The sequence below is a fragment of the Sprattus sprattus genome, assembly GCF_963457725.1.
Source record: "Sprattus sprattus genome assembly, chromosome: 10".
In the NCBI taxonomy this organism is placed as follows: Eukaryota; Metazoa; Chordata; class Actinopteri; order Clupeiformes; family Clupeidae; genus Sprattus; species Sprattus sprattus.
Genome location: NC_137908.1, coordinates 12,692,234 through 12,827,223, shown reverse-complemented (window position 1 = coordinate 12,827,223; position 134,990 = coordinate 12,692,234). Strand labels below are relative to the sequence as shown.

General features: G+C 40.8%; 10 protein-coding genes across 14 annotated transcripts in view; 4 read left to right on the top strand and 6 right to left on the bottom strand.

The window, feature by feature from the left end:
• Nucleotides 1–1,848: 1,848 nt before the first annotated feature.
• nr4a1 (nuclear receptor subfamily 4, group A, member 1) lies at nucleotides 1,849–7,583 on the bottom strand. The gene is made up of 7 exons (XM_080846803.1): nucleotides 7,462–7,583; nucleotides 4,899–5,713; nucleotides 4,586–4,715; nucleotides 4,275–4,438; nucleotides 3,967–4,169; nucleotides 3,628–3,806; nucleotides 1,849–3,500 (listed from the first exon to the last, which is right to left on the bottom strand). Exons 2-7 carry the CDS (start codon nucleotides 5,709–5,711, stop codon nucleotides 3,238–3,240), a joined length of 1,752 nt encoding a protein of 583 aa, XP_080702929.1. The 5' UTR covers nucleotides 5,712–5,713; nucleotides 7,462–7,583; the 3' UTR covers nucleotides 1,849–3,237.
• A 7,701-nt stretch (nucleotides 7,584–15,284) lies between these two features.
• Nucleotides 15,285–37,564, bottom strand: LOC308371818 (diacylglycerol kinase alpha-like). 3 transcript variants are annotated; one of them, XM_080846812.1, is made up of 24 exons: nucleotides 37,537–37,564; nucleotides 35,513–35,616; nucleotides 35,188–35,264; nucleotides 34,604–34,736; nucleotides 34,239–34,313; nucleotides 34,064–34,113; nucleotides 33,587–33,661; nucleotides 32,727–32,843; nucleotides 32,407–32,524; nucleotides 32,104–32,192; nucleotides 31,772–31,882; nucleotides 31,532–31,630; nucleotides 30,791–30,862; nucleotides 30,539–30,612; nucleotides 29,743–29,817; nucleotides 29,275–29,360; nucleotides 29,051–29,140; nucleotides 28,621–28,781; nucleotides 27,937–28,001; nucleotides 27,532–27,622; nucleotides 27,195–27,375; nucleotides 26,656–26,776; nucleotides 26,482–26,542; nucleotides 15,285–15,422 (listed from the first exon to the last, which is right to left on the bottom strand). In XM_080846812.1, the coding sequence occupies exons 2-24, from the start codon at nucleotides 35,589–35,591 to the stop codon at nucleotides 15,330–15,332; spliced, it is 2,193 nt and encodes a 730-aa protein (XP_080702938.1). In that variant the 5' UTR covers nucleotides 35,592–35,616; nucleotides 37,537–37,564; the 3' UTR covers nucleotides 15,285–15,329. The 3 variants fall into 3 exon arrangements, with proteins under 3 accessions (XP_080702938.1, XP_080702939.1, XP_080702940.1); XM_080846813.1 differs by having other exon boundaries at nucleotides 30,791–30,859; XM_080846814.1 differs by lacking the exon at nucleotides 15,285–15,422 and adding an exon at nucleotides 25,069–25,841.
• Nucleotides 37,565–38,055: 491 nt separating this feature from the next.
• Nucleotides 38,056–45,092, bottom strand: LOC308371598 (E3 ubiquitin-protein ligase NRDP1-like). Its single transcript, XM_080846564.1, has 6 exons — nucleotides 44,865–45,092; nucleotides 43,945–44,059; nucleotides 41,896–42,167; nucleotides 41,465–41,600; nucleotides 41,047–41,150; nucleotides 38,056–40,774 (listed from the first exon to the last, which is right to left on the bottom strand). The coding sequence occupies exons 2-6, from the start codon at nucleotides 44,032–44,034 to the stop codon at nucleotides 40,420–40,422; spliced, it is 957 nt and encodes a 318-aa protein (XP_080702690.1). The 5' UTR covers nucleotides 44,035–44,059; nucleotides 44,865–45,092; the 3' UTR covers nucleotides 38,056–40,419.
• A 157-nt stretch (nucleotides 45,093–45,249) lies between these two features.
• LOC308371847 (uncharacterized protein) lies at nucleotides 45,250–48,525 on the top strand. The gene is made up of 7 exons (XM_080846848.1): nucleotides 45,250–45,377; nucleotides 45,860–45,992; nucleotides 46,195–46,333; nucleotides 46,436–46,507; nucleotides 46,899–46,974; nucleotides 47,066–47,258; nucleotides 47,705–48,525. Exons 1-7 carry the CDS (start codon nucleotides 45,324–45,326, stop codon nucleotides 47,869–47,871), a joined length of 834 nt encoding a protein of 277 aa, XP_080702974.1. The 5' UTR covers nucleotides 45,250–45,323; the 3' UTR covers nucleotides 47,872–48,525.
• A 1,684-nt stretch (nucleotides 48,526–50,209) lies between these two features.
• On the bottom strand, nucleotides 50,210–53,265 carry LOC308371797 (SAM pointed domain-containing Ets transcription factor-like; the record flags this gene model as incomplete). The annotated part of the gene is made up of 5 exons (XM_080846789.1): nucleotides 50,210–50,388; nucleotides 50,788–50,919; nucleotides 51,117–51,197; nucleotides 51,694–51,891; nucleotides 52,848–53,265. The coding sequence occupies 5 exons, from the start codon at nucleotides 53,263–53,265 to the stop codon at nucleotides 50,210–50,212; spliced, it is 1,008 nt and encodes a 335-aa protein (XP_080702915.1).
• A 5,045-nt stretch (nucleotides 53,266–58,310) lies between these two features.
• snrpc (small nuclear ribonucleoprotein polypeptide C) lies at nucleotides 58,311–60,969 on the top strand. Its single transcript, XM_080846288.1, has 6 exons — nucleotides 58,311–58,387; nucleotides 59,027–59,069; nucleotides 59,703–59,811; nucleotides 59,952–60,041; nucleotides 60,182–60,304; nucleotides 60,499–60,969. Exons 1-6 carry the CDS (start codon nucleotides 58,380–58,382, stop codon nucleotides 60,621–60,623), a joined length of 498 nt encoding a protein of 165 aa, XP_080702414.1. The 5' UTR covers nucleotides 58,311–58,379; the 3' UTR covers nucleotides 60,624–60,969.
• A 982-nt stretch (nucleotides 60,970–61,951) lies between these two features.
• On the bottom strand, nucleotides 61,952–91,191 carry ankrd52a (ankyrin repeat domain 52a). 2 transcript variants are annotated; one of them, XM_080846160.1, is made up of 29 exons: nucleotides 91,052–91,191; nucleotides 87,112–87,195; nucleotides 85,810–85,888; nucleotides 85,633–85,703; nucleotides 85,340–85,540; nucleotides 83,377–83,464; nucleotides 82,973–83,115; nucleotides 82,427–82,639; nucleotides 81,891–81,969; nucleotides 81,403–81,517; nucleotides 80,992–81,074; nucleotides 80,733–80,850; nucleotides 80,021–80,089; nucleotides 79,778–79,918; nucleotides 79,233–79,292; nucleotides 78,972–79,083; nucleotides 78,597–78,668; nucleotides 78,236–78,437; nucleotides 77,947–78,034; nucleotides 77,299–77,416; nucleotides 76,870–77,089; nucleotides 75,657–75,744; nucleotides 75,466–75,549; nucleotides 75,102–75,247; nucleotides 74,894–74,976; nucleotides 74,134–74,216; nucleotides 73,665–73,756; nucleotides 73,245–73,458; nucleotides 61,952–70,143 (listed from the first exon to the last, which is right to left on the bottom strand). In XM_080846160.1, exons 1-29 carry the CDS (start codon nucleotides 91,076–91,078, stop codon nucleotides 70,140–70,142), a joined length of 3,177 nt encoding a protein of 1,058 aa, XP_080702286.1. In that variant the 5' UTR covers nucleotides 91,079–91,191; the 3' UTR covers nucleotides 61,952–70,139. The 2 variants fall into 2 exon arrangements, with proteins under 2 accessions (XP_080702286.1, XP_080702287.1); XM_080846161.1 differs by lacking the exon at nucleotides 75,466–75,549 and having other exon boundaries at nucleotides 61,952–73,458.
• Nucleotides 91,192–93,210: 2,019 nt separating this feature from the next.
• Nucleotides 93,211–102,035, top strand: coq10a (coenzyme Q10A). Of its 2 annotated transcripts, XM_080845667.1 has the most exons (6): nucleotides 93,211–93,900; nucleotides 94,603–94,749; nucleotides 99,267–99,459; nucleotides 99,601–99,702; nucleotides 100,011–100,131; nucleotides 100,321–100,456. In XM_080845667.1, the coding sequence occupies exons 1-5, from the start codon at nucleotides 93,767–93,769 to the stop codon at nucleotides 100,116–100,118; spliced, it is 684 nt and encodes a 227-aa protein (XP_080701793.1). In that variant the 5' UTR covers nucleotides 93,211–93,766; the 3' UTR covers nucleotides 100,119–100,131; nucleotides 100,321–100,456. The 2 variants fall into 2 exon arrangements, with proteins under 2 accessions (XP_080701793.1, XP_080701792.1); XM_080845666.1 differs by lacking the exon at nucleotides 100,011–100,131 and having other exon boundaries at nucleotides 100,321–102,035.
• Nucleotides 102,036–109,601: 7,566 nt separating this feature from the next.
• asip1 (agouti signaling protein 1) lies at nucleotides 109,602–110,624 on the bottom strand (the record flags this gene model as incomplete). Its single annotated transcript, XM_080846046.1, has 3 exons — nucleotides 109,602–109,769; nucleotides 110,018–110,073; nucleotides 110,459–110,624. The coding sequence occupies 3 exons, from the start codon at nucleotides 110,622–110,624 to the stop codon at nucleotides 109,602–109,604; spliced, it is 390 nt and encodes a 129-aa protein (XP_080702172.1).
• Nucleotides 110,625–126,643: 16,019 nt separating this feature from the next.
• Nucleotides 126,644–134,990, top strand: part of eif2s2 (eukaryotic translation initiation factor 2, subunit 2 beta) — a 9,675-nt gene continuing 1,328 nt past the window's right edge. The window contains exons 1-8 of the mRNA XM_080846192.1: nucleotides 126,644–126,796; nucleotides 127,572–127,752; nucleotides 127,854–127,960; nucleotides 128,784–128,910; nucleotides 129,128–129,228; nucleotides 129,430–129,578; nucleotides 129,660–129,716; nucleotides 130,071–130,156. Of these exons, the coding sequence (XP_080702318.1) occupies nucleotides 126,782–126,796; nucleotides 127,572–127,752; nucleotides 127,854–127,960; nucleotides 128,784–128,910; nucleotides 129,128–129,228; nucleotides 129,430–129,578; nucleotides 129,660–129,716; nucleotides 130,071–130,156 (823 nt within the window). The 5' untranslated portion in view covers nucleotides 126,644–126,781. The remainder of the gene's footprint in view (nucleotides 126,797–127,571; nucleotides 127,753–127,853; nucleotides 127,961–128,783; nucleotides 128,911–129,127; nucleotides 129,229–129,429; nucleotides 129,579–129,659; nucleotides 129,717–130,070; nucleotides 130,157–134,990) is intronic.

Genomic DNA, 134,990 nt, shown 5'->3' with positions numbered 1-134,990 from the left:
ATTGCAGAGGTGAAAAAACAACACGCAAACAACTTGATGTCTTACTTTACGTCTACATCGTCTAAATAAATAGTCTTGGTTGAGTGTTGTTTTTTTGTCCTCTTCCATAGCCCACAAATGCCCCAAAATAATTTTTGTTGTCAAAAGAATGATAATGCTTCTGATGATAATGTAACTATCTGAAGACATGGTTAACAAACTAGGTCTCCCACGTCTACATAGAGGCTTAATTCCCTTCACATCGGTTTGTGCTCTCTTCCAAGACGTAGTATATTCATAAATCCAACATTGAAGTTAGGGTTGGTATCTGGACAGGGCAGCCTGGCTGTGCACACATGGAGATGGGCAGAGTGATGTGTGATATCAGGGCTTGGCTCCGACCTCAGTGATATCAGCCTCATTGCTGCACCTGCCTCCTTGTAATCTTGCCCCCCTCAGCTCGGCTCGGCTTGGCCTGCTGCTGTTTTCCACTCCCCCTGCCAGGGCCAAAAAGTCCATTGAATTCTGCCCTTCTCCATTTTGTATTTTTTTGTGATTTGTTAGGCCATCTCAAAACATCCACTGAAGAATTCATTTTCATTTTTCAAAATCAGTTAAGACGCAAGGAGTCTGTCCATCCAAAGAGTGTGGAGTGCAATGACAATAATAAATAAAGGGAGAAACTGAAGACAGATATTTTCCCGTGAACAAGATCGAGTATTTTGAGTGGAACTGCTCTTCCAAATGTTTCTAATGAGACCCGCATTAGCTGTTGGGTTTCACAAGTAACCCGACTTGCTCACATGTTACTCCTAGTTTAAAGCCATTTCACACCCAGAGTATATTTTTGAAATTACAACTGGTCTCTGACGCTGCCAGAGTTGACACATTTACAAGTTGTAGACTTCCAGAAATATTTGTCTTAGTGAACTCCAACCTATCAGGTTTCAACTGCTACCAAACCCTGTATTACTGTGGCTGAGTATTATGCTATTCCTCATGGAAAATTGTTCCACCAACCAGCAGTCAATTTCTTCCTAAATAATGAGACATACGTCACACAGAACATACAGGATAGAAGTTCTACCTTCATCAAACTCTGCAGATGGCTAACGGATAGCAAAGAGAGGCTCCCTTCTGCACTTTGAATTCAACCCAGACTAGGTCAATCTTAAAGTCTGAATCTAGCTACTGTTCACAATAATGACGCTCTAGTTTACTGATTCTGAACACAATGTTCTTGTGTATTTTATGCCATAATAGTTTTAAAACGTTTTTTTTTAACATCAGTGCGTTTACACACTCTGAAAGGGAGACAGTGAAGCAGTGAGGATGATATCTGGATGGCTTCAAAACAAGCAGTGGATAACCTGTTTTCCACAAGGACAAGTAATAATGGATACTGGATGAGTGAAGACATTCACAACAAGGCACCAAATATTGCATTTCCATCATTTTAATATGAAATACTCTAAACTCTGAATATGATATCAGAATACAACACATTATAAAACTCACAAATATAAAGTATTTATTTTATAAGTTTACAAACATACATGATAAACATAGAAAAGGGAGTAGGAATAGCCCGTTTTGAAACAAAATAGAGAGTAACGGCAAAAAATCCATAGCTGCTCATATCTTCACATCTTACAGTGAAATAATTTGAGTAACATTGTCTCACTTAAACTTCAGGTAAAGGTAACAAGATAGTTCATTACACAGTATGTCTTCATCAAGGCAAATACAGTATCATAAGGCAAACCGAGCAGAGATAACACTCCTATGCACAGGAGGGTGCGGTATGACCCCGCTCATAAACCACTTCATCAGTACCTTAGAACCAGTCAGTGGAGACTCACTACAGAAAACATTTTCTTTTCTTTATTCAAAAAGACAACAAGAATCTAATACAGTTGTGATAAAATGCCATGTCAAGCACCGGAAGTGAGGAATAATAAAATTCAATGCCTTGAAGTATTAAAAAATAGCAGGATTTCGTACCATGCACATTTTCAATATCCACTATGAGTTGGTTTGTCACAAACTGTTCTAAAGGGTAATGCTCAATTCATTTGAAAAAAATATAAATTTAAATGTAAAGATAAACATATAAACACAACATAATGCAATGAAATGCCGTAAATGAGCCAAAGTATGTGATGTGTTGTTAAAGGCACGGTACACATGGGGCTGGCAAAAGTGTTCTGTCCAGACTGAAAAATAGAATGTGCTCAGTTTTAGTGCAGTAACCTTTGACTCATAGCTGAATAGCTGCCAGTGGGGAATTATGTGCCTATTCTAAATGAATAATGTTGGCTAATTAGCAGGAGGTCTGTCTAAGGCTTCTGGGTGTTGCTGTACTCCATCAGTGTGTCAGGAGATTAATGTACCATGTCATGTGACACAAATAGCTCTTCTTTGGTCCGAGAAATGTGATGTTGTGTGAGGCATCATGGCACATATATGACCTACAATGCCACCTTGTGAAATGAGGGACCCATTTGGGTTTGCTGCCATGGTTTGAGGAGACTTCTTTTCATTTTGGTCTCTTCTAATGTAGTTATATTCCTGCACTAATAGTACAGCTGAAGGCCTTTACAATATCCCAGGATTGTAATTCAAAAAACAGCATTGTGTTAATAGGTTTCCATTCCTATAACCTCCGTAAAATCCAACGTGCAAAAAGTATACTAAAACCATGAGCACATTTTGCATAGCACTTAAGCCACTCTAAAATAACAAACACGCATTCATACAAAACAGACAAAAAAGTGTAACTGAAACGCCCTTTGATGTCACAATTTGCTGTTTTGAATAGACCTGTGACAATAGACATCTTTTGCACAAAAAGTAAGAGTAACAGAAAATGCAACTCTTTAAGAGTAACAGAAAATGCACTCTTGGCGAACAGTATGCAAAGGAAAAGAAACTCATTTGTAAAAAACAGAAAAGGTCTCAGTTCACACTTCTTGTTGTCTCTGGGACAGGAGGCATGATCAAAAGGACCATCTGTCAATCATCCAATACTCTTAAACACACTAGAGACGACACCAAAGTATTCCATGACCTATTTGGCTGTGTTCGCTTTCTTTTCTGGGGGAGATTTTTTTGTGTGTTTTTTCCTTGCAACCAAGTCCAAGACAAAAGTGCTTTCCCATCATAGGGAACATACATTAATATCTCCTGTAAAAACACAGAACTTTCATTCCTTCTCACTCCTTTCACTCTCTGAAGTGTTATTATGTTGTCTGTCCATCAGAAAGGAAGGGTATCCATGAATATTTTGTCCACAATGGGTGGTGGTGGCACCAGGTCCTCCAGCTTTAAGTAGAAGATGCGCTGCAGGCCCTGTATGCACAGTGTCCGCAGTTCAGGAAGCTTCCCTAGCAAACGTGACAGAGAGCTGGGCTGAGCTTGGCTGGGGTCTGCATTGGTGTTGGTAACATGATCTCGGAAACATGCTAGCAGGCGGTTCTGAAACTCCTCAATACGCTTAGGTTCTTTGAGACCGTGTCGATCTGGAACGGACAAATATATTGACTTACAATTTCGCTCATTCATAAAAAGCAACCGGTGACATGCTAACTGAACCGAATAAATGGACACATCAGTTAGTTAATTGGGGCAAATCACTTCGGTCCTCACCTGTAATAATGACAAGAGCAGCCAGGCACGAGAAGGAGGATACATCCAGGTTCATGCGGTGGAGGCTCTGGGAGAACTCCATGATGGAGTCAATCCAGTCACCAAAACCACGAACACACTGCAAGCGATGCAGCACCACACCATTGCAGAAGATTAGCTTGTCTTTCTCGGGGTTTGACCTGGTGGAAAACATAAAAAGTAAGCCTGTTAATGCTGTGTTCAGGATAATGACCCACCACTAGACATCTTTGAGGACTTTATGTGTTAATCATGGCACATGTCTACCTCTTAAGGCCCCTATGTTAAACTTAGTCAACTGTTTGATACCATGGATCGTACCTGTAGGCCAGCCGAAGAATGAATAGCTCCACAAACGCAGACTCCAGGAGTAGCTCCTGATCTTCAGGGCAAAATGCAGAGAATCCTGGGATTGTATCTGCCCATTTCCGTATGACATCCATAGTGCTTGTTAGCAGATCATAGAACTGCTGGATGTCACTGGCATCTTCCTTTTCTGTAAGTCCATCCACTGTCTCCTTGTACTGTTGAGGAAGGGAAGAAGTTTTAGATTAAACCTGGTCACTTGACACCAATGTGGCTTATTCTCTAATCATCTGAGGTGATTTACGAGTGTGTTTGATGCATACCCTGGAGTAATCAAGCTTGCTCATGCTGGGGTTGGAGTCTATTTGGGCTCTGACCAAAGACGCAATGATATTCACAGGAGGGTTTGAGGTGTTTGAATCCACAACATTCTTTGGCTTTGAGGGCAAACGTCCCCGACGACCTTTAAGACTGTCTGTGCGCACCACTGTGGGAAAAGAGAGGGTTCTCAGTTTACTTGAGTATCCTTAACCAAGTCTTCCATCATCACAGAGAGCAAGAGTGTCATCATCTGTTCACAAGTGCTTATGTGACTGTCTGTAAATGTGACTGAGGTGCAAATGCATGTTCTTACCTTCCTTCACCATGCCAACAGCCAGGCACTTCTGGAAACGGCAGAATTGGCAACGGTTTCTCCGCCGTTTGTCCACTGGGCAGTCTTTGTTGGCTAGGCACACATACTTTGCATTTTTTTGTACCGTTCGCTGCAAATGAAAATAGAAGGACGTAAATACAAGGGAATGGGAGGAAGAAGATGACGTATCACTTCTTACGTACAACTACTTTTGGATGTGGTATTGACAAAAATAACTCTGAAAAGTAATACAAACATCCTAAGAGTTGGAAAATGTGACAGAGGCCAAACCGTCTGCATTTGTGATTCTCACCTTGAAGAAGCCTTTACATCCCTCACAAGTTCGCACACCATAGTGCTGGCAGGATGCGTTGTCCCCACACACTGCACAGCGCCCTTCGCTGGACCCTGGGCTTCTGTTCTTGGGGGAGGCATGGGAGCTCTCCATAAAGAGTGGGCTGTCCAGGGATCCCTGCTCCAGTCCCAGGCTGCCGAAGGGCTGGGGCGAGGTGTGCTGGGGTTGCTGGGAGAATGGGTCCTCCTCAGCCAGAGAAGGCTGCTGGGCGGTGTCCAAAGGAGACGGTTGCTCCACCGGCGTGTTAAAGGTAAAAAAGGAGGGGGCCTGCGGCAGGCTGGGCTTGTCTGATACCCAGCAGCCGGGGCCAGGGGAGTACGAGGTGAAAGGAGAATCCCAGGCAGACACTGGCTGTGTCTGGTAGCCTGGGGTGGGGGGAGAGGCCGCTGCCGACAGAGGACTGCCGTAGTAGTCGGAGCCACAGGAGGACAGGGTCTCATCAAGGTAGCTGAGGGCAAATGTTCCTGGGTAGCAGCCGTACACTTGGAGGTCATCCAGCTTGAGGGGGGACTGCTGGTCATGAGGGCTGGCGGCACCAGCGTGGGCCGAAGTGGAGGTGGCAGGTGGGATCTGGCAGGCAAAAGTGTCAAACTCCCCGGAGTAGTCTCCCACCAAGGTGTTGAAACTAGGAAGAGAGGCAGCAGAGAGCTGGTCTGTATGACTGCTGAGGTCCATGACCAGCTTGGCGGTGAATTCTGGGTTCAAAAACTCAGAGTTGAAGTAGGTATTTTCATAAGGCAAGGTTCCATACTGAGTTTGAACGCAGGGCATAGCTGTAATATAGTAGAGAGAGAATAAAAAAGGTCCATGTTATTACAGTACGCTTCAGTCTTCAAGTTATAACAGTGTCAAAAACATCAGAATATGTAAATGCAGTGTTTGTGTTTATGCACAAATTGTGTTTATATATTATTAGACTTTTATAAAATTGAGATATGGGGTGAGACATGGGTAACAGCAGTAGTCAGGTTACAGCAGATGGAACGAATATCCACTTGCCACATTTTTAATCTCTTGAATAAACAACATGTCCGAAAACATCGACATCAAAGGAGTAACCATTTAGCGCCTATGTCTAGCATCTCTCTTTCACCTGCTGCGCCCCCTCTTCCATGCTCCACCACTTCCCTTGCCACTAACTGGGTCTTTCTTCCTCAGCCCTTTGAGATTTTGAGAAAGGCTTAGCTGGCAGTCTGTGGGAGGGCAGACTTGCTGAGAGATATTGCGTTACCGCCCCTTAATGCCATGAAAACCCTTTCAGTTATAAACACGGCGACCCACCCCCCTAAGGACTGACAGTAATAAGGAGTAGAAGGGACTGGATTTCATTGACGGGCATTGAGCCAGCTAAAGTAGGGATGGAGGGTGTGAGATAGCACAAGGGGTGTGTGTGTGTGTGTGTGTGTGTGTGTGTGTGTGTGTGTGTGTGTCTGTGTCTGTGTCTGTGTGTGTCTGTGTATATATGTGGCTACGGGGGATCTTTATTACAAATGAAGCAATACTCTTTCAAGGATTACTTTCTAGAAACTTGTAGCTGTAACCGTGGTACTAGTTCTATTCTGCTTTGACAAAAATTGCAGAAATCCACCAGGAGTGAAAGTCGGGATGTTGTGTGAAGTGAATCATCGAAAAACTTACTTTTAATCTTAATGAAGATTTTACTTTTCACTTATATAGAAGCAGGCCTTTTTAGTGCAACAGTTGTTGTGTCAAGACCAGCTGTTATTATGTTGTCTAAAACAGACCACCGGTCCCGGTTTGATCACTAGTTTTTGAGGTGTTGGCTTGCATATCCAAGCAAAGAATACGTGAACTGACGTGAGGCACCTGTTGCACATTCACTAAACTCCAAACTAAGGAACATCCTTGACCTACGAGAAAGGTGCGAACATCATGAGGTGACGATTTCTCCTTTGCACCTCACAAGGAACATAGTCGAGCACAAATATGTGAACACATAATAAGCTGAGGACAAGAATGACACGCGAGAAGGAAATCCGATGCAGCCGTGTCCACCTAGCTAGCAGTCAGAGAGCCGCCCCCTCGCACCACCTGTCTTCGTATGAGGACAGGGAAGATCTAATGCTTGAACGATAACACTAGTATTTGTTCCTCTAATGTTCAACAGTGTAGGCCAGTATTTCAAACAATGCGTCAAATAATAATGACGCCGTTTACAGTGAAACCTGCTGTAGGCTATATCATAAAACAAAAAAATAAAACGCTCCCTATCTACAAAACTTGCTCAGACAAAATCTGTTAATAGAGGCAAGTGGTCAAATCGTATAACCTAACTTCGGTGCTCCCCAAAACAAAACGCGATTAAAAGTAAAAACATTTAGCTACGAGAGCAGCAGACTTTACATGATAAACAACAAAAGCCATGCTTAGCATGCACAAACTATGTACGGTTTACTTATCAGTGTATATCATACACACACCACTTCTGTCAAACATTGACACAGTACCAGATCATTTGGAAACAGATAAAAGAGTGTTTACAATAAATGCATTTACTAACCTGCTTCATGTATATCCAATTTTCAATGTAACTGTCTTTTTACTTTCTTTAATTCCACGAAGGCAGTAATCATTAATTGCACCACAGGCTCACTGTCATCTCCAAACACAGTTTGTGCTCCCTGACTGAAGTAACCAGTGAGATATATAGAGACAATTTTATTTTGCCGTGACGTCTCAAGGGGCGTTTCTTTCCCCATATAAGGTGATTGGGGCGGATAACTTTCCGGCCAGAACCACGCTCTCACGTCCTCGTGTATGACGCACAGGGATTCCATTGACGCAAACGCGAGCGGATTGTGTGATCTAAAAATAGGCTACGAATGACAACGCTACTCGCGGTGGGCTATTACTGCCTGGAATATCCTAAAAATAGACACACAATGATGACATTTTATGGCTTAAGCTAGGCAAAAACCGTCTGCTATCAATAAAGAGGAAAACTAAAAAACTAAATTTGTGATATGATTAAACAGAGAAATTATCTTTTTGTCTTCGACAGCAATAGTTTTGGTCTTACACTTCCACAAGACCTTCCTGGCATTGAGTGGAAATGCTCTCTAATGTGTGTGTGTGTGTGTAAGAGAGAGAGAGAGAGAGGGAGAGAGAGAGAGAGAGAGAGCAGGAGCAAGAGATGCATTTACCCAATGCATTCCATCGACAAATCCACAGGAGGTGGACATCTTCAGCAAAATTAGCCATGAGATAGGAAGTGTCAGATAAAAAAATATATATGTTTGACATAACATATTTTATATTTTCCATAACATATTTTACACAACATTAGCATATATATGCCCAGCCAACCCACTGAAAGCTTTAATAATGATATTAAAGCCTTAACATGGTTTACAATTCCTAATGGAAACTAATGATGATGCAGGGTTTTCTCTTTTGTCCTGACAATAAAAGCACTTCCCTTTTAAGAGCAGAGCTACCCAACTTTGGCTTCCAGTATCTCTCGCTTATAATCACTCATAAAAAGTTGTTTAGTTCTGCCACTGTGGAATGCGCTAAGCGCTCAGCCTTTAGTGCAAAATCTTAGAGGTGTGACATGGGTGCGGGAATGCTGCCTCTCTCTCTCTCATTTACGGGCAGCACTGGGCCAAGCCCAGAAGCCTGGGGCATCAGTGGTGTGAATAGCATGCCAACCCCAGAGCTTGTCAGGACAGGTAGGCACGCCACCATTAAAACGTCAAAAAAAGGAGAGCTAGAACATTGCGTCCCGAATAAGCAATTATAAGATGTTTAACATGTTTCTGAAATTGCTTAATTAAAATAGCTTCAACCACTTCAAACGTTAAGTAATAGAGAACCACATTGCCAGTTGAAAGCCCCTCATGAACAATTTTGATCAAACAAATAAAATAATATATTACTTTTTAATACTATAAAGTGTGTTGGAGTGTGACTGCATTTTTCTGAGCACCAGGCATGTAGCTTGGGAAATGATACTCCAAAAGATGTTGCATGCAGAGATGAACATGGCAGAGATGAAAAGATAATGCAGTTATACAAGCAGCACCAGAGGGCATTTGGATGAGGGATAGGCAAGAGGGCTGCTAGATCTGTCTAATAGTACACAATATCCCTCAAACTCATTACAAACAACAGACACATACCGAGATTAGTAATTATGGTGCATTCAATAAGTAATAAGACCCTTTTACTTTTTCACATTTCGTTGTTGCAGCCTTGAGCTGAAGTCATTGTAATTAATTCCCCCCTCATCAATCTTTACTCAATACTCCATAATGACAAAGTGAAAACTTTTAATACATTTTTTAATGTATTAAAAAGGATAAACTGAAATATTAAGCTTTCAGACCCTTGGCCCACTTTTGGCAGTGATTACAGCCTCGAGTCTTCTTATATGACACAACAATCTTTGCACACCTGGATTTAGGGATTTTCTGCCATTCTGCCAGCCCATCTTCATGTAAGATCAGGTAAGATGGGGACCATCGGTAGAAAATAAATTCACAGCAACCTCAGGCCTGCCTGCGTGTGTGTGTGTGTGTGTTTGTGTCCTGTGTCGCCTCCATACTGTATATGCACGTGTGTGTCCCAGGGTGTCGTGCCATTAAAAACCTGACAAAGGTCTTAATTATTATTACATTTGTTTTATGCCAAGCTTAAGCGCAATTTATGGTCGTCCAATTACGGAGACACAGAGACACAGAGAGCCCTCTCCGACATTGCAAACCCTCTTTTTAACTATCCGATACGATACATCGCTGTTTACCTTGTGGGTTGTAGTGCCAACATTAGATAGCTGGCTCAGACACCTCGCAAATCCCCTCAGACATATTTTTCAGTGACAATAACAGGGTTTTTACATTGCACAGTGTCTATTTCTCTGTAACTTAAAACAATCTAAGCAAAAAAAGGAAAACAAACAACTTTTATGTACAAATATGACCATCTACGGAATTTGGTCCGCTTTTGAGACGTGAGCATAAACGCTATCTGATTGGCTAGCGTCTGGGCTGTCGTATTTTCATGAAAGGGGATTTGATTGGCTGGTGCATGCGTTGCCTCTCGAAGAGTTGAACATTTTTCAAATCTCGCCTCAAGCAACGCAACGGAGCCATAATCCAGTTCAGCAACGGATGACATCACCCCATTCAAAGTCAATGGGGATCCGTCAACGATAACGGATCAATGCATTCCAATGCAACAATGTGAGCCAAGCGTATATCACATTTTTACACAGGCACATTATTGCACATGCATGTGCATCAGACAACTTCCATAGACAGCGGAACACCTCCAAATGCCAGTCTCAACATTAACCACTCTGCAGGGAAGCACCCCACAACATCTCTTGGTAAATCAGCATTCTCTCTTACAGCGATAAAAAAATTATGGAATAGCCTCAACCAAACTAATAACATGAGCACTTTTACACACTTGCATTGTACAAAACATGACATACATGTCATATAGAACAATGGAATTTAAACTATTTAATTTGCACACACTAAATGAACTGTATTGTAAGCGATACTACCTGCTACTTTGTTTGGGGAAAGGGGTAGGTTTTTATCATATGTGACAGTGTTGTTACTGTCTATACGTATATGTTGTATTTATAATGTCTTTATGACTTCTGTATGCCTCCTTGCGCAAGAACTGCAGTTGGAAATAAGCTATTCGGCTATAAGACGGTGCAATTCCCCTCTTCTTGTGTCTATGAGATTAATGCTTTTGCCATGTTCCCCTTCCTAAATGAACAACAACACTAAACACACTGAAAGGTTCAACCCTTTATAATGGTGAACATTTAAATCAAATTACAGCACATACTTAACTTAAATGCAGTTACAGAGTTTAGAAGACCTAGGGTTAACACGCAACTGACATATTGAATGCCTCAAAGACAAAAATATTGACTGATTTGTTCCCCCAAAGCATATCCAAGATTCAGAAATGTAACATGAAAGATTGACATAGCTATACAAGAATTTCCCTACATTTTTAAGCGCTATGATTTTTTCCTTTTAATTTTCTCTACTTTGAAGTGCCACACCTGAGTAACTCCTCCACTGCTCTGCAATGGACCATAGAGTATACACACACCATCTGTTGCATCAAGTTTATCAGCAGGGCAAGCCTGCTTGTACTTATGTAAGTGGTCGTCTACTACCAATAGCAGGGCTGGAGGCACTAATTACCTCTTCACTCAAGAGAGGGTCCCCGCATGTCGAGGCAGAGGCAGGATTTTATTTTTGTACAATGAGAAGGGCAAGACATCTTCTGTCCAAGGAGATGTTAAATATACACACAACACAAACACACTCGTGCATACTAGCCTCTGAGGTGTGTGGCCCGGTCAGCTGGTCAGTCCCCAGTGGCTGGTGAGGTAAGACACAGGGATAGCATAGCACTCGTGGCTCTGAGGTTGGTCCCATCCGGCCATGACTCTGCCTACAGGCGGTATTGTTTGCACTAGCCTGTCAGCACACTAAGCATAGACTGAGACATGTACACACAACAGCTGCTATTGCACAGAGCCTCTCTGTCTCCTGTAACTACGTCTCTTTCTTTCTCTCTCTCTCTCTCTCTCTCTCTCTCTCTCTCTCTCTCTCTCTCTCTCTCTCTATTTCTCTCTCACACACACAGACATGCACACGAGCACACGCCCACAAACACCACCTGACTTAACTTCATTCCTCCCTGTAAATTCTACAAGAATCATAAGTTGGTGGTGCATCTAAAGGGCAGACATATTACAGATCTCCTCCTCCCCAGATGCATACAACTAATTAATAACTACCAATGAAAAAATCCAAAGTAAACTGAGAATGTCAGACAGTCATAGGATTCATACATTCATATATGCATGACATGATAAAACAAATCAGAACTATATTTTTTAATTATGTAATAATCACAATTACAGAGCTAGAAGACAGTAGACATATTCACCATAACATTTAACAAAGATGTAAAAGCTGCCTATTTTTACACAAAGCTTCAGCTGTTTTACACTGAGCCTTTCCCTGCCCCAACTGTATCTTATGTCTCTGCTCCTCTAGGGTCTTTGTTTTATAATACTCTTTTCCAGACCTCAGAGTCCTGGGCGGCCCATAGCATAGGTCACACAGGTGGTTGCTTAAGGCACGAGATATCAGAGGGGTGTGCCACAGAAGGGTTTTTAATCTTATTTTTTTTTAAGTGTGCCCTCTCATAACAACTATAGAGAAGTGTTGCCCTTCTACTTAGCTTCTGAGCTATAGCCCATTGCTATGCATAGCCTCTCTGCTGCATGTGCACACTACCCCTTCTGAAGACATTTTGAAGGGTTTGTTAATATTAGTCAAATGAGTGACTAAAATCTATGATTTGCTGTGTGGGGGATGGTCTGGAGGGTTGCACATCTTGGCTTACACCTGAGACAAGTAGGCCACTAATACACGTGAGCATACATGTAGATAACTCCTCACGCATCAGCAATGGCAGGTATGCATCCTTATACTACCATGTGTCTTGTGTGCTCAGAGTAACAGATGCAATGTTATTCCACATCAGAAGAAGCTGTTAGGGGGTTACCACCAACAGTCCGGCAGCAAATTGCCTCTACCTAAAACCTGAGCTTCCCACTGGGCCAAACAGCCACATGAAACCCTTAAGAAACTAACACGAACAGAAGTCTTGGAGTTGCCGTACACACTAGAAGTTCACAGACCTTCCTCCAACTGTAAGCTATGTTCAAACTGTCCACTCGCCCACTAAATAGTGCACTATATAGTGAATCAGCCATTTTGTAGGGCTGTTCGAAATCACAACTGTTTATTCATTATATAATGCACAATAAAATGTCCCCATGTGCTGCAAACTGTTGTGTACAAATGGTACACTACAACAGAGCCTGTCGTTCTCCAGTATACCGCAATTCATTGTGAGATGAATAAACTGAATAAGACCAGACATTTTTTGGTTTCATGTTTAGTCAACAGTTGGAAATGCCTAAATGATGCCTGAAACTTTACAATTCAGCTATGTCTGAGAATGTTTTGAAAAGAGTCCACCACAAATGGTTTCAGATTAATTTGGCTTTTAATCATACTTTTTTCTGTTTTGATTTTACTTATCTTATCTAAATGAAAGCCACATTAAACCTTTGAAAAACATAGAAAATATATACTGCATTTTAGCTAAATATCACGTTTGTTTATTTTAAAGGTAAGCAGCTCCCTTGCCATGTTAGTGTTACTATGCTGCTTAGTTACCGATATGGAATGAAGTGTCTGAAGTCTCCCCTAGTTTCTAACGTCTGATTCCCTACATGGTTATGGTTACAGTATTTAGCATTACGAAAACAGATAAATATTAAAAAACATAAAAAAGCAGTAATACTATTACATACTATTACATTTTAACTGCATCGTGAACTCAATAGATTTTCCTATATAGTAAGTAAGTGAGTGGGCAAGTGGAGAAAACGAACACAGCTTATAGGCCTGTCGTCCGGGTGTGTGCCACAGGGTAGAGAACATAAGGCTAAGAATAGCCTCTCAACAAAGTACAACACCTACACATACCACTGTGGTGTTAGTCTGCATGGTTCAACTGACTGGCTTAACATTTCCAAACAGGAGTTCTCCACCAGACAGAAGGGATGAAGCCATTTGTTTTTTAGCAGCAGCCAGTTAAACATACCCAGCAGGTGCTCATAGGGAAGGGGTAAAGCATAGCCATAAAACAGGCTAACTGACCTTTTGCATACATCATTATTAAGTTGATGGATGATGACAGCTACGTATGCTGACCCCCCCCCCCCCCCAGGTTTTACCTGTCATTATTGTGATATCGTTTCAAGATATTTATGTGAAAATTATCCACACCATTTTACAAGGAGAAGCCTACATCTACCAGTGGTTTGCATCAGTGCACAGTGTCTTTCGGAGTTAAACAGTGGCTGTCACAATTTTATGTATCAATATAGGGCTGGTCATTGGTCACACTCCAAATATTTAATACAGTCACATTCCTTTACAGCTAGTAAGTAAGACCAATTACCTTAACATGGTATTTTGTCTAAACATTATTTTTGGTGTTTGGTATCAACAAGTCAACAATTCGCCAAAGTGATATCCACAGATACAGATTTCTGGTAACCTTCAGCAGATCAAACTTGTGCGTAGGCCCTATAGGCTAGTCTATACCTCATGGTTATAGTCCTGGTTAAATTTTGCTATTTTATCTGTCTGTTTTTTCTTCTTTGAATACCTAGTCTCAATTTCTAAATGTTTTATTTCAGTCTATTATAGTGTGCAGGGAACAATTTATCTCTGAGAGATTACACACAACAAAACAAAAAAACAGCATGAGAGAGACTTCTTTTAAATCTGATGTGTCACAAATGCACCTTTACAGTGGTCTATCTGTCTTCAGGGAGGGGGCTGAAAAGCCATTAGTGGCAAAAGACTCCAACTCAGGCCAGCTCTCCAGGGGACAGGAAGCAAAGCCTCAGACCTTACTCTGGTTAAAAACGTAGTTTATCCAGGAGGTATTAGTCTTTACCTTTTTTTTTTTTCAAACCAGCTGAGTTCGAATTGAGTACCAAGTCAAAATACCACAGCCACTGTCAAAACACAATGTGAAGAGACCCGTAAGACCATCACTTTCTGTCATTCACCTCGTCACGCGTTTCTGTCATTCACCTCGTCACCTACTCTTTACTATCACGTCTCTCCCTACACCTGCAACAGGCTTCCACGGTCGTTTTGTAGTGCAAAATACATTAAATGTTAAATCGTAGCCCAGCCTATTTCTAGGGTATAATATCTGAATATATTTACAGCACTGCATCCATCGCGTAAAATAGGCTATATCAGAATAATTCGTAACACAAACCAAATGTGCTAGACAAGTGCTGCACTTTTAATTATCAAGAGGACTAATCATTTTTTCACGTTTCTTATTTCGAGGTTTTACATCCATAATAATAATCCATTTGAGGGACTTACCTGCGTAAGAGACACCTGTCGCACGTGCTTTCATCAGACTATCCCTTCACGCTGAGTACTTTGGCTGCGCGCCGCTCGTTCTCAATAGCAGCCTTGTTCATCACCTCACTCCAGCACCATCTCATACAAGCGAGTTCGACTTTGTGATAATGACCATGTCTTATATGCCTCTCCTTAAATTTCGAGGCCATGGCGATTGGAATCACGGGGAACCCAGCTTACTTACAGAAACAGAGTGGGCTTTTTCTTCCTAGAAGCCCTCTACGCAATGCGATACCCGTTTTCCATCCAGATCTACTTCCCCCCTTGTTCCACTCGGCTATTCACTTACCATAGAACGAACAGCCGATGCTTGTCTAGAGCAGAACAACGGAGGCAGGTCCCTCCGATGACGTCAATCAGAGGTACCCATTGACGTAGGTGGAATCCCTGCCAGTGACGTCAGTTCAAAACGAGAGATCCGAAAACAAAGAGGGAAAGTGGGCTTCTAAAAATAGAAAGCGGAACAAAGGACGGGTGAATGAGACTTCCATGTAGTTAAAATGAGGACTGACTCCAGGCTTTGTAGAGCAATTTTAATATGTCTATCCCTAAGTCTAGGCCAAGTCTTTTTCGTTAGTAGTATTTGTCCAAGAACTTTTAGTCTGAGCTTGTAACACAGATGTTACACAACTATGGTCTTGTAACTTCATAGCTCCTGCATTTTCTTTCAAATGTAGAGGTTGCTATGGTATAGGCCAAACGTTGTACTCCTCTGGTCAATTTGGCTGTATAACGTTTTTGTGCCATTACCTATGTGAGTCACTTTGAATCACTGGACCTTAAGGCTAGTGGTGCAGAAACAACTATAGTAAGTAAGAAGATAATCACGTGGGCTAATTATAATATTAGGTTGCATTATTCAAAACCCATTCACTATAAACTCACCATGTCCACCATAAACATGTCAGTTATGAACATGTTATAGGCTACATAAGTTGTCTTCCTTTTCTCTACATGACTTCTCCTCTGTCTCTTCCTTGAAATACATGTTGGGATAGTGGTAAATTAACACTTTTGCAGACCTATCGCCTGCAATAGAATTGAGGATTGCCGGGCTGTTCTTACAAATCATAATGCATGTACTATGCATAAATCTCAAAGTGTTAACTGTGTTAAAAACATGAAGGGTCTCTTTAGAGAAAAGACATACAGTATCATGAAGGATGTGGCTGAGGGGGAAATTGCTGTTCTAGCTTTCTCTTTTGGGAGGTGCAAAGGGTTAATAAAGTGATGGTGGTCTAAAATGGAATTGCAGTCTATGCATGTGAAAATCAGGTAGGTTGATGGTCAGAAATGGGTAGCCTGCAGATGCAAATAATATTGTTGAAAACAGAGTTGTTTCCGATATGGGGCAAATCCAGGGGCGGACTGGGGGGAAAAAGTGGCCCGGGAGTTACTGTCAGACCGGCCCACTCAATACACGGCGCGCGGCCCACTAAGTACACAGCGCGCTGCCCACTCAGTAAACACCGCTTTGCCCACTCGATGGATCGCACGTATCGGTCAGTGGCCTACTGGGAAAAATACCCATACACTTAACATTATTTTGGTTGATTACAAAGAAATTACATCATATATGCCTAATAACATTTGGATCCACCAATTTGCCTGGATGGACACATGGAATAAAATGATACTGGCTATTGTAACACTCCAAGGTAGGTATAGTTTGCAAGATGAATAGTATCAGATCAGATCAGATGGTTATCAGATCAGATGGTTATATGTATAACTACAAAGCCTATTGGTAAGTACACTCAAAGCGTATTAGATAAATATACTTGAAATTAGTGCTGTCAAACTATTACAATATTTAATCGCAATTTTTTGTCTATTATAAATGTCCCTTCATTTATTTTGTATCCATTTATCCATGTTTTATTCCAGAATCATCTATCTAGATAACATATTAACATTGTTTATAATGTAAGTGTTATGAAACGCAAGCTTTACTTGGCCAATTCAACACCTTTAGATAACATATTAACAATCTAGATAACATATTAACATTGTTTATAATGTAAGTGTTGGTGTAACACAGTGATTTTAGCATAACAAACTAGCTGGTTAACTTATTTGACACAAGTTACAGTATTAGAAATGATAAGATTGCCCTATTTACAACTACCACCATGCATAGCTTGCTCATCGATTGTAAGCAAGTGACTACGGCTAACATGCTAAAATAGATAATCTCGATGTTGACAACAGCTTGCTTATTTTACCAGATCATAACGGTCTCAATTTAAGACATACCGTTAAGGCCGAATTATGCTCTGTTTTAGACGTAACGCCTAAGCACGTAATTTACACAAGGAACTTGTTTTAGACAAGTTTTGATTTAAGGTTCGTTTTAGACGCAGAGCGTGTTGCAAGGCTTGTGTTGCGTGTTGCAAAGCAAATTGACGCCAGAACTGTAGATTTATTTTGAGTTAAGTAAGCCTATTTATTGCAGCAGGACAAAGGAAAAAAACTTACCGGAGCATGAAAGTGTAGTGGGCGAAAGGCTTGATGTTATGAATACATGTGTTACACAAAATACAAATGTTGGCAATTCAGTACCAGTGGCGAAAAAGACATGACGCAAAAGTTCGTTTATTGACATCTTTTAATGACTGCGACAGGCTTTAAAACGATGTGTTTATGAGTTACATTATTTAAGATGAGGTGGTAAACGGTGAGAGAATCTCATCATGTTGTCAATGCTTGTAACTACAATGGTGCTGGCCATCAGTTAAGCCCACGTTAATGTTAACTTTTGTATATGAGCAGACCGGGCTCATTCTATCAAAATCGCGGGTGCAATTGATTGATTCACGTCAATATGAACTCAATGAATGATAGGCTACCACCATGACTCACAAGTGGTGGAAAATGAATATGAAAGGATTTGTTCGTGAATTAGCACATTTTCTCCTAACAATCGCGGGTGAGAATGGGATATTCTCTAAGGTAACGGCAGGTTACTGTTAACTTTTGTATATGAGCAGACCGGGCTCATTCTATCAATCTCGCTGGTGCAATTGATGATTCACGTCAATATGAACTCAATGAAAGATATCACCATGACTCACAAGTGGCGGAAAATGAATATGAAAGTACCTATTTGTTCGTGAATGACCACATTCTCTCCAAACAATCGCGGGTGAGAATGGGATATTCTCTCCATAAATTCGCGGTAATTTAAGCATTCTATAAGTATTTAAAGAGGATTTGTAAAGGAGTTCATGTCTTTGGACCTCTTCTGTTATGTTTGTTCCTAATCCATAAGAAAAGGCTTGTGAGACGGTCTGCAGGGTATTCATGATTTAAAAAAATGTCTGGGTCTAAAAAAGGCTGTAGTATGCTATTAACCCGGAAACGTGAGACTCTGTGAAAGGTTGTGGTAGCCGGCCAATCACAGCCTTTGCGAGCTGTGTAGGGCCGTAGTGTTTTAGTCGCATAGTCAGGAATTTTGGGCGACGCACTTAAGCACGTAAGGGGGGATATTTTACCCCGCAAGGGGGGGTTATGTATCTTACGTGCTTACGCGTTACGTCTAAAACAGAGCATAATTCGGCCTTTAGCTAGGCTTGCTGTAGGGAACGTTACCTCATCTGTGAATAGCAAGCTAACATTTAGCAAGGTCAACGCCACATCTTACCTTATCACTGTCACCAGTCAGTGGTTTTCCAAATAAAATGTAGGCTAGAGTAATTGACATTTAATAACACCTAAAACTAAATCAGACTGACGGAAGAGATTGACAGAGGCAGCAGCAAGCTGTGCCTCATCCGTGTTAAGGGCTAGGGCTGACTGCACACGTCAATACAGTTGCGTGCCCTGGCTGCCTGGGCGTGTTGCGTGTATGTATGCAAATCCAAATGTAAGAATCCCAGAATCCTCTACCCCATCGGCACAGCTGAGAACACTTCGGCTGTGTAAGAACCAATTTCCAGGTGTTCATTAATAACGTAGAGATATGGTCTTACGTTGAACTTCCGAGGTCCGTAAAACACATTTAAGAAGTAACGTAAAAAAAAATAAAAAAAAAAATTCGAAAAATAGTCACCATAGGTGTGAAGACAGATTGCAAATAGGAGTATAAATTTCAGTCAGTGCTCCTCAGATGTTATATTCCTGAGAGAAAACTGCATTAATGTTGTCTTCAGGAACTTTGTAAGATATTGTACTGGTATGCGCTGCGATTGAGCCTGATGGCGGTGGGCCGGTTGATGATGGTATTGGGCTGGTGTTTTGGGCCATCGGCCCACCGGGGATTTCCCCGGTATTCCCGATGGCCAGTCCGCCCCTGGGCAAATCCATATGACAGCATCATTACATTGAAAAAGTGGGGGCATTATTATTGAATTGAAATGTCTTATTTTATTCGGTCATTCTTCTCATGCTTTGCATTTTACCCCACTTTAATTTTGTCTACACACTTTATAACGTATTTGATAGACAGTAAAAAATATCACAACAATCCAGCAATGGGATCAAAACACTGGTGCATTATGCAGAATTTGAGAACACTTTCTGGACCTTGGACAAACGTCATTAATAGATTTGAATGGTGTTTTAGCCGTTTGTTTGACCATCGTTTGTCAACCATTTTAAGTCACACAGCTTTTGTTTTAACCCAAGTCAGTGTCTTAATACAACGCTTATTTGTTTGTAAAATATATTCCTGTATTTGAATAGCCTTTGCTCCGTCGTCACGGGAGGTCTTATGGGTCTGGCTAAATTATACAACTTCTACATGACCCTATCCCAGCTGACCACGGTGCGGATCGAACGTCTCAAAATGCTCTCTTTTCGTGCTAAGTTCAGTTTCAGTAGCTGACAGGTAACAGGTGCAAGTAAGGATGACAATATCAATCATGTTAGTGTGGATTTTAGTCTCGGAAAACTGTCAAAAAAACGAATAACTTCTGGACTCGAAATAGGAACTCTTCTTGAGCTATATTGACACCATTGAAGGGACTGTATTCTAAACCTCCTTCAGTGTGTATTTCACCACTTTACTAGAGCCCGACTTACCAAAAGCTCACACTAGTTCCGTATTGGCTAATGGCTATTGAGCCAGATGCGTTCCAGACGGTGTGTGGTTAAATCAGGATACCCAGCGCCCCCACAAGGACAAAGCAAGTACTGAAGCTGTTAAGTAAAGTGACCGCCCATGGATTTGGCTTGTGGAAGTTTAGCTGGACAATATAAATCTAAGTCAACGTAATACAAATGAAAAGGGACTGCCTCATTATAATTATAATGTGTTATCCCATATCTGTGCTCATCAAACCTAGCAAAATCTAGACTAAATCACATGAAATAACTCACCTGAAATATTTACATTTTTTAGGTGTGGGTTCACCTTTCTGTTAAAAAAAATGAAAAAGCAAACACCTAGCTTAGTTCTATTTCTTTCCCTTCAGCAGTTTAACCTCGCAAAGAAGTCAAGTGTTACCAGCGACTACACAGTCCCATCCCTAACTCTGTCACACGCACACGCCTTCCAATACATGAAGCCTCACACCCTGACATGTATGTATCAGTATGCTGTAATGGCTTCCACGAGAGGAAAACTCAAAAACTCAAAACTCACTCAATGAAAGTGAAACATTTTGTCATCTCTATATTTTACCATGATAAGTAAAATTGAATAACTATCAAAGGAAATAAAATTCAACCTTTTGATTCTTCAACTTCTTAATGAATTGCAGCTGTCAAAAATAACAGCACTTGCTTTCTCATTAACATAGGTAAGCATCAAAAGACAACCTAGGTAAAGTGCGTTGTGGTCTGAGGCCCTTCACATATTGGGGGATTTCAGGGAATGGCATAAATCTCCACCCATCACCCAGGAAAGCTATTGTCTTCCCAATTTGAAAATCATTCTTAGTCAATGGCTACATTTTTTAATTGAGCTTTACATGTACTACTGTTAAGATGTCGGCCTTCTGGCCTTGGCCTGTCCATCTGGCTCAGAGATTGTGAAAGTAAAGTTAAATGTAATGTTTGCAAAATGTTAAACTATTTAACTAACACATGACTTTTTAAAGTTGTAGTTAAACCATCTTGCTAGGACAGTGTATAAAAAAAGTTTACAAAAAAAAAAAACAACAGGAGTCTTGTTTATTACTACAGGCTAGCCGACCTCTAAATAACCGGAACCTATTTTGTAATGCAGCCATGCTTGAATGACCACCCCTGACCATTCTTGGTGTAAATTGCTGTATAGTGCAAAGTCAGTAAGCATTTCATGTCCAGGCAGTGATTGCACGAGGTACGGATCTCACGTTACACAACTGGGGGTATTTCCCCCTCTTCAGCGCTCCTAGAGACCTGCCAGAGCTCGGCAGGCTAGGAGGGGGGGTACAGGGTGTTGGTTCCACATCACATGATCCTATAAAAGCAGTCCTGGGAGTGTTGGAAATGTTAACCCTCAGTTAAGCGGCGCTACACTCTAACCTCAAAGGCCTTTTCTGGCGCGGCGAGATGAGATCTGCGAAGGGGCACCTAAAAGGGGTCTGGTTTCCTTCCAGGACAATCGTCATTATTCAGACGGACACAAAAGTAAATCAAAAGAGAGTCTTAAAAAGAGTAAGAACTCTCAGAGCCGCATAGTCTTTCAGTTCCAACTAGACGCACCACATAACGGAGCGTAATATGACCACTGCTTGAGAGAATGAGCAAGAATTAAGTGAAATAAGATATTTTCCATTCCAAGAGAAGTGCTATCTTGAATGGTTACGTTTCTGCCCAACAATAAACTAAAAAGTTTGTTGTTTATCTTAGTTCCTGAAAATCTAAGAAACTAGGCCTATAGTTTGTGGACATGACGGCTGTGTACTGATAGGATGTGAAGCAGTACCTATGAGTTAAGATATATTCTTGTGCTGAATTTGAGCATTTTGTTAAGTTTATATGTTTACATAATCAACAATAGCCTATGAGCTTCATTGCATAACTGTACTTGGCATTTCTTTACAATATATGCATGTTTATATAAAATGTGGGATAAATAGTTGAGGACAGGAATATGTGTGAATACAATAGTTAATGTAGAGTGAATGCTACATATAGGCCTACAACTATCGACATTTATAACAGGGCAGGGGTATACCCTATCAGCGATCACTGGGGTAAAAGCAGAATGTGCAAACCGCCCCAAGTAGCAAAAGGTTAAATTATTTAACTGCTTAAACAAGTGAAAGTGGACCATTTAAATTTTGTAACTGTTTCTAAAACAATCAATTTTGTAAAAAAGTCAATTTTGAAGATACACCAAACTATAGGGCCTTATACATGTGCCACTGAGATCAGATCAGTTTATCGTATCGTATTCGCGTGTAGGTGTGAAGATTTTCAAGGGAAACGGCTCTTGTCGTTACCTGTATACATGTGCAAAATGTAAAGCGGTTACATTGCCTCGGGCATGCGCAAAGACCACGGAGATGTGCTCCCACCTGGTTTGTTTACTAACAACATCAACGTGGATCCGCATCGGGCACAGGCAGTGTAGTGGCTTAAAGTTCCCTTCTTTCTATCAGCATATAGTTCTTAATATTTCCTTTGAATAACCACTCTCGGATGGAAAGAAAACGAGTCTACGCGTGGATGTGTTTCAACAACGGTAGAAAACTGTGTTTGCTCCGTCTTTTACTGGACTCATAATTATATGACAGTGGTATTAGTTACAGTTGAGACACCCGAAATAACTTGCATGCGCAGCAATCCTGAGACGTGATTTTTAGTTTGCACATGAATACTAACGTCTTCTTTGATCCCAGGAAATTTGAGCACATAACCCATCTCCCTTACGGAGATATTGGCGAAAGTTAACCTACTTCATTGCAAACGTCTAGTTTTTCAAACGTGTCTAGTTTTTGTGCAGTAGTGAATAGAGTCTCAGTCTACTACACCATACATAGCATATCATGTTTGTAGAAAATGATTAAGGTGCAACAAATGCCAATAAGCATATTTCAATTAAATGATTCACATTGCAAGCAAAATGGTGCGGCTGGAGCACAGGGAGGGACAACGGTGACGCAGTTTGGATGTAGCGACAAACATTTATGTTCTGTAACAAACAGTGTTAACCAGTATGTGAGTAACGTGGCTTTTATTAAAACATAGCGTGTGTAATGTGTAGCTATTTCATTCCGTTTATTAACCTTTCCGGCTGTCTGTATTACTAGCCAGCAGCAGACGTAACGGAAAGGGAGCATTTTACTCCCCGGCAATCTCTCTACAAACTTCCATACAGACGCGGGATCAGCAGAGGAAAATCTACTTTCCTTTTGGGAGAAACCAGGCCAGTCGTTCCCACGACTACAGCACCTTGCAAAACGAATTATATGCGTTCCAGCAACAGGTGCTGCGAGTGAGCGCTCCTTCAGTGCAGCAGGGCGCGTTATAGAAGCCAGGCGAGAGCGCCTGAATCCTGACACTGTAGATGCTATTTTATTCCTGCATAGTGCTAAGACAAATTCTAAATAGAACGAAGGTTAGGCATATCAGCAGAGGTATATTTTGGTTACATTAGGATGGCTACGTTTATAGCTTGCGTTTTGGGCGCACCACAATGCCAAGAAGTTTGTCGCGACTGTAATGGCATATTTCATTGTGGGGGTGATTGATAGTTTAAGGCTTACGAGACACGGTGTTTTCTGATGTTTTACTGTCCTCTCTGTCTCTATCACACACACACACACACACACACACACACACACACACTAACGGAAGCAAAAAAGGTTTAAATTAAGTGACATCCCTCAAATGTCGCGTCTCCCGCAAACCTGCAAGCTATGAGTCAGCTGTCAGTATTGGAAGAAGCCTTAACGTCGAAGATGAAACTTCCTGGGTTATTTTGTTTCGTTAGGCTATTAGTTATATTTTAAAACAGCCAGTCATTGTAGCCTACCACTCATGGAATAAGGAATTTCAAAGAGATGATGGAGTGAACTTTCTAGCCTCCTGTCACCGTCTCCCCCAGTCACGCACGGCCTCCCCCATGACACATCGGCCTGATTTGACACGCCCTTTTGTAAGACGAATTAACGTGGTAAACCACCTCTCTCGAAAGGCTCAGACGATCGGCGGAAAAACTAACGGTTTACATCTAGACCCCTTATACATGAGGCAATTGTAACACGCTCGCGAGTTTCTATCGTGGTAGGCGCAATGTAACCGCTTTACATTGACGCATGTATAAGGGGCTTATGTTGGAGGAACAGAGGGAAACATGTGGTAGCTTGTTATAGCAACATCTTATGACAGATTTGTTTGAAATTCTATATGCCACTATGAATGAGCCTGCAAAAGTTCATTAAGACTGAAATTTGATTGGCTTTTGGGGACCATTTTGCTGAATGAGCCCAATGGGAGATGTAAGCAAATGTAGCCAAGCATAAGCATACACTTAAGCGTACATTTCAAAAGTTTATCTTAAGCAGTTCTTGAGATATTGAAATGTATCAGTTGCATCGTCCTCTATGGATGAAATTTCACAAAATCTGGCATGCATCCAAAGTGGATGGTAGTGATGCAGAGTAAGACATTTTGTGAAGTTTGAACATTTACATCACAGGATATTGGCTAAAGAAGTTCTAGATTTTTGCTTTGACCATTAATCAACAGGTAGTGCCACTCCACAAATTAATCGTAATCAGCTTGGGTAATAAGCTTACTAGTGGAAAGCTTGCAATTCAATTTGAGAATTTACGTTTTTTGAACTATTGTCCAAAAAGTGTACATATTGGATATCGTCGACCAAAAATTGGTGGGCAAAAAAAGCGAACCCCTACATCTACATTTAGGAATCATAAATAAGTAAAACCTGAGAGATTTACTTCCACAATAGAAAAAAAAAAAAAAAAAAAGGTCTTACAATTAAAGACAAACTTACTTTCTTTTAGTAATATTATAAAATAAAGCCCCCCTATATTATGACGGCCATAATACTATTACAATAGAACACAACACACCATCAATCTGGTCATGAACTAATGAACATTCCTTAGATTGGGCTATTCCAAATTATCCTATTGTTTTGAATTATAATAAACACCTATGTATGTCAAAATATAGTTATCAAAACAATTTCAGTATCAGTTTATTATGAATGTTAAACACATTCCCAACCTGAAGATTAGTAGGACAGACTACACAGGTTAAAACAGAATAAACATGTCACTGTGCAAATACAAACAGCAAACCTATACATCATGTTCACAATGCGACTATGTTAATAAATACTTTCTGAGCTTATTGGGGAAAAGCATGCCAGAATTAGTAAAAATTAAAACATTTGTTTGTTGCCAACGGATAATACAAAAAAATGAGAGCGATAATGGAGTCTTAAGCCTTCAGAGTGGCCTCATATGTTTAGTGCTAGCCCTAGACTTACCACAGCGAGAATTTGTCCCCTCCCCTTCAAGCTAAAATGTAGTAAGCCACAAAATGTTAAATGCAATCAATCTGAAGAACTGAAATAGGATATTTCTCCCTCTTTAACACAAAATGGTATAATATAACACCTGTTGACTATTGAGAGTTGAATTTAAAAGGACACTGAAATTAACCGTGCTTAGAAAAGGCCTGTTGAGGAGTGACATTTGCGCATGTTTCAAGTCAAATCAGTTTCTCAGTGGTTATTAAGAGAGCAAGGAAATTGTGGTTGATGATGTGATGAAAGTCGGTTGGACTGACAGACAGATAGTCGGACACGTGGGGGGGAGGTCGAAGCAGAGAAAGCAAGATCAGGTAATAGACTTCACAGGGCACTCAAGTTTCTTCTTCATTTGTGGTGGAAGAAGCCAGAAGATTTTACAGGAGCCGCCATCAGCATGTTTGCTTGGTTCTTGTGGCTGATGTGAATCTTAGGTGGAGAGATTTGGAGAGATGTAAATAAACAGAAGATATGTCATATCTCTGTATTAAAACATTTAATCTCAACAGTCATGAAGTATTGTTTAGGTTTCTTTTTCAAAATACCTTGGTGCTGAGAATTCCTTAAATCTTGACTATGCTACTTAGATATACTCCAGACAACAGTCTATTTGCTCCTTTCTGACAGGTATGTCATCCTGTGTTTATTCCAAACAGTCCTATTTGTTACTCTTATGCATTAAAGCAACACTATGCAACAATTTGCCTCTTTCTAAGCTATGTTTTTATGAATTTTGGTATAATCTTCAAATTTTGATTGTACTATATGGCCATGTGAAGGACAGATAAAGACACCTGTCATTCCCACAGGCTGTTTAGGCTGTGCACTATGTAGCTCTGTTGTCTGGGTCAGAGCACCCTATGTATATGTGAGAGCTCTCACAGCATGACATCGCCCACATCATTGGTATAATAAGACGCAAGTTAATATGTTAGCAAACTTTTAACTGCCAACTAGGTGGTTAGTAGTGTTAGCATGCTTTTAAGGCAGGTAGCTTGCTAGTTTTAGTCAAAACAACAACAACAAAAACCTCCATAATGCTGCATTAAGATGTTTCCTTTCAACTCACTGTACTTGGCGGCTGCATCCATGGCTCTCCGTCTATCTGCATGGGCAGAGCTTTCAATGTCCTGTTGGGAAAATCAGAGATGGCCGGAGTCAAAGAGGGCTTCAGAGAATCCTACAAAGGCACATCCACATTGTAGCTGTGAAAGGAGCAGTTGCTGCTAGTCTGCATGAGCACCTGATTGTGATGTGGGCCGTCTGGGCCAGTCTGCGGCCCATGCTCTTCAGGCCTGAGTAAATCTGACCCATCTCCAGAGCTCCCTCCAGGCCAACCACCTCCAGGCGTTTATCACTCAAATCTGAGAAAAAAGAGGACTGTTTTTAAGTATGTCCAGTATGCCTGTGAGTAGACCGAGTATATGTTCTAATGAATGTAATAGTCTAGTTCAGTGCAACACTGAATGACACCTCTAGATAAAATGAATAAACTGCCAAGGAATAGGGGGAGATGAATGAAGGGTAACTGGCAGTGGAGTATATAACATTAGCCATAGTTAATAAGTAGCCGGACACTGCGTACTACCTCTGCTATCTGTTCAGACATATTCTGATTCTAAATGCGACCTTCTATCAAGTCAAAATCAGCTTGTTTTTCTGTGGTGACACTAGAGGCCTGCACCTTTGAAAGGGACATGCGTACGTCTAGAGCCACTCTTTTATGATATTCTTCTTGCATACATAAAAGACACCTCTTTAGGATATATCATTTATGCATACCTTGTGAGCTACTCTTCAGAGTGTCATGATCTGTAATGACATCGGGAACGGTTGTGTCGCTCTCTGCCTCGTCCTTCCGTGATTCCCCCCACAGGTTGGAGCCGCCGTGCATGCTGGGAATGTTTAGAACAGCAACACCCTGAAGGTCCAGACTACTCAGGTCCAGTGGAACCCCACAGCACTACCAGGGAAAGAACAGAGATATAGAGATTACTGACTATCAGGAGGGGGTTGGATGGGGAGGGGGGTTAAACCAGTAGGAAGCTTGCAGTGACAGTGTGGTTCAGTACAGCAGAACCACATAATGTTGTAGCATTTAGAAGTGCCAGTCTTTTACCTCAATAGAGAGACAATCCGACAGTTTCTTGCAAGAGGCAGAGAGGGTCTCAGATGTGGCCAGTTCGAAATAATACAGCTTGTTTTTTGCTCTTAAAGACAGAAAGGAAACAATCAAACCATTTCTTAGGTTGTCTAAAAAATGTTGTCTAGAACTTAGTTTCAACTAGCTCTTACTGCCGTTCACCCACACTATAGTATCCTTCAAATTATTCAGTTAAGAGTATTTAGCCCACAACTTGTATCTATGCTGTGATTTCTGTCACTCTTCAGGAGCAAATGCTGCGTAATCTTGGGTTTACTTCAACATTTATTTGGAAAATCAGCATGACCTAGGACATCAATCCCCCCCATGACTCGATCCTCCATTTAAAAGATGAACATAGATAAAGAACTGCAGACTTACCTGCTATTGAACTTCTGTGGGTTCTTCTCCCTCAATGCGTGGAATCGGTGGGCAATGGATGCATCCTGAACATAGTAATACTGTGTTAATACCATAAAACAAATGTATTTTGTATGACACATCTCTCAACTGTCAGGGAATTTAAGCAAAATCCTCTATCTAGTCTATGTAAACAGAGCGTGGATTCAGCCTGGCTGAGAAAGCAGCAAAACTTGAGCAGAAATAAAGGAAGTCTATCTGCTTCTTACAGATCATAACGTACTGTGAAGGAATATTTTGGCATTTCTCATCCAAACCTTCAAAAAAGCTTTTAAATAATAGCTTATCTCACCATGTCTATTCATTCCTGACATAACTGCCTTTTCTGGAGTATCTTAGCCAAAACAAAAGTTTGTGACATTTGAAGATTTGAATGGTAAAATTCTCAGTCCAAATGCGATTGCTGTACCTGCTGCTATACACAAGTACAAATAATAATAAATCATTTTAAACTACAGATGCAGAGCTATTCCTTCAAGCATTATGAAACTGTTCTTTTTTTAGAACTGTTTCCTACTGAGGGGCACCGGGGTTTCACTGGTTCACTGGAGCTGCTACATTTGGGAGGACAAAGCGAGTTGTGTCACCTCTTTCAGCTCACTGCTGTGTTTCTAGACTCCTTCCTCTCACAGGGCCTAAACTCACCACCCCAATAGAGAAGTAGTTGTTGATAATGTCTTGGGGAACAGGGTCTCCTTCCTCCTCAGGGTTGTTGGGGATGACCTGTACACTCCAACGGTCCATGGGAAGCCTTACCCCCCCTTCCACCTCTTTTAGGATATCACTGAGGTCTGACCCTTCATATCCTTCACACACACACACACACACACACACACACACACACACACACACACACACACACACACACACACAAGCACACACACACACACACACACACACACACACACACACACACACACACACACACACACACACACACACACACACACACTTTTATCAAAGCCAGTCTATACCCCTGCAAGACTTAATTGAGTGCAACATCCAGTGGGCAATGAATAGATATTCAAACGACACACACAACCCATGTTTTACAGAGATGTGAGAGATGTCTCACCTCCTCCCCAGCGCAGACAGCGGGCGAGGTCATTGCCTGTGCCAAGGGGCAGCACCGCCACTGGGGGGCACACTGGAAGGTCAGATTTATCTGCCAAAAACACACACAACAGGTTAGCATCTTGCTAGTTTGGCTTAGGAACATTAGCAGTTAATATAAAACTAATGTGTCTGCAGGTATCACTGGCATTTTGTGCCGTTGATGATTATGGCAACATTCCTTACCAATAGCATCTAGGATCCAGCCAACTGTGCCATCACCACCACACACCAAGACTCGGTACTGCTGAACGTTTCGGAAGAAGTGAAGCCTGCCAGTCCAGCACACATAAATAATTGATAAATATATTAAAAAATAATAGTACAAATTACATTTTGCCTTTACCTTTAGCAGACACTTTTGTCCAAAGCAACGTACAAGGAAGAGAACAGTCTAGCTAAGAGCAATAAAAACCTGGTGAAACAATACATACATACATACTTTACATAAGAAAGAAATTAGCAAATTAGTGTCTGAATTCTACTTGAGCTCAATACTCATATAGCAACAATTAACATAACTTTAGGGTAGGGACCACCCTAGGATGCAGTACAATACAGTGCAATACAACCAACAACCCAATGCACTATATGCTGACTGCTTATATAGGACTAATATATCAAAATTATACTGTTGGTTCATGCATGCCTCACCCAGGGGTTGGGCCCCCATTGTTGAGGTTGAAGACTTGTCGTGGATTCAAGAGGTACTGCAACTTCCTCATGACCCTAATTAAGTAGTGATAAACAAAAAGCAGAAGAAGAAGTCATGACTTATGTGACGACTGATAGAAATCATTGTGAAACTCTGACTATAATCAAGTATGTCTGCCAAGTTGTGAGTGAGCCCGAAAAGCTTATTGAACATAAGAGTGGAGTGGTTTAAGTAGGTCTCAGCTGTTTATTTTTATGGTCTGAAAGGTCAAAACTGGTTAGATTTGACTGAACTTTGAGCACAGTGACAAGGGACAAATCTGAATTGTGTACAACGCCCAAGACATATCTTGCAGGTGAAGCGGTATCACTATCTTTAAAGGATAAAGGGCTTCACCAGTACTCAAAAGGACCACAGTTCTCACAAATAACTGATCACTTTGCTGCAACACAAACAGGGTTTTCTATATTGACAAAATTAGCATTTTTATAAAAGCATGTTATTGGTTGAAAATGGCTTAACATGTCATATGCCAGGCTGATGCTGACTTACAGTCGAACATTTGGGACTTATCCGCGTAAAAAAAAACTGTTTCCCACCTCCCCCACTCCCTGCCTGCAGTATGATCTTCCTTTTCATCTGCTGATCAGGACTGATCATTCACAGGAGTTTATGACCCCCCCCCCCACACACACACACACACACGCATTTATAAATTATGCAGTGGGTGGAGCTAGGCTGAGAGCTGGGGGTGAATCCTTCAGTGTGCCGTGCGGAGATTTCCTCATTTCTCACCTCACTCCCTGTTTCCCTCCACTCTTTGGATTAACGAAAACTAGGAGAGGATGAGTTTGTGGTGGAGGAGTGATCTGAAAGAGATAAAGGGTAAATTAATTTTCCTGTTGCTTGGAAGTTGCTTGAAAGATCTAAACAAGGCCTGATGTTAAACATAACTGCAGCAGTCAAAGGGATGTACTAATGTTTCAGCTAGTAAGCCTGGCAAACTAATCAGTGAGTGCCATATGAAGTGTGGAGAGGGAACCTTACGTGTAAGTGGGTTCCTTCTGATGTCATATTCATCAGAACGCTCTCCCCACATGAGCTGTAGCCCTCATCCTCCTGGCAGACACAAAGACACAGACACACAGACACACACACAAACACACACACACAGACACACACACATACAAATGTGTCACTGTTACTTATGAGCGACCTGTAATACAATGATGTTAGAGAAAGCAGTCCCAGATGCAGACACTCTTTAAAAAGTATGACACGGTCATGCCTGGGCGTTAATTCATTATCATTATAAAACAATTGGGTTCTAGCGCGTAATTTAGCTGTTTCTGATTGGACGAGAGACATTCCATGCTATAGGTTATTCGCCAACATACCTACAGTTACGGAACTTTTCACATCTTAAAATAAATCACTCCGCGATGAAACATTCGCATTGATGATAACCGTTAATTCAAAGTTTTTAAAATTCCAAACCAAGACGTTGACAATGGAACTATTTTTTGTTGTGGAGAAACAATGGCGAAATAAACCATTTTTAATCAATAACTTCCTGTTGAAATGTTAATTTGTTGATAGTAGAATTGTTTTATAAAAGCAATATAGCACTCGTGGGAGTGGGGTAGGTAAGGGATAATCCCACGGGTGTTGTTGCCTACGCCACTCGGCCTTCGGCCTCGATGGCTACGGCCGAACACCACCCGTGGGATTATCCCTTACCTACCCCACTCCCACTCGTGCTATATTGCTTAAATAATGAATAATTACCTTGAGAAGGGGACTGATGCACCATGGGGGCAGGATATGGTCTCTCAGAGGTCCACAGTCACAATCAGAGGAACCCTGAACCGCACACTCATCATGTCGCTACAAAATAAAGCATGTCAGTAACTATAGACTCTCACATGCTGCTGGTCCTGCTCTTCATGTGAATTTAGATATACTGTTATACTGTATATTCTTATTTTTAGATACAGTAGCATCAACATAGAAACCCTGTCTCCTTACTATGAGGTGGCACCACGCACAGCGTTTCCCTGCCAGAGTTTTAATCTTCTTTTGGCAAAAGTCACATTTACTAGAGTCACTCTCTGTCCTGATCCAGTCATGAGCGGGGACCTGAGGACCAGAGACCATACACAGTCAGCCAGAAAAAAAACACACACACACACACAAACACACACACACACACACACGCACACACACACACACACACACACACACACACACACACACACACACACACACACACACAAACACTTTACAAGGTGTTGTGAGATACAACCCCCCCCCCCCCCCCCCAAAAAAAACATTTAATCAGTTCTCTCCTGCAGCCTCACCCCGATCTCAGCCTTGTTCTTGACGTAGGTGCGCACACAGGGGGCAGTGCTCTTGTTGGCACAGCGACTGTGGACTGTGTACTTACAAACTGTCAGCACAAGAAAGAACAGAACACATTTAAACCATTTCAGTTCATCGTGGACCGACTGTAAATAGAAACTCACTACAAATGCCCTCGTCATTATTGCAGACTGTATAACGTAAGCAGGCAAATCATTTTTAATTAATTTAAATGAAGTATGATGTAGCAATGTAGCTTGGCTCTGACATAGAAAAGTGGCCCTCTGCTGGTGGGAACTCACCACTGCAGCAGAGGCCCTGTTTGCGGAGGCCCATCAGCATTCCATCACACACACAGCAGTAGGTGGGCTTGGTGAAGTTCTTCATCCTCCATGTGTGCTGGCTGTCATGCTCCGCGTTCTGACTCCAAGCCAAACAACATGCGGACACATTATTTTACAAGCTGGCTGGGTGTCAGGTTAGCCGGCCTGTGGCTTTCTTTAGAAAAGAGCTGATGCAGCAAATGTCCCATGGAAATGCTGAGCTAGGGCTTCTGAATTTCAATGCAGCTTTCCGGGCTTAAGTCAACACAGCGCATGAGTCAATCGATGAGTAAACTTGCCTTTAGACCAAGCAGCACTTGGAGAGGAACGTTGTTCATCCCTCCCAGAATCCACTCCTGTTGGGTCACTGTCCCGCTGCTGTCCGCATCTATGGCTGTCATTGTGTCCTCTAGAACCTGGGTTAATTACAGTCAACTGTGAGCAACCGTGCACTCGCACAAAACATTGAGGGGTCTGCCCAGTATGACAAACAGTAAGATGGCCTTTGGAAAAAGATTTTTAAAGACACTATGTATTCATAAAGCACTTCCTTCCACAATGAAACATATTCTGAAACAAAACAAGATACTTGGTTGAGAAGTAACTAAAGACAGGCCTTGATGTTAAATTAAATCACTAGTTGATAGAATTTGTGCCACTCTGTCTTCACTGCTCAAGCACAAGAGTTGTTTTTTTCAGAGGTGGAAAAAAGTAACTACATTTTGCAAATCTATGAAGAAAAAACACCTGTATTAAATAAGCAGAACTCAAATGTGAACTGATAACTTTTGATTAAACATTAAAGGTACAGTCTGCGATTCTGGTGAAAGATTGTTGATAATTAATATAAATTGCCAGGCAATTTACACCCATCCCTTCTGTGCTTGTAAAGCAATGTGTTGATTGGCTGGGATTGTTTTATGGCCTGGTCTGAGCCACTGTTTGTTTCCAATTCTGATAGCCTGAACTGTGTACCAACACCAGAGTTCTTTTGAGCACACACACAGAACAGACAGTTTGAGGACCTTGAGAAGAAATTAGCTGAATTTGACAAAAATTGTTTTGGATTAGAATTGCAGACTGAACCTTTAAATATGAAATGAACTTTAAATAAAACACTCTCCAATGTACGGTCGAAGGAAATGAAGCAGTCCTTTACCGGTCTAAGCTCTGTCACTTCCCAACCCAGGTAATCTGCTGCTCGCATCATCTGGGTTATTATAGCGTCCACTTCCTGGAGTAATTCACAGGTATTTCACATCAGTGAATCAAATATCAGATAGGATTTGCATATCATTTGCAAAGGTAAATGTACAATCAAAACATTAGCCTTAACTAATTAAGTGCCTTAACTGACCTCCTTTGGAATCTATTACAATGAACGGTTCACTGTGTGAATAGTTCACTAAGCAATATATGGTCACATTATTTGGATATAGACTATCTACAGACCATACATGTATAGAACCATGTATAGACCATCTATCGTTAATCTGCTCAGAGTATAAACAAACCATATGTAAATGGTTACCTCTGTAGGATACCCAGTATGTTTAGATTATAAACAAATCATCTGTAAAGTCTCTGTTTGTTACCCAATATGTTTACAACTGAAAGAAATTCGGATATTACTTACTGATTTATCCAGATAGCCATTGCCATCTTTGTCATATAGTTTGAAGGTAACTATAACAGCAGCGACAAAAGAAAAGACGTGTCTTTCAGAAGTTGCTGTTAGTACTACGGCCAAGTTCTATTTTTTTCCACCCAATGTCATATGAAACAGTCATTATCACCATATCAAGACTTACATTCCAGTTTATCCCTCGGCTTGCCCTCCTCCAACACAGAGAAGTAGCAAGACATTGCCTTAAGACAAACATAATCTACAAGAGAGGCACAGATTGGGCAAGACAGACAAATGATCAGCATCCACTCAATACACATGGCTATAGTATTGCATGATTTATCATATTTTAAATGTTGATTAGCTATTCATCAGCACTGTTAAGCCTAAACCTTGTTGGAGGTCATGAATTAACACAGTTTTCTTTGATGGCCTAATGTCTAAAGTCCACAGAAGGAACAGAAACTATTTTTGAGGAAGGATTGCAAAAGCTATGTGTGTCTACAACAGACAGCTTTCATGGCCCAACATGGTTCCTAGATATTTTACCGTCTCTATGCTTTTCTTTGCACAGCTCAGAGTCCTGGAAATACTGAAAGAGATGTTGGCAGAGCTCGGTGGGTAGGTTGTCTGCTTCCAGGTAGCTCTTTAAGAAGAGAGAGAAACCAGTCCTGTCCACATGCTGTAGCAGAATTTGAGTAGAAGGGACCATGAGTGGAGAGGAGAGGAGAGGAAAGGAGAGGGAGGAAAGGGGAGAGGAAGGAGTAAAGGTGTGAACAGAGGAGAGAGAGAAGGAACAGAGGAGGAAGAGGAGAGCAGGTATAGAGTGTGTGAGTGTGGGGGGGGGGTGGGGGCATGTTGAGATGAAAATAACACAATGAATTGATGTATCAGACACTACAAACACCTCACCACAGCCGTAGACCTTTCTGTAACAACAGCAATTTCATTAACTTACAGAGATGTAATAATAACTGAGAGAGAACACTATGTTCTAAACCTAATCTGGTGATTCTGCCATGTAATGCCCTTGAGAACATATTGGCAGTTTTATTAAAATTATAGGATTTGCCAGGAAATGTTTGATCCAATTTTGTTAAAAGCAAGAGAGCGACAATTTGTAATGTACTTACGTCTCCAGACTTATGCTGAACCAGCTTCCCTCCTGTATTGAATTCCTTCACAACATCTTTCACCCTCATGCTGCTGTCTGTTAAGTAAGGCACATGCAATAGCCAATTACTCTGTGTTGCAAACAAACTCTATGTGGCATCAAATGACTGAAGACAAGCTTGCTGGGGGCACTGCACTTATGATATATTCACAACTAAAAGGCCTTGTTACGCAAATACTCTACATATCAACATGCAGATGTGAAGTGCCGGCTAGAAGAGAGGCGTTACGCCCACACAACGCAAGGAGTGCTGTCATTATCACTGCGACAGGAAGGACACTCACATTCCATGTACTGCTGCAGCTGGATGAAATCAACAGGATTCACATCGGCCCCGCATGACTCAGCAGCCAAAGAGGTCATCTCTGATGTCCACTCTAACTTAAAGCTTAGAAACACAGAGACATATACATAAGAGACCAAGAAAATAAGAAACTGGGAGACAGATAATTAGATAGATAGATAGATAGACAGAGAGAGAGAGAGGGAGAGAGAGTGTGTGTCAGTGATATTGTTAAAGATAATAGAAAAAAATGAGACATATACTGGTACAGAGAGAAACAGACATTAGCCTCCTTGCCTATAACCAAGAGTATATAAGGTCATGGAGAAGAAATGTGGCTTACAAACAACTTCAAAAGACTTTGATCCTGTTCGGGAATGGTTCTGAACCTTTCAGCCACATCCTTGGGCCCATGAATGACACAATAGCCTGGAACAAGTTTTTCCCCATTCCAGAGGAACCGTCCTCGGAGCGGAACGTCAATTTGCAGATAACCACATGGTAGATAGCACTGCAACAATGTCTACATGAAAACTTCCTTGAAAACCCTCACAGAACAGATTTGACCAAGGCAAACAGTGCTATGCTTCATATCAGAAATCATTAACCCAATTCCAAATCAAGTGGTCACACTGGTCTGCACTTAAGGCAAACTGGTCTGCACTTAAGTAGTCCATATTTTGTCGCTCTAATCTTGATTGATAAGACTCAGAAATTATAATCAAGCAACCATAAACCACAAATGGCAAATATATATGGTTTCCTCCAAGTGCCAATGGATTTGTTGAGATTTCCAAAAGGAAATGTCTCCTATAGAAAGGTGGCAAATATTAATACTGTACAGTGTGAGAGCATGTAGATGACCTGAACTGTGAGGTGGGGTTTTAACCTCACAAGCTGAACAGGTGTGGCCCGCTTTAAGCAGGCCACACATGGTGTCTTTGGTGCTATTATGTAACTAATACTGTAGGATTTAAGATGTGAATGATTTTATCTGATGCTGAACAACAGAAAATAAGAGAGAAAATTAGGAAAAGATTACATGACAGAGATTAAGGTACATCAAAAAACGATGTATTACTAGAATTTGAGGTTATCTTTTTGGTATTTCCATAGACCACATTGTTTGGTTAAATATAATTTATTTGGGACTAAAATGTAAATGCCATGCCTATTCGATGTATGAACCTAAACCTCCTGCATTAGTCATTTATGAGTGCAAAAGGCTAAAAGTATTCGCGAAATCAACACATTTGGGATTTCAGATATCTCCAATCTGTGTATTGCATAGACCGAAACAAATCCTTTTTATACTGAAAATGATTAATTTCTGTGCCAAACCTTCTACGGCTGCTGACTCACAGATTTGGCGGAGATATGTCAGACTCGATCCAGAATCATCGGCTGCCTCAGTTATCGTCGTTATGAAACTGTCAGCAGTTGACAGTTATTCTTTGAGAAAATCATTATACATTTCGTCAAGTCCTACGGTTTTGCTACTTACTACAGAGGATCAAGTTACAAAACTAAGAAAGCATGAACTAAAGCGCACACGCGACCTCTGAGATCTTATCATCCAGAAGTATGACACCTGATATCTTCCGTGAGCTCTTTGTCAGTGCCCTTTACAAAATGTTATGTATGGATATTAGCCATACCTCATTAGAGTGAATGTAAAAGCCCAAGAGCAGTAGACCGAGACACACAATTCTACTTGCTACAAAGGCTATGAGTGAAACCAACCGATTCACAAGTTATGCAGACTAACACGTCCACGCCTTACTGAAATCGACGGTTTCAATCAACCTTCTTCAATTACTGCAATGCTTAGTAGTTTAATGAGTCTTCTCAACAACAACTCTCACAAGAGTCAGTGAGGCGTTAAGTGACAGCAAAATCAGCTTGCTGCAAACGCTTAAAGAGATCGTATATGATCGAGCAGAAAAAGAAAATACGAGATGATTTACATTTTCTTTACACGAGTTTCAAATTCAACATAGTATGAACATAATATGAACTACTTACGGAGACAGTTGTGCCCCGACGTTCAATAGGCTACTGACAGGACTGGCCTAGTCCGAGTGTAGGAGGATTAACCAAGCATTAAATGGGCGGAGAGAAATAGCAGCAGACGATCGTCACAGTGCAAAAGCGCCCTCCTTGAATCTTATCCAATTAATTTAAGAAGACTTGCTTTCATATGCTGTAATGAATTGTGTTGAAAATATAATGTTAATAGCATGCTGTTTTGAAAAACGGCATAATGTGATTGGTTTGGTCGGAAGTAATGACATAATCCCATGAACATTATGTCCCTGCGAGTTGACGCGGAATAATCGATGCTGGCTGTCTGTCAGTGGGTCCATTAACCCACTTTGAGATTCAGCTCTCTGTATTTTTCTTTAGTAATCACAGATAGCGGATTTTTACACTTTATATTTCAAAGGATTGAGCATTCAAAGATGAGCACAAAATGGGAGTACATTCTCATGTTTTTCTTTTAATTCTGACAGCACATATAACGATGTAAATCTCGAAACTGGTATGTCTGTACATGCACTACCATCCAAACATTCTTGAGTGACTTTTCTCTAAAACAGTGACCTACTGGTCCAGAGGGCTACAGAAAGCAGTGTGGAGAAAAATCAATGTCTTTATAAAAGTATACTGTAGGCCTATCTGTAAATAGGCCTAATGTTTCTGCTTCAATAGAATTTAATATACAACACATATTCTGAAAAATCCTTCTAAAGATTACATGAAATACTCCACTAAGTACTCGTTTGGGCCCAGAGTACGAGATCAACACTGGAACCACCCTCACACAAAAATAATGACTCAAGGCTTAGCACATACAGATTTACTGAACCTCACAAGCTGTGCCGGAGTCCAGGAGAGCTTTCAAAAAATAAGTTGGCTTCTCTCTTTAGTTGCTGAGCTTTCCACTATGGCAGCAATCCCAGGATCCAATAGGAGGTCTTACTGGCAGGACACACAGTAGTACTCAGACCTGAGCTAAGGCCACAAAGACTGATCCAATCCTCCAGATCCATCAGTGGCTGAACAGCTGGACTGTAGTAATTAACTTAGCCTCCCCTAGTAGAGATGGATATCAACACATACACACAAGAACACAAATATAATTCATATTGCAGTGTTTACATGGAATATCTTCTTCAATGGGTACACAGACATTATACAATATTGTATACAATATTTAACCCAATATTCTGTATACAACTTGCAACACTGTCACAGAGCAAAAATACTGAAAGCAATCAGAACACTCAAAGAAAGCAGGAAAATAAGCAAACAAAATCTTGGATGAGCGACTTCTCACTTCCTGAGAGCCATTTTAAAAACCCACATTCATTAATCATGCATTATAACATTTACCGTCAAACCATTAGAACACTTAAAATAAAAATAATACATTATCAAAACCATTAACAAGTAAGCCATTAATAAATTAGACCACTGCAGCCCTGAACATTCTACTGCATTCCAGGGAGATCTTAACTGTGTATAAAGGTATCCAAGTTAATACATCAAAGCAATACTATTCAACAATTAACCACTTTTTTGAGGAAAGGTTTTATTGGCACCTACTTTTGGTATCATCTTCAAATTCATTAAGATAGTCTATGGTCATGTGGGGCACAGATAAATATACCTCTCGTCCCCACTAGCCGTCCCGGCTAAGCACTACAAACTTTCTGAGTTCCGGAACAGAACACCCTGCGAAAAATGCAAGAATAGCCTTCACAGCACCACGTTGCTAACTATAAGGCCAAAAGACATCAGCTAGCATGTTAGCAAGCTTATCAGTGCCAACTGGTCTGTTTGTGTGTTCACAAGGTTCTGGGATGTCTTTAGGTAGTGAGGTCGCTAGTTGTAGACCAAAACGCCATAATGTTGCTTTAATATTGCTTAAAAGGTTTTGTTTTTGTTGGCTCTTACAATGAACGAGAAGAGGAAGAAATACTTCACTGAAGTTATTACAGTAAATCATTTTGTAAAAATCAAAGAATGTATTGAAAAATTCAAAATGTAAATTGTATCATTGAACAGAAGGACAAAAAAGCAGATCAGGTCAAGCTCTGCTGAAGCTGTGTCCAAGGAACTACCATTAAAGATTATGCTGCTGAGGAGTTGGCTAAGATGAGTTCTAGCTCCTGGGCAAATGCATGCCCCCAACATTGAAAAACGTAATAAAAAAAAAGTTCAGCACACCAACTTCCATCCTCACTTTGGACATACTGTCTGGCAATGACCAAGTCTTTATTCTAAAGAAAGTCACCAACCCTTGGATTGCCTTGTCCAATTAACATTGCACATTTTTGTGTGCAAACCACACAAAAACAGTGAGAAATATGTGAGGTATTCTAATGTTTGCAGTGCCGTGTTTGTTGTTAGGAGACAAAGGCTATTTGAGATAAACATGATTATGTTTAACAGCAGCTTCAAATTCTCCAAACCTCTTGCTTTTTTCACAGCACAGAATTTGTCAGTTGTGTGTCAAAGTAAAAGAAACCTTAACCAGATACAGAAAAGTTGCAGAGTATGTGTTAGTGACTTCAGCAGCTTTAACCTCAAAACACTTCTGCTTTTCACACCAGCCTGTTCAACCAAGATCTCACCCAATGCAACCTTAACTGTTGACTGTACAGCTCTAGCCTATAAGAGGCAAAATAACATGAGCATTTACCAGTAGGACAGTCATTTTTGCTGAGAAACAGGGTAAACGGCAAATGCTGTGAAGCCACACACTGGCAGCGGAACTACATAATTAACTGAGAGACTAAGGCCACACTGTCCTCCAGTGTCTTCCAACACAGGTTAAACTGATACCCTGCTCGGTTTACCCTCACCATCCAAGGGATGGCTTATATTGCTATTGCACTCAGACTATAAAATGTCCTCCACTCCGTGGGCAAAGATCATGACAAGCCCAGGCTCAAGGATCATGTCTTCAGCCATGTGTTGGTTCTCACAAGCCAATATCACGACTGCCTGTTTCCCAGGGATGCGCTTTGCCACATAGAGTTCGTAGTAGTGGCGGTTCATCTGCCGCGTTTCCAGCGTGGCCAGTCCACCTGGCCAGTTCCGCTCATGTGCGTTCTCGATTAGGTCAGCAACGATGGATGGAGGGCAGCCACTATCTAACAGTGAGCGTCTGATGACCGCTTGTAGAACAGCGTCTGGTGTGGAGATCATACCTCCCCATCGGGTCACACGGGCCGGCTGTAACGTACCTACCCACCTGCAGGGGGCAGTGTTACAAGAGAACACACTCATTACAAGTCATTTTAACAATCAGGTCACTACACAAGGGTCAAAGAATATTAAATGGGAGCAGGGGAAATTACACATTAAACTGTTACTGTAGAATTTAGGATTTTTCCAAGTTCAATCATTTTAAAATAGTATAAGATTAGCCAAATACTTAAATGTTGTATTGAATACTCAGAACCTGAGAAGTTGAACAGCACCTTCAAACTTTTCCCCTCACTCCAAAAAAGGTGTGATACTCACTCTAGAATTTCATTGTACTCAATGGTCTCCTCCAGGTTCTGTAAGCTAGGGTTTGTTGTGCGAAGGGCTCGCATATAGGCCTTCAGTAACCGGATATCACGTTTCTAAAACATAACCATGAAAATCCCGATATAGGTGCAAGGACACAAAATACACATTTCCAGCTGGACTGTGTGAGGGTCAGATGCTCCCGACCTATTATATAGGTAATACATATTAGTATATATATATATAATATATATTCAAGTAATGTTTCTTGGCTTTCCTGGTTTTAGAAATGCCATTTATGGTTGATAAAGAAGCCATTACAACTGTTCTTCAACTACCTGCCCTATAACCTTGTTTTTAATAGTAATGTTGCACTGAAAATCCATGATGAAAAGATGATTTGGCCTGCAGTACAGGCCATGGACCAGACCTGTTCAGTCAGTTGATGTTTCTGTTCAGCAGCCATTTTCTCAAGGTCTGCGATTCTCCCTTGCTGCTGCTGGACCAAAGAGCGCAAATGTCCCACGCAGTTGTGTTGGGCCTCCTCATCCTTGGGTATTTCCAGCCTGCAAAAATATCATGGAAAGAAGACGGATTACATATGGGAGCTAAATGAGGCGGATCTCATTTGAAAGCAGGAAACAAACAGAGCTTCCATCAGACATGATAACTCTGTGTTGTCTTGACGAGGACTTGATCTTTTAAACAGACTCCCAGGTGACATTAATTACTAATATTGATCTTCTTGTCAATGTCAATACCAGCATACAGAGTAAGGCTTAGTCCTTGTCTGGGGGAACCAAGAGGGAAGTAGTTGAGGATCTAGTCACTAACCTACGTCAAACATGAAACGCTACTCACCCACAGCCCCGCTCGCACATGACTGGTCTCTTGGGGTTGTGCTCGCACTCCTTGAGATGCCCCGGCAGCTGGCTGAGACGCAGCACGGCTGTGCAGCCAAAGGCACTGTTGTCACAGGTCAGCAGCAGCTTGGACAACATGTTGCGCATGATGCGTGGCACTGGCCGCAGGTGAGCCAGCGTGACCTGGGAGCGATCCACTGGGCAGGTGCTCTGCTGGCAGATCCACTGAGTGATGCAGGCATTGCAGAAGGCGTGCTCGCAGTCTGAGGCCTGCAGAGGGTGACACCAGAGTCAGGCATTTCTGTGATGTTTCAGCAACAAAAAAACCTGCAGTAGAAGCATCCCTAGGTTGCAGCTTCTGTTATTCTAGGTGACTAAGCCTGTCAGTCCTATATCACTCAGTGTCTCCTTCCAAGCAGTCTGCCACTCAATCATTGGGGCACTGCTGTGCTGCAGTGATCAAAAATTGTGGTGCTTCACACAAACCGGCAGGGATCTATCTTATCTTAGCATTACATCTGTCAATCTGTCAATGCTACCCCTCACAAAGGGCAGAAGGACGCATGTGTGTGTGTGTGTACACACACACACACACACACACACACACACACACACACACACACACACACACACACACACACACACACACACACACACACACACACACACACACACACACACACACACACACACACACACACACACACACACACGGTGCACAAATGCACACGCATGCGATCCCATACAGGCACAAGGTCGGATGAAGTGCGCTGGAGCAGATATACGCTTCTCAGTTTCAGCCCATCTCTGCACAGTGCCCTTCTGTCTCTGGAGGATTGGAGCATTATTGATTGTAAGTGGTGGCTGATGCCAGAACAGTATACAACACTCGGCATATATACATGTGCACAAACCAACTCTCCTCTTTATTAACTTAAGTGCAGCTACAAAGGGGCCAGACTCCATCCCACTGATTTCCCAGGGAAGTGCGACTGAGCTCTGCAATAAGACTCCTGTATGACTGCCAACCCACTGCGCAAGTTTTCATACGGTTTGAACGAAAGGGATCATGCACACACACTGTTATTGCTCTAGAAATAGCATGAAACTCGATGAAATTCTTGACCTATGCTCATACACACCCATGAACAAACACATTACCCTGTGCACACAAAATCACGACCAACAAACATAAACACTCACCTCTCACTCACTTACTTACTTACTCATACCTATCGAACTTCAGATGTCATCACTGTTGAAATATTTCTGAGCAAACAGTTCTTGCATCCGTATAGCCGTTACATGTCTCATCAACCTTCTCAAGGATGACTTAGCCCTGCACTCAAATTTGCAAGGGAAAAGCCATCCCTGTCGGCAACTTCTCATCCTCTTCCTCTCCTTTTCTCTGCAACTCTGCTCTCCCTTCCCTTCCCTTCCTGTGTCACTGCATCCCTATTTTAAAAAATGACCCGTTTCTCGCTCCTCTCCTTCGCTCTCCCTCTGCATGAGGACTCTACTCATCTGTCAAATGACCCGGTCGTTCTTTTTAAAGCTTTGAAAAGCAGAGCTCTACCCATTATGACCTGACTAACATTACACCCAAGAAAAGGACGAAAAGCATCTCTGTGGGACAGAGATACCTACAGCTGGCAGTTGGCTCAAGAAATGCTGAGTCACATCATCCAACACCCCCCCCGCCCCCCCCTCCCCTCCTCCACACACAAGCAGGTGTCTGTTTTAAAGGGGAATTCATTCCAATCTGCTTTATTCACACAGGAGGCATCACAACTCTAAGGAAACAGGTAGAATGGCCATATAATAATTAGAACATTTTAAGTATATCAATATCATCAATGTGTATTGTCTTGCTACCCAAAATGATGTTGAAGTACAAATACAATTCAAATAAAGTTCTGCTTAAAATACCAACTACGACTGTGTGTACATGTAAAGCCTGTGTGTTTTGAGTTCCTTTGCACTCTGAGATCAGAGGGACATCTGGAAGGGGACAGAGGCAGGGCAGAGAGGTAGAAAGGGACTATACCTGCACAGGCTCCTCCAGTACTCCACTACAGATAGGGCACAACAGGTCTTCATCGACATGCCCCTCGAAGCGGATAGTGTCGTAACCCATGGCACATCACTTGGGCTGCCACAGCCTAGAAAGACGGATTCGGAACACATTATTATTTGAAAGCAAAGAAAAATCAGGAGATCGTTTAAACTTGTGGCCTCAAAAAGACTACGATTTAATGTGTGGACAGTGCATGAGTATATGCAGTCTGATTCCTCTATGGCACAAATGGATTCAAAACAGAAGGCAAAGGACATGTAAATATATCTGAAGCGTGGCTTACTCTATTCATGATTTTCAACCTGAATATCAAACACCTAAATTAAGTGTTAATTTGTCTAAAAATGAACCACACAATGATTTGTATGCTGTAGTAGTTTTTTTTATTATCTGAGGTCAATGTATTTACATTTTCTGAAGGGCCATCATTAATCTTTTCATCACCACCAAAGACACTCCACGTGACTGATAGTACTGATGTTCCTGGTATAATACGATGTATTTTTCATGGTGTATCTGTCAAAAACCTACGATATTGACAAGCTCATTTCTGGTAGGCCTAACGTTACAGCTTCCACAGCATTTATTGTAATGATTAAAACGATCGTCGTTCAATATCGTTACAAGTGTTTTGAGAAGAAAAGAACATTCAGTTTCTATCAAACTGAAGAAAATGTATTTCTAGCTATTGATTTCTTTCTATCAAACCTTACTAGACCGCCACAGAAAGGATGGCAATAAAGTCAGAGTACAGATGGGGTTAGCCATTTCATATCACTGTCACTATCAACGTTTGTCTCTTTATTCACTGACCTGATATATCAGCAGAGTTAGCTAATACTGGCAATCTTATTATGTAATTTATGTTCAAAGTTTAAACCATGTCTTACCTTAACTCGTACAGTTGGTGTTTTTGAGTTAGCCACTGTCTGTATCAAAAATTGCCTCATCTGCATACTTGGAGGCAGTAATTGCTTGTCATAAACAAAGTAGTCGGAGACGGCGCTAAAAAGAAATTGCCAGGGAGTCAAACTCCTTTGTGTATGCTGTTGACATTTAATGTTGACTGAAAATCCAAGCCTCGTAGGCTCAACCACGGTTTTAGTTTACTAGCCTGTTTCCAAAGTTATCCGTTATGCGGCTATCCTTCCTGTTTGCTTAACACTTATGCACACGTCCCTAAACACATGATCAGCCTGAACCATTTTGGTTGGGTAATACCTTTGATGGACATTTGGTTTGACCAGAGGAAGTCTTCTGCCAGATGTTTCCGGTAGTGTAACATTATTTATGCTATGAAAAAAGAATAAACATGATTTCATCAACGCTTTCATCAAGAATTGCTTTGGATGTCTTCCACTAACTGTACGAGTAGGTTACAATTTACCATTGACCTCAAGGAAGTGAGTGTATTTTTACTCTTACGATTGAACGTTTAAGCTTGATAAATAGGTTCAGCTCTTTGCATAGCAATCGGTGCTAGCCTGCTTTTTGCTAAGCTAGCTAACAGGTTCCAATCGCTGGCATAGTAGTGAATGCAAACGTTACTAGGTACTTCAAACCCAGTTCGCAAACATCAGCCTATAACATGCATACGGCACGGGTATTCCCGAGCATGTTAGAATCCTATCACCAATATTATTTTGTACTATTATCAAAATTACGATTTTCAAAGATTTGTAGCTTACCAGCAATTTGACATTGTCAATAGCATTAGCTATGTTAAAACAAATTGAACTAGTAAGCAGCTAAGCCAGTTGTCCTGATGTAAAAGTAGCCAGCAAGTCAGTTCTGTCAAAGTTGTACTATTTGATTGTGATGCTAGGCAGTGATCATTGAATGTGTTGCAACCTTTAACAAATACCGTCTCCCTTATTTTTCGAAGGTTTGGCGGGAACAACCTCTGTCATCTCTAGAACTTAAATGTTGTTCTGCAAACATGACAACCGAGACCTTCGTCAAAGACATCAAGCCAGGACTAAAAAACCTCAACGTTCATTTCATTGTATTGGAAACAGGTACTTGTTTGGGTTATGGGTCTTATCCATATTGTCGCATTTTATTCTATATTGATTGCTAGGTTCAGTAAATTAATCCCTCGTTTTTGTTTCCATTTTGATTCATTTGCATGGCATTCACTCTGCGCATGCCGTATGCTCATAAATACTGTGCATAAAGTAGTAAGTAGCAATATGTTAAAGAGTCACATATGATTTTTAGGACGTGTAACCAAAACTAAAGATGGCCATGAAGTACGTACCTGTAAGGTGGCCGATAAGACAGGCAGCATCAGCATCTCTGTCTGGGATGAGGTGGGAGGACTCATTCAGACAGGCGACATCATCAAACTTACTAAAGGGTGAGAGTAAGACTGTTTCAGAGATTCAATGGTTCAAATGCTGTACGAAATTCTTCTTGTATTGACGTCAGGAGTGATGTGTGTATGTGTGCTTGCTTCCAGCTATGCCTCTATTTTCAAAGGCTGCCTTACGCTCTACACTGGAAGAGGAGGAGAGTTGCAGAAGATTGGAGAGTAAGCTGATTGCATGTGGAAAACTTGAAATGCAAAGTGTCAACACACTGCTACACATTGATCACAAAAACATAATGGCAGTGCAACATAATGTCAACAGAAATGTAGCTATTTCACATTTCACACCACTGAAATGATATATATTTTACTACTATTCATTTTATATTGAAAACAACAAATCTTTTAGAAATCACTATTCTTTTATATATTTTATATTTAATTTGACAGAATTTACTAAAATGTCTTGTCACATTAGGATTAACCGTGCAAATATCATTTAAAATTCTCAGTTGGTCAGAGGGTCATACAGCGGAAAGGGTTTAAACAACGTGACATGATATGTACTCAAACTATGGCCTGAGGTCGGTAACTTGCACCTGGGCTATTGCAGGTTCTGTATGGTTTACTCAGAGGTGCCGAACTTCAGCGAACCCAATCCTGAGTACCTTGCCCAAAACAACAAAGTGGTAAGTGTTGACAAAGTGGTAAATGTGTACAGTTCCGTATAAGCTAAGTGTAGCCATCTGTGTCTTTGTTCACTGTTGCTCTTTTCACCAGGGCTTAAATGACAATGGGAACAACAGTGGGAACAACAGTGGGAACAACTGTGGAACCAGCAGTGGAACCAACAGTGGAAACAGTAGTGGAACCAACAGTGGAAACAGCAGTGGAACCAACAGTGGAAACAGCAGTGGATACAGCAGTGGAACCAACAGTGGAACCAACAGTGGAACCCCTGCTTCCCCCAGTGGTGAGTCTGTTTGCATCTGAATGATCCTCTATTGGTTTCTTCATCATTGCGCTGTGGAATTCATGTTGTAAGTTGTGCTTAACCAATCTCCTGATGCACAGGGCTCACCACAGACAGCTGAGACACTTTACAATGTTCAGATTGTTAGGTGTCACATTAGAGGCAACTTTATGGAGCTTGAAAAGGTATACAGGATGCTACTGAGAAGACGAAAGTTTTTGTATCTTCTCAGACTTTTTAGGTCAGCATCCACCTTTACGTTCTTGTTAAGACAGTTAAGCATTCATTGTTATGTATGATACACAACAATAATTACAATATTGAAACATGAGAAACACTTAAAAATGTTGTTAATAGTTATGAACAGGTTAATGCACATGCTGTGGTAGGTGGGTTGTCTCATGCTGCTTTTTTTAACCATTCGTGACTTTTCCCTCTTCTTTAAGGAAATGAGACAGCCAATGGAAATGGAATAAGTTCTCAGACAGCTGGTAGCTCTACTACTTCTCAGACAGGAAGCCGGGCAGGTGGAACCAATGATAATAAGGTAGTCAGTGCTGGAGGCAACTCTATCAGCAATGGGAAGGAGACCCGACGCACAGGCAAAAGGTGATCACCTTGCTCCGCACTCATCACAGCCATAGACTGAGAAATAAAATGGCCACCTCAACAGGTTTTATCTTCAGTTCACCCCATGGATTGGTGTGTGCAAAAGCGCTGCTAAATATGAATGAAAGTTTGGACTACATACATTTGTGATTAAAATGAAAGCAGATAGCTGTTAAACATCTTCTTAGATGACCCAACCATTTGTCTGGTTCTCTCCAGTGGTTTGACCTTGGTCTTTGGTTCTGGATAAGAGTTACCATTTTGGTTTGGTTAGAGAAGACCTGCAGATGAAGTAAACGTGTTCTGGGATCCTGCAGCAGAGTCCAGCTATCTCTTCCTCATTCTTTTCCATGGAAAGCATTACATAGGACATTAAGCTCATTCTGTAGCGAAAAGTAAAAGTCATTGAAGGTACAGGTTTTCTCATTGGAGTGGGAATGTCCTTCCTTTGTATATTTACCCAAACATGTTGTAATGTATTTACACTGTCCGTAACAGATACATATTCAGTATGATTCTTTTTCTGTTGTATGAACTACCTGCTGATGCCAGGAAAGAGTGTAATGTGTATAATGTAAACAGTGAGAATGGTACATCCATGTCATATATCTGAAAATACATGTCAAATGTAAATATTAATTTCTATGATATGAGTTCTAGGGGGATTTCCTTATGGGGAATATCTTACTCTATGATTTGAGGAAAGGACCCCAGAAATAATTGACTTTACAAAACTGCAAACCAGTTTATTTTTATAACCTGTTTCAAAATATGTTTTATCATTTGTGAAATTTGATCAAAATTGTAATTATATCTGTAAAATACAAACCATTTTCAGCTGAAATTAAATGTGTCTGTCTGTTTTAGGGAATATGTAGTATTTGCCAGAATAATGTCAACATATTTTATATCAGACTCCTTTAAATGTGTAAAGAATATAGTTCTGCATATAGTAGAAAACCATGAGATAGATCTGTTACAGCCTAAATAATGCGGCCAAGTTAATTGGCTGCTAGTTTGAAAGCAAAGGAACAACATGATTTATTATTTCACTAAAGATTATCTCAAAACATACAGTATATTTTCTTCATTCACTGTGGAATAATATCTTTAGGTTTAAAGATGTTTAGGTTGTGTTTGATCTTTGCAACTAATAGATCTAACTAGCCTGGCTAATCATGGCTTGTGAGTTTCATTTGATGTCTGTGTAGTGTGAAATATACACCTTAGCCACAGCAACCCCCTTGAACTAAACTAACTTTGGAGGAGGGAGTGAGGACACAAAAGCATTAGGAAGCTAGCACCGTGTTGTGTTGGCTACAAGTGGAAAATCTGCTGGGTAGAGCCAGAAAAGACATATGATACAATGGTCTATTCAGCTGATGTTCTTTTAATATCATATACTTGTATGACCATCATTCACAAGGCCTTAATTTCACTGCACACATAGGAACTTGAGCCTTGACTTGCACCAGTGGCCAGGGCTCAACCACAGGGCTGGTTGGATGACCCATTGTGGTCTGATCAAAAGTGAATAAATGAGCACGTTTACAAACTTGAAAGTTGTACAGTAAAAGCATGCCATTTGCTTTTATTCATTTTCCTTCATGAACTAATTTACAAAAATGAAGAAAGGTAAAACATGTTTAACAGGAATTTTCATTGTTTGTTCTTGTTGTCAAAAGAATGCCAGTGAATCAACTACTCAAGGTATCTACTAGACAAGATCCTACAAGATTAGTAATTAAACCGCTTCCTAGGTCTAAATAGCGAAGCAGATTAAGCCATAGGTGTGTGAAAGTAAAACATGGCACAGGATATTTTCTGCCGCACCAATAATGTTTAAGGTGTATGTAATTGACTATTTTGAGTTTACCTGGATGAACACAACTATTTTAGCGGATAGATTTGAAGCAGGTGTTTTTTCATGCCTGGTGACTGCTGCTTGAGTAAAGTACTCACTACCTTCATAAATGACTGCACATTTATCCATTTCACTCTTACATCACTATATCAAACATTTATAAACCTGGCTGAGACCAGTTTGAGTGATTGCACCTCCGTGCATTTGGCTGCTTGTGTATAAAAGTTATAACTTTTGAATACTAACGCAGAAAAATAAATAATTTGGAAGAAGCATAGTTCCAAACGGCTTTCATGTTTATGAGCACATTGGGTAGATCCACCAAGAACACAGGGAAAAAACAGCCATGAGTGATCTGAGCTGAGTGAGATCTCCTGTGGTCACAAGTCTCTTAGGAACGTACTGTCAGTGGATCTGTTGAAGTGTCGCCTCCTCATCCACCCCCAGTTAGGGAAATAGCTTGCTCCTTGTGATATACTCACACAGGATGGACAAACTGATATACCAGTCTTTGGGACATGTCTGGCTTCCGTATGATACCCTTCTTGTAGTACTGCCTGATGCTGCGACTTAGCTTGTCATAGTTCATTGCTGGCCGGTTCTTCCTTTGGCCCCACAGACGAGCTACCTGAGCAGAATCTTCAATTTTGAAGATACCTAGTAATGTCAGAAAGGGGAGACAAATTGACCTAATTTGCCTTTACTGAACCTCCATGAATTCACATAGAAGGCATTCCACTCTCTTTTGATTCTTTATGAGTGTCAAGTGATTTTTTTTCTTGAAAAGTCAGACACAAAAGCAATCTTAGGTAAAAATCAATCAAAATACAAAACACTTGTATGGCTCTGTTAACTAAATCTATGTAGTTAATTCATTACCATGGACCAAATAGCAGTCTATCTGCACAGAAGTGGGATGGTGACTGTATTATGCTACTAACATTGACATCAAAAAATACATTGTATCAAAATATGAAATGTTTGACCCTAACTGGGACAGTATTATTAAAATTGGTAAAAAAAATGTACAGCTACAGCACTGAATGGGCCTCTCACCTTTGTCCTTGTTTTGCCAGCGGATGTAGCGGCTGTAGTTGTGCGGCTTGAGCAGCAGCTCTCTGAGAAACTGCCACAGGTGCACAGGCTGGCCAGAGCAGGAAGAGTCTGCCTCCGGCCACACGTTTTGACCTGAGAAGAGGAGAGCACAGAGAAGGCCTTAGACTCCTCAGGCTGTACAATGTTATGATCCAGGCTCATAATGGAGCTCGATTTTATGAGTCGCATTACCATTACATTTATTTAATGATACATTTGATGTCATGAAGGCATATTTGAAATTGCCCCCATGGTACGATATGTGGCCAGTTGGTAGAAAAAAGGCCTACCTGTTGTTGGGCTCTCAGACACTGAAGACCGTCCATGCATCCAAGCAGCTGAAAGAGGCAAAAGATGACATTTAACATTGACTGGGTATAAAAAAAAATGTTAGAATACTTACAAAATGCTTGCACTAAAATCCCACCAAAGAGACTGCATTGCCTGAAAGTGTTGCTTTGATGAAGAACACACACAGGGCACATGCATACTGTGGCTACAATGAGACTGGGTCCACTGGACCACCTCTAGAGGAAGTATTATTTACTACTATTTACAACTATAGACACAGTCCATACAGGGACTGGAAAATTGCATTGTGTGCATACTGCATGTTGCAAGGTGGACAAGACACTATGGAGACAGTGTGGACAATGAACACAAATATTCAATGCTAGGTGGATGGGCATTTTGCTCTCCACATACAGGTAGCACACTTAAGTAAGGTGTGACACATCTTACACAAAACATTCTAATTCTAAACATTCTCATTCTAATTCCCTTACATTTAATTAAAGTGCTAATGGCTGTAATCAAAATAAACTGTTAACTGTTGTCTCACACGCCCACACCTCTGCCGGGCTGTACCTGACTTCCATATGTCCAGATGGGCGTAGAGTGTGTCACTGCAACCTGGGCACAGTTTGTGGAAGTCCTCTTGACTCATGGCACACAGGTCTTTACCATCCAGCTGCTGGAAGGCCTGACCCACCGAAGGCAGCTTGTATAGGTGCTCCGTCCACAGCAGCCACTTCTGGACGTTCCCCATGTTCCAATCTACAGGGTCTGAGGAGAGTCCAGACCTGTGTTCAGGTATTGTCCCCAAGACATTTCCCATCTGCCCTCGCCAAGACTTACACCATCATTTCATATTCATTATTCCAGTACAAACAGTTGTACTGGGATAAGTTTAACTACAGATCCAACCATGTGTTGTTATCACAAAAATTGAATATACTTATCCTTATCTGTCAACAAAACATTTAATCCAGTTTTTCCTAAAATGACTGTTGCAGTGATTCATTTGAATAACTCCTAGCAGTCCACAACAATAAATGATAAATGATAATATGCTACAGTAGTACTGCTACTGAGTAACTCTCAGTGGTAACTTAGTTTTTTTAAGGGGGTTATATAAGGTGAAAAGAGTAGGCACAAAAAGGAGAGAGTAGTCCAACTCTTGTTTGCGCAGGGCGGTACGGCACACACTGGTCTTCATGGAGGGCAATTTGCCATAACACTCCACACACACACACAGAAACACATGGACCATATGCTAAGCGTGAGGCTCTGCTTGCTTTGTGTTTACAATTTCAAGGTGTAGTGCATCACAGGCCCAGCCCCTCAGGCCATGGGATGGCAGCTCAACATGCAACCAATATTCCAAGATATTAGATCAGTTTTTCACTTAGCTTGAGTTGAAACCGTGAATGCATCTCAGTGTGTTTGTGGGTGCTAATATTTTTTCTGTTAGCCTCTCAGCTTGCTTCTCTGATTCTGTGTGGTGAATGGTGACTAGGAGATCCACCGTTATATATCTTTTTGAATTATTTCTACATAATTGACTACAATTTTTAAAATATCACACCTCCAGTCTTAGAGGATATTAGCACCAAGCAAGTGGTATCCAGAATTGTATCCTTTCACAAATGCACAAGGTATACGACAGTGAACAAGATGGTTTATCATTGAATAAAGTTGAATGGACACATGTAGTGTAACTCTGCAGGCTGGGCCTTTACCTGGTGGGATGTTGAGCAACTTGCAGGCTGTCTCAATGTCCTTTAACACCTCCTCTACAACCATGGTCTGCATTTGCTCTAGGGAGCGTTCATCGTCCTGCCCCGGTTGCAGGGCTGAGCTGTGGACCTGCGGGCACTGCTCTGGCTCCCTGTGACTTGTTGGTGAGGCTTCGGCAACCTCAGGGGTGGGGGTGGGCTCCCGGACCTTCCCCAGCCAGATGGTCTCATCAATAGCGAGAATGTCAAAGCTGGGCAGATAGAGGACCTGAAGGCCTTGCTCGTTCAGTTCCAGGCTCCAGGTCTCCGTGCTGTCAGACGCCACGCTTGCTCCCTTCTCAGTGGTCCCAGCTCTCTCAGACAGGGTCACATCAGTCGGACATACAGTGCTCTCCACCTGGCTTTCCTTTGGACTTGACATGTCTACACCCCAAACAGTCAGCCATTGAAAAAAAAGGTTACTTAGTAATTGAAAAACTTAAATTGCATTCAGTTCCTGTGTTTAGTTCAGTTTCAGTCAGGTCAAACAATTAAAGGCGGCAACAATGTCTTAAAATTGGAGTTGAAATGAAGATGTGGCTGATGTGTGTAACAATGATAAATACTCTAACTTTGTAAAACAAATTAGAAGGTAATAAAATGAGTGCTTCCTTATGTATTTCAGATAAAAACACCAGGCAGCCATGACGCAAAAGGCAAGAATCCAGATCAGCATTATTAAATGATAAATAATGACTTTGAATTACACCCAGTGTATGACCTCAGTGTTTATTTATCTGCTGTGTAAAAGTGCATCATTGTTTAAATGAACTAATATGTTTTACCACCCATTCAGTTTGACGTATTATTCAATACTACTCAATCACTTTTAGAGCATTCCTCAAACTGTCTATGTTCCAGAAAGTTCACATTAAGGACACACTTCAAGTGTAAGCTTTCCCAATATAAAAATGTAACATCATTTCATTATAACCTACAAGCATCTAGGAACACAATTTGTAAAAAATATATACGCTACCTTTTACATAATCTGCAATAAATCTGAGATGACACACACCAAAGCGTTCACCATGCACAGTGTTATCTCCTCCATCCTACGGTGAACACTGGTCTTAAGGTTTCCTGGGAGAGTTGTATTTGAGGGGTCTGCTGGATGCTTAAAATGCCCTGAACCTGACCAATAGTAGGGAGTAGAGGAGGACTCCTGAAGGAGTCACGGTAGAGCAGTGGTTGGCATAAGGCAAACTGGATTTTCCTGAGTCACTTACTTGCGGGTCAGTACTCTAGAATAGGGTGTGACGCTGAGGTAAGTGACAGCGCAACACCCTGATCTGGCTTTTCAAAGAGCCGCTTCTCCCCTGTTCTTTATCAGCGTGAGTTTTTAATAATGGAGGTGAGCATGATAGAACGCTCGATTAAAACGCAGCATGACATCGGCGACCCTTCAAGGCCAATCCACCACTGGCCAGGAAAAATGCTTTTTTCACTTTTCCTTTTAATGTCCCACAGGCCAGTCCCACAGGTACGAATGAGCTCATATCAATCAAAGCTTGGAATTGATATACTGAAATGGGAAGGTGTGGGGTATGGTTTGTGGTGCCATCTCTTCTGACATGTGTCTCGTTCTTGCTTTTACACACAACCCTCTAATGCTATTTAGGGCAGTAATTAAAAGACAGTTGCGTGTAATAGACTGGCAGATTACTGTTTTCCTATTATATCGGCATACACAGCTGTGAGGCGAGCTGAGCTGTCACGGTCATGACTGTGTGGTGGGGCTGTCGCATTGCACATGTTCAGGAAGAGATTCTTTGTTTGTTTGGCCACAGAAGGCATCACTGCCATTCATAAAATCTCACAGCACCACACCCTGAGAAAGCAGCAGAATACGAGAGCTATCATGTCACTATTTGCCTGTGCTGATTTGGGCTTTAAAACAACACAGGATGTGCTTTTCAGATTATTGTCATGGTGGGTTTGGATCTCTTCCTCATAACGTAGTGGGAAAAAAAAAAAAAAAAAGGCTGAGCTATAGGCTAAAGCTTTGATGGAGCTACTGTGGCCAAAGCAAAGAAGATGAAGTTATCCTTCAGGATGACTCCCAGAGTGTCTGAAAGACTCTCATCACCTCACGTTATGTGTGCTCTCCCTCCCTCCAGCAGCCCGTCCACATTCTCACTTTCATCTCCTGATTCCCCATGAAAGGTCTGGGCCATCCACGGCCTCTGCATTTATCGGGGGTCAGATTAGAGTTGCTGTGTGTTCAGTCCCCCCCCTCTGCAACAGCTTGCGCTAAGTCCATTACCCTAGCAAATTTAGTTTATTTCCAGCAGAGAGGAGGCTTTAGAGAGGGGTGCAAACATGCCCCCTTAGCAAAAGGATTTAAAGCTCCACTGATCTCTAAATGAGTCTGTTGAAGACTTCAGTGCTCATTTCAGGAGAATTAGGAAACGGCAACATTTACGGGATAGTTCATCCCATTCATTGTTAAGTAAGAATGTTTCAGAACCTCCCCCATTTAAAAGAAAGAGAGATGGCACCAAGAGGTCTGGTAACTCTGAAGTGAGGACTTCCCTGTTGTCTGCAGTAACTTATATTTAAATTAGCATACATTTAATCAAGGGAAATGAACCGAAATGTCTTGTAATTGCATAGTTTCGCAGAAAAATGCTTTGAAACACCATTACCCTACCTTTTGTGTTGGGTGTCCCTCATAGCAGATTTAGTAGCCTGTTTGTAACTGTTCTTTACTTTCACTACTTGGACATCCAGAAAATGAGCTGATTAATCAGTTCATTCACTGAACCATGAATATAGGAATACCAGGAATAAAGGAATAAAGTCTGAAAAGCCCATGTCCTAAACCTTCATAAAGCAAACAATTTCATCATATTTAGTTGGTCTTTAGTTGTTTAGAGTTTAGACTTTAGTTGTCAACAAAGGGTCTAAAAACAAGATTTAGGATTTAAGGCCAAGAAAGTACACCTGGTATTTTTCAATGCTCTATGTGTGATGTAAAGCATATCAAAACTTGAGTGGATGTACGTATATAACATCATATCAAACTGCAACATTTGAATGATTTGAACATATTGTACTAGCCAGATCTTTTATAAATGTTATTTCTGTTGTTTCCAAAGAGGTGAATACTTTGGAGGATAATGTATCTGAGCTCAGTATAGTGTTTCTATCTACAACATGCCTGCATTAGTCCACTAGAGCACAGGGACACTTTGGGTTTTATTTTAAATTACCTCACACATTAGCATATTAGCCAGTTAAGAATAGGCTTATAAAGAAACAGAGAGACACAGGTGAGTTATAGACAGAAACAGAGAGACACAGGTGAGTTATACACAGAAACAGAGACGCAGGTGAGTTATTCAGAAAACATAACTGTGATGGGCTAAGTGGTCATACCTCACTGGCGACTTCTGGGTTCCAGTGCTGATTTCTCTCTGATGGTCACAGGACCGCGTCAGCGGTAGATTGGCAGTGAAGACCCTCCACCAGTTCTTTCCATGCAGGTTACTATTACACAGCAAGCCGATATTCGTGCTGCGTAGCTTCCTCAAGTAATTTCCTGAAATTCAAGACATTCAATAGTCTAAAGCTAGTTTCTCGGAATTACAGTTCTTAACTGGTCTCTTTCACAACTCTACTGTAGTGGTGACGGCGTTTGGTTCCCTATTACACCTGCTCTGGGTGTGTACCAGTACCCAAGTGACTGTGTGTGAAGGAATGTCAGCTCCATTGGCCATGGGGTTATATTTATAATGAGTTCTCATTTACTTAAGTAAATATTGGACTGGTGCGTGACCACAGGTCACATAGCCTCATTAATCCATGTGCCCACTATACAATCACATAGAGATGCCCGATTTTTGCAACAAGATTACTTAACACATTAAAAAAAAATCTATTATTTGGAATGTTGTTTTGTGACTTAATATGTTGAGAGAATAACGGAAAGGTACAAGTGATCAAACCTGATGACATGCTTACTTGAGGTCATGAATACCCTTCAGAGCAAAGGTACAATTGGTAATGGTACAATTGATGAACTTGTATAGTCTTTTTGAGTAACAGCATATGGTATATCCCCTGGACTTATGGACATCCTTCTGTCTCCTTCACAAATACTATGCCTAAACATGGTGACTGTAGGGGAAAGTTGTAACCATGTAACTATGGTCAAGGCACTAGGGTTGAGCCTCCTGTTAAAAGAAAGAACCAGTTGGGGCAACCGCTTTCTCCACAGAAAATAGGATGCTGGAAACGTAATGCTACACAAATGTTTCACAAAATAATTTTGCGTATTTGAAAACAAACAAAAGATTTGCGGGCAAAGTGGCATACACAAGTAGAACAACATTAAGGAAACGGGAATTAAACACTTTAGACACAGAAACCAAAGTAGGCAGACTGCATGTAATGCATACCGAACCACAAAGGACACTAAGATGAAGTACAACATTTCAATTCCATCTAAAGTTATTCTTTCTGCTGTCAGCCAAGAATTAAATGCAGAGGACGGTCAAAGGAAGAGTAATGAGAGACAGAACATTTTGTTTCTTTTCCAAAAAGTGAGTGTTCATATAAAGCCTTCTGCCATGGAGCTTCTTCATGATGACTATATCACATTCCTTTAATGAACAAAGTGCATTATTAATATAATTGATTATAAAGATTGATAGATTGTTTATTAGCCGCACAACCAAAGCCGGTGGATATTTCAGTACAGTATGTTAAACTCTGCAGCACAATGCACTTGTACATATTATCACACTTATTACATATTATCACACTTATTACATACAACACATACATAGGTGAATGGTATGCATGACCGTAGTGTGGGGGGAGAGTGCTAGAGAGAGGAGCTCAGAGTCCTGATAGCTTTGGGGAAAAAAAGCTGTATGTGAAGCGTTGCCTGTGCCTCCCTGATGGAAGAAGCTTGGAGAGGTGATGAGCAGGATGTGAGGGGTCTGAGATGTCCTATTTGCTTGATTTGCAGGCTAGTGAGTTTATAGAGATTCAACTGAGTGCGTTGCCTATGATTTGAGCCTTGTTGACAATTCACAGTACTTTTCCTGTGTTTGATTGTCCAGGCTGATGGCTATGTAGGACAGGACGAGAAGTTGAGGATTGACTCAGTATATTTTAAGCTTATTATTTATATATAAAAAAATATTCTCTATTTATGTATTATTTTTTAAGCGTTATTTATAACAACTTATGATATAATTATGTTTTATATTACATAATCTAAAAATAATAATTCATATTACAGAAACACGAAACCTGCGGAAATGTGTGATACATTGTAACCTAATAAGATTGAATGTGGCCACATTTTCCTCCGAATGGCAGATTTTCAGGTGCCTACATATTACACTCCGCATTGAAAGGTGGCGCTAATGCGCCTGGGTAATTGTTCACTCCACAGATCAAGAGGGAGGAGAAGAATAACACTACAACCGGTTATTCATTTAGCTAACCAGCTAGCTGTGGCAACGTGTGGGGTTGTGGAAAATGCCCAAGTAAGTGTGTTTTATTTATGTCCAACCACCGTGTTTGTTTAGAAATTAGGACATAAACGTTTGCACGTGTTTCCTTATGGCACACATTTGCCATGGAATCATAGAGAACATTGTGAGCTGCCGATGCTTTAACGTTATGTGAACTTAGCATTATCTAGCTAGCTCACTGTGTCTGTAACATACAAGTAGTGGTGTTTGCTAACGTTATGTAGTTAACCAACAACAAATGACAATTGAGCTAAGGTTACTTTTTACAGTGGAGAGATCAGTTCGGTCAGATGATGTATTTCACCTCAGCCATTTGAAAGAATTGTGGAAAAACGTGACTAATACAAGTACGCTGCGGTCAAGATTATTGTATTTGGCTAGCTAGCTAACGTAGTCTGTTGGAGGATTTCACCAGTTAACTTTAGCTATCCTGGTTTAGAAGCGTCGAAACGGGAACTGTTAATATTCTGATTCGTGATTAGTTGTTTGTACTGTCTGGAGTAACCATGTGTTAGTTATATAAATGGAAGTGCTTTTACCCTATGGTTAAGCTTGACCGGCAATCCCTTTTCTCTTTAAGATGATTGTTAGCAGGTAGCTAACATTACTTTATGATCACTTAACTAACCAGTGTTTCTTCCCTTGTGCAAGGTTTTACTGTGACTACTGCGACACATATCTCACCCACGATTCGGTAAGAGGTTATATGTTCTCCTTCAATGCCACAAACTACTAAAACAGCATCAAGAATGTAACAGTAGTCAGCTTAAGAAAGTCAGTGCCTTTTTTTAAACATCAAACCAAAATTGACACGCATTCCCTTTGAGTACTACTCGTCCGTTGTCCAGACAGTATTACTCTTTTTTTTTTTTAACTTATTTATTAGATTCACTTATCTAATTTTATGAATTGATTTCGTTTACTTTAATTGTGTATCTGTATTGTTAATGTTCCTTGTTACTTTTTAAGCACCTTGACACACATCTGCGATTTTTGTGTGTTTATAAACTAACTTTATCCTGTTTTCCCTTTTGGTTACCTCTTTATGGAGAGGAGTCCCACTAACTGCGTTTGTTAGAATTTTGAAGCCCATGCAAGTTGTATTTAAGCAGTTATTTGAAGTGTCTGGGTAATGGCATGGAAATCGTAAATCATTTTTCAGGACCACTGAAATGCCAGCACACAAGAAAAAGACTGCACTGTGTGAGGCTAAGCTGGTTATGCAAAATAAATAAGAATCATGTACTTTTGTATTCCCCATTGAAAAGAGCTGTTTAAAAGTTTACATTATGAACTTATGGATAATTATCTTACTTGCCTTTGACAGCCGTCAGTGCGGAAGACTCACTGCAGCGGTCGAAAGCATAAAGAAAATGTAAAGGACTACTATCAGAAATGGATGGAGGAGCAAGCACAGAGTCTTATCGATAAAACGAGTGAGTAGTGCTTGCCAAAATTGATTGATGGGCTTGGTGGTTGTGGATTATGAATTTTGTGAAGGGCTATTGTGTGCAGATCAGTGCGGCTTTACCATCCAGGCCTTGTGTGAAAAAAGTTCTACTTTCTTCTTTTTTAGCTGCTGCATTTCAGCAAGGCAAGATCCCGCCCACTCCGTTCCCCGGGCAACCTCCACCTGGCGGCTCACTGCTTCCTCATCCAAACATAAGTGAGTCTACTTACTAAAAAAGTGTATTCAGCACGTTAAAACTAAATGTTTAGCTGTGGTCGCATTTTACTCAACATTGTCAGTCACCTGTGTTAATGAAACATTACAAGAGAAAGCAGAGGCTTTATGCCGTTGCGCTGATCCCCATCTACTTCCAGGTGGACCCCCCCGGCCGGGGATGCTGCCGGCGCCCCCGATGGGTGGACCTCCTATGATGCCTATGATGGGTCCTCCTCCACACGGAATGATGCCTGGTGGACCAGGTCAGTGGCCATGTAGCAGATTGGTGGAAATCATAATTTAGCTGAAGAGTACTTTGTGGAGAAAGACAGTGCTGTTGTATCTGGCTTGATTGATGGAGTGGAGATGGGTTGTATGTAGGTTTGTTACTGAAGAGTTTGAATGTCAAGGTTCTGCAAAGATTTTCTCTTCAACACACGTCAAATTGCCTTAACAGGTCCTGGTATGAGACCGCCAATGGGTGGCCACATGCAGATGATGCCTGGACCCCATATGATGCGCCCACCTGCCCGCCCCATGATGCTTCAAGTTAGGCCAGGGATGGTGCGGCCTGACAGATAAGAACTAACCTTTAACCCCTGAAGGAACATCCTCACCCCTCTACCCCGTCAGATTATGCCATTGCTCAAGGTCATGCATGTGGAATTGTGGATACAAGTTTTTGTTGGTGGGTTGAGATTATGGATCACTGCTTTTATTTTTAATTTGATTTTAATTCTCAGTTGGCCAAATTTTTCCTCCTCCTAATGTCGTGACGGCACTGGTCTTGGCAGACAGTGACATTATCGCTGGTGCATAACTTACAGATCTGATGTAATGGTCCTGTAGATTTGTTTTCCATCTGAACACGTTTTTTTGTAAGCTATTGTATGTTTGACATTTTATTAAATGCAATTTTAGGAAACAATGTTTGTACATTTTCTTATTGGCAATTCATCCTAGTAGTCCAAGCAAACACTTACAATCCAAGATGCTGAATCTGGTAATCTGTAGAACTGGAGTTTAATTATTGAATGGTGTTTGAATGCCAGATGTCTGAGCACATCTCCTTTTTTCAGTTGTTGCTTATGGACATAGTTTAAACCTACATCTGACACTATGAACAAGATTTAAGGAAGTATTACTTCCATTACGTATGTAGCTGTAGTTTATTGGTGGACTAACATCTAATTCATCTCGACTGAAGAGATCAGTCCTATTTACCTCTGAAGTTTGTGTAATCCTTTTGATTGTCACTTGATCAAAGGTCATGTAGGCCTTGTGGAAGGGAATAATTATTTGCATTCTGGGCTCTCCCCTGTTGGATGTAATTTAGGCAAAAAGTTGTTTGGCCACCATTGCAGCTGGAGTGGCTTAGTAATTAAGGAAATGTGTGAGGTTCTCAGATTCGAGACGAGCATTTTTAATAATTTATGAAATTAAAGACAAACTAATTTAATTTGATCTTAAGTATAAATCCTTACCGTAGATATTTAATTCATCCAAATTAAACACAACTCGACACAAAAAGCAGACACACAATTTGATATTAAGCGATAGCACTTTATTTAAACATAACCAATTCTAAGCCACAATACTGAATAACAAGACTCAATGGCTGCAGCATACATTGTAAAAAAAAAAAAAAATCAGGTTTGAATGCCTTAGTTAATGGAGTTTCTCTTGTCCTGTACTTGGAGGTCAATGCAAATTTGAATCATTTGTAAGTGTCAATCAAATTATAGTTCCTTTCACTTTTTTTTCCTCTTCAAAAACACAAATGTAACATTTTGCAACATATAACCATTCACTAGCACACGTTAGGATTTAACAAGGCAAAGTGCTTTCAGAGATTGCATTGTCACAGAAAATCATGTACGGCTTGTCTCTTTACCCATTTCTTTTAGGTGGGTTTGGAAGGGGGGGGGGGCAGGGGGCAGAGTTTAGGGAGGGGTTCTGAAGAGGTCCTTTTGCTTAGTGGGAGCCCTGCCTAACATCTGACCTCTGTGGTGGGATGCATCTGGCGGTTTAAGGCTGGATACGATAAATGTGTTTCCTTCAGACGGAGCGCACCGCATGCACCCTTACTCAGCCTGAATTGAATTAGAGCTGCTGTCATTTTGTTGCTTTTGGAGTTATATTAGTTTAAGACGCAGACACATGACACACCAACTCCACAGTCAGAAATTTCCTATAACACAACAGCTGTAAACGTGGTAACATATGGCTTGATGCGCACATACACACAACATACACAAACACACCGTCAGGATGTGGAAAAGTTGACGTCTGCTCACTGAGTAAAGGGTGCTTTTGATGGGCTCATTGAAGCTGATCTGTCTTTGATAAAGTGTTCTCAAGGAAACTGCTGCACTAGGACCTAGAAGATTTTGTTGGTCTACTTACAGCTTGGCTTAGACATTCCTGTCGTTGGTTGTGACTAATCCTCAACAATTGAATATGACAGACACAGTCACTCATCTTGAACTTTTTTTTTAAGATAGAAAAAATTGAAATATTTTCTCCATCTTTTTCTTTTAACCTACATAAATAGGTGGCTATGCACTTAGCAGACAAAGATGACCTGTACATTATGGAGGTAGGCACAACAGAAAAACCATACTCAGTATTTTAATACTAATACTTTTTTTTTCTTTCTATTTTTTTTTTTTACAATTCCCCAAAATAGCATGAATTTGTGTATTACAAATGAAGCGTAAATCCACTTGAAGATGAAAAGTGTGGTCAGTTCTGTATCTATTTCTGTCATTGACGTTTTGAGGTAATTAGGGTTTCATATTGGATCTACTACATCGCTGCTTACGTTCTCTAATCCTTACTAAACACCTGCTTTCTCTGACAACAACAACCACCAGACACACACATTTACTCACTAGTAGGTGGCAGTAGTGAGACACCAGTGTGGGTGGGACTCGGGTTACTGCCAGACTTCAGGTATGGCATGTTCTCTGCTGCACTCCAACGCCTGAGGCTAACGTTAACGCTAACTGGTTCACCTCTTCCAGGTCTACACACAGCTGAGCAGAGGGGAGAGGAGCTGTGCGGCTCACTCTCTCTCTCAGGCTCTTTGGGAGGACATTGAGAACTTCTGATAATGTATGTTTTAAGGCAACCAACAGCCTTATTCCAGAAACAGATTGGAAAAGAATTCAAGCTTTCACTCAAAACAGTGTTCAGATATCCTCTTCAAAGGGTTAAGTTCACAAACATCTTAGGACACCAAAACAGTCTATCAAACTAAATACAAAAAAGCCCACAAACTTTTAAAGACTAGAAGTACCACGATCTTATCATAACTAGAAGGGAATGTATTTTTTTTAAAGGATTGACTAATTGGAGAGCAGAATCCTTGGGCTTCTGGTAGTGTAAACTAGTCGTGTGTAAAGTATGCCAAGACATGGAAAAATACAAATTTCTTACAAAATATTCAGCGCCACGTAGTGAGGAGCACATATCCTCAGTCTTCAAATGGGAAATGCTTGAGTACATTTAGTCATACACACACTCACACACACACAAAAAAACTCACATAGCACATGGATACGGACGTCCTAGTACCAAAAGGTAGTGATTGCAAGGTGGTTTCCCTTAATCCTGCATTATAGTATTCCACTGCAAGACCAACTCATCGTCCACACACATCCGCAAACATATAAAGCCATGCCTAATGCATCAAACACATCCCACTGATTATCATTATTCACTTTACTTTGCTGTTAATTCAAGTTTAGTTTCCAGGTTTAAGGGAAGTAGCAGGCTGCAAAAATGTTCTTATAAACAATGTTAAACTCCCTTTGCTACTCACAGTTGATCAGTCAAATCTCTGGATAAGCTCAGATTCAATCAAGATAAACCCTGCGTTAAATTAAACAAACATGCCATCCCTCGTACATGCAACAATCCACGCCTAGAAGAGCTACTCTAGATAAGATCAATAAAATCTACAACACCCTTCCAGTAGAATGCATAATGTTTCCTTATTGGTGTGTTGGAACAAATAGCTTTTCTTTATGCTACTTACTTACATTCGAAATCACTTATTTGTGAACAACTGCTTTAGATGTTGGGATCCGTTTGCAACCTTGGCCAGTTCATTATATCTAATAGGACATGTTTTCAAAGCTGCGGACAATCTTAATTAAAGCGCAGCTATTTTTCAGTTGTACTTGTGCTTGTGAACGAGTCAAGGTGCAATCACAAATGGAGATATTGCTTTAACTGAATGAACTACGGATTACTTGACCATGGGCAAACCTCTTTTTCTACACAAGGTCATTTACCCAATTGGAAAAAGACCTTTAAAACCAGCCCATAATCAAGCCCAGAGGGCTGAAGTGTCATCTTGGAAGGTTACTGTGAGCACAACTGGCAGGCCAGAATTTGGAGACTTGGTGTTCAGAACTTCCTCTTTGGACTTGTGCTTTGAAAAATCTGTCAACACATACTCAGTACAGTTTTGACAATTCTGTACACAGAGATTGCTGTGGTGACAAAATGAACTAGCAGGTCAACAAAATGGCTTCCAGTTCCTTGGGATTAATGGAATTTGTGGCAGCCTAATGCAACAGGTGGTTGGACCCATAATGGACCCTGTGAAACAGGACTACTCAGTGGTAATTCATAAGGCTTCAGACTGGTTTGAATGGAAGACCATTTACAGAGACTAAACAAACAACTGTAAATAGATATTTTGATTCAATTTAGAAGCTCTTCAGAAATTATGTGACCCTCTCTCTTTAAGTAACACACTACAATTACCTATAAATATGAACTAAATAACCAGCAATTGTTCTAAACTGAATGCATAATCAGTATTCTTGGTGAAAATGCCACCATGCAATATAACCTCTCTTACAATTTAACAGCATTTATAGCTTGCACCAAATAAATCTTAGTGTGGCTACAATTGAGAACAACACAATTCCGTGGAGCAAGAATGTTAAATAGAGTCCATGGTTTAGAATTAATTTTGAAAAGATGTTGCACAAACCAGGAAAATCGTTTAACGTAGGCCATTCAAGTTTCCTCATTCCAACTGCACAGCAATGTTTTCACACCGTAGCTCCACCATGCATAACAGGACCTCCACCAAACATGGGATTTTGCATAAGTTGCCATACATGACCTGAGCCTCCAGTTAGGTCCATTTGAGAGGAATTCTTTTGAGACCTTTAGCCTTCAAAAAGCAGCAACTGTCCCTTCCTAGGGCAATCAAGCCAAATGCAGAGGACAACTAGATCATCCGCTTTTAGATGATCCCACTGGTGTCTACAGAGATCCCCTGCTGAAAAGTGTTCTGACCAAACACTACAATGAACTGTGGCTCTCCCATACTTACTATGGGTAGGTTGGGTGAAAGGCATTGGATGTTCACCAGGCTAAAATTCTCTAGGACTTCAAAAGGATAATGAGGCACACTGACATAGAGCTTGCAGGTCTTATGGACGCGTGCCATCATCTATAATGGCTTCTTCTCTCAATCTCCACTTATCCAAAGCCAGAGAGGCAACACATGGTAGTGACCTCAGATAACTGAAAATAGCCTTAAAACATCAACAGGACAAGAGGTATCAGATGAGAGAAGGTCATTAATATTACTTCCATGACACACTGTGATATACAACCATGAGGACAGAGGTCACAGTACTATGGAGGCAACCTCAGGCCGGTGACAGACATCAGTCTACGTTTCATTTGTCTGGAGCTGTTAAAGGGTGCAGGGATTCATGCAAAGCGGAGGATCTGTAGATGGATTTGTCACAAACAGCTCATTCACATGGGTCGGTACATTTAAAATGACAGATGTACAGCTATCTGAGTCCTGGGACTGGCTAAATCCCTGCTATGCCCATTTAGAATCTAGAGGTTGACAAAAACTTGAAAAACACTTTTTTTCTTACATAGATGCATTATTATAATTTTTTTACAATATCAACATAGACTTTGTTATATATTAAAACAAGGTTATCTTCTATAACTGCAGCCACTATTGATATGAAAACCTGTACACCAATTATCACCAGTAAGGTAACAAAGACGTTTTTTTTTTTTTTTTACTTTACGTTGAGGGAATTCACATGGTGTACCCTTAAGTTTAAGGCATGCTTTCTATGGGGGGCAGAGGGGAAGGTGAAAACATAAAAGATTCTGCTATTGCCTTTCACCGATGCTTCAAGTAAAGAGGGACACTGGTGTCCTTGGAGGTAAGGCTCAGGGGAGATGTTGCTGCACAGATGCTGACCTGGGACCAGCTTCTCTCCCCTCTTTCGCAGTCTGAGCAGTAGAATAGAACATGACAACTGGTCCACAGTCAGCACTTTTCAGGAGCAACTTTCTACCAACACCGGAGGTAAGTGGGAGATATCCCAGTAGACCGTGCTGTGGACAGTATCACTGTAGTTAATATGTGACACGACAGCTATGATAACTATAATATAAACTAACTATAAAAAAAAATATCTAATTCCAGCTTTCCTATAAACCCTCTCTTTATTTTCAAAGCATAATAAAGTTCTGGATGTTAAATAATCACGGATATATATTTTACGAAAACAAATACTATTCAATCTTACAAAGAGCTGTGATCTCTCACCAACAAAACTCTAAGACACAAATGAGAAGCTACATTAGAAGTGATTCCACCACTCCTGTCAAATACAGACCTACGTCCTGTACGAGACCAGATAGAGCCAGGACCACAACTAGTACTTCAGTACCCTGAAGAAACAAGGAAAACAAAACTCACAAATTTACAAGATCACTAGTCATGCCCATTTTCTTCAATGCTTGTTTTTTTTTTTTATTGATGCTTTGTGTGTTCTTTGTGTGTCAACTGCTACCATATCCACTAGTTTGTGCAAGTCTATCTCTCCTCCTCTCAAACTGGCCGACTGCAATATTGCTTTTTAAAAACTCAAAACATACCTTTCAACAAAGAGTGTTGACAAAACTGTCTGACAAAATGTACATTTGCTATGGGATTGATGCTAAACAGATGAGTAGAGGACAAGAAAGGAAGAAAAGAAAAAACAAGTAGCTCCAATCTTTCTCCTAGAATACTCGAGCATTCTAGAAAACGTAGTCTTACCCACCATTTGAGCCAGTTAAGGACATTATTTCTGAAAAAAGGTTTTCCCCCATCTTGAGAAGTGTGATGAACTGAGTCTCTTCGAATATGAACTCTGAACTAATCGTTTTATACAGTCAACAGCCTATACCCTAGAACTCTCACTCATACAGCTTACAAGATTTCCTTTTTCAGTGAGAGCAATACAAAACTGGTTATCTACATCTTAGTGAAGGTCTAAGGGGATCGGCACTATTAAAGAGTTTCACTTGTGATAAGGACTTTGGGAATCAATAACTGGGTGAGGAGAGAGATGGCCTTTGATGAAACAAAGGCAAAAGAAAAAGGTGAGAATCACTCTTTGAACCTCTTTTTTTCTCCTTCTTTTGCGCCAAACCCCACTGGACAAAAGATGACTTCAACCTTGACCAAATTTTTCCTTCCAACAACCATCGAGAACAAACAAGAGACGGAAATTGCTACGGCACTTACGGGTCTAGGTAACAGCATGGGGCGTCATTAAGGTTGAATGCTTTTGATATGCTATCAGTTATGAAACAAAGACGTACATATTCCAAACAAGTACAAAGACTATGCAGGCTTGCGCACCACAACACAGGAAGAACATCAGGAGGTAACTGTAAGGCAATTGCAGTAGAGAATATGGCTGCCATTTTGTAACAACAACCACGTTGAGCTAGGCTGCATCACAGGACAGTGCAGAATGGAGGGGCCCTAAAGGACCACATGAGCAGTGCTAAAGATGACATTGGTGTGACATTTGTGCTGAGAACATAAGGCATGTGCATCGGCTACATCTATAACCCTCTTCTCTGCTAAAAAATAATGTCCAACACTGGCTCAAATGAGAAGACTGTGTTTCGAACCTTTGCCCAATTTTCTGCAGATGTAAGCAGATGTGGAAAAGGGACAACCCTAAAAAAGGGTGTCAGACTTTCATTGATTAATCTATTACTTTTTGTCATTTTGTCTAGAGACAGTGCAGTAATGTCAGCTTCACAACCCTGACTACTCAAAATTTAGACCTTACATTCACTTTAAGTCAGCAAATTACTGGACTATGGCTCAGCAGAGATGTCTGTCAATCGACAAATACCTATACATAGTTTGTGTTCTTCATCAAATGTCAGTTTTTGTCCTCAATTTTCATTTTTTTTTTTAAACATCCTTGCTCTTTTTGGCAACTGGTTGAAGAAAGGCAGTGCAAATAGAGGTCATTTTTTTCTGTTTGAAATGGACTTTGTGCTACACACATGTGCACATTCAGGTGCAAGCTTTACTTTCATTGCTACCAAATAATGATCCCGACAAGAGAAACCATCCCCTCCTCATACGTAGACACGAACACACAAACAAACACACACACAGCACACCTGCTCACCAGTGAAAAGTGAGACACCCTCTCACCTCTTTTGCTGAAGAAAACTGTAACCCCTAACGTTAATATCTACATAGGTAACATGTATACATAAATACACACATACATATAGAGATATTAAATATACAAAAGTGCCTATTCATTCGATAAGTGCTTTTGGTCTGGGCTGAGCCGTGTCCTCTGCAATGAGCTTATGCTTGACGAGGGTGGGTGGGTTGGAGTTGGGCCCAAACTCTCCAACCTTACACCAGACCAAAGTCTGGCCAGGGGGCCTGTCAGCACTTTGCACAGCTCTTGACAAGACAAGGTGGTTTGCATCGGGAGCAAGTCCTGTTCGTCCAGGCCAGCTAATCTGTGGCAATTTATTTAACTTGCACTCAACCCACTTTCCAAATTGAATGTAGTACGGTAGTCCAATTTTGAGAAGAAAAAAAAAAAGGTTATGCAGGTGTTAGAGCAGGATGTCTTTCTCTCTCTTGCTTGCTCGAACACTCTTTAGTTTGAACAAAATGTACAATTTCAAATAAAAATCCCTTCTCCTATTCAGCTGAATTAGATTATTATTAAATGGCTTATTTGTTGATGTGATATCTCCGCACAAGCAACACCCTTGTCTGACATCATAGAAAAAGGCCTATGTAAAATGCCACAAAAAGTTCAGGTAGCTTAATACAATCATTTCTTTCAGCATACTAGTACAAATATGAGAAATAGCAATTACACTGATTTTGGCATTTGCTATTCCTGCATATAGTAAAGGATATTGACTTTTTTTTTCTCCTTAAAGGCTTTAAAATGAAATACCTTGTGGAACACCGGTACTGGCCACATCAGGTGCAAGATAAGCATTTGCTTTTTTTCAACTTTTCCATTTTTTTTCTTATTTTTTTCCTTTTCCATTTTTTTGTATTTTTAACATGATACCTTCTCATCCCTGTTAATGCACCATAGACCTGACTATAAAATCTCAGTCTGCAATGAACTTTGAATTTGATGCATAAAAGTATGTGTTAATATATATATATCTATATGTATATATAGATAGATAAATATGTGTGACTACCAATACCCCATGAACATTTGTGGTACGTTTTTCTATATTATGTTAAAAGAGAACAATTGTAGGTATTGTGGAATTTATGTAAAGATTAGTAACTAATAGTTCTGACATTACAATCTAAAGTTTTTTTTTTTTTACAGTAAATTTTGCTAAGGTGATGGGGAAGCACAAGATAATCCCTTTCCTCTCCCCCAAAAAACAGTAAGCACACATACCAAGCAAGTGCGCACTCTGGGCATGACGGCACGCACATGCCGCCTTTTAAAAGGAGACTAGTTTGGGTGTCAAGATGGCAACATATTTGCACAAGTTCCCATAAAAGTGTTTCCTTACAAATAAAAAGCCCTTAGTAGACTGATTGTCATTTCAAAATGAAACAAAAAAGAACAAACACACACACACACACACACAAAAAAGAAAGCGAACACAAGGAAACTTATTAGTCTACCTCTTCAGCTGCTCTTTGAGATAGAATTTCTGATCCTCTGCCACTGATGGCAGTACTCCCACAGAGCCACACAGTAGAAGAATGAAGTGATTCATGTTGCCTGATCACCTGGAGTGCAAAAGTCAGTCAGTAATACACTTTTAAACTTAGGCTTTACGCATTGTTGTTTGTTTCACGATCCAAGCCATAAGGGTGAACCATATGGTGCTCATTCCTGCTTAAATGGTCAAGTAAAATTGTGCAAATCAAAAATTGAAAACTGAAATGCTAACACACGAAATGCTAGTTTGGATATACCTACGTCTCCCGGTAACTACACAAAACACAGTTAAGGCCAAGGCAGCTGGCACTAACACTCAAGATTTTCTAGCCACAAACTGAGGACACACGATATAAAAACACTACCTTTCACTAAAAAGCTTAACTGACTGATATAGTATTTAATACTTTTAACTATGGAATAGATGGCCGGCTGTGCAAAAAAGCATGGAAGATAACACACCTACACAAATTATTTGAAAAAAAAAATAATAATAATCTTGTTCCATAGCACCACGCAGCCTCTTCCACAATCATATAGGAGCACTTTTTTTAACCTCTCGTTCAGTGGCGCGTAAATTGGTTGAAGAACTGAAATCGGTCAAACCCAGCCTGCGTACCAACAGCTACAGTAAGGCCAGGAGGCGAGGAGAGGAAGAGCAGCAGCTACCGAGGCTAGCATCCCAGTAGCCGACAGACAGGATAGCTGGAGCATAAAGCAAGTACATTCAGGGAGAGGCAACGCCGTTTAAAAGGTCGATATGAAACAGGTAGAGGACGCCCACCCAACAGCTAGCGACCTCGACAGAGATCAGCAAGAACATGGAGATGATTATCCAGGTCCAAAGGAATCATTAGGGCACAGTGTGAAATGCTGGCAATTGGCTGGATGAGATTATAAGGGAGATGAAGCCATCACTGGGATGCTCTGGCACCAGGGGTGCTGCTTTTGAGTCTTCTAGCAGAGCGATCATAATTTTGCTTGCAATGGACTTGGGAGGCTGAGGCCAACACCTGTGCCGAGGGACAAACCGAAGGCCCCATAGCCTGGAAAATATTTGGCCGTACCCACAAACCCTGGTTACTAGACAAGTCTACAGTGATGCCGTACATGAGGTCATTATGTTGTAGTTTTTATGTTTTTAAAGCTTCAAGTGCATTGGACCTGTAGATGCATTCAAATTTTGTATTTTACTTTTTTGGTGAACTATGATTTGGTGGCAATTGAATACATCTAGCATGCAAATATGATATGTTATCTTCATAGCAGGTGATGGGCAACATGTAATACCAGGCAAAGGTAAGGGGGGCTCTTCAGTGTGGCTTTGTGGGAGTAATCAGCTTAGCATAAAACATGTAACACCTTTGGTAGCTTTCCTTCTCCAACAGTGCATATTCCAATTATAAAGTGTATATATATTTTAGCCTTGAACTGGATAACTGTGTTAATTTCTTTAAAACCAAACGCTTCCTTGGCAAGTTCTACGGAAAGTGAATCTGAGGAGTATTAACAACCAAAATCCTTGCAGGATCAAGCAAAATGTGAGGTAAGACATTTTGAAGGCTCTCTTTGAGTATTGCTCTTAAATAAGGATGAAGGGAAAAAAAAAAACGAAAAACATGAAATAAGACCCGCTTTTAAATACCATTATTACAATCTACCAAAAAACAAAGGCAATTATATTTTAGCAGCTATATTGAAAACAATTTTTTTTTTTTTTTAAATCCTTGACACCCTATTGTGCAAACATCAACTTACTCACGTAATTAACAACCCAGACAGCTGTCTGTACTGGAAACAAATTAGGAGGTGGAGAGGAGCTAGTCCTCGCTTCGGTATGGGTGCTTGTCGTTTCTTTACGTTTTTAAGAAATTGCATTGAATTGAAAAAAACGTTTTTTTCCCCCAAACTGAAACTCCTAGAATTGTTCTCTTTTGAAGTCTCAAAAATCATTCCACATAGTTTGGGAGGGGTGTTGGATAAGGGAGGTGGGTACATCACTGAAAGGGGTACTTAAGGTGGGTCAGGGAGAATCCTGCCCACAGTAATTAGCATGATGAGTATCATTAGCTGTTGTGAGACTTGAGGCACAGCACTGTAAGACATCTAGAAATTACCAGAGAAGCCCAAAAGATGGCCATATTTTTCTTGCACTCAAATTCCTTCATCTTCCACTTCTGTGAGTAGAAAGGCTGACAATTCCTTCATATTTGAGCTCACTGTAGGGTAGGGACCGGTGCAGACAGCCCCTCATGCTATACACTGAAACTCGTTCTTTTATTCATGTGAAATCATATTATTTTTTTTCCATCCACTTAAAAAGGCAAACTTTGTCAAAACCAACTAAACGACCTCACCCAATTAAACCGGAGGAGCAAAGCCATCACTGTGTTATTAATGTGACTGCTCAAGCATGTAAGTAACGAGTGAGTGGGTGGGGCTGGGTGCAGTTTCATCATAATTGGGCCCCTTCATTAGAATGCGTCATGTGAGGTCTGTCTGCACTGGAAGTGGTCCCCCCCACCCGTCCTGTGGCCGTGCAGTCAAACCTGTTGGTTGTTTCCTCTCCCCTGCAAGACTCTCATGCAGCACAGACTGGCTAACCACTTCTTCTGCTCGAGGGCCAAATTTGAGGTAACTGTCTCACACTAATAGGGCAGGTGAAGCTGTTAAATGCTTCTCCACACAGTTTGTAAGGTTGCTTTAGGTCTTTGTGGGAAATGAGAAAGACACAATGGACATGTGGAGACAGAGAGAGAGGGAGAGGGGCAGGAATATAGATTTTGAGTGACATATTTGCATATAGGTTTGACTGCACCCATCAGGTTAAATTCTGCGCATTCGCACACACACACTATTGCACGCACACACACACACACACACACACACACTAATTAGTATATTCCTGCGTGTCTACAGTGTGAGGCGAGGGGTGGGGGTTGTCAAGGTGAGAGTGCTGGGAAGAGGGTTATAGGGGGAGGGGGTTAGGGAGCTCAAGAGGGAAGCATGACTGACACTTCCTGTGTGTATTGAAGCAAGGGGGTTGGTCGGTGTGCACACGCGCTTTTGTGTATGTGTGTGTGTGTGTGTGATTTTGTTTGTGTGTGTGTGTTTGTTTGAGTGTGTGTGTGTGTGTGTGTGTGTGTGTGCGTGTGTTTGCGCGTCTCACTCAGTGAGGCAGCTGTCCTTGGCGTAGCCGTGGCGCAGACTGCCGTTGGCAAGTGGTCGGTGGGCGGCAGCGATGCCGCAATGCTTGAGCAGGTTGAGGCCGTAGTGGGCACTGCTGGACTCTTTGGGGGGAAAAGGCTTCATGGTGGACAGTATCAGAGCCAGGCAGTCGGCCACGTCCTTGTTGGGTGCACATGCCAGGGCTGGGGTGTGGCCTAAAGAGAGAAAAGCATGTGCACACAACCTGTCAGTCTAGTACCATGTGCAAACAGCTCAACTACACTTTTAGATTAGAATTAGAATATGAATCTGGTTGTCTAGTATAATAACTCAAGTTAGCTAGTTCTGACCAGTGTAACGTGTGTGTGTGTGTGTGTGCGCGCATTTAGATGCAGGACAGTGTGTGTTTACGTAGGCTTACCCTCATCATCCACTGCCAGCACTGTGGCTCCGCGACTCAGCAGCACCTCTACCACTGTGGCCAGACCGTTGCGAGCAGCTATATGAAGGGGCCTGGAGGGCATGTTAAGGTACTAGTTAGCAATACTGGTGGATGCTGGCTGATTAGAAACTCCACTCAGCTATATGAAGGGGCCTGGAGGGCATGTTAAGGTACTAGTTAGCAATACTGATTAGCTTATTAGAAACTCAACAGCTAAACAATCACATCCCCCTCTCCGTCAATGCCACTTTGGCTGTGACATCAGGGAGAGTTCCTAAAGTTATCCAAAACGGTCCCAAATGAGAGAACTTAGCCAAATATTACAATGTGAGGTTACCTAGTGTTCTGAATTGGCATCACTGCCTGCACTTCCGATAAAACAAGATGAGGAGACATCCAAGACACAACAGATCAAGAGGAAATAAAAAGAAAGTGGGCTGAGCCTCACATTTGCAGGGCGCTGTTGGTGGCATTGATGAGGGAGGGGTCATCTATCTCTGCCAGGATCAGGAGCGCACACATCTCGTGGCCCTAGAAGAAACACAGTGTCAGGAAAAAAAAAACAAAGACAAAAAATGAACTGTTGCCAATTCATCTCCAATGACCAAAGGTTGCCACGGAAAGTGGCATTGTTCTTTGGTGAGGTGGCAGTTGACGCTAGGGGACAGCTGTGCATGTGAAACTGTTGCTCGTGTTCCATGCAGCTGTGCTGCCATGGAGTCCAGCAAACTTCAAAGGTGAAATTTAAATCTTAAAAAAATGTATTGCGGTGCAAATTTCTGCACAGATTGACCGATCAAAGTAATGAAGACACTTGCTTCCTCCACTGCCTGAAGGCCCCTAATACAGACATTTATGATGAGTAATATCAGAAGACGTGTGTGTGCATATGTGTGTCATAATCCTTTTCATCCCCAGCTGCTCAGCCATTGGCAGTGCACAGGCAGTGAGTAGAGTCCCAGGGTATTGTCTGATGGTCCACAGAAAAGGGAGAGCACCTTATTTATCTCTTTATAATTTTTTTTTTTTATTTGGGACTTCTCATTAGTACCTCAGCTCAAATCTACACTCCATATATCTTGTGATATCACTCTTTTATGCTGCGGTTCCTGAGCAATCTATATCAACATAGTGAATGTGTGTCTGCGTAAATCTTTGTCTCTCACACTCACACACTCACACACGCACACACACACAGGTGGTAGTACCTTGCTGCAGGCCAGGTGAAGCGCTGTATTGTTGTTGATGTCCAGCAGTGTGAGATCTGCCTTGGCCTGGTGCAGCAGGATCTCTGTAGGGCAAACAAACACAGAAACAGAGAAGTGAATACTCAAGTCCTACAATGAATCAGGAAGGGTAATCACTTACAAAAGCGGCCTATAGACGCCTTCAACACGCCTTTTTTAGACAACGCACCAACGTGGGAAGTGTGTCCATTATCAGCGGCAACCATGAGTGGTGAGTGTCCGGCTTGATCGACAGCATTCACCTCTGACCCCTGGACTAGGACCAGTTGTAGCCCGGCAACACTCTCGGCATGGGCTGCAGCATGCAGCGGGGTTCTATGCACAGGAGAGGTGAAAGGTTATGGCCATGGGCTGGGTGCATTTCAACACATGAGTTCTTCTGGTACGTTATTAAAGTGGTTTAATATGCCACAAATGTTAACTTTTGTTTTTGGGTTGACACATGAAGACATCACATCACAGAAACACACACACGCATGCACACACACACACACACACACACACACACACACACAACCTTCCCACCCACCCACCTTCCTTTAGTGTCCCTAAGGTTAACCAGCTGTGTTCCCAAGGTTTCCACCAACAGTTCAGCAGCACCATCATGGCCATTGATTCTGACAAAAACAGACAGACACGATCAAGGACAATCACAGCACCATGCAATACACACGTGTTAAAATGTTATTGAGGGTACTGCAGAGGCAACGGTGGTCGTACTCACAGAGCACAGTGCAAAGGACTGAATGGGTTGCCCTCCTGGTTACTAAACGGTTTGTGTTCAAGTAAAACTTCCAAACAGTCCTCATGTCCTAAACACAGATAAATATGGAAAGACAAGACAAAGCAAATGTTCAATGACAGCTCAGTTTGCCAACAAAAAGGTATTGTTTTTAAATAGGTGCACGCCTATGACGTTTTCTCAGTATACCAGTCCGGAGTGTTAAAGTATCAACTGTTAATAAACTCAAGTTTATATTTTCCTTTGTCACACAGACTCCATTCCGTGTGCATACAGTGTCCGATAAGCCTGAGGGGTAGGTACGTGAACACATGTGTTGAATAATTCACACACATTGAAAGCCGTTCATCTGATGATCATTAACCATACTGGCATACTGTGAGAATGCAAGCCATTTTCATTGACATGGTAAAGTTGGACCATTAATCTATCCCCAGGCAAACTAATAGTATAAATGACAATCTCCCGTCACGGCTCATATGGGAATGCGACACACAAGATTCCCGTCTTCGGGAAGGGTGATTTCTCCCCCTTCATTCACTACATTGATATAAGAGTACCCCCTTGCCTAATCATATTATTTTTCTCAGGATTGTTTAATGTCTATGTGAAGCTATTTAACATCCGTAAGTGGTTGTGGCGGTTTTTATTGGTGAGTTAAATTGGATAAATCAGGTAATGCAGCAAACGGCATTGCCTGGTTAATGTGGTTGCCTAGGTGCTATGATAGCTAACCAGCTAGCTACGGAAACTTGTAAATAATCCTAAACGGTTTAAATGGTAGAGTTCAGTTTGCAAGGCATAATAGCTAGTTATTTAGCTCACGAAAAGGAAGGGAACACTCAGGTGCAGCTTCTCTACCACATACATAACTTTAAATTAGCACCGAATTAGTTCATATTAACACACCTTAACAACTGTTAGGATAGCTAGCTTGACTAGCATAAGACTTTAATTATGACCGTTAGAATCACTCTAGAAATCTTTGCTGGCAGTGCTGACTGTTTTTCGCCTCATGGGGGTTCGAACTCACTACTCCGTAACATGCTGTTTTGTGCGGGAATGAAGACACGCAACTTTGCTGGCTTGCGGGTTTAGTAAGTTATCGATTACGGATTGTTTTTAATCAGACATTGATGCAGATTCAATATGTGAAGGAGACTTGTGTTTAAATGTTGAGTGTGTACGTGCTTACCATTGTAGGCAGCCCAGTGTGAGGGCGTGTAGCCACTGTAGTCCAGCAGTGAGTCGAGCGGGTCGGCATGCAGTGCAGCAGCCAGCAGGAGACCCAGCAGCTCACGGTGGCCTCGTGATGCTGCCAGGTGCAGAGGAGTGCGTCCCCGCACATCACGACACAGAGCCTGCGCCCCATGCGCCAGCAGTGCACACACACACTCCCCACCACCCAAAGCAGCCTGCAGGGTGCATACACATAGGTCATGTTTCAGGTGATCCAATGATGGCAAGTAAGTAAGGCATTCCATATGTACAAATATCAAGGTGAAATTAATCTAATAACCAATTTAGTTAATCTAACAACGACCGACTGACATTTATTTTCAAGGACTTTCCAGTACTAGATCCTGGAGGACATGGAAACGCGCGTTCACACACACAAACTTACAGCTCGGTGCAGTGCTGTGCGGCTCCACTTGTCGCCGATGTCAGGAGTAGCTCCTCTCTCCAGCAGCAGGTGAACAGATTCAGTATGGCTGCCCAGCGCTGCCAACATCAGAGGTGTCCTGCACACACAAACACTTCATTTTAGTTCATCACTGTCAGCAAGTCCTCCATACTTTACTCCCTTGAGAAAGCAATACATTTTCAGTCCCCATTTGCCCTCCTCGAAGACGGGAACCTTGTGGCTCGCATTCCTATTTGAGCAGTGGCAGAAGACTGTCGTTAATGGTGCTAGGTTGCCAGGCGATAAAATAAAGTTCCCACTTTGACATATTAACAACATTGGCTCCTGTTCCCAAATAATGCCAATGCAGTTAATTAGCTTCAAATAAACGTCCTACAAATTAAAATTAAATTTTGGCCCTCCACTGCACAATGAGCTATTTGTGGGTTTAATGGAGAGTTCAATATTACAGTGGACTACTCAGTAAGGTCAAAGTTCATCCGGATATCACCTATCAGTGCTTTGTGAGCTGAGATCACCTGTTCATACATATCTACTAGCTGATAATGATCAGACATACAGCACTCATAACAACAGGTGACTGTCTGAGACCCCATGTGTAAACACACAATGGGAAAATGCACTTACTGTCCCTTGGCATCTGTGACGTCAATGATGTCAGCAGTATTGGCCCGGTTGACCAGCATCAGCAGGCAGTCAGCATGACCATTGGCCGCTGTGGGACAAACAGAGCTTGGATCAAACATATATACTGGGGCTGGGAGGATATTTAGGTAACCTTGCTACCTCAAAGCCACATTTTTTGGCACGACAATTAGACAAAGTTCAGACAATTATCCTCCGTGATGGTGTCCAAAAATTAGGCCCATTATACAATCAGAAACACACAGGCAAGTGCGCACACACACACACACACCTGCCACATGCAGCGGGGTCCACTTGCGGCCTCGATCCTTAAGCAGGCAGGAGGCCCCGTGAGCCAGCAGCACCTCCACGCAGGCTGCATGGCCTCTGAGGGCGGCCAGGTAGAGCGCTGAGCGCCCCATGGTGTCCCGCACGTCCAGACTCACCAGCGTCTCTGCCAGAACCCACAGGGCTTCACAGTGACCATAATACGCCTGGTGACACACACACACACACACGCACGCGCGCACACACACACACACACACACACACACACACACACATTAAGACGTAGGACTTCACAGCTTCACAAATCACATGCTATTGTGACGCAACAACAAATTTGAACAAACTAGTGAGAGGTGAATACTCACAGCTAAGTGCAAAGGGCTGACAGGGACACTACTCTCCACATCTCCCAAACAGTTGAAAGACATCTCTAACAGCTGAGGGAGAAAATCAGAAACAGACCTCCATGTGAACATTCTATGGGTTAACTCGCACAAAGATCACAGGCTAGTGTATGGTGTGGTAAAGGTCATCAATCTGCAGCAGCATGGTGACTGGTACAGATGACTGGATTTAATGTTGGAGACATTTTGCTGGCTTCAACTTGTGATTTGTTTCTGTTTCTCTGTGTGTGTGTGTGTGAGTGTATGTTAAATATATATATATATATATATATATATATATATATACATATGTGTGTGTGTGTGTGTATGTATGTATATGTGCCCTTGCTCACTCACCAACTCCAGGTTCTGCTTATTTCCATAGGCAGCTGCATAGTGGACTGGGCTGTAGCCTCTGCTGTTGCGCAGGGAAGGGTCTGCCCCATTGTCTAGCAGGTACTCAAGACACCTGCATATCATTAAGATCACCGGACATTAGCTCACACACACACATCATTCCAAATTCATAGTCAAACACACAAAAAAACCTTGCTGTGTGCATGTAATGCATGTAATGCATGTAATGCATGTAATGATGAAACAAAGGGTGAGACTTACACCAGGCCTTCCTTGTCCCTCTCCTCACTCTGGCAGTCAGCAGCATAATGCCGGTCCACTCTGAAAGCAGAACACATTCATCAAGTTATGTTGCAGAGGCTTCAAAACACATGCACACAAACTTTAGGTTTCCAAGGTAAATAACAATTTCCCTCAATAGTGTGTTTCCTGTCATTTTTCAACGTAACAGTCAAACAAGGTAAAACAGAACTGTAAATGGGGAACTGTACTCTCAAGTTCTAGCTCTGGTTCATATTCAACAGCCACAGTAACTTCATAATTGCAACCTCAAATGCCAACATGTTAGCATTAAAGCACTGTGAAAAACAGCACCAGCGAACAATACAATTTTCATAGATGTGCTAAACAATTACAGCTAGCTTGGGGCTACTAAAACATCAAAAAGAGTAATGTACACTTTATAACAGAGCTAGCACATTACTAATACAACAGCAAAAAGAACCAGTGTGCTTCTATGTAATCTTGAAATAGTATAGCTGATGTATATCTGTAGAGGGTGTGTAAGGACATGAGTGAGTGCGTACCTGCGGAAGGTCTGGGATGCAGCAGCAAAGTGCAAAGGGCCACAGCCTTTCAGGTCCAGCTCGTTGACCTCTGCCCCAGCACTCACTAGAGCCACCACACACTGGTAATTGCCGTTAGCGGACGCATAGTGCAAAGGAGCCCTAGGGGGATTGTGGGAGTGAGATGACTGGATATACTTCTGATGCAGGGGTCAGAGTATGAATGTATATAATAAGAAAAAAAAAATTGCATATGCATCTTACCTTCCCAATTTGTCCTTTTTACTCAAGTCAGCACCACTGCTCAACAGCAAATTAAGACATTCAACATTCCTGTGAAGAGAGAACGCACTCATCAACCACTCCATGTTCCACAAATATTCTAGAACTCAAGTCAGAGGTATTTATCAGTATTATAGTGAACACGCATTAGGTATTATTTGTGGGACAGGTCTATGCATTTATAACCATTTTTCTTTTAAATTCACACAAACATGCCAAACAAACTGTTTATTACTAGGACTATACATTTCCCTAATCTTAAATCTTTATTTTAGTGTAAATAACAGTACCAACTAAAAAACTATGACCAATCCTTATTTATTGCTGTTGCAGGCCAGTATATTTTGCTAATGACAGGTTGTGGAAAATATAATCTACTTCAGGTTCACAGATGTAGCACAGCGATCAGAGTACACCGTTTATGTAACAAATCCTGAAAGATTAGGTGAATTGGCTTCTTGGGTTAAAATCTGCTCTTGTGTGGATCATTCTAAATCCACATTCCATCCATATGTTTTACAAATAGAATACAGTTGATTTCAATGCTCACAACCTTAAGAACCCTGCTAACGGCTCCAGCTCTACAGACTTAAAGGACAGGAGGCCAGGGGAGGCAAGAGGTGAGGGGTGAAATGTGAGCAGAAGGGTAAGCTTATTAAACCCAAGGGAGGTGGGGGGTGAAACGTATCCTTACCCCCCAGACGCAGCAGCGTGTAGGCAGGTTCTCCCCAGGCTGTCTGGGGTGTTTATGTCAAACCCTGCCGACAGCACATGCTCGTTACTCAGCGACGACACGATGCTGTACAGCTGACCTGCTCCCCACCACCACAAATGAAGAAAACACAGCAGGGAAGCAAGGGATTAGACAACATTAAAAGGTTACTTAGAGAACAATCACCAGCACAATTCAGTCAAGCAACAAACACATTCTACTTATAGGCTGATAGGCTCACCTGAGGAAAGTAACTTTCGACAACAGTCTGAGAACCCGTAGAGCACGGCCAAATGCAGTGGAAACATACCATGGATCCCTTGCCTGCTGACCCAGTGAAAGAGAGATGAACAGAGGCACACACACAACTTTTACTCCATAACCAGTAGATATCTGTTGATGTGGACGACATCCACTCATTCGCTCACACACACACACACACACACACACACACACACACACACACACACACACACACACACACACGCGCACACACACACACACGCGCACACACACACACACACACGCGCGCACACACACACACACGCAAGAACGCACACACGCAAGAACGCACACAGACACGTACCCAAGCACACACACAGACAGACATGCACGCACACAGACAGACAGACGCACACAGACAGACACGCACCTGGCTGTGTCAGCCCCGTTGGTCATGAGGGTACTGATGAGAAGCTCATGGCCGTGCTTAGCAGCTACATGAAGAGGAGTATTGCCATATTTATCCACACAGTCAATCTCCCCACCTGCACCAGGAGGAAGAACAGGAGAGCCGTGAGCCAAGAGCACAATCCCACAGCAACAGCATGACACAAGTGCACAGCCATTTCAAATTTCATCCGTGTACAACTCTTGGAGTGCAGTGATGATGCGATGTTGAGATATAACACCTTGTATCAGTTCAGTATCTCAATTTTCTCAGTGAAAATCAATCTCAGAATGTGGGGTTCATGCCACAGATATGTGCTGATTTACATCAAGACATTTGTCTTTGTCATAAAACTAACATCTTTCTTTTATGCGCCCGCATACATTTTGGACCAACTTTCTTTTTGAGTTTGGACCCAATATTTCTAAATAGCTCAGTTACCTCAGGACTGTGTGCATGTGTGTGTTTACCATTTTGAATAAGGATCTGGGAGCGCGTGAATCGCCCGTGAATGGCTGCCATGTGCAAGGGGCTCTTCCCTTCTTTGCTCTGAGAAAGAACAGCAGGACAGAATGGAGTTTAACACACTTGTTATTCACAGGGCAAATCAGCCTGCACCGGAGGCTATCAAAAAACTCTGGGTTCCCACACCACTCCAAAGAAAGAAAAACTTTTTCAAGGGTCCTTATTCTGGATTTCAGGGCTAGAAGTGTTTAATTAAACACACAAGCAGGAGCTAACGTTAGATGGGCCTAATGACGGCATCAGTTACAGGTATGCAAACACTTTTATTCCTTGATTTCAGTGTTTCCTAATGTCTGGAGCAAAACAAAGATCTTCCGTTGTATTGACATACTGAATAACAAAAGTAAAGGAGACTTTAATCATTTGTAGTGAACTCTAGTCTTGAGTCATGACTACATCCAGTATCTACCCATGATTGATAACCGAATCAGTGCAAAATTGACCAGCATCCCTGAGCTGAACGACTGTGGGATGCACTGACCTGCATGTTGACATCAGCTCCATTGTTCACCAGCAGCTCAAGGCACAAGGCCCCATTGGTTGAGACGGCTGCCAGGTGCAGGGGTGTGCAGCCACGCTGGTTGGGCTGGTTCACGTTGGCGCCCCGGTTCACCAGCTCATTGGCCACGGCCTCCTGACCCGTGTAGCACGCCATGTGCAGTGCGGTGTTGCCGAAGGCATTTGGCTCGTCGATCTGCCCAAGAGAACGAGAGCGGAGACAGGATGAAAGGAGAGAGAACAGAGTGGGGCAGATAGCAAAAGATGGAAGAATTAACTATTTTATTTATTTTTTTAAGAAATCTGAAGAGATTATTTAATGTGAGAAGATAATATTTCACAATGTTTCCAGTAAAAACTGGGACCATAAATGAATAGGTTTACACGTGAACATGCATGAATCACAAGTGTGAGCATGTAAATATTACTGGGCTATATATATTTTATCTATACTGGAAGAGACTAGTTCAACCAACTGTAATCTTTTATACTGTGTGGGGGAAGAGGAAGATGATGGCCAGTGTCCCACCTCTGCACCGAGTCGCAGCAGGTACTTGACCACGTCAATGTGTCCGCTGGCAGCTGCCGCATGCAGAGGGGTGTAGCCCCGCTTGTCCCGACTAGAAATGTCGGCACTACGGGACACCAGCAGCTTGACGATCTCCAGATGCCCTGGACAGACGAATGAGGGACGAGTTAATGGACAGAATTAATTTCAACTTTTAAACAGATGCAATTCTTGTTTTTTATGTGTTACAAAAAAGCAGTAAGATAGTAAGAATGTACAATGAGGTAACTATATTACACAGTGAGAAGCACCATTATGTCCTGGTAGATTAGTATTAAATCTCAATTAAGCAGATCCGATCCTATCACCACACACACAAGACACTAGCACGCATTTGGAAGAGGGCCGCACGCTGGCACACTCACCCTGGTAGGCCGCCCAGTGGATGCCCTGCCGGTCTTTCTTGTCACTGGAACTCAGGTTGGCCCCGTGGTTCAGGAGCAGATTCACCATCTAACCACAGCAGAAAGTAGAAAACGGCATTGATAACAATACACTGATGCGTTGCATATTTTACTATAGAAAAGTTATGGCAGTCTTACTCTAGAATGGCAATGAGAGGAGAGAATACTGAATGTTATGTAATATAATATAATACGTAGAATAGAAGTAGATGGACATTTTGATTTCATTTGAATATTGATTGACAAGTGTTCAATTTATGAGCAACACATGGCAAATGAACTTGGCTCAACATTTGGACAGATGAGATTCTCACACCCCGAACACATGCCAGCAACGCGACGGAAGAGACATTCTAAATCCTGTTAATTTCTGTTGTGAGGCAAGTGATTGTGACGTAAAAAAACTACTTGGGCGAAGCAAAGCGAGAGATTGCTCATGATAACTGTTCTTGCAACTATTCAGAAACCACAAAATGTGTTATTTTGATTGCAAAAAAATAAATAAATGCTGGAGGGACTGTCTAGGTGTTCCAAAAAAATCAGAATGTTGAATCTTTTTGACTCCCTAGAAACAGTTCAGCTCATCCCTTTACATTCAACCAGTAACTGAGACTGACCAGTCTGTTTATATTGCCAGGGGAAAAAGCAGCTCTCTTCTTTTGGACGCTGTGGCCTGACAGTGAGTACAACCTCACACAAGGCACAGTGTTTGCAGGGGTTGATAGGTACTTGAGTGCAATGAGTGCCAGCCTGGCATGTGCTCCTTCTCTCTTTGACCACCACTGTAGTGGACACCCCTCCATGTCCATTTTGGGCTCTGCTTTGTAGGGGTCCAGACATTGACAGAGGTCATCTTGCAAACATTCTGACAAGACACAGTCAAGGGAAACCGTAGCTGTTCTTTGCAGACTGCGAGTCATGCAGAGCAGGCGTTCAAATGAAAGTAGTCTTGTGGCTGTAACTATGTTATGAGCACTGTCAGTGCCAGGGGTGGTTAACATCTCCTTGAGTTTTCTATCGTTTTGCGGCATCCAGAAAATAACCATTACACGCCTCATCATAGTGTCGCTCTTCTGTTTTACTTAAGGTTAGTGCAAACGGTAGCAGATTCAATTATTTTTCAGTGAAGTGCGCTGTGATAGCCAAGTAGTTGTCATTGCTCACAGAAGTCCATCGGTCCCCTGCGAAAGCAACGTCCTTTGCTTGCTAAAGCATGATCATCCTCTGCGCTCTCTCACCGTCATAAGAAGTATGTCGTTTTGACAAGATGGTTTCTCTCCAGGGTAGATTGTAAGATAAGAGGTATCTTGCAATGCTATTCAAATTATTTGTCTCAGTCCATCGTTTTCTACTTCTAATTGGACAGCAACAATTAGCTATTTAGCTTTTGATAGCTATTAGCTATTTAAACTTTCTGTTTAAAACCTCATCATTTTCCTAATCCATCTCTAACTGAGATAGTTCTGTTTGGTGGCACAAGTTGTCACAGGTCATATCTCAGCCACCACAGGAAGTAAACAAAACTGAGTGCATTTTTTTACATTGAAAATTTCCAATTAAACGGAAAGATTTAATTTTGACTAAATTATTATAATTATATATATTTACGATTTGTTTAATGAAATGGTTAGTGCACACATCTTGAAGCTTTAAATTATTAAATCATATGAGGATTTTTTTTTTGTATTTCTTCTAACTATTCAACTTATCGATTTATACAAAAAGAAAAAATGGGTTCTGGGTCTGGGTTTTTGACTCTTTGAAGCTAGCACTGGACACTGTCGTCAATAAATGCATGTAGAGTTAGTATCATCACATAGGTTGTGGGTATGGAGTAATCACTTGCGTAGTGGAGGATTTTAGTAAAAAGATGTGCTGGTGTATGTAAACAGTGCCCGCTTGTGTTCATGGGCTGGTGTCTGACCTCGGAGTGTCCGCTGAGTACGGCGTGGTGCAGTGCTGTGCGTCCCGAGCGGTCGGCCACATTCAGGCTGCTGAGCTGCGGCAGCAGCATCTCGGCACAGCGCGTGGCCTTGTTGGCGGCCGCCACATGCAGCGGTGTCTGCCACAGCTTGTCCCTTGCATTCACTTCTGCTCCCTGCCGCAGCAGCAGCCCCACGGCCCTCTGGGGAAAAGGAGGCACAGGAGAGATTCGCTTGGTAACAAGCTCAAACAAAGCAGAGGTGCAACACAGGAGAGAGCACTGATGGTACATACTTCATTTCTAGCGGCAGAAGCCCGGTGCAGAGGAGTCAGCCAGCCTTGGTCCTTAGCGTTGACACTAGCACCTGGAAGAGACAGACCAGGACAGAAGCACAAAGTGTTGGTCATCTCAATGGAAGCATGTGTATATATAGCATCACCAGTTTGACCAGGGTCAGCCCTCAAGCATACCTGACTTGATGAGGAGGTCCATGATGTGAACATCCCCCATACATGCAGCAGCATGCAGGGGGGTGCGGCGCTCTTGGTCCTACACAAACAGAAAGCAGAGGCAGATTAGCCAAGTTTAAATGCAATTCTATTAGATGACACAGGCTAACAGAACAACTACACAAGCAGCAGGGTTACTGACACAGAGGAGGCCAATATGCTGAAAAGTTTGTTGTGATGCCCCTGCTGCTAAAATTAGAAAAAGGAAATATTAAAGAATTTTGGATTGCGAACGTCCTTTCACTATCTCAATTAGAAATTGAGTTTAAATGCTGCCATGCTGGGGGATGCCATTCAGTTCCTGAATGGGACATTTACGATTTGGATTACGATTTTGTCTGGGTAAAACTGTGGGCGCTGATTCAGAAATAGGCAACATTGGGAGGGACAGAGATGTGGGGAGCTCGGAAAATGATTTTGTTTTCCTGGGGAAAAAACTATGAATACTTTCCAAGATGGAATAAAAGCTCTTTATTATATATAATAAAAAAAGCATTGCATCAAAAAAGCACTCACAAATACTTTAAATTGGAATGGAATGGCTGTCAAATCATTCCACTATAACTTTGAATGTCTTCCAAGCTAGTGACAAGGTCATTCAGGGGTGACTGGTTCTTCAATTACCTCACATGTTTTCATACCCAGTGCACTGCCTAAGGTTAAACCTAAGACTAAGGTTCTTTTTTATTTATTTCAAAGACAGTTACACAGAAAATGCAGGCAAACAGTCAGGAACATTTAGCAAAATATAGCAAGAAAATAAAGAGCCCGTTTTTCCCTTAATCTGTGTTCCATATGTGTGCATTTACATTGTGAGGTCTGTGTGAGTAAAACAAGTGAGAGTGTTCGGGATTAGCAAAACGATGTATGAAAACAGAGACTACAAGAGCAGACCTGGTAATCCTGACAGCAAGCATTTGGTCAGATTAGAGTTAAGGGATGAGGGAGGTCAAGGTGCCAGGATGGAAACGTGAGCAAATTAGACAACCGTCCGTATTTAGAAACGTGCATGCCCGTCTTAATGCTAATTCAGCTCATACCGAACATACAAGGACATGGATGTGAAGGACATGGATGAAAAAGTAGCAACAACCACATGGGGCCCTGTGCTTAAACACTCGCAAAAAGAAGGCTGCAATGGGGAGAGATCAGTCCTACTCACTAAATGTAACACAGTAGGGGCTCAACAAACCTTCAGCAGCTCCACAAACACAACCACACACTGCGATGAAAGGCAGAAAATGCAAGACTGCTCTCCCTTACCAGTGCATTGACTTCTTCTTTCTTGTGCAACAAAAACTTCACGTCTTCTACATTTCGGTTAAATATAGCCTGGACCAGAGGTGTCTGAAAGAAAGAAAAGCAGAGTTAACAGTGAATGGTCTCATCATCTGTGTGCAAAATACCTGGTCCCAACTACCTGGGGGGTATTCCAGGTATGTGGTTCCAAGCACCTCCTAAAAGAAGAGCCGTATGGCTTTGTTTTTCCAGCTAGGAGAATGAAGCAATAGGGATCTTCTATAAGGAGGTTTACCACTTACTCTGAATTTACTCACCCAGGTTTGTAACTAAACCAAAAACTTGGAATACGCCCTGCCCCCAGTCAGGTGACTGAACCACCTCAGTTGGAACACACTTCATGGCACATCAGTAGGGTGACTGGACTATTTCCCTTAAAGTGTTATTCTTCTTCATATTTAAACTTCACTGAAATCACATTTGTTTTACCTTCGTCATAGTGGCAATGTTACACAATGCATGCATAATGCACCAAGAACTCACTCACAAAAATTATATTAACAGTTTGTGTGTTCTGTAATGGGACTGTAGTCCATTCACTTCCACAGCACTAGACAGAAGGGACCTATTCCAGGATTCAGCTCTTCAGATACAGAGGGACAGGCTGCGAAACCAGACCAAAAGAATGGAGCCATTCATAGGGCTCAGTGGTCATTACCAACATTGCTAGGGACTTTGAGACTGTTAGGGTTAAAAGAAGAAGCCTGATAGTATTGTTCGGTATAGGAGGCTAGTTGCAAATTATAACTAATTCAGAGTTTATAGAAAGACCTGTCATTGTTTTGTTTGCAAACATCCTGTACAGTCATGCATAAAAACATATGGCAATTTTGTTAGCCATAATGTTGCAACATCTAGGTTTATGGAAAATTAAACTAATCAATGTAAACTATGATTATTGTAAAATCTATAACAGATAACACCATATTTTAAAGGCATTTCCATTGATCCAAAATGGCTTATGCTAGCCTGTTGCAGTGTGGCTGATCATTTCAATTAGTTATTTTAAGCAACTGTGTACGAATTCACCACTTTTTTTGACACATTTAGGCATCATCTTCAAATAAATTTTGATGACCAAATTTTCCTGTGAAACTGTAAAAAAAGCTCCCGTCACAGCATGACATATCCAACTGTATTGCCAGAAAACACAGGTCTGCAAAGCATCAAGCTTTTACCGTTGCCAACTGTGCTACTGTTGGTATTTAGGGTTTTGTGTGCCTTTTAGGTAGTTAACGTGCTAGTTTTAGACCAAACCAAATTTCATCCACTTCAAAAATGTTAAATAAATACATTTTAACAAGTATTACAAAACAAACTACGTAGTATTCTGCAGAAAGTTTCTTCAATATCCCATAAACTCGCTGATATGTGACTTCTTGGTATAATAGGGGTGGGAATTACCAAACACGATGACATGATATTTGGGCCACGATCCAATATTATTGAGATCATTTACATTTTCACGATATGCAAAGTATTGTGATTCGATTTGAAGATATGTTGTGATTTATTTCCCCCACATATCATTTCCTGTATAGTGTGAATCTCTGCAGCCATCTTGGCATGGTACATTTGTTCTCCACTCTGTCTTCCTTTCCCATTTCTGCTGTGACGCAAGAAAGGAATGAGGTATTGTGGACTTCAGAAGCAGTGTTATCAGAATAGACATTTACTAAAATAAAATGAAAAAATATTATTAAATAAATAAAAATTGCAATATAAATGATACAATACTTGAATGGTTCTGTCTCAATAATATCATGCTCAACATATCACAATAATATCTCCCACCTGTAATAGCTATGACACTCGCCTACAGATAAACCAAGCATTAATTACTGCTTGGAAAGCAAATCATGGTCACCTGTAAGCTATGCAAAACAACCAGTCAATGTATCCTACTTGCTGGAAGACTGAACATGTTTGCATCCCCCGATTACAATATCCGTACCGGTGGCTTGATACTCTTCACATTCTAATCCAGAGCTGATTGAGCAAATTCATGGTGCAACGTGACTGGGGTCATCAGAAGTCACCGAGGGCAACATCAAGCCTGACATCAATGATAAAGCCTAATGAGTGGCTTTTTAAAAAATAATTCAACACTTACAGGTAATGTTGATAATTCTTCTAACTGTGGGTGTTCTAGAATCTAGATTGTATTAAGTATTGTAATTCTGGTAAAGTAATAATCTCGTACATACAAACATAACCCCCCAATAGGCTCATTTAAATGTTCTGCACAGAATGTAGGTTTGATGCATATCAGTCATACCAAAGCAAGTTAAAGTATTCGATTCAAATTGATTAAAAAGGAGTTTGAATCAAAATCTACACGATATAAACCGGAATATCAACGGCAGCAAGGTTTCCCCCCCTTTATCGGCACCATCTAGCTATTTTTGATGTGTATCTCTTTCTCTAATCAATGACGATTTAATGGTATGGCACTTCAACCAAGAGCGACTGATTGTAGGCTACCATTACAGCCAGGGTTAACTTAAAATTCAAATCATTTCAGGATAGGTAAGGGACGACGACATGTCATCTTTGTGCAGTTTTTTCAGTATCTTATTTCTTTATAAATGCACTCTACGATGTGCAATGACAAATAGTCATATTTTGAGAAGTTTACTCGGCTATATGCTATACATATGCTATACGTATGCGAATAGGCTTAATGGCAAGTTGACACAAGATGACAACAGATATAATCGCATCGAACTGACAGTAAACTAACGTAAGACATGTTACACGCCCTAGAAATATGCATCAAACTGTTTCGCTAACTAGAAGACCATCTATTCTACAGCACGCAACTGATGTCCAGTCATGCGATATATTCATAAAAAAAACCTCACCTTGCTAAAACACAATTATCTCGTGATTAAAGATGGTGTCAGCTCGCTCGCGTACAGTTACTGCTAACTAGCACTACGTTCAAAGCGACCAGTGAATTATCATATTATGTTTATCACAGCGTAAATGAACGCGGAGTGATGTAGAAGGATGTTAATGTCGCTAACCTTAAAAGTATTTGACACAATAGCTAAATAGGAAGCACAGATGAACGAAGTCAGATTGCTAAATTAGCTAGCGTAGGTTAACGTTACATGTAAATGCACCAACATTCGCTCAGCATGAGTGTCACATTTTTTTAGCTGGCAACATTTACAACAACCAATTCGTAAGTCATACTTAGTCATCGTTAGTCCTGTACATAAAATACCGTTTGTGTATATGCAACAGTCAATGAGCTTACATTGCGCACATCAATGTTTGTTGACCTAGCTGTCGGAAAAGCATGCTACAAAACAGTGGTCAGATAGCTTGCTAAATTCCTGTTAGCTGGCTTGGCCATCTTCTAGTAATAGCTGAAACTGACGCTAACATTAGCTGACGTTGTTCATCGTCGCAGATTCATTGACTCGGCAAATCCCAAATATCACTCGGTGCATATTCACTCAAATGAATAGCCACTGCAGAACGGGGCGTTCGTGGAGTGTTCGTTTCGGACTATAGTTACATTTCATAGTGCTGTGTAGTTTAGCTAGATAGCAAGCTCTTCGGGGCGTACTACAAAGCACGGTAGCACCATGTCGTTGATAGCCAGTTAGCTAATATAAGGCTCTAGAGTGCAAATGATAGCTGCCCATTTAAGATATCAAGCTGCAATGTATACCTTCTTACCCAGCAGACTTACAATGATAAGTACAATCATGGTAGGTCGTTCAAAATGCATAGCTTGTATGCACTAATCATGCAGCCAGCTAGCTAGATTAGGCCCTGAATTGTGTAACGCTATGCTAGCTAGCAATCAAAACCGCCCTCATTTGGAAAAGGGGATAAAGAAAGCAGCGATATGTAACCTTAGCTAGCTAACATTAGCTGTTTGACCTACCTGGTCGGTTATATTTAGTATTCCCATGTCCCTTGGTCAGTCAGGGCGAAGCTCCTTCATTAGGATCGGGGAGAGAGGTAACAGGGATATTTTTGTTTGATTATGATAATTTTTAGGGGAAGGGTAGCTCTATGTCCGTGTGTGGTTCAGCGTTGTTTATTGCTCTGATAGACAGTCGGCGCGTTGAGCTGTATCCACCTACAGGAACGGCGGCAGTACGGCATTGAACTGATGAGGAAACAGCGACATGTGGTGGTGGTGGTTGGGAGTGCAATGTGTCCCGAACCCCTCTAAAAAGCGCCACATCTTAAAACGCCATGACCATTTCTGTGCCAAGTGAATCCTATCTCCACACCTGCCACCTGCCAACCATTACCCATAATGTACACCACCATGTCCATGGTCAGACATCTTTCCACAACACTCCCAAGAGCATTCTGTCAGATGCAGATAACTTCCCTCCCCCAACATAAAAGACACGTTAGCCTTCAGTTGGCCTATCAACAGTTAAACTGGAATAGCAAGGGGTGGGGACCTCGCCCAAAAATGGTCCAACTCAGGTTATTTGGAAAAATATGAAAGATTACATTTATTTTTGTTTCTCGTTAAAATAAGGGGTCACTTTGGTTGCCAATAAAAACATACATAAACAATACATCCAAATCAATTCACCTGCACCTTATTGCTCCTGACGATCATGAACTCACCTACAACACATTGATCGTTTGAGGAATCACCCATATAGAGAGAAATTCAAAGCCCTATGGGGAAGTGCTGTGACACCCCATCAGTTGATTTTGGTGACCTTGCCTACCTGCACTCAGACAGCAAAAGGCCGTTTGGCTGCAACTGTTACCTCGTCACCACTGTTGAGGGTCCACTGGTGTGGTCTGAGCAAGTTTGTGGGACTTCAGTTATTGCGTCAAGAAAACAGGCTATTAAAAAGTGCCTGTCGCATGCTGTTATTCCAGCCATGCCACCAGCTACAGTCATGCATCTGAAGATAATAATAATAATACATTTTATTTAAAGCGCCTTTCATGACACCCAAGGTCACAACAGGTTGTTAGAATTACAATCATCTCATAGAAATAATAATAATAAAAAAAGTCAGTCAGTCAGTCCATAAGCTATCTTGAAGAAATTAGTTTTAAGTCTGCTAAGATCACAATGTGGATTCTCCAATAATAATCCCTCCCCAACCCTTTCCTCAGACTAGTGGGGCCTTCTTGACCTAGATGCTCCACCAGGCCGAACTATCTGCCTCATCATCTTAGTGTCTATGTCATGGACTTGTGACGAACCTTTTGATGCATATCCCTTTCCATCCCTTTACCAGAGTGTCCATAGTTACCTCCGTGTCTACCTAGTTTAAATTGGTCTACTGCACTGTTGAAGTGGTCTATCTTTGATAGTAGTTTACCGATCATACATGTTTTGGGTTGTACAACTGTAGTCTGTCCACTTACTCTCTCCCACAAGATAGTTGGGTGTTAGGAAGAAAGGTGGTCATGCCAGTCTAATGGATAGTTATGCTACACCAATGACTGTAGGAAGTTTCGTTCTCCTTTGTCGGACTCAGATACTGTCCGGAGCTGTCGTCCGGTGTGTGTTACACCATTATTAAGTTGATGCCAAACCATTATACCCTCTCGGTTGTGGGTTATTCCTAAACGATGGCGTTGCATTCCTATTGGAAAGCAGTTTACATGTCAAATCTCATAGACCCAAAATCCCGATTTCAAGCGATATTATGCCTACTTTCAAAAGTTTTAAATTGTTCGCTTCATAAATAGACTACAATGTCACAATTATCTAAAAACATAACACATTCATTTCGCCGAGAGTTAGGATTGCTGCCGCCAGGGGGCGACTCAATTACTTGCCCACCCATGGAAAATAGTTTATATTAAGTATGTCTGTGATCAATGGACCAACCGAACGTTTGGAAGATTCACTTCTCTATCATTAAAACCTAGCGTCTGTTTGTGCCAACTGTCAGTTAATCGAATGCGAAAAACTGTTGAATGTTAATGCAAATCCCTATTGATCTATAAAAGGTTGTTGATGTGTGTATTGTCTCGCGAGAGTTAACAACTGACGTACATATGACGTACGATGACGAATGACGTTCTACTTTGCTATCTGCTCAGCTACTTTCCCTGCAATGACAGTCCAAAAGCTAGCCGGACTAACGTCAGTTAAACATATTAGCATTGTGCGGTTGAGTTGACCTGTTACATAATACAACTTGCTTGCAAGTCCTTGGAGTAGTAGGCGGTCTTGTACTTTTGATTACAAAACCATAGGACGGAGAAATGCTGTCGGACAATCTCTTTCTCCTGCTGTGATTGAAATGAGCTAATGCTACATGGCAGCTACCTAGCTGACTAGTTTACCGAACCTGTATAAAGCGTGAATGCTATAAGGCGGTCACTTTCACACAGATGGAATAAGTGCACGCAACTGACACACTATTTCCTGGGAAAAATATACGGCTTGCTGTTTGTACTCGACTTATTGCAGTTAACTAACAGTAGCTTGTATACCACCACCCTTGACTCCTAAGGCAGCTAGCATAGCTGACGTAATAGCAATATTTAGCTAGCTAAGGTAGCCCCGAGTTGGCGAAGCCGTCATTATAGTTGTAACGTTACAGCTAGCTAAATTTACTTGAAACGGTATTATACACTATTGTTGGATCAAGTCTACTAGATGGCCTTTTCTTTAGCCGCTCGTCGGCTACCGATGGGAGTACGAACATTCAGTGATTTTATCGAAATTGTGACACTTGGCTCGACCCATTCCAGATCTTCAAGCGCAAGGGTACTACGGAACCAACCTATCAGGTGAGCGAAATCATTGACCATTGAATCATGATAGAAAGCTTGTCGAATCAATTTCAAATAGTTTGAACCATCATACATGATCAGAAAGCATAGACAAGGTTGCCAAATAACGTAATTCACAAGATTCAGGTTAACGTGTCCTTATGTCTGAAAACATATAACTAGTTGTAGGATCAGCTTGGCAGCTTTGTTGAAAGTATCATAAGGGCTTGTTGTATGGTTCAAACTATATTTAGTTTTTGTGTCGGTTTGTTGTGCAACAGCCAACACATTTCGACAAAGTTAGGGACTAAAGTCTAGGCTAGTATGATTTTGATATTTACCAATGTTCCAAAGTCATCTTGGACCACTGTGAACATCGACATTTTATAGATGTATTGTTTTTCACCCCCAGTCGTTGGTACAGTAATCAGAGCAGGCAGTGATAAAACCTCTGAATTATTTGTATTATCGAGAGCCAAGGCAACTAATACATTTTCAGTTGGTCAGCTTCATTACTGTGGGACATTATTGCTCAACCATGTTAACTGGTGTAGATCTGGTTGGTTTCCCTACGTTTGTTTTTTGTACAAAACACTCACCAACTAAACAATGGGTGTACTATTGAGAGCATCCCTGAAAACTTCTAGAGACAGGGCTGTTTGTGGGCTCAAAAATCACAACTTCAGCAATAATTTTATTTATTTATCTGTCCTCTTAAAGATACCTAGCATCATGTGGCATCCTTATGACAAGACACCCAGGACTGTTGTGCCATTTAGACAGAAACACAACCGTCATACCTCCAAGCCGAACTTTCTTCAATCTGACCAATAAAAGGAAACAGTACTCAGAGCGGAGAATTATTGGGTAAGTAAATGTGACCACATCTGTCTTTCTCCCTTGTGTGTTTTTGTGTGTCTCTCTTTCAAACATTCACAATGACACTGACTCATCAGCATTTCTGTGAAATATTTCATAGTTGAAACATCATCAGAAATGACTGAGCCATTTCTGGATTTAGTATAACTAGTGCAGTGCCCGTAGGAATTATGCATTCTGTAGTGTTAGCAGACGTAGGTGTAGGCTAGCTGTTGTTCAGTGCAGAACTGGGAGGATAACATGACGACGTGGCCCGACATAACTTACAGCGAGAATTGCGCGTATTTCGTGGACTCCATAGCAACAGATGGGAAAGCAATGTACAATCTGAAAGCCTCCGAGGCTTATCAATATAAGCTACCATTTGTAGCGGCCACTCTTGCGTTGTGATTTTGATTGGCACCCAGCCGTTTATTCATACACTCTGACAGGTTTAATGAACACAGAGCAAAGGCGATCACACACAGTATCTTCCGAATGACAGCCTCTCCCAGCCAGGGTAAATGCAGACTGAGGTTTATAATATTGCAATAATGAGAAAACAAAGTCTACACACGAATTACAACAGATACATCGGGACACATCTGAAAACCTCTCTCATTGCGTCAGTAGATGCATGAACGCATGGTCACTGGTCTAGGCTTACCATCAACATTGAATAGAAAGCTAACTCTTATACAAATACATCGAACTACAATATACTACTTAACATGGTAGTAAGAGTTGGATACATGCCAGGCCCATACGCATCAGCTGGGGTAACATCTATGACAACGACTGTTCTATGACTATGACATCATTCACGTCGCGCGGGTCCCCTACATAGTGCCTCACTACAGTGCCTACCGCAAACGGTAAAATACAAATATCTCGCGAACTATGAATTCAAAAATCTTCAAAATCAAGGATGCACAGGTTCATGACATGCGTAAGCTATACGCCCTAGACAGACTTTGATGGATTACTATTCCCTGTCTGTTAGATGACTGTACAACTCTAGACATTACTTTGAAACTTAATATAAAGAAGCTTAAAAATAAACGAAACGAAATCAATCACTGTCTTAAGATTACCTGAGCAAAAGTCTGTATCTGTTCACCAAGAAGAATTTGAATGCGGACCTCCTTATCGTATCCAACGCTATTCTGAACTTTGAGTGAAGGCAGGATAGTTTAATACTGTTAGGCGTATATTGTTTGATTGTGACGTCACTACCCATAGTGCCGACGGGACGGGAAACGATAACCCATTGTTTCCTACGGGAAACGGTAAAATACAATTGTCTCGCGAACTATAAATTCAAAAATCTTCAAAATCAAGGATGCACAGGTTATGACATGCGTAAGCTACATGCGAAATCTCATAACTAACGTAACTACCGTCAGGGAGATACGCCCTAGACAGACAGACACACAGAGATTCCTGGATTTATAGATAGACTAGTGCAGTGCCCGTAGGAATTATGCATTCTGTAGTGTTAGCAGACGTAAGTGTAGGCTAGCTGTTGTTCAGTGCAGAACTGGGAGGATAACATGAGGACGTGGCCCGACATAACTTACAGCGAGAATTGCGCGTATTTCGTGGACTCCATAGCAACAGATGGGAAAGCAATGTTCAATCTGAAAGCCTCCGAGGCTTATCAATATAAGCTACCATTTGTAGCGGCCACTCTTGCGTTGTGATTTTGATTGGCACCCAGCCGTTTATTCATATACTCTGACAGGTTTAATGAACACAGAGCAAAGGCGATCACACACAGTATCTTCCGAATGACAGCCTCTCCCAGCCAGGGTAAATGCAGACTGAGGTTTATAATATTGCAATAATGAGAAAACAAAGTCTACACATGAATTACAACAGATACATCGGGACACATCTGAAAACCTCTCTCATTGCGTCAGTAGATGCATGAACGCATGGTCACTGGTCTAGGCTTACCATCAACATTGAATAGAAAGCTAACTCTAATACAAATACATCAAACTACAATATACTACTTAACATGGTAATGAGAGTTGGATACATGCCAGGCCCATACGCATCAGCTGGGGTAACATCTATGACAACGACTGTTCTATGACTATGACATCATTCACGTCGCGCGGGTCCCCTACATAGTGCCTCACTACAGTGCCTACCGCAAACGGTAAAATACAAATATCTCACGACTATGAATTCAAAAATCTTCAAAATCAAGGATGCACAGGTTCATGACGTGCGTAAGCTACATGCGAAATATCATAACTAACGTAGCCTAACTACCGTCAGGGAGATACGCCCTAGACAGACTTTGATGGATTACCATTCCCTGTCTGTTAGATGACTGTACAACTCTAGACATTACTTTGAAACTTAATATAAAGAAGCTTAAAAATAAACGAAACGAAATCAATCACTGTCTTAAGATTACCTGAGCAAAAGTCTGTATCTGTTCACCAAGAAGAATTTGAATGCGGACCTCTTATCGTATCTAATGCTATTCTGAACTTTGAGTGAAGGCAGGATAGTTTAATACTGCTAGGCGTATATTGTTTGATTGTGACGTCACTACCTATAGTGCCGACGGGATGGGAAACGATAACCCATTGTTTCCTACGGGAAACGATAAAATACAAATATCTCGCGAACTATAAATTCAAAAATCTTCAAAATCAAGGATGCACAGGTTCATGACATGCGTAAGCTACATGCGAAATCTCATAACTAACGTATCTACCGTCAGGGAGATACGCCCTAGACAGACAGACACACAGAGATTCCTGGATTTATAGATAGATAACCAATCAGGAGGATATGCCATATGTCTGTGTAGATGGTTATGTCATGTGTAGATGGTTATGTCATGTGTAGATGGTTATGTCATGTGTAGATGGGTTATGTCATGTGTATATGGGTTATGTCATGTGTAGGTGGGTTATGTCATGTGTACATGGGTTATGTCATGTGTAGATGGTTATGAAGACAAAGCAGATTTGTTCTCATGTGAATATTTTGAAAAGGCATGTTAAAGTTGGTTTAACCTTTGGTACTTAATAGATCAGGGGTTCTTAAACCTGTTCCTGGACCACCTTGACCTCCATGTCCCCTCTCTTCCCCGCATCCCAAGTATCACACCTGATTCAGATGGGTTAAATTTGAAATGCTCCTGATTAGCTAAAAGCAGTTTTGTTTTACTAATCAAGAGCAAGTTCAGTCATGTATGCAGAGCAGAGAAAGCCGGAGAACACGGTGAGCTAAGGAATTTCAGGATGTTTTTGATGCCCACCTTAGCAACATACAGGGGCTATGAAACTTGATCAAGCTAGTTGTTAAGTATTTTTTAAATTTAGCTAAAGAATGGAAAATTGACCTATGCATAAACACACAAGTAGGAATTATAATCCTTGTTTCTTTCCCAATTCCCACTGACATTGAAAGCTGTTTATTTGATGCTAATTAACCTAATTGGCGTCCCAACGGGACCCAATGTCATTGATATGGCAAAGTCGGACTACCAATCTATTCCCTGGCGACCTAGTAACATGAATGACAACCTTCTGCTACACGGCTCAAGTGGGAATGCTTGGCTTCCAAATATGTTAGTTTAACATAGCAGTTAATTCATTCGTAACACAGCTCGCAACTGCCAACTGTTAAGATGGCTCCCTAAGCAAGAATTAGTTAACTAGGATAACTGTGGTTAGTGTGGGTAAACTAGCATGAGACCTTAACTGTGACTCTATGCCCTGAATTATTGCTCTATTTCAGTCCCTACTCTTGAAATCTTTGCTCACATTTCCGACTCTCTCCTCTCACAGTGGTCTGTGGTCACTATCCCGTAACATGCTGTTTCATGTGGGAAAGAAGACACACACAACCTTTCTTTGATTGACAGCTTAGTGGGATGAGCAATTTGTTATTTATTACGGACTTTTTCATATCTGACATTGTTGTGGATTTCATATGTGAAAGAGACTTACATTTTTTTTGTACTGTGATTTGTTGTTATTTATAAATATTTAAACACGTGAACAGCGAGCTAAACATTACAGTTTTTGTTTTTTTAAGTTTACAGAGCTGCAATAAATGCAAAAACAAAAACAAAACACTGGATCCCAGGGCTGCACATACTGTACAAAATACAAAATAGTTTGCTAAAAGGAGTTCATTGGAGCAAACTGAAATATATTTAGTCAACACATGAAGGTCAAGCTATTTAGGATGCAATACCAGGGTTGTACATTACCAAAACAGTATTTCAAAGTGTTCAGTAGGGAAACACATCACACAAAATAATGTATAGTATTTGTACACAATACCACATCCAGCCTCCTATTTGGGTTTTGTCTCAGCTACTCATCAGTATCACAACCGATGTCCTCCGATGTCCTGGGAATGGTATATATGTCTTGGTATATATGTCTAATTACTTAAAAAGGCACACAAGTGTGTTCAGTGTCTATTTGTTGTGTCTTGGAAAGTAAAGTTTTTTTTTATAAAATTGAAGAGTCCTTTCCTTTCCCCAGCTACTCTATGCTTGAGATGTATGAGGTGGTGTCCAATGTGGATGACTATAAGCACTTCGTCCCTTGGTGCAAGAAGTCCCAGACCATCATGAAGAGGGCCAGTCATGCTAAGGCCCATCTGGAGGTGGGCTTCCCACCTGTAGTGGAGAAGTACACATCCATGATCACCAATGTCCGGCCTCACCTGGTCAAGGTACGGATTACATATTCTGAGAGTTGTTCAGCAGCCTTCAACCATGTTTGAAATATTTAGGGTTCACAGTTTTTAACAAGTTTTCTCTTGCTATTAATAAGTGCCAATGGTTTTTGTAAAAAATGTCTACCTCCCCCCTAGGCTATATGTACAGATGGCAAACTCTTCAACCACCTGGAGACTATATGGAGGTTCAGTCCTGGTCTTCCAGGGTATCCTCGAACCTGCACTGTTGACTTCTCTGTAAGTAATGCTGTCATTGGTCGTTTTGGATGTTTTAAGGATTGTGTGACTGGCTGATGGGATTGACAAACCATACAACCTCAGTTAATTTCGCATTGAAGCACTGCACATTTTTGTCCGTGGCTGGATAGGTTATTGTAACGTTTGTGTGTGTGTGTGTGTGTTCGGGTTCCAGTCCAAAAGTACACTTTCTTTTCTAATATTAGTGGTTCACTAGGTTAAGATGGCAGTATTTTATTTAAAGTGCATTTATATGTATGTGATAGGCTAGTATTTCTGTTTTGGCTTTATGTATGGGATTCTGAAAGAAGTTGGTCATGCAGGCATGCAAGAAGGCTACCAGTTTTTACAAGAAGCTTCTGAAGAAAACATTGGATACTGATGTGTCAAAGTGTAGTTTGATATCACACAAGTAATAAGGATGCAATTGTGAGTGTGTCTAAGGGGATAATTGTGGCATTTCAAAAATCTAATTTTATTTTTATGTAAAATTCATTATTTGCCTTGGGCTGCTGGCGTATTTTAGTAGGCCTTCATTACACATTACTTTCATATTGCCATTTGTTTTTTAATTTGCATTCTAACCTGATTCACGGAGCCCTCCTCTGGTTCTCTTAGATCTCCTTTGAGTTCCGGTCCTTGCTGCACTCACAGCTGGCCACCATGTTCTTCGATCAGGTCGTCAAGCAGATGGTGGTCGCCTTTGAGCACCGCTGCGGCAAGCTTTACGGGCCAGAGACGCGCATCCCCCGAGAACTCATGTTCCACGAGGTGCACCAGACGTAAGCCCTGTACGGGCCCTACTGCATGGGCACTCTCATGTGTCGTTGTGAGTGTGTGTGTGTGTGTGTGTGTGTGTGTGTGTGGCTGTGTAGTTAAGTGTGTGTGTGTGTGTGTGTGTGTGTGTGTGTGTGTGTTGTTGAGTGTGTGTGTGTGGTATTGCCTCTCTGCATCATGTCTCTGATCACATCATCATCATCATCATCTGCATCAGCAGCAGCAGCAGCAGCAACAGCTGCCAACACTACTGCAGTAACTGGATCACTGTTTTGACTTGTGAGACACTGCGAGATCCGTGTTGACTACCTGAGACTGAAAAGCACCCAGCACGGCAGATGAACACCTCCTCTCCTGCAAAGATGACATACTGTTGCTTCCATGCACGCTTGTAATTTAGCTGTTCTATTTATTGAAGCTGACAAAAATGTTTTAAGCCACATTTAAAGAAAAGTGAATATATATATTATATATATATTATATAGATTTAGTTCTATTTATTAAGTTAGTCACACATTTTCGGGGCGTTTGCTGGGTTTGAATATTGGGCATGGAATGGACAATGGACATTTTGGATGTGTTCAGTTTGGGCTTTTACATTTTTTAATTACATTTCATGTTTTAGGTAATGTGCCTATCTCTACTTGGACTTGAAGGAAGTAGAGTGAAAAGCCGTATTATGACAAATGTGCAATAACTTCACCTAAACAGAAACACTCTTTTTTCCAAACACATTTGTCTGATGTAGTTTATTTGCAGGTATGCTGTTAAACCTTGTGGCCTGATTCGGTGTTGCACATTTCAGTGTAAACTGTGAAGGGGATATTGTGTGTGGTTGCACCTTTACTTAAAAGATTCATTATATAATAAAAAAGGAGAAAAAAAACTTCACAAATACAACATACTATGGGTTTATTTTTTTATGTCTTTTGTTTTTATTTAGACAATATATTATTTAATAGAAATGCAACATTTTGTAAAGGTATTGTGTTGGAGGGATTCACAATTTTTTTGTACTCTTTGGAGTAAAACATGTTATGTAAGCGCGTGTTTAAACTGCTTGTTTGAAAGGTCAAGACATTTTTTTTCTCTCCACAGTATCGAGTTACAAGTAGTACATAGTTGTGTGAAAACGAGTGTGTGTGCATGTTTGAGGTACCTGTGTGTAGGTACAAAATAGCTTGTATTATTTTACGTGGCCAAAGAGTGTGTTTGAACAATTTGAGAGAATTTTGAAATTTACCTTTGTGCCAGTTTGCTACAGAAAGGCTGTGTGTCTGTTTCTGTGGCTGTCTGAAGGAGAGACTCTGTGTGTTTTTGTGTGAGAATGAAAGAGTGAGTGAGTGTGTCAGATTATAGATATATACAGTATATATTATCTTAAGTCACTCTCTGTACATTCTCCTGAGGCCCATGGTGGAAATGGTGTTATACGTATGAGTCTTACCTTTTGTTTTTTTGGAAGAAAAAGTTAACGCATATTCTGAACTCTTGTTGGCTGTGACCTGACAGGTGCCATGAATGGTGGCGATGTGCTGCTAATAAAGATGATGTTTCATGAATTGGTCATAACTCTGAAGGCCATGTTAAGAATGAAAGACGCAGGAGTACGTTTTAAGTTCCATGCGCTATTGGCAGGCATTTATAATCCTGATCCTGGTCCCCCCTTTGCTCTGTGTGTCTTCTTTTTTATTCCTGTCTCCATCCCATCTGATTCAAACAAGTATTTATTAAAATGGTCTTCATTAGCTAAATCAGTTGTAAAAGTAAATCAAGGGTGCCATTGACAAGTTCAGTCAGACACTCATGTTCTCAAGTTCCACTCAATGTGTCCCCAAGTTCTGCGCAAGTTTTTGAAAGGGACTTGATTGCAATGATTTACAATTTGGGATGTCCACCTAAGAATAGGTTTTGAATTGACTTAGCCATTGCTGTTGGAGTTAGAACAACAACATGGCCTACTCTGTAGAGCTGTCCTGTCTGTTAAGTGTGCAAGCTGCAAGCAACGAGGAGTTTTTCCCCAACTACATTCAACCTCTTTCTAAGGTTTTAAAGGTTTGCCACTCAACTCTCTCCTGTCTTTGATTGCATATAATAACAGGCATGTCAGTTTCAAACATCACACAGTTTTTTTCCTGCCATGTGTAATCGTTGACCTCTGGAGCACACAGTAGAGCTATCATGTGTCACCCAAGCTATGCATAAGCCTATTTAAAGAGCTTGAAAGTAACAAGATTCTACTAGTGGCATGAAGAGACTATTTATAGCATAAGAGAAGGAGAGTGGAAGAGCTAAATAGCTTTCATATTTTGCTGAAACAAATATACAATGGCAATAAGACTAACCCTTGCTTATTACTCTTTGTATTGAGAAACCATTGTATATTAAACACAGGCAATGCCAAACCTTGGGAACCATCCATGCCCATCATGCCTTTAAGAGCTGTAAATGAGCTCAGCTGCTGGATATGCTCTTTGGTATTCAAAATGCCAGAGGTGTAGACAGGAAACACTTTAAGCTGCAGATTGTTTTCCAAGATATCTCTCAAACTATTTTAAATATTAAGTAGATTTGACAAAGAGATATGCGGTTAAGTCAGAATCAAGCAGAGGCTCTGCATGTCTATCTGTGTGTGTGTGTGTGTGCGTGTGCGAGGGTACAACTGTATGTAAGTTGGATGTGCTGTACAGATTTGTAACGTCTTAAAGCAAATTTGGAATCCAAACTGATGTCCTAGAAAATGTGTCACCCCTGTTTGGCTCTGTTTGCACAGCACATACACTGTCAAATATATCCAAAAGAGGGTTGTATGAGCTTAATTTTTTGTTTCTGTTTTTAGTTTTCTTATGAATAAAAATGGGTGCTGATGAATGTTCTGTGAGACCAGAAAAGACCACAAGGCTGAACAGCTCTGTCTATCAACTGTTTTAGGCATTTCTGACATGCATTTTCTGACACAGACCAGTAGATGGGAGCACTGATCTATACAGACGATGCATTTTTGTTTTACTCCATAGGCCTACCGATGAGGCTGAACACATTGTTACATTTATCCAGGTTAATTCAATAATGATATTACCTAAATTATATTTCTCCCATCTAAAATACAATCATTTTTGTGTTTGTAAGTAAGTATTTGTCTAGTTGTTCTATTGTTGTGTTACGTCTTGTTATGTTATATGTTGTCCTTCGTCGCACCAACAGGAGAAGCGCTCCAAAATTTGTTGTATGCGAATACAATGACAATAAAGGCTTTTCTATTCTATTCTATTCTATAATGCCATCAAGAAATATCATTATGTGTGAAGTGCTCTTTGAGGATTGTTTCAAACCAGTTAACTAGGCGTGTGAATGGCTTAAACCACTCACCAAAAAAATCTGTATCCATACGTGAGAGTGTGATAGGCGAACACATGTGGAATAGATCAAAGGTCAAAGACTGGTAATCTGAAACTACTAAAAATGTAGTTTATTTCACAATTTTAACGTTTTGTGTGTTTAATAACATCGCAGAGTCAGCTCGAAAGACAATGAATTAAAATCAAATTTAAACAAAAAATTAAAATAGAATCACTGCACATTTTTGCCGCGGAATGTTTCTCACAGAGGAGAGAGAGTTGCCCCTAGACACTTGATAAACGTTTGTAGGGCTATGGACTGCTTGAACAGACATACTTGATATTCGTAGATTGTGCCCTCGAAAGCAACTCTGAGGCAATAGCAATTTGATGTCCGTGAGATCGTTCTAGGTACACCAAACCCTGGACCGACAGGCTTAACATTCTAAATTAGAAAACTCTCAAATGCTTCTTCAACACACGCAAATGGTGAACACACAAAGCATTTTTGAAGCAAGGTGACCTGTTGGTAGCAAACTCCACAAGGCCCTCTTGTGGAGACAAGGTGCTGAACACTTCATGTACAAGCTGATTTGGCCCGAATCTGAATGAACAAATCTAGGAACAAATGAGTCCTTAGGCACTGAACAAAAGATGGGTGGCTTGGGTGGCACTGAGGTTGTGGCTGTGACGTCTCCCGAAAATGACAGCCCCTTCCGTGATGAAGCTGTAGCTAGGAAGAATTTGGATTCTTCCTTTTCACCACGGTGTCCTTACAGAGGCCAGATGGGGAGGCCTGTGCCAGGCAGACTGAAGAGGACCCTTGTACAAGGGCTGCTTCGGCAACACATTGGTAGATGTAGATGGAGCGGCTCTCTTAGGGGGTTGGAGAGACACGACAGGTCCCAATCACCCATTGGTGGTGTGAGCTTAGCATCACATCTGGGTAGGTAGCTCTGTCCCTGTCAAACATGTCCATCGAGCCACAGGTGTCGCTGAGCCAGCGGTGACGGCCATCCCTCTGCCCATGGAGAGCAATGCACAGCGTGACATGCAAAGAATGTAGTCTGAGGCCACCCGGATTTCATGGAGAGGGTAACCGACGACATAGCCCATGCCTGTGCCTGGTATCCTGTGCACAATAAATGTTCTCTAGTTGTGAAGAAGAAAAATGGTCTCACCAGAAGAGGCTTTGGGCCTGTCATACCCTGGTTGTAAGAGGGGGCAAGTTAAGAGGTGAGGGACAGCTCCATTGGTGGAGGGTGCAAGAGCCCCAACTTCTCAGCTCCATTGTGGTCCAGGAACTGCACTGAATCAGGCACAGAGGCATAGTTAGACAGAAACTTATTCCAGGATAATATAAGCTCACTTAGAAAATCCGGAAACAATGGCAGACACTGTTTCACCATCATAGGAGTCTGGATTAGGAAGAATTATGCAAACATGGTGGGTCTTGGCTGGAGGCGGGAAGGACCACTCCAAAAAATATAAAAAAAATATTATAATAAGAATAAATACGAGAATAGATTTATCATTAACAATTACTTTTCACATGTATAGTCATGATTCTATGACGCACTGTGACATAAAATAAATAAAAGGACTTCACCAGGATGCTGCGCTCGTCTAGTGAGCGTCTTTCGCACCGCCGTCTGAGCAAGCAAGGCAATCCAGACTATTTTCATTTGTAGTGCCACGTTGGTGGAACTAACGGTCTAGCACTACCAGAGCAGGGGCGTCCCTCTCTACCTTTAAGAAGCTTTTAAAGACCCAACTCTTCAGAGAGCACCTCCCTTCCTAACTGGCACTTCGACTAGTGCTTAACTTGCACTTACAGCAGTTACATTCCTGCACTTATTTTTTCTTTTCTTTTTTGTTTTTCTATTCCTTATGTAAAGTAGTAATTATTGTTACACTAGGTCTCTTTTGCTCGTAGCTTGACTGTTCTCTCCCTTGTACGTTGCCTTTGACAAAAGTGTCTGCTAAATGACTAAATGTTAATGTAAATGTACACAAACACTGCAAATGTAAGTGAATTACTAAATAATCACTTAACTAAATCGCGTTAAAATAGCCATAGTGGAATAGAATGGACACATATACATCCTGCAACAGTACCTCCACCTCTGCACTGGTTAAGTTAGATCAGCGTTTACTTGTGCTCGCTTTCCACTTTGATATGACTTGCTTACGAGTTGCTTTCGTGTGGATTCCATAGATTCTGACAGCACGCGTCACTACGGTTGCGTGCCCTTATGAGGAGCTGGCGGGGCATATATGTATCCAGGTGCGCGAGAATGCGCTTTCAATTTAAGAAAACTCTTCCGGGGAGCACAGCTCAGAACACTTCTGCTGCCTAGGAACACATTTTCAATTTTTCTTACGTTGTTTTTCCGAAGCCCGTAAGAAACATTTCAGAAGAAACTTCAGAAAATGTTCGAGAATGAGGCCCATTGCTCCTCAATACTAATCTGTTCACCTTCGTCCACTCTGTTTCACTTACATACATTTCTGTCCCATAATATTTCAATGCGTGTTTCATAGAACCCTAGACGACATGTTTTTGGTGTTTTCGTGGAATTCAAGCTGAACGCTGCCATTCAGTAAGTTAGTCTTTCTGTCACTGAAAGTGGGTGTTAGTGGGTGCAACCACAGTGACTTGTGCCTACTGTGACGTCATGTGCATACCCTCTGTACAGGTGTCTTCATCCAGACCCGCAAGCGTGTGATATCCCATACTATCTGTGTTGTACTGAGTGAATCGACTGAAAGGGAATTGAGTCCTAACACCTACCAGAGACAACAATGGAAGTTAGAATAACACCAACAGGGTAAAAAGCAATAGTGTTAAACGAGATCAAGATTGTGTAAATGTCAACACTGGTGTTCCTGTGTAGCCCTCTAAAATTACCTCTACATATTCAACACTTCAGAGTAGTTTATCCAATGGGACCCTATATGCTCAAAATAGTCTTAGAACCAACTTTTAGAAAGTTAGCTGGACACTATTTTGCAGTGTACTTTCAGTTTGCCTGTGGACAATTAGACACAGTGAAACATTAAAGTGTGAGCCAGAAACCCTTTCCTGAGACACCTAACTACTCAATTTACGTTTGGATTATTGTTTTCTTTTTTTTCTCTCTGAACTTTGAATAGAAACCAGCTGTAACATCTGGTACCTAATGTGTCACTGTGTTTCTGTGCATTCTTTTCTGTACACAGTTTTATTGGCCATGTTGAACGAGAGCTGACCCATGCTTAGTGCCTCCTCATTACCAGATCTCCGGTCCTTAGCACTCTTGCTGGAAGGAAGGAGACAGTTTTTAATCTAACCATTAACTAGGGTCCCACAGTTCAGCCTGACCCTTACTTCCATCTTGTTTGAGCTAACCCACTATCTGTAGTCAGCACATATTTCCACACAGAACTAAAAATGAAGGGAACTGTGTTTAATGATCCATTGCCTTAGATCAAGAGCCATGTTCATGGGAGAAAATCATCATAGTAACCCGTTCATTTCATGGCTTGTTTTGAGACAGACTTGCTTGTGGTAGCTCAGAGACTGTGCATCCACTCTTGTATGTGTTCCCTGCAGCTTAGGCAATGCATGTAAAGCTGAACACAAGATCTCCTTTAGATCTTTAGCAACTCCACGGGCATGTCACATGACTAGGCAAATTTTTAATGTAAACACTGAACAGAACAGTGATGAAGTCATACAGATAACATATAATCCTATTCTCATGTGTATACATTCAAGCCACCTAAATACAGTTCTATTCTATTGTGAGGGTCAGGAATTAAACATGTTATTTTACTGGGTCCGCTGAGGGCCCAAGATGAATTAATCTCTGGAATCCTTATTATTATTATTACGATAAATAATAATTTAAAATGCACTCAGGTTCCTGTGCTTTAAATAACTCAATTTGCTAAAATACAAGGTCTGCATGTTCCTAAATACATTAATAGTTTACTTGTTAACAAACAAACAAACAAAAAAGTCGAACAATGGAATATGTGTGTTGGCTTTCCTTAATATCCCGTTCACTCACAACAACAAAACTGTCTTGAGCTGATTTTTCAAAGCAGCACCCATGGAAAGCAGCATCTGTGGAGGTCCATCCCAGGAGACACCATTATTGAAAGGATGCTGCTTTAAAGTGCTCTCCTCACAGCGCCAGAACAAAAGCACAGCGGCCCGGAAACCTTAGCTGGAGGCTGATTCATAGACCTTGTCACTTTTACAACGCATAGTTGGCCTCCCTTAACTGCCTTAAGGACACGCAAAAAAAAAACTAAAAGGAAAACATAAAGGGAAAAAAATTAAACATAAAGAATGTGTATATGTCATTTTCATTCCAATTTGGACTCAGGGGGTTGTTTAATTGAAATACTTGGAATTTTGTTGAGATGTATTAAAATAATAGTTTTCTTTGGTGAATGTGGCAACATAAAAAAAAAAAATCGAATCTAGATGTTGAAGCAATGATCCAATGTGGCTCAGTGCATATTGAGGTTTGAGGTTACTCAGTGGTCCATTATCCATTTCAACAGTGAGAGTCTAAGAATGTATACAAAGGCCAATATGAGCATATATTTGAAAGTAAACCCTTTAAAAAATAAATTGTATAATTATTTTAGTAATTACAATAGGATTAACTGATAAGAAATCCCTATTTTACTCAAACAATATTGAAAACCTGAATAGATATACTTTGTTGAACACAATTTGTTTATGTAGAATCAATGTACATGTTTTAATCAAGTAAATCCAATGCATTTTTTTTGTGACACAATCAGATGTCATATTAATTCAAAAAGGCCGATAAGACAGACAACAATGTCCTAGAGATCATTTAACTATACTTACTAAACACAAACATTTGGATTCAATGCAGAGCAAATGGATTGTAAAATATTACATTTCAGCAACAAATGTATGTTGTGTTCATAGAACATATTCAAGAAAGACTGTTTTAACTTTATTCAACTATGGAAGTATGTTGCATGATTAAATTGTGTGTACTTCAACCTTATATTTATATATACCTATATATCTATCTATATATATTTACATATCTACATAGATTTATTTCTTGTAAATGCCATTACACCTTCATATGCGGTATGCAACCACATCAGGTGAATGATACATTACAATTGGTTAAATGGCAAGAAGTAACAAGCCATTTTGGATGTATTGCAGATGCCACATCATTTAGAACCTATTATAATAACCATCAGAGAATAATTAAATAACATTGTCCAAAAACGACTTCAGTTAGGATCATGCAAAACATTAATCTGCATAATCTCATTATTTATGTTGTCTGTGCGTCCTCAGTGCCTTAGTGTATATAAAACATTGGTGCCATGTGATAGTTTACTTCATGGTTAACCTACCCTAAACCAACAAAATCCCATAAATGTATCGCATGACAAGATATTCCATACACAATCCTCCCAACTTTTATTTTCATCTGGGACATAGTATCTTACATATGGATTCTAATAAATGGTGCTTTTATGATAAAAAAAATATTGCAATGATAATAAATAAAAATATAATAATGAATCTAGATTTGTGCAGGGGGGAGTAAAGTCTCTGTTATCATGTGCAATGCTTTTTTAAATTAAAAAAAGCCTTTTTATTCTCTACTGTCAGTCCATTATGACGTCCACATAATCCATCACTCCAACTGGATCCAAGCAGCCAGTCCACTGTAATGTGTACTGTAGAGCCACTAAGTCTGTGTCGAAACACACACGTTTCTGTTGTGCTCAGCAGCCTGGGTAGCCCATGCGGCAGTAGCAAACGGTTTTGAAGATGCGACAGTAACATTGGGCGCAGAACTCGCAGCACACAGCGTTGGGCGTCTTGCAGCTCCCCCACAAGGGCACGCAGTTAGCTGGTGGAGTGGGCCGTTTGCTCTTCGTGCTGTACTTGTTCTGTAAGGTTACATTTTATACAGGCTGTTGATATAATCAAACTGTCAATAAGTGCACTTTTCAGTGCTTAAAAACACATGCATATGAAATCTGGATGACAATCATCTGATGTTCTTTTTCCTCAATTTCAGCTGTTGGAAGAAACTTTATACGAATACCAATATTTGTACAATTCTGTACAAATCAGTAGAACTTCCTAACATTTCAGCTGAAACACATGAGTTTGTAAGTAGTATAGTGATAATTACCTTCTTTGGCCTCTTCTCTGTTTTTATCTTGTTTTTCTTAGCCTTTTTTGGTAATTCTATAAAAGATAGACACGTTTTCAGAAGGCACTATCCCCAATGGATGGACTAGCACCGAACAAACAGCAGCACTTGGCTTGCTTGCAGCAGGAGCACGCATAATACGAAGAATATGATCGCTGACCTGATAGGTCGCTCTGAGCCCACTAATAACAAAAACGCCTCTCAGTGCATACTTCCTGTGTGTACGCACGGCAAAGCCAGAGCATCAGATTTTGTTACTTCCACGAAAGAATTACAATGGATCAGTGCTACATTTCCCTCAACCACACCACAATATATATTTATACATATAAATATTTTGCAACAAATTAAACATCTCTATGAAAATAATAAAAATGTGGAGCTGCAGCTGGAATTTAAGTGGACATTAGCCAGGATTACCGACAATGAGGACTGGGGGAGTCTGGGAATGTGTCTGCTCCTGCAGCGCGTCCATAGGAGACTCATTGGTGTTTCTGACCCGCTCCTCGAGCAGCATGTGTGTGTACACCACCACACAGCCCGTCGAGCTCAGAACTAGGCAGCACAGCAGGAATCTGGAGTCCATTTTAACCAAATCTGTGGGGCAGATGGAGGATTATCGCAATGATTACTATATGCAAAATATAAATGTCACAGACGCTCCACTTTGAAATTGTTAATATCCAAAAAATACAAGACATAACTAAGGACAGATTTAAAAAGAGGTAAGTGGTGGGAATGGTACCTGGTGATTTTGTGGGGTACATTTTAAAGTTTACTTTGATTACTTTTTGGTCCACACAACTTAACATTTTCATGAATAATTATAATGTGAATTTTGACAAAAGCAGATGCTTGCTTTAACAAAAGATATTTTAGATATTTTAAAAACAAGATCTGAAATCAAAGTACACAATTTCAGATGATTGAAATAAAGTAACGGTAAAAAAATAACTTGCGTGATAATTTAATCTATACATTTTTGTGTTCATGTGGTTTTATCAGTTATGAAACAGTTTTCTTTTTCATTTGTAAAAGTTTGGAAAGATGTATATTGTGGAATGTGCTGTTTTTATTAATGCATGATAAATATTTTTTAGAAAAACAAACTTAAAAACTTGTTTTCTATATGAGCAATCACAGTTTTATGATGTAAAAAAAATTCTAGTAAAATTATCCATACTAAATATGTTGAAATGTTGTTGAGTGCTGTTTCATATTTTTTAGATATTTCAAGATGGTTAACAAAACAAAAAGTAACTATTTAAAATTTTTTTCGCAAAACTGAAAACACAGAATTCAGGCTTTTTAAGAAAATTATAAACATGTTGAGAAAAAAAATACTATGGAAAACAGAGCAGACAGTTTTGACTGATTTCACATATATTTGAAACACACCCATTAATCAGGTAAACATCAATTTTAAAATGCAAATGTAAATCCAGTTACTGTGTAGGAGTTTATATTTTGCCATTATAGCAGCAATTAATCATGCATTAATGTCATTAGACATGAATAAAGATTGAACTGAGCACAAACTGAAAAGCGAGTGGAAACTTCTTTCACAGGTACCTGTTGCACAGATGTCGAGCCAGATCCTCAACTGCCCTTTCCTCAGTGTTATAATCAGATGCTGCCGCCACTGAAGAGAGACAGAAATGTCAAAGAGATATTATAACTCAGCGATTCGTGAGACAAGAATCAACTTCATCAGAATGGGCGGAGGAAAAAAAAGAAGGTCAGGTTTTTTTCGGGGAAAGAATCGTTTTTCATCTATCTTCAGACTCATTCGCATTTCATACAGCCTGAAAAAGAGAATTTGCAGAAAAGATATTGAGTTTGTTTTACAAAGGCGCAGACATAGGAACCTTAAGGGACTCCGTCTCTGGGTCTCTAGGGGCTCATTAAAGGCCACCATGCCACATTTACAAGCCCATCGAATCACGAACGAACAAACCCAGTACTTTTACAAGGGTCTATTCTTTGATAACAGAATATTGTTATTCTGTATTGTATTCTTTATAACAGAACTTGTAAAAAGCAGTTCCTTGGCTCATGTGCTTCTGTGTATCTACACTGAGACACTTATCAGTGATATTTAAAAAGGATATTTTAAGGAGTCTCAACATTATCATTATTATTATGGTACATTTCATGAATACCCGACCACATCAATATCTGTCATTAATACCTATGTTCTCAAAATAAGAGCAAATCGGAATATGTTATGTTACCATGTGATGTGCTCAGTATGATAATAATACTTTTTATTATTGTGATTATTGTAATTACTCTAGGGATTTTGTATATAATATTTCACTCTGTGATTGTGTGTCCTGTGTTTTTGGGAAAACCTGGTACCGACAGTGTGCTGTCATTTACAAATGACACATGCACAGGATCCCCTATTCGGGCACTTGTGCATCACTTAATGACACTGTTTTATACTGCCTACTCTTTATGGAAAACATAAGTAAGTTGGGCGGTCATTGTGTGAATATTACTTGCTAGCAACAGAGGGCACCATACAGAATTTGACTAGTGCCCTTATACTGGAAAACTCTAGATACGGAGGGCACCGGGCAGTAATTCACTAGTGCCCTTACACTGGCAAACTCTAGCTACAGAGGGCACCAGATAGTACTTCACTAGTGCTACACTGGGAAACTCTAGATACGGAGGGCACCGGGCAGTAATTCACTAGTGCCCTTACACTGGCAAACTCTAGCTACAGAGGGCACCAGACAGTACTTCACTAGTGCCCTTACACTGGCAAACTCTAGCTACAGAGGGCACCATACAGTACTTCACTAGTGCCCTTACACTGGCAAACTCTAGCTACAGAGGGCCCCAGACAGAACTTGACTAGTGCCCTTACACTGGGAAAATCTTGAATGCTCCTGCTTCTGTGGAATGGGATATGCCTTTAAAAAGACACATGGATGAGATTAGACAGAGGGGGGAGCCATGAGAGATGTGAAGCTGTCCTAAGTTAGTGAGTGTTGGTGTGGCACACGGCCTATCTCCAACACAGGATAAACGCAAAGAGCAAAGCTTTGATGTGAGCACACCCCACAGTTGGGGGGGGGGGTGTGCGTGTGTGTGTGGGGGGGGGGTGGGGGATCAACAGGGGCCAAGACAAATTGCTTCATGCTGTGAAGGAAAAAATATATATGTGAAAACCTGAATGACTGAAGATCCTTGCCCTTGTTTTTGTGATCGCACTTGCTTCTGTACAACTGTGGAAAGTGTGTGTATGTGCACGTGTGTGTATGTTTGTCTGTTACTGTACTTTTTTGATCACAACTCAATGATAATAATCTTCTCAAATCTCTTTAATTTGCGATCTCAGGGGGACACGCATTACATTAAGTGAGACCACAGCTTTGTGATATTGATTTTATGGTCAATAAAAAAAAAAAAACAGTATTAACCCTTTGATACACAAGCTATGCAAACCTCTTCTAAGGCACAACATGGGTCAAAAAATACCTGTATTGACCTAAAATGTTATTTCATGGATGGCTGAGTGTTTCTTTGCTATATTTTTGAAAATCTACTTATTTCATCATTTAATATTCAAATTTTTCAGTAAATATCTTGTTTTTGATTTTCATTTTTTTCACGATTTTCATGAATCATGAATTTCTCTTTCTCAATGCATCTCTTCTGCTCTCTGTCCCTCTAAGTTGGTGTATTTCAATTATGTTGTCTGATAAATATTCCCAGGCATCTTTTGGTGAAACGGTTGTTGAACCTGGGCAGCTCCTCAGGATGTTGTGTCTTCTTGCTCTGCCCTGAGGGTGGGTGCATGTACCAGTTAGACCCCTTTCTACTCCGTCCTTTGGTCTGGGTCTGAGTTTCCTCATTAGTCGAGTCTTGTATCTCATCAAAGGAGTGTTCTTTATCTAGGACAGATGCATTCCTAGACATGCCCAAAACTCCAGCTTGACCCTGTGGCACATAATCTAGGTCATCAGCATCAGAGATGTCAGACTCAGAATCAGGATCAAGAATGGCTTCCTCTTCCTCATCCTGTTCTTCATGAAGCATCTCTCTGACCATTTCAGCCGTAAATCCAGAATGACTGTGACCAGCCATACTAACACTGTGGATAAAGAAAATCAAAATAATATTTTCAACTATCAGTTAATCGAGTATACAATATACTGTTCAATTTCAAGTTGTATGTTGTTGACCTTGCTTACATTAGCTAGCTAGAATAGAATATATCAACATATGGCTAACGTTAGTTAGAATACAATATGTCAACAGCTAGCTAAAAATATTGGACATATTTCTCTTTCTCACTGGTAATGGATGTCAATAGGTAATGTTCAAATATAATGTGCAGTTATCTTTAACAATATTTTCTTAGGTAAAACAATTGTAAAGTAATACTTACATGAATCAGATGTGCAAAAGCAGCCAGTTGAGTTGTGAAGTGTGGAATGTGAAAGTGAAGTTGTCAACAGTAAACATTTACAAATCTAAGGCTCCTATCAAAGGTTCCATTGTGTATTAATTTTGAACAAAATAATTTTTTATAGTATTTTTTTTTATTTTTTGTATCACACTTGGTACATTGGTCATTTTTGATGTAGCAATACAAAAACAATTTTAGTTCAAAAATTAAAAAAAAATGATTTATGATAATCAAAAACAAGATATTTAATTTAATGATTAAATAATTAGATTTGAAAAGATATAGCAAAGAAGCCATGCATGACATAACATATGAAATTAATACGGGTCATTTTGGACCCATGTTATGCCTTAGAAGGGTAGTGATACAACAATGATATTTATTAAAAAAGTAAGAAAGTAAATATGATAGTAAGAATTTTTGATGATCAAAAACAAGTTCATTGAGGAATACTTGGAATTATGAATGATTCAATTCATTTATTACAAAGATATTTACAATAAGTAAATGTCATGTCACTTAGACCCATGTTGTGTATCAAAGGGTTCAATTTGCCAGCACTGTTGGCACCTACACCAAACGTGTGGGAAATAAGTTCCCAGACCTGTCTGTCAGTGTGGTTAGAAGTACCCCTGCTGGGGCTGAGGAAACCTTCCTATGGTCTGGGGCCTGTTCACGCATAACAGCCCAGCTGCAGAGAACCGTGCAAAGAATTTATGCGAATATTATGACCTCACAGGCTGCTGACAGATGGGAGTAAGCCCAACACAGCAAGCTCTAGCCCTCCTGTTGTGACAAAGGATGTCCAGTAGCACATTTGTAGCCAACATGTAGCTTTCTCTTTTCTCTCCTCGTGTCTACACTGTATGTATCAATCTCAGGGCTGAGGTCATAATCACAAAAATCAAGAGGTAAAACTACCGAAGTCAGACACAGGACAAAACACTTTACTTAAACCCAATATCCACAATGCATTATAAACACATTCATAAAAGATAACAAGGTCTCATAATGATTGACATACAGTAAGTGTATATAACAATTTATACATAGTAATGAGTGCACTTCTAAACCATATTGTGTAAGCCCTTACAGATTTTTGATAATGGCACTGATGAATGTATATTAAACCTCTTGATAATGGCACTTGTGACATCCTTGCATTATGTCAAATGCTATTTATTCAGCAAATGTTCCTTATGGAGCCATATTTGACTCCATTCAAGCTTTCATAATAAAAGTTGTGTAGGGCATACTGAATAATAAGTCTTAATTAGCACTGTCACTCTATATTTTTATAATTAGTTATGTAGACTTATATCAGTCACAATGATGCATTATGAATATATTATAAACATTAAGAAGTACAGTATGTTTAAATGTTTTATGGATACTGGGCTACCAAATGATTTGCTGTTAAACAGACGCATTTCATCTCTTTAGATTTACTTTCAGGAAGCCAGGGCTCGGTTAAGATTCCAGTCCAACTAAGGTTAGCTGGAACTACTTTTGTCTTCATACTCTTTTAGCATGATCAGCTCATTGACGTGTGCAGTAAAGATGCAGACAAGGGCCATGTGGAGGCAAACAGTCAGATAACTGATCAGAATAAACATTTAATCTAAACAGCAGTTACAGCAGGGTGTATAGTTACACAGTAGGGTGTTTATTTTAGTCAGTGGGTGTATATCTTTATTTTGTATGCATCCAGTTTAGATTATCTGGTGTTATCTTGAAAACCTCAGCACTCAAGATAATCAGTTGATCTTTCAAGAAAAATTTTAGTTGGAAGCAAATCACACTGTTATTAGAGTTAAATAGAGCTGACGACCACACACACTCCACACACCAGTAGCGTTACAAAGCATACTTTCTCTATCTTGTGAAAACACTGAAATATAATTCATAATGTTGGCAGATTTTAGCTTTCACCTGTTTTGATTCAACTTTCAGCCTCTGTTTTCTATTAACATGCAACAGTAGAGGCATGCAAAAGAGTGTGGTGCGGACAGTACACATAGAAATAACTTGTGGAATCCTCGCAATATACAGTATATGATGAAATAAAAATAGATTTCTTGTTCTTAAAATACAGAATGTTATTCATGTTTGCGCAAGAGCAGCAAGAAATAAACCATGCTATATTAAACAGGTGCAAGTGTAACCTTCAGTGTGTAGACAAGCACAGTCCTACACTGGACCCAAACTCAGTCATGGAAGGTGGGGGTGCTAGCAAGGAGGCTATAGCCCATGGGCACTAGCTTCTATCGCTAGCACGTCTCTTAAGGTGTCAGGGAGTGAGGTCTACTCACTGCATAGCACTTTACCCACTGGTTACACAAGGTTAGTGTTTTTTAGTCTTGGCACATTTTCAGATCTTTCCCATAAAAATGTCCACATGCGGGATTTTGCAGGCCGAAACGGGACCAAACGTGAAAGGTGTGGGCTGGAACGAGGCAAACTATGATATAGTTTTACAAGAGCAGGACAGGATCCTCTTGGAGCAGCAACTGATAAATCCATCCAGCCCAGGGTTCTACACAGTTACTTAAGTTATGGAGATTTGCATGGTTCAGTCAAGGGGATAATCATTATTGGGGGCCAAGAAGAGAAGCTGCTTAGGCCAGATTGTGGTTCTACATTTTCTCATACTTTCTTGTTGGCCCTTTTAAAGTGGTTGTTATGTCTGGTGATACCTACATGCCATTTTCATGTCCCATTCTTGGGATCTCCTAGCCTGACGATGTCATACTCATAATTCTAGTCAGAATATGAGTCTGATAGTGCTCCATTGGGCTGTGATTATGGGGCGTGTTTCAAAGAACCAGGAAAAAAAATGCCTCTTCGCTCAATTGGATATACCTAGAACCAGTCAGAGCAATGTAGTATGACCATCGGGGCCAGCTGATACATTAAACTTTTACCGGATCCCGTAGCAAGGACAGCAAAAACATATTTTCGATCGACAAATACCTAGATAGAGTGTCTCTGTTCCTCTTTCAAAATGAATGCGCTGTCAATGTCTTCTAAAACAGACTTGAATCCCCAAATTTTAGCTCTCCAGCGGCAGCCATGTTTGTTGAATACGAATTCAACCCATACGTAGTTGATTACGTTACGGTCGATCATCTGTCCATCATCGTATAGCCCGCCCTGACAATTTGATTGGCTAGATCAGTTTCTGAAATCTGATTATTTCTCCCCAACGGAGCAGAGCCAGACCCAACTTCCAGACCTCAAATGTTGTGGGCGTGGTTAAGTTGGGTCTGGTATCCAGGCTAGGGATCTCCTAGCCTGACGATGTCATACTCATGATTCTAGTCAGAATATGAGTCTGATACTGAACCTTTGGGCTGTGATTATGGGGCGTGTTTCAACGAACCAGGAAAGAAAATGCCTATTCGCTGAATTGGATACCTAGAACCAATCAGAGCAACGTAGTAGCCTATTACCATCTGATAGATTAAACTTTTACCTGATCCCGTAGGAAGGACGGCAAAAACATCTTTTCAATCGACAAATGCCTTGATCGCGTTTCTCTGTTCCTCTTTCAAAATGAATGCGCTGTCAATGTCTGTTGAGATATGCCTGCTCACGTTAATTAATTAGCATTAAGGCTACAAGCTACAGTTAGTTTCAATGGGTTTTTTGTGTACACGTTAGCAATGATCTAACAATAATGGTCTAGAGAGCTTTAGTTAAGACAAAAAATACTCTGCAACATTCGTGTTGCACATGCACAACTAACCGAGTCAATGTAGACATTAAAAAGTCGTGTAGATAGCTTAATTCACATAAAATATTCCTCACTAAGCACCCGAGACGCGGCCATCTTGGTCGGAGTTCGAATCTACCGGTTAATTCAACTCAAGCGTTGGTATCTGTCCATCAACGTATAAAGCCTGCCCTGACAATTTGATTGGTCCGGTTTCATCCTACCGATGAAACTCTCTCCCAATTAGCCCAGAGCCAGACCAAATCTCCCTGACAAAATTTTTTGTGGGCGGGGTTTGGGCTGGTATCCAGGCTAGGGATCTCCTATCATGTCCATCAAATTTCTGTGGACGCCACATTGGATTTAATCATAAACCTTTAAAAAATGTAAGCAGCCACAAATCACGTCAAATCCTCACCAAATTTTTCACAGATTATCATCAGATGAAGCCTCACGAAAATGATTTGACAGATTTTTTATTTTCAAAACCATTTGTCCGGGACAGCCTATCTTGATGCTGCCAAACAGGAAGTAAGCGCATATTTCGTTCAATCTTTGATCAAATGACATGAAACTTGCTGTGAGTGCTTACAGACATGCCTTTGACACAATTACTTCAATTTTGTATGGCACCTATGCCCTGCTGGCTGCTTTTGCCCCTTCATCGCTGTTGAAGCCACATTTTAATTACAGTTATTGTCTGCAATAACTACATTCAGGTCTCAAGCCTTATTTGGTCCAAGGGAGTAAGTATGGTTTTAGTTTTCCATGTAGCTATCCAATGCATCACTAAGATGCTGGTCTCCTTAAGGAATTCCTCTCATTTTTTGCTGGATTTGTTGTCAGATTAAATATGCGGGGGTCATGACTGAAATATAAATGCCTCCACTCCCGGGAAGACCAATACCATAGTTACAAAAAGAAAAAAGAAATGGTGCATATGTTTCCGTTTTAGGCAAATAGGTGAAGCCCATTATGTAGTTATTTCTTCATGCCCATGCTCTCAATATGTTTTGAGTGTTCAGTCTCAAGCCCAATGCATTATCAAGTTACAGCCACACAAGCAATGGACTAATTTACAGATAGATCCTGAGAAAAAAATGAATCACAATCACTTCCTGAGTACAAAATCATTTTCCAGCAGAGCAACTTTTTTCATCTGTTATTGATGCAGCCACCATGTTGAAACCAAAGATATTGTTTTTGAAATACTATACTGACAAGAAATGCAGAACAGAGTGGAACATTAGAGTGGACAGTCTGTTTATGAGCAGTTGTAGCAGATACATGGTGGTGGTGTGTGTGTGTGTGTGTGTGTGTGTGTGTGTGTGTGTGTGTGTGTGTGTGTGTGTGTGTGTGTGTGTGTGTGTGGGGTGGGGGGGGGGTTGAGCTTTTTTGACGGCCAGCACACAAGTTTGAAGTGGACTTCAAGGTCAAGGTCAAGGTCAAAACCATGCATGCTTAAATATGTGCATACTCTTTTCAAAAGACTTGCAAGTGCTTTTGGTGCCTCCAAACATGTTCATTTGAGCTGAGAGTCAAGTTTTCTATGTCTACATGGTCCATTTCTTAATTGTAATTGTGGCTATTCAGCATCAACCCAATATACAGTAATTATATAATATTTTCATATACATGTATTGATTTGATAAACACTCATATTGCAAATTACTTTTGCAGTCTTGTAGGACAAACACGTTTGTTGGGTTCTATGTAGTTTTGGCCTTCCAACCTGTGCTGAGCATTTGGCTTCTCTGGACAAGTGTGTAATCCAGATTATTACACTAAATTCACAGAAATTCGCAACGTTATTCAGCAAACCATCTCAGGAAGAGTTCACTGCTCCAGCTGCTCTGACCAGGACGAGGTTTGAAATAGTATTTTTAGATAATCATTTCACAGCATGACAGATGTTTCACAAAGAAAAGCCAATGTTCTCTCCACTGTCATGTAAAATCCAGGCTTGTGAATTTACAGTCGGTCATAAAAAAATGCAGTGGATAGAAATTGACACCTGATGTTTTATGGAGATGTTTAATGCCTTACAAATTACCTGTGTGTTGTTGGCTGTTAATATCTGTATGTGCGGTGGCTGTAAACCTTAAGATAATTCTATTCATTGGATCAGAGTTGAAGAAACCATGTGGGTCTCTCTAGCTCCTCCCCCCCCCTCTCTCTCTCTCTCTCTCTCTTTCTCTGTCTTTTTTTTTCTCCCTGTATGTTATCAAAACAAAATAGCTTTGGCATGCCTATTAGGTGTACCTAAACCCATGAAGATTAGATATGAAGTCAGATGGGAGATGGGGCTAAATCACATATATACATATATATATAAATAAATAAATATAGATCTGAGAGGTCATTATTGCCGGAATTAACGGTGTGGTCCTGCTTAACAAATCCTATGGTCTCTATAAAATAATTTTTTACAGACAATTGTTTTGCAATGGTAGTTTATTTGGACCTTTAAAATCTTAAGTTAATGTGCCAATTATCAGAAAAGAGTGAAATACATCTACCACACTTAATTTCAGTTCAAAGTTATCATGCTAAATATACGTAGTCTTATGGGGAGATTTCCCACCTATTCAGTAAGAGTTCTGCTTTTGAATTCATTTAATGTTAAAAAATAAAATTGCTGCTGGATGTTATAACCTTGAGCAACTAAGCCATTAAAAAGATGAAGAGCCCTGAACTCCAAAAATGAAACTAAACTAGGTCTAAACTTTAAGATTTCCCACCAAATTTGTATAAGCAAACCAATATTGTACTTGTGTTCACTGATGACACATTTTAACATTTCCCTGTGATAGAACAAGTGCACACAATGGTGTGATTTTACAGTGACTCTGTGATTCAATCAAGTGGTCTTACCTTGTTAATTGAATATAGATATGTTGGTGGTTATCTACCTTCATAAAAGAGTGACAAGAACCAGTGTCCAAACAGCATGCAGCTGTTAACCAACAATTGTAAGTCCTCAGACCGGAGTTATGGGCTCCTTTCCATTATTTTACAAGTAATGAACTTCTTCCTCTTCTGACCAGATAGCCCTCAGTACATCTATTAAGATGGGAAGTAACTGGATAGTAACAGGATATTAATTTAGTGCAATTACGAAGCCAAAGTATTTTTGCCAAAAGAATAAAAACCCAATGTATTGAAATAATTGGTGCCCCTCACTAAAGCCAATTGTTTTGATGTAGCCAGAGAATATAAAAAATTCAAAACCACAGATTTGGACTTCTACGTAACCCATTTTAAAGTGAAAAAAACAACTCACCCAGCACATAATAGAGAATAACAGCAAGGTTACTTACACATCCCCAGCCTGAAGACTAACAGACCAAAGCAGATGCACCCTGACAAGACCTCAAGAGAAACGGAAATGGTGGATTCCAAGATTTATTTGAGGAGCCGGTTGTCTGCAGACCAAAAATCCCTCTGCAATTTTGAGCAGATTAATGGCTCCATGAGGTAAGGGGAAACAGCAATATTATTATGGGAACATAAGGAAACATGAAATAGCACTGAGACATAAAGAAATTCTTAGTTTAATATGACAGCCAACTGGATCTAGTTAATGAGATTCATCCTCACACCACAGCTCTTAACAGTTCTCAATGCAAGCATTTTCAATAACAGTGGACTGCCTTTCTTCCAAAAGGCTTCAAGTTATAGCAATACTAGTGTTATATAAATGTTTGGATGGAAGATGGTACTTTCAAACATGGTCAAGTTAACATGGGAACTGAGAAAAAACATCCACAATTCTGTATGCATCCTCACGGTCTCCCCCTTCCTCTCACCTAAAGGGTGTGGCCCTCCCCTCTCCTTTTGTACTGTAACCTGACTGAAATGTATAAATGCCAACACATTCTGCTATCAGGTAGGCCTTTCTCTAAGCACCAGCTGAGAGGGGGTCTCCACGCTGCAATAAACCTACAGAAACCTGACTTCGTCCTCCGGTCCATTCTTCAACTTTAGCGTGCTTATTAATATTCGGTCAAATGTATTTTTTTATTTTCTCCTTTTTAGCCTCTTCACCACAGTAAGTTGACACCTGGTATGGTGAAAGAAACCGTCATGAAACAACTTTCTCCAGCTAAACAGTAGCAAAAAAGCCCTTCTTGTTGGCACTCCACACCAGGTTCAGTCATCTTCCTTAACTCGTCTCACTTTCGACGGCCAGGTCATCCCCCTCTCCTCCACAGTCACTAATCTCGGAGTTAGGTTTGACCCTCCCCTGACCTTTAATGACCATATAAAACACTTGTGCAAAACCTCCTTTTATCATCTATAAAACATCTCCAAACTCCGCCCCACTTTAACCCTGTCAGATGCAGAGAAGCTTGTCCACGCCTTTATCTCCTCAAGACTGGACTATTTTAATTTGCTTTTCTATGGGATCACTGGCAAGAACATCCAGAAGCTGCAATACATCCAAAACAGCACTGCCAGACGCTGGACTCCTTTAAACCTAAAAGAAAAATTATTCAGGAAGGCATTTCTGGCCTTGTGATAAATCACTGTCACTAAGTTTTCTTTTATGCTTATGTTTAATAGTCTTATTTTATTTCATTTTATTATTATAGTTTGTTTCTAAAATGTTGGCACTCTGAGATTCTTCTGAATGAAATGAATTATTATTATTATTATTATTAATGTTCTTTGGGTTGTGTAATCATGGGTCTTGAAAGAATGCCAAGAGTGTGCAAAGCTGTCAACAAAGCAAAAGGTGGCTACTTTGAAGAATCTAAAATATAAAACATATTTTGGTTTGTTGAGCATTTTTTTGTTTACCACCTAATTCTGTTTGTGTTCCTTCATAGTTGGGATGTCTTCAATATTAATCTGCAATGAAGAAAAAAAAATGTAATAAAGAAAAAACCCTTGAATGAGAAGGTATGTCCAAACTTTTGACTGGTACTGTAAGTATATGTATTAAACAACAACAACAACAACAACAAGCTTGTTGGGCTCACCCACATCCCAGCAGGTCTGAGAGAAGCACAGGCCCTCTCTCAGAAAGAGAGAGGGAGCCCGGGCTTACTCCAAGACTGCAGTTGACGAGAGAGAAGGTTTATAAAACACATCGCATAAGGTTAATATAGATAGATGTTTACGATCTTTGGCTCCAAAACAATTTGACAGCAGGGATAGCCACGGTGGGTCTCTGACATCCGAGGCTCCCTGTCTTGCAAGGATGTCTGTTTTGCACAAGGTGGAAGGAAGCATAGCTCGACTCTTCTCTAGTCTAAATGCTCATGCTCTTGCACATACAGGCTAAGTGGCACCTAATAATCTAAGTTACACACACAAACAGAAACACAGGAAAACCATGTTCCTGCTTACAAAAGCACATGATTCATACAAGGTATATATTAATACAAGGCACTATATTAATATATTCTGAAGTCATCAACAGTGTTTCGAAATGATCTCCATCAGTAATACTGATACTTCTACTACTGATACTTCTAATAGTTCTACTAATAATAAATAATTAATAATACTTTCATCCAACTACCTCATCAGTCGATTGTGACCACCCAGTAACTCTGTGAGGTGAATAGCTTTGTTACAACAGATGAGAACTTGGTAAAATCCAAGAGAAGACTCGCCTTCCGTTAGTATCTCCCCCTCAGACCAATAAAGTGGGGTGTCATAGTGTGGGTCATGGCAGGCCATGTCACAAACTTCCAAGTTTACACAGGGTGACACAGGACACAGGAGAAGGGTCTTGCTCACCGTGTCGTCATGGACCAAACTGAGGTTGTAGTGCTAGCATACCTTTCTGACTACCAAAAACACATGAAAGGGTGTGGATTTAATGTATCAGATGGTTGTATTTGATCAGTTCAGGCATCACTCAAAGAAATGGTGGAGACTCTTCTTTTTACTGGATGTTGGATGCTACCATGAATATGTACATTGCTGAAAGGTGAGCAGGGAAAAAAAAGGATTTACAGTCAAGTACAATGGTCATCCATCCACATCTTCACTTACAGTAGATGATGACTTGTGATACTTTTTATGTTAATGAGCATTAGGGCAAAGGCAATACTTTGATGTTAAGACCAAATGTTTGAGCTCTCAAATGATTTTATTTTTGTATTTCATTATTTTATTTGATACGGAGGCTGAGAAATAAAGGTATTAGTGAATGTTCTATCAGGTTTTTCCCAAAACCCTTTTAGGAGGTTTGCGAGAAGGTGAATTCCCCCTTCTCACCGTGTCGCACTGGAGAGGTGTTTGGGACTAATGTGGAGTTCAATTAGGGTCATTGGACCAATTTAGCCCTGTGGGCTGTGATATTTAAAGGGTGCCTCATTCCATGAGTGTAGAGCATTGAGAAAGCATTGGTGAAGCTTAAGAGGCACGGTGAACGAGAAGAAGCACTTCGATAACGTGAGGAAAAGTCAAGTCTGTGTTTAGCTGCGTGAACACAGTTTTGTGCCTATTTTTTGTGGCTAGAGAATTGCCTGCCTAGAGAATTGTGTACATAGAAGAAATGTGCCTAAAATGTGCCTAGATTGGGCCTAGTTTGCTGTATTTACATACGTTAATACAGATTGTGCCTAGTTAAAATGTGCCTATATTGGACCTAGTATGTGCCTTGAGTTTGCCTTGCTTTGTAAGTACTCTGTGTGTCTTTGATTAATGTTTTGTCTATTTTGTGTTCATATGAATAGGGGTCATTGGAAAAGATTCCCCTTGTAAATAAATAGATACATTTTATATGAAGCCACTGTGTTCTTCCCAACTACACCACTAACTCCCGTCAGCCTGCATCACAAGGTTGTTTTCAAACAATATCTAATAGCAATCTATGCAAATACAAACACCAACAGAAGCATAGTTGGCACTGAAAAGGCTCGCTAGCATGCTGACTCATGTCTTTTGACGATGGTGGCGAAGTTGTGCAGGGTGGTACAACCCGCACAGAACTGTAAAAGTGTGTTTTATGTCCTTCCCGTGACATCTTTGAAGATGATACCAGTATAGTTGACTATAAAAACCATGCTTCAGTGCTGGTAAGGTATACATTTTATTAGTAAATGTTATCCCTGTGAATCAGTGCTGTTTGTCCCTTCTATTATTTCAGTGATAATAACATCAACATTTTCATACAGTACTACTGTAGGTATACAGTATAGAGAGAGAGATAACCTGTCCCATGTAAGTACTCATGTTAGGATGCAGAGGAGTTCTATGTGTAATTATTATCATCTTTCCCAGAAGGTTAGCCACCCAGCTCTTAAACCTGAGTGTCCTAACATCATTATGCTACTGGATCATGAACATCTTGACCAACCATTTCCAAACTGTCATAGATAGACAAAAAGCCAAAACTTCCATTACATCTCCAAAGTACAGTGCTGCCCAGAGCTCAGACAACATGAAAATGCAGCATGGGGCTTATGCCTCTTCAGGTGGAGGACATGGTGAAGTGATGAAGTGGTACAGTGCCCTTCGTGTCCTCATGGAGAGACAGATTGCCACACATTTCCTGCCAAATCAGCGTCCCTCAGCCCCTGCACAGCTCACCTGATCCAAAAGCTGCTCTTGAAAGTTTAGCCTATTGATGCTATAAAGCATAAGATATTAATGAAAATGTTGTTTTAAAATGGCTTTTCAGCGGCTCCTTAGTTGAGAGCCGTTCTTTTTATTGTTGTGCCCAAATTTCACTGCCTGGCCTAAATTAACTCCTATCCTCTTCAGTGTTTCCCCTAGGTTTACAGCTTAGGGGGGGGGGAAGGGGGACGGCGGCAGGGGCGCGGTGCGCCTCGGCGGCGGACACACCGCGGCGGCGGACACAAACACTTAAATTAATTATGATGTTCATGTGTTTCTTTGAATGACAGCAGTCAATAAGTATAATTTTACATGTTTTATGGTAAAGGTAACCTTAAATGACTTATTTTGTGATCTGGCGCTATATTTAAAAAAAAAAAAAAAAAAAATTTTTTTTTTTTTTTACTTGACCTTCCAGGGGGGGCGGGCGGGGCCGTTGGGGGGGCGGGCCGCCACCCTAATATCATTGTAGGGGAAACACTGCTCTTTATGTGAACAGTAACAAGGTGACCCCTCCTCCCAGTGAGAGAGAAAGAGCTGCACATGAACACAAAGCAGAAGATACAGTTGGAGTGAGAGTTATAAGTTAGCGCAGATCCATATGCAGAACAATCTGGACAGTATTAGGTCCGCTTTTCTAGTAGCCGCCCAAAGACAAGGAATGGACCGCACCTTGACATTAATTCTAGCTATCTGTGTGAGAGAGTAAACGAAAAAAAAAACGATGAGTCTCTCGGAAAGAAGAACTCCCTTCAAAGATCCACTACTAACTTACTGGCGGTAATTGAGTTCACCCTCTTTGGTTCACTGATGTTGATGGGACAAGATAGTTTATAGAAGGGCTCTGGAGTCTGAACACACCCATTCACCCGTGAACCGGAAGCTTTTCACGCGTGCGTGGAAGTTCTGCCGGTTTCCTACTATGTCTATGGTACCCACCTAACTCAAGTGATAGAATTATACGTCTGTCAAGCGAAATATTGGAAAATTCTTGGATTAGAGATTAACACCACAGTTTCCGAAGATGTCGGACGACGAGGTATGTTACTTTTATATTGAATGCATATGCGATGACTTATTCATTAGAAATTAAACGATTGTGCGGCCTAGCTGAACACACGTGAGCAACTACCACTACGGTGAATAAGCTAACAGTAGCTTGTCGTGAGCGCTAGCTACAGTCCATTGTCACTACTTTAAGTGCCCTAGCCAATTCGTTCAGGAATAAATGTTGTTCTTCATTAAGCCTTTAAAATCCTCCTAACTTATTTTTTTGTGTACATATCAATTGAAGATACTGGACCGATTGTCACAGCGTAAACGTAAGCAGTGGTTGCCGTGTTGCTTGCTATATGCCTCGCTTGCTAGCCGGTTTGTTACACGTTACATCAGACGACTCTAGCACTTGCTGTAGCTCAGTGGCTGAGCAAATGCCTCTTACTCAAAGGGCTATTTTTTTCCTACGAGCATTGTACTTATATTGTTTACAAAATGTGTTGTATGTACGATTTTACATTGCCCTTGCAGAATCCTGTTAGGATTGCACTATGATTTGAGTCTGACATGGGTATTACAGGTTAGGGTAGCTTGCTAAAGCCATTGCAAGGAGAGAATAGTTCTTAATCGAGGGACTTAAATGTAACTCAGTCATAACCAGCTTCTATGCAGTGCAATTGGCTTTCCTAAGAGCCAGTTATTAGAAACTCAGTGTCTACGCCTCAGCATCGGCCCCACTTGTACCAGCAGAGGTGTTTATGACGCTCACAATTGTCTGACACTAAATGTAATATTTTCTTCTTTGTTGTGGTGTACAGATGATATTTGACCCAACAATGAGTAGGAAGAAGAAGAAGAAGAAGAAGCCCTTCATGATGGATGAAGAGGGGGGTGAAGGGGCAGCTGATGAGCCCCAGCCTGAGGCCAAGGAGACCGAGGTGGATGGTGGCGAGGAGAAAGACCTGGACTTCGATGATGATGATGAGGGGAGGAGAAAAGGTGAGAGGAAGACAAGTGGGAAGATGTGGTAGAGAGAATAGATGTGACTTTGCAACAACTGCTGTTTTCTCCTCCTGAAATGGCCTTCTCTTTTTATTAAGATCAATCGGATGATCTGGATGATCTCAATTTCTTCAACCAGAAGAAGAAGAAAAAGAAAACCAGGAAAGACAAGATATTTGAAAATGAGTTGGAAGAGGGAGTGAAGGTAAGAATGTTCCAACATGTGTTGTATCATGAGAGTGTCTGAGCAGCTGACAGTTTGATTGCTTTTTTGATTTCAATTCTGTATATTCTTTGAAAGGCTTGGCAGACAGCTGCATCATGTGTTCATAGTTTTCCTCAGTCCTGAAACATAATTATGAATTTCATAATTGTGTGAATATTTTTCCCCTCTTGTTGCTCAAGCTTTTCTGTTAATGTAACACCCTGTCCAGCAGGCTATCAGAAACCAAACAACACTTATCCTAGGTCTGGTCTAACAATTGCCATTCCATGAGTGGGGATATCCTGGCACAACCCCACTCAGACTTTTCACTGCTAGTAATCACTCTGCGTTTAAAATTATTTTACTGTTGTATTGTACAGCGTCAATATCCATTCATTTTACAAGGTTACTTTGGTTGTTTTGACCGTTTTACACTGAGGAATGGAGTAGGGTGAAGGTGGCTGTCCTGTTTTTTTTTTTTGTTGGTGCAAAAAGGTGATGTTGGGTTGCCAACTGGTTGATTAAAACATCATATAGGCTATCTGTTGATGGATAAATATACCTGATCAATAGGTAATACGGTTTATAGCATGAATGGCTTGAGTTGATCGCTAAGCTGTGTCTATTTTTTTCCTTTTCAATAAGTTTCATTTCTGTATCTAACACTAGTCTATTTAAATTGTGTAAAATTACTGAGCATCAATAGCACACTTGCACATCTTGGCTTGCGTTGTATTAACCTTTTGGAGGTACTGTCTTCTCAAATGGTCTTCATTTTTGACTATCTGTGTGTTTGTCATCTGAAATTATTGTGCCATGGCAGGAGCTGAAAATTGAAGATGAAGCTTCTGAGGAGCCAGTGGATGATGACTTTTTGCTGCCGGCCAAGAAGAAGAGGTCCAGAAAGGTGGATTTCCTGGAGGATGTGGACAGCCTGAGCAAAGAGGGTGGTGAGTGAAGCTGTCACCCCGGCGACCTCCTCGGCCTTTAATAATAATCTGATAAAACCCTTAGACACTTGATCAAGCAGACTTGGAGCCACATCTGCTTCAAGAGTGTATGCATTGTATTTGGATACATTCGGTTTCCTCCATGGAGAATACTAGATGATTATGTGGAATAATGTGCCTTCTGTTTGAAATCCCCCACCCCTTTAATGGTCTGCAGCCCAGGAGGATGAGGAGAACAAAAACAATGATGACATCATGTTTAGCACACAGACAGGACCAGAGTGGGCCGGATCAGAGAGAGACTACACATATGATGAGGTAAGATGTGGCATCCATTTTATACATCTGTTTGAAAGAATTCAAAAGGAATGGAAAGTTTTGGCAAGTAATGCAGTATTTACTAGTGTTTTATGAGCTGTTTCTGTGGTGCACTCACTCTGCTATGTGTGGTGGTTTTAGTTTGTGGTGTGGTACCTGATGCCAGTGTGGGTTAACCTGTGATGCCTGATTGGTCCTTAGCTCCTGATCCGGGCCTTTAACATCATGCGAGAGAAGAACCCTGACATGGTTGCCGGGGAGAAAAGGAAGTTTGTGATGAAGCCGCCTCAGGTGGTCCGGGTGGGCACGAAGAAGAGCTCCTTTGTTAACTTCGTAGACATCTGCAAATTGTGAGTGGCTCACCATCACAGTTTATGCCTTGAGGGGTCTTTATCACTGTAACTTATGTGATCATTTTATTTTCGTACTAGATTGCATCGACAGCCTAAACATCTATTGGCGTTCTTACTGGCTGAGTTGGGAACAAGGTAAGATCTCTTTTTTTCTCTTTCTTTCTTTCTTTTTTTTTTTTTTTTTTTTTACATTTTAGCATGGTTTGAGGCTTGAGCAGGTATTTGGAATGTTTCCAGATAACACAGCTTTGCAATATGCCAGAAAAGATGATCATACAACACATATCATGTAGAAACAATTAATGGTGTTTTAATGAGACATGCAGGATGTCTTTCGTAAACTTAACCAATCAATTGTGGCTCTGTCTGAGAAATTCACTGAATAAGTCCTGCATTAGTAGCCGATACTGTCATGCCGTTCTGTCAAGTGATTCATTGTGGTGTTATGGTAGTAACTTCTGGCTCATTGGGGCTTTCCTCATCTTTCAGTGGATCTATAGACGGATGTAATCAGCTCATCATCAAAGGCAGATTCCAACAGAAACAGATAGAGAATGTCTTAAGAAGATATATAAGTAAGTGCATCTTCATGTCCCCCCCCCCCCCCCCCCCCCACAAGTAATGAACCATTCTTAAAAACAAAAATTATAACCAACATTTACCAATTTCATGGAACAATAAACACTGTCACAACAAACACTGGGACATGTGGTCACGGGTTGATGGTGTGATCTAGTAGCATCAGATTGATCATTGCATTTGGTTTGGTTTTTAAGCATGGTGCAGTTGTTGAAATGATCATGTCAGCGGTGTGGAACTACTTCACAATATCAAAAAATGATAGTAGAGTTGCGGAGTGCAATAAATGTTCATCAAGAGGCACAACGACGAGGAAACAAGGCTTCAACACCACTAATCTTATCAGCCATCTCAAATCTCGTCATAGCCAAGACGTATTCAAAGAATGCTACAGTCACTTCAATACCAGAGGCATTAGAGAAAGGACTATTTGTTGGATCTAGTCTGTTAGAACACCCGCGAGTACCAAACCAAAGTGTTCTTTATCTACCTTTAATGTGCATTCATCAATTTTCATTACATGACGATGCGTGTGATTGTACATATGTGTGTGGTCTGCAATGAGAATAGGGACAAATCAGCTCTGCACTGAATAACATTAACATGAGTTATTGCTACATGATAACAATTACACAACTAATATTACTAGATACATATCATAGTGGACATTACACTAGGCAACATGGATCTCATTCATATTTCATCCAGTCGAAATCTTAACAGGATGAACCCATCCTTATTACATAGTCAACATAAAAACAGAACATTTACATTTAGTCATTTAGCAGACACTTTTGTCCAAAGCGACGTACAAGGGAGAGAACAATCAAGCTAACTAAATCTCTTATCATGCTAATCGCTACTAATAGCAACGTGCACTCGCATGCAGCCCAAATACCCAATCGGTCACGGTAACTTCATGAAAACCCTTATTTTCATAAGGTTCGCAAACAATGCCTCACATACATGTCAAACAATGATGAATTAAGCACTCAAAACGTATTACGCACACAGTATGCTCAAGTCAACTACTTTTCCACTGAAATTGGCGACGAATTTCACTTGTCACTATCATACTGAACTAAACACGCAGACGGCGTTGCTGGGCAACGTCATTATCGACAGAGAGCGTGTCTACTATCGGACACTTGAGCACCTCGAGCACTGATTTTGAGTGCTTAGGGCGCCACGCTGACAAAACCAGCTGAATTCAGTGCACTGAAAGTACCCGGATGGCACACTGCAACCGGTATAAAAATGCAATGTAAAACAATGGACACTACTCGCCCTAACCGGGCGCCATCTTGGCTACGAAGCGGAAGAGGAGGAGCCCTTTCGCCAGCTTTTCATTTCATTTTTAAATTTTAAATCTAAGTTTTTGCGGGTTTCGCAAGCAGATTTGCGTCTGTCACTTCCGCCAGGTGCTTAACGTAAGTGTTCTATTTGATACAGCACTTATCAGCAACTAGTGCACTACAGATGTCAGTGCACTATCATTTTATTTCTGCAAAAATGGAATTTCAAATTCAGCAAATTCAATCACTTTTGGCTGCAATTAACCCTCGCAAGACCCTGGAGGGACTAATGCAAATGTGCACTCAATGTGCACATGTCCGCTGTGAAAGGCAAATTAATGGCACCAACAATGACTTTCACTAAGGTAGCGAAGATAGGGATGAAGCTAACAGTATTTAGCTAGCTAGCTAACTGAAAGCCTGAGCTATTGTCACACCATAATGGTTTACATCTTAAATTAGGTTACATCTATAAAGTTGGCTCTTTTTTTAAGATATTAAATGGGCCTGCATGAATTTGCTAAAATAGGATGTTAAAGCATATTAATCGAGAATTTGAAATGGTTAACCAACTTGTGCCAGTAGAAGTGCAGTGTATGTCTTCCTCCTAACCCAGTGTTACTCCCTGGTGCGCCAGTTGTCTTTGCTGCAAATGTTATTATGGCTACTGTTCCCAGACAAGCGTTTCCAGAAATTAATATTAATACAAAATAAGTAGCAGTAGAGAAGGCTCTGAATTATTCGTAGTGGATGTATGATGGAAGATTAGCACTAATGTTGGCTGGCCTTTTGTGGCAAGGGTTAATTTAGTGTGCGTGTTTGCATCCTTGCTTATCTGTGTATAATTCAAGCAGGAGTATTCCATTTGGCCACCGGAGGTTAGTTTGGGAACGGCTGACTTTTCATAATGCACGCACAGAGGTATAGGTGCACGGTTATGGTACTACCTTATAGTTGTTAGGCAAGACAATATCTTTATCTGGAAAAGGTAAATGTAAGTAGTAGTGTTGGTTCTTGTACGATCTAACTGTCCAGGTCCATGAATCTCCTGTCCTCACATGACATCTCTTTCTTATCTTAATGGTTCTTTAAATGCCTGACTAGCAGATCCCTCAGATTCTCCTTTGAAATGCGATTGAATATCACTGACACTGGTCCAGATTCCTCCATAACAGAACAAAAGTTGAGCTGGCCATTGACCCCCCCCCCCCCATCCTAGTTATGTCCTGGCTGCGTATGGTCCATTCCCTTATCTGATTATGTGCCCAGGTTTCATTGCCTTAGGAACATTCATTCCTATCAAGATCTCAATGTCGGCATCAATCTTTTTCATTTGAATTCAGATGAGGCCATCTTTTAAGATCATATTGGGCTTTAGGCTTTGCAGAGTTCGCTGCTTTGAGATTCTTACAGTTTTCTTTTGCACTCTTTGCTCATGTGTCCCTTCCTTAAGCATCCAAAGAGCCTTTTCAGACATTCAGAGACATTCGACACTAGCTAAAGAATCTGAATAACCCCTAAAGCAGCCACCGATATAACATTGCTACAGCTACTACTACTAAGGGGGTGAGACAATTCAGTGTGAGTTAGGGGTTGCACAGAGTGCTCAAGTCTTTGAGCAGTTACATTCATTTTGGGTTTCTGCATTAACATGGAGAACTATCGCATAGTTTTTTTCAGTTTTTTTAATCCTGCCAGTTTTGAATTCCAGTTTGAGCCCTAAACATTTTTTTTATTTTTTTTTATTGGCCAGAAACCAGGTGATCCAGCCTCCAACCTGCACATAGTTATGGCCTTGTTGTTTTCAATGCAAATCATACGTTTGGTTGATGGACGTTTGTGGAAAATGGAATAGAAAGTGATAATGAGTAGCAATATCAAAAAGTTGTAGAGCAGCAGCATGTCTGTTATAGTTTGTTTGTTCTGTCTCCAAATAGGTAGTTCTTCATTGCTGCATTTAATAATGCAGAATTTGTTTCCCAACTGTCGTTGTGATGAAAGAAACATGCATCATTGAGTCAGTCATAGCCTTACAGACTATTACGCGTACACAGCTTCACAAATTAATGTCATTTACAGCGTAATGCCTTCACCTTTGCGTAATGTAGGACCAAGTGTCATCTTTATATCATTCATTTTATGGTTTTCTCTATATCCAAAGATGTGCTACGAACTCTATTATTTATATCTCCCACATGCAACGACCTCCGCCCCCACTCCCTCCTTCCACTACTTGAGAGCTTTATTTTTTCAGGCAAGGAGTACTCAAGTTGTAAAATTATATTCTCGTGCAGCCCCTAGTCTGAGGTGGCTACAACAGTTTCTGGGGAATGGAATATTCCAGTGATTCATTGCACTGGAGTGTTTGTAGAGTGGTCACAAAGGGCAAGAGGAGGCACAATTATTTTGTCCCGGCTTGTCCATTATGAAAGTCGAGGCTATCGAGAGCCACAGGAGCTTGCACTGTCACAATACACATTCTCTCGATTGATTTGTCTGCTTATAAGTTTGGCCATTTAATTTTAATGTTAAAGAAGTACAAATTGTATAATAATATTTTAGCCTAATAAATGATTTTCATACTGAAAGTAGAACAAATTATTTTATGAAAAGCATTGTTTAATTTTGGTTGGTAAAAGTATGCTGGGTATTGTAACCTTTTTTCATCTATAAGCCACTGGTTAATTATGTTCCCTGATCAAATGCTTTTATGGATATGTTCATACATTCATCGACCAGATCAACATTTCTACCTTCCACAAGCAAAGTTTTTTTAATTTTTTTTTTATTAAGTAATACATACTCCAAGTTCACCTCTGCAAGTTGCAATTGTTGATTTTAAAAGCTTGTTGGCCTTAGGTGGTTGGGTCAACTTGATGTATACATGCATTGCAGTTTTGATTAGGAGTCACTATTACACCTCTTAAAGCTTTTCTCTACTGTTTTGTGTTGCATGTATTTGCACAGATGTCTTTTAAGACCTTAGATGTTTTGCTTAGCTTGTTTCCATTTACGGCCCTAACACGTGTGGTAATTGCGCCTTTCCATTTCAAGCAAAACGGCAAGCATCTGCATTCCTTTTGTTAGTCCTTTGTGAAGTAATCCAGCCTGTCAGTCCTTTGCAACTCGTCAGTCCTTAGTTTAGTTTTTCGACTTCTATAGTGGCTAATCCAACAGGAGTATTCCATTTAGCCACCGGAATTTAGGTTGGGGAATTGCCGATACACACTTTTCATAAATCATGCACAGAGACGGGCTGTTCCAAACAACTGAAACTTAATCTATACACCTCAGTTGACTTTTCCAGAATAAAATCAAATCAAACATACTCAAACATTCAAAATACTTTACATGCGATGTGTTTGGAAATTTGTTGCTCTTCACCATCAAACCCACAAACAAATATTTCAGTTGGGTAGTTAAAGGCTACCTATCGGTTCCCTAGTGATAGAATCCAAGTGGAACATCATATACCGCACACAGACATCAGGTAAATGTCAAATCTCAATCTCTTTTGGGCTTCACAATCAAGGGT

Excerpts from the sequence above, each read along its gene's own strand:
- nr4a1 (XM_080846803.1), bottom strand. The coding sequence starts at position 5,711 with ATGCCCTGCGTTCAAACTCAGTATGGAACCTTGCCTTATGAAAATACC. Across the intron at positions 4,439-4,585 it reads TGTTGGCATGGTGAAGGAAG|TGGTGCGCACAGACAGTCTT; the intron begins GTAAGAACATGC and ends CTTTTCCCACAG. Across the intron at positions 3,807-3,966 it reads ATTCTTCGGCTGGCCTACAG|GTCAAACCCCGAGAAAGACA; the intron begins GTACGATCCATG and ends GTTTTCCACCAG.
- LOC308371818 (XM_080846812.1), bottom strand. The coding sequence starts at position 35,591 with ATGACCTCTTTGGCTGCTGAGTCATGCGGGGCCGATGTGAATCCTGTT. Across the intron at positions 34,114-34,238 it reads GCCGAGGGATAAACTGGAAT|TTACCTTCAAACTATATGAC; the intron begins GTAAGTCTTGAT and ends CTGCTGTTATAG. Across the intron at positions 26,543-26,655 it reads ACGGCCCACATCACAATCAG|GACATTGAAAGCTCTGCCCA; the intron begins GTGCTCATGCAG and ends TTTTCCCAACAG.
- LOC308371598 (XM_080846564.1), bottom strand. The coding sequence starts at position 44,034 with ATGGGTTACGACACTATCCGCTTCGAGGGGCATGTCGATGAAGACCTG. Across the intron at positions 42,168-43,944 it reads TACTGGAGGAGCCTGTGCAG|GCCTCAGACTGCGAGCACGC; the intron begins GTATAGTCCCTT and ends CACCCTCTGCAG. Across the intron at positions 41,151-41,464 it reads AACATCAACTGACTGAACAG|AAACGTGATATCCGGTTACT; the intron begins GTCTGGTCCATG and ends GTTATGTTTTAG.
- LOC308371847 (XM_080846848.1), top strand. The coding sequence starts at position 45,324 with ATGTCTTCCACTAACTGTACGAGTAGGTTACAATTTACCATTGACCTC. Across the intron at positions 45,378-45,859 it reads TTACCATTGACCTCAAGGAA|GTTTGGCGGGAACAACCTCT; the intron begins GTGAGTGTATTT and ends TATTTTTCGAAG. Across the intron at positions 47,259-47,704 it reads AACCCCTGCTTCCCCCAGTG|GAAATGAGACAGCCAATGGA; the intron begins GTGAGTCTGTTT and ends CTCTTCTTTAAG.
- snrpc (XM_080846288.1), top strand. Across the intron at positions 59,812-59,951 it reads GAGTCTTATCGATAAAACGA|CTGCTGCATTTCAGCAAGGC; the intron begins GTGAGTAGTGCT and ends CTTCTTTTTTAG. Across the intron at positions 60,042-60,181 it reads GCTTCCTCATCCAAACATAA|ATCCCCATCTACTTCCAGGT; the intron begins GTGAGTCTACTT and ends GCCGTTGCGCTG.
- ankrd52a (XM_080846160.1), bottom strand. The coding sequence starts at position 91,078 with ATGGGAATACTAAATATAACCGACCAG. Across the intron at positions 78,035-78,235 it reads GACCCCGCTGCATGTGGCAG|CGGCCAATGGTCATGCTGAC; the intron begins GTGTGTGTGTGT and ends TTTGTCCCACAG. Across the intron at positions 74,977-75,101 it reads TGGACACACTTCCCACGTTG|AGATCCTGCTGCACCAGGCC; the intron begins GTGCGTTGTCTA and ends TTTGCCCTACAG.
- coq10a (XM_080845666.1), top strand. The coding sequence starts at position 93,767 with ATGGCCTTTTCTTTAGCCGCTCGTCGGCTACCGATGGGAGTACGAACA. Across the intron at positions 93,901-94,602 it reads CTACGGAACCAACCTATCAG|ATACCTAGCATCATGTGGCA; the intron begins GTGAGCGAAATC and ends GTCCTCTTAAAG. Across the intron at positions 99,460-99,600 it reads TCCGGCCTCACCTGGTCAAG|GCTATATGTACAGATGGCAA; the intron begins GTACGGATTACA and ends CCTCCCCCCTAG.